The following is a 134,415-nucleotide window of genomic DNA, read 5'->3' as shown; positions in this document are numbered from 1 at the left end:
AAAATCTACACAACTCCTGTACAAATAGTTTCACTTGTCGCCATCTTGAAAGTTGTGTAAGTAGCATATCCATCTCAAAGCATGTGGAAATGTTAACGTGCATGTAGGGGTTCTGGTGGGGGATGCATGTGCTAGAAAAACATACCTCTGGAAACCTGGCTTAAAAACTGGAAGTACATCTGGCACTCGGATGAATTTGGAAAACAGTAATACGACGTTCCTCACTCGCTACTTTTGAGATGCCATATGGTTTCATCATATTTTTGTTGTTTCCGTATTATAACTTGCGTGTTACGACAGTATGCTGTTTTGAAACTTCCTGGCAGATTAAAACTGTGTGCTGGACCGAGACTCGAACTCGGGACCTTTGCCTTTTGCGGGCAAGTGCTCTACCAACTGAGCTACCCAAGCATGGCTAAGCCATGTCTCCGCAATATCCTTTCTTTCAGGAGTGCTAGTTCTGCAAGTTTCGCAGGAGAGCTTCTGTAAAGTTTGGAAGGTAGGAGACGAGGTACTGGCAGAAGTAAAGCTGTGAGGACGGGGTGAGAGTCTTGCTTGTGTAGCTCAGTTGGTAGAGCACTTGCCCACAAAAGGCAAAGGTCCCGAGTTCGAGTCTCGGTCGGGCACACAGTTAATCTGCCAGGAAGTTTCATGTCAGCGCACACTCCGCTGCAGAGTAAAAATCCCATTCCAGTATGCTGTTTTGAGGAAAAGACGCAGTGGCTATGTATCATCCTATATGCGATTTATTACGTCATTTAATGAGACGTCATCTGTAAAGTCCTAAAAAAGATATAGTACGAACAGTTTTCTAACAGTAAATTGCATGTGTTTGCTGTGGTCGTGTGGTGAAAGCCATGCTGTTGTGTGGTGAACAAAAGGAGGTTCGAAACTAAGTATGCGCTAATATTTTTTATTTTATTTTATATTTCCCATTTTCAGGTTTGTAATAGTGTAGGAATTTCTTATTCATGTAACGGAAGTATATTCTGTAATATTTGACGTTATTTAAATATAAGAGCATGCTTTCCCAGCAATGAGTTCCTTCCATTTTGTGACACCACTCTGTGAGTGACACAACCAGCGATAACATTTATATTCTTTCTTGGCTCAAATATCTGACCTTTTTTTCGAATATATGGCAATTTCCAAGGGTGTGGTTAGGCAGAAATCTAAGAATACAGCTTAAATAGTGGCAAGTAAAACGAGCCGCAGTGATGAATATATTCCTGTCTGCCACAACTATGTGGTTGTTTATTTTACGATATGTCGCAATTTCCAGTGGTGCGGTTAGGCATGAACCTAAGAGTACATCTTAAATTGCTGTGAAGGGAACGAGCAACAATCATGTTTATAGTCTTTCTTGCACAAATATTTAGCTGTGATTGAATCTGCTTTCATGAATTTGTTGGTCAAGACAAAGATCGCACCACACGAGCGAAGAATGTCAAATGACAGCTTTCCGATTTCAGTCGAGTGCCAGCTTTAGGGCAATAGTGCACTAGTGCGGTCACGGCCATGATGAACGGCTGGCTGTGGCCGCATCTACTGCGACCAGGACTGTGGCTGGACAGTATCACTGGCAGTCGGTTGGCTGCAGCTCAGTGGCACTATGGAGATTACAGAGATACACAAAAGTATCCGGACACCAGGCTGAAAATGTCTTACAAGTTAGTGGTGCCCTCCATAGGTAATGCTGGAATTCAATATGGTGTTAGCCCTCCCTTAGCCTTGATGACCGCTTCCACTCTCACAGGCATACGTTCAATCTGATACTGGAAGGTTTCTTGGGGAATGGCAGCCCCTTCTTCACGGAGTGCTGCACTGAGGAGAGGTATCGATTTCGGTCGGTGAGGCCTTGCGCGAAGTCGGCGTTCCGAAACATCCCAAACGTGTCCTATAGGATTCTGGTCAGGACTCTGAGTAGGCCAGTCCTTTACAGGGATGTTGTTGTCATGTACCACTCCGCCACAGGCCGTGCATTATGAACAGGTGCTCGATCGTGTTGAAAGGTGCAACCACCATCTCCGAATTGCTCCTCAACACTGGGAATCAAGTAGGAGCTTAAAACATCAGTGTAGATGTGTGCTATGATAGTGCCACGCAAAACAACAAGGGATCAAGCCCCCTGCATGAAAAACACGACCACACCATAACACCACCGCCTCCGAATTTTACTGGATGCACTACACATGCTGGCACATGACATTCATTGGGCATTCGCCGTACCCACAACCTGCAATCGGATCGCCACATTGTGTACTGTGATTTGTCACTCCACACAACGCTTTTCAACCATTCAATGTTTACACTCCTTACACCAAGCGAGGCGTCATTTGGCGTTTACCAACGGGATGTGTGGTTTATGAGCAACTGTTCGAGCATGAAATCCAAGTTTTTTCACCTCCCTCCTAACTGTCATAGTAATTCCAGTGGATCCGGGTGCAGTTTGGAATTCCTGTGTGATGGTCTGGATAGATGTCTGCCTTTTTACATTATGATCTTCTTCAACTATCGGCGGTCAATAGATGAGGTCAGCCTGTATGCTTTTGTGCTATATGTGTCCCTTCAAGTTTCTACTTCACTATCACATCGGACATGTTCGAAGTCTGTGAGTTCCACGGAGCGCGCCATTCTGCTCTCTCACGATGTCTCATGACTACTGAGGTCGCTGGCATGGAGTACCCGGCAGTAGGTGGCAGCACAATGCACCTAATATTAAAAACGTATCTTTTTGGGGGTGTCCGAATACTTTTGATCACGTAGTATAGCAACGGCTGTGTACCTCTGGCATTATCAGGTGAAATGAAAGAAGAAAAGATACTAGTTAATAATACACTCCTGGAAATGGAAAACAGAACACATTGACACCGGTGTGTCAGACCCACCATACTTGCTCCGGACACTGCGAGAGGGCTGTACAAGCAATGATCACACGCACGGCACAGCGGACACACCAGGAACCGCGGTGTTGGCCGTCGAATGGCGCTAGCTGCGCAGCATTTGTGCACCGCCGCCGTCAGTGTCAGCCAGTTTGCCGTGGCATACGGAGCTCCATCGCAGTCTTTAACACTGGTAGCATGCCGCGACAGCGTGGACGTGAACCGTATGTGCAGTTGACGGACTTTGAGCGAGGGCGTATAGTGGGCATGCGGGAGGCCGGGTGGACGTACCGCCGAATTGCTCAACACGTGGGGCGTGAGGTCTCCACAGTACATCGATGTTGTCGCCAGTGGTCGGCGGAAGGTGCACGTGCCCGTCGACCTGGGACCGGACCGCAGCGACGCACGGATGCACGCCAAGACCGTAGGATCCTACGCAGTGCCGTAGGGGACCGCACCGCCACTTCCCAGCAAATTAGGGACACTGTTGCTCCTGGGGTATCGGCGAGGACCATTCGCAACCGTCTCCATGAAGCTGGGCTACGGTCCCGCACACCGTTAGGCCTTCTTCCGCTCACGCCCCAACATCGTGCAGCCCGCCTCCAGTGGTGTCGCGACAGGCGTGAATGAAGGGACGAATGGAGACGTGTCGTCTTCAGCGATGAGAGTCGCTTCTGCCTTGGTGCCAATGATGGTCGTATGCGTGTTTGGCGCCGTGCAGGTGAGCGCCACAATCAGGACTGCATACGACCGAGGCACACAGGGCCAACACCCGGCATCATGGTGTGGGGAGCGATCTCCTACACTGGTCGTACACCACTGGTGATCGTCGAGGGGACACTGAATAGTGCACGGTACATCCAAACCGTCATCGAACCCATCGTTCTACCATTCCTAGACCGGCAAGGGAACTTGCTGTTCCAACAGGACAATGCACGTCCGCATGTATCCCGTGCCACCCAACGTGCTCTAGAAGGTGTAAGTCAACTACCCTGGCCAGCTAGATCTCCGGATCTGTCCCCCATTGAGCATGTTTGGGACTGGATGAAGCGTCGTCTCACGCGGTCTGCACGTCCAGCACGAACGCTGGTCCAACTGAGGCGCCAGGTGGAAATGGCATGGCAAGCCGTTCCACAGGACTACATCCAGCATCTCTACGATCGTCTCCATGGGAGAATAGCAGCCTGCATTGCTGCGAAAGGTGGATATACACTGTACTAGTGCCGACATTGTGCATGCTCTGTTGCCTGTGTCTATGTGCCTGTGGTTCTGTCAGTGTGATCATGTGATGTATCTGACCCCAGGAATGTGTCAATAAAATTTCCCCTTCCTGGGACAATGAATTCACGGTGTTCTTATTTCAATTTCCAGGAGTGTATGTTGCAATCCCACTCTACAAACGAAATGTTTGTGAACTTCGTGAACACAAAGATAAATTCTCCAGTTTCACTAGAATGTCTAAAAACTTTTGATGAAATGTTAAAGAAAATTGGAGACAGCACAAGAGGTACTAACACAACAATGCGACAATGCATAGCAAATGAAGAGAAACTGCCAATCACGTTAAGGTTTTATTACAGAAAAATTTTACCAATAATGAAATTGTTAATGTTACATTACGTAGTAAGTAAAATTAACTTGACGAGTCACCGAAACATGTAAGTAATGGTGATGTAACACGATTATCAACACTGCTGTCATTGGTGGTTTCTGGTGGAGACTGTCGCTGAATTATTATTTTGTGAAGAAGAAGAAATAGATTGCGTGGAATAGTTTTCCTGATAATATCCTGTTGCGTCACAAGATAACGATGTAGACAGAGTTTGGTGTTCTGAGGAATATCCGGCTGATGACTGTGGACGCTGAAAAATGTAGGCTGGGTAATGATTGTAGGAAGATGTGTTTGGACAGTTAGGATGCGGTTGAGCTGCTTCAATAATACTTAAGATTCTTCGTTTTATAGACAACTTCAGGTGCTGAGGTATTTTTTTGAAGTCGCTGACCAAAGACAATAAAAAGCCTGTCCTCATCTGTCATCATTTGTGTGTCCAATTGCTGCCTGGCTTCTGCAGATTTTTGCAGAACATCGATTAGTTGGCTTCCAATTTCGTTTACTGCTTTCCTTCTCTTACCGAGCACTGTAGCCTTGAATTGTACATTTGGAACTTTCTGCTGTGGCCTGATTCTCAACATTCTCAGGTGACATGCTCTATGTGTATGCAACGGTGGAGTGGTAATATTTAGAAATGATAGGAGATAAAAATACAGACATGGTTTCATTCTCACAGCAGCAGAACCACTTTTACTGGTTGACTTCTGTTTTTCTTGGCTGTGTGAATCTTTACTGTTACGCGATTTCTTCTGTAAAGAAATACCTGTAAAAATGAAATATTATCTTAGTTACCAATAATGTCTATTCTTTGTGAATGGAAGCTACAAATAGTGATATGTTAGATGGTTTTCCACATACCACATGCAACAGGTACTAATGGGACATATATTAATTTAAAGAAAATTATTAGAACAATTCTGTTTATTAAATTACCTTAGAAAAATATTTCAAGTCATTTTGGACAGAGAATGGTTGCCTTAAAACTAACCTATCTCGCGAAAGTGTGAAATAATTTATTAATTTCTCCCTTACAGATATCTGGCAACTGGAAATTCATTGATTTGCATCATACTTTCTGACTTGGAGTAACAACAATCAGAGAACTTGTAAGAACACTATGTTCTTCAATGTTACATGTTAAAAGAGCATGTAAAAGAACAACACATTAATTCAATGTTTTAATTTTCAACATATTATATAATGTTAATTTTCTGTGTTTTAATTCAATGTTTTAATTTTCAACATACTGTTCATTTTGTGTGTTTGATATAAATATGTAATATTCTGCTGTGCATATTCTGGACAGTATTATGACAATTCCTATATCATGTAAATGATGAAAAGGATGATAATAAATGAAATGAAAAACTGAAATCTGGATTATCATAAAAGATGAATGTTTGCCAGAACCGACCAAAAACGACTGTCTGCAAATAGCAAAAGAATTTGAAACTAAGGCCAATTTCCCAAACTGTCTCAGTGCCATTGACGGAAAGCATGTGCGACTGGTGAAACCAGCAAACAGTGCATCAATGTTCTTCAGCTATAAGAAATATTTATCTATTGTATTAATGGCTGTTTGTGATGCAAACTACAAATTTGTCACTGTAGATGTGGGATCATACGGTAAATGTGCAGACTCAACGACATTTCAACAATCAAGTGTTCTATAAACGAATACTGTCTAACTTGGACGTTCTGGAAGAATAACACATATTTGAGACATAAATAAAACGCCACGGCCTTATGTATTTGTTGCTGACGACGCATTTTCGCAGTCACACAGAATTACGTGTCCGTACGTAGGTCTGCGACTGGATACCAAAAACAAAAGTATTCAGTTATTGTCATTCTCGAGTATGACGTTTCGTAGCGTGTATGTCCGGCCATTTGCAACACCTTTAAATCATACCTCGTTACAGCTCTTTCTCGATCGATCAAACCTTCCACTCTCTTTTATCCTATAACGCAGATGCAAGTAAGTTTAGATGTGAAACGATCTCTGTACTCAAAAGCACGAAAAACATTACTCAGCTCACGTGTATACCTCAACAGACATACAGTATAATACTGACTTAACAGGAAAAAATTGACTACCTCCCTGATTCCCCTTCGTTTCGATGTCATCGTTTTCTCGCCTGTGTGCCATTTGAAATCTGACTGATGCATCACTTATCGCTACCTCCTGTGTACTCTACTGGACAGGGGGCGGTGGATTGTGCTTGTGCGCATTGATTGCATTATTTCACGGTCGGCTCTGTAGGCCCTGCTATGCGCTATTTGAACATTTTACAAGAACTGAGCGTGTCTACACATCAGTGTGAAGAATTATTTAGGAGCAGTTTGCTATTGTATACTGTAATTACGAGTTGGTTGCATGTCTTAGGGCTGTGCAACATGGCCCCAAGCACAGCAGGGTGGATCTTTTGTATTAGTGCGATAGATACACTCTATCGTTAAATACAGGGCTATTACAAATGATTGAAGCGATTTCATAAATTCACTGTAGCTCCATTCATTGACATATGGTCACGACACACTACAGATACGTAGAAAAACTCATAAAGTTTTGTTCGGCTGAAGCCGCACTTCAGGTTTCTGCCGCCAGAGCGCTCGAGAGCGCAGTGAGACGAAATGGCGACAGGAGCCGAGAAAGCGTATGTCGTGCTTGAAATGCACTCACATCAGTCAATCATAACAGTGCAACGACACTTCAGGACGAAGTTCAACAAAGATCCACCAACTGCTAACTCCATTCGGCGATGGTATGCGCAGTTTAAAGCTTCTGGATGCCTCTGTAAGGGGAAATCAACGGGTCGGCCTGCAGTGAGCGAAGAAACGGTTGAACGCGTGCGGGCAAGTTTCATGCATAGCCCGCGGAAGTCGACGAATAAAGCAAGCAGGGAGCTTAACGTACCACAGCCGACGGTTTGGAAAATCTTACTGAAAAGGCTAAAGCAGAAGCATTTCTTAAACAGGAGATTGGAAAACCAATGGATCGGTCGTGGTGGAGATCATGATCAACAATTCATGTCATGGCCTCCACGCTCTCCTGACTTAACCCCATGCGATTTCTTTCTGTGGGGTTATGTGAAAGATTCAGTGTTTAAACCTCCTCTACCAAGAAATGTGCCAGAACTGCAAGCTCGAATCAACGATGCTTTCGAACTCATTGATGGGGACATGCTGCGTCGAGTGTGGGAGGAACTTGATTATCGGCTTGATGTCTGCCGAATCACTAAAGGGGCAGATATCGAACATTTGTGAATGCCTAAAAAAACTTTTTGAGTTTTTGTTTGTGTGTGCAAAGCATTGTGAAAATATCTCAAATAATAAAGTTATTGTAGAGCTGTGAAATCGCTTCAATCATTTGTAATAACCCTGTAAGTTGTTTCAAAATAAATAGAGTGCAGTCAATCCTTACTCTCCCTAGCAGCCCAGAGCAGGTTAAGTCATTTTGCCACCATTTTCCCTAACCTTCTTGGTTTACATCCAGAAACGGACGACAGTGTCCTCTGCTGGTGGTACTGATTACTAAACATCGTGGGGAACTCTGTTTGCCGCCATCATGGATAACTGTACTTACGTCATCAGTTGGTGTCACGGTGGCGTCCTCTGGCGGGTGGCGAAATGTACCAAGCCAATTGGGGTCTGGAGCTAGTGGTGAACGCATTAAGTGGCGCTATCTTAGATTATGGTACTTGCGTCATCACCTGACGTCACTACAGCGTCCTCTAGTGGCATCAGTATGAACTAAGTCAGCATGGCTATGGACTCAGTGGCGAATACACTTGGTGGTGGTGCTGCCTCTAATTGTTTAAATAAAGGCTGGTGTATGATTTCGACAATTGATGATTAGCAAGCAAAGTCTTTTAGATTGATTATTATTTTCACAATTTAGGAGTTGTTTGGCTATCTGGACGTAAATGCGTTATTTATGAGTGGTTTGCATGCCTGTAGGTTGTGCAATGCGTTATTTTTGACGGTTTACAATTAACAAGTGTGTGTAGAGCCATATACATGATTGGCGACTCCATGGAGTGTTCTGTGCACCACGACCATATATATATATATATAATTGGAAGGAGAATCAGCATTGGTCGTATTTTTTGTTTTATTATCCACAAAATCGATTTTCGGTCACTTAGTGACCATCCTCAGTGCTGTAATATACAATTAAAATTGGTAGGCACTGGTATCAACAAGTTTAGAGCGAATACATAAACTAGGTCATGAATGAACACTGCACTGATAGGGAGAAAATGTGGAACTTCTCATTTGAACATTGAATATTGAAATTGTAAATTGAATTATTGAGTATGATTAAAATTGAAATGTAATTAAGTACTTAGGTAACTGATAGGTTAGATGTGTGATGTGGCTGTTATCATATTTACAGAAGACTATGTCTGGTGCGTGTATGGAGGTGGCGGCTTAGGGTGTGAGGCGTAAGTGGTCAGATGCCCGCAGGCCAGTGGTGCGGCGCATGTCCGGTTATAATGTGCGTGCGAGAGAGAGCAGTCGATCTTGTGTCATGAGTCTTCACGGAAGCGCCCTGTGGTGGGCACATCAGATGGGCTCTGGAGCTCGTGGTGGATACATCGGGTAAAGCCATCTTGAATGATGGTACTTGTGTCATGAGCTGACGTCAGGAGAGCGCCCTCTGGTGGCACCGATATGAACTAAGCCAGTTGGGGTCTGGAGCTCGTGGTGGATACATCAGGTGCAACCATCTTGAATGACGGTTCTTGCAGCATCAGGTGATGTCAGGAGAGCGCCCTCTGGTGACACCAATATGGAGTCCAGACCCAGTGGAGAACACACATGCTTGAAATTGGTTAAATAATAAAGATTAGTCCATTTTTCCCGCCATTTTCCTAGGTGTGACGCATTATGTTGGAATTTGAGCTTCCCGCCGTTTTCTGGGGGAGAGGGGAGGAGGGTTAGGTTAGTGGAGGTAGCACAGTTGACCTTCTTCCCGCCAAAATTCAAACTTACTGCCAAAATCCGCCATCTTGATTGATGTCACTGGGGGTGTGTGTGACGTCATGGCCGCCATCTTGAATAAAGGTACTGTGCGCTCGTGTCCCGCTTGTCCCAATACTACTGTAAGATGATGAAGTGTCAAGAGGATGTGTTGTCTACTTCCGAGATGTTTTTGGGTTGTGTTGAGCCTGTGGTCTAGTGATAATCGTCATGCATTCTAAACTTATAGTCACCTCCAAGTGTCTCTTTTTTTTTCTTTTTTTTTTTTCCTTTACTGCATTTCGGCCCTCGCCTGAAGTTATGAGTTTGGTTGAATATTGAAGAGAATTTGCTTCACATTCTGCCCACAAGCAATAACAAGTACTTCCAGAAACAATTCCGCAGGACAGCTCGTGGCCTCCTCGCAATCACAACAGCTTACGCTCGAGCGTTTCCTCACGCTGCAGCAGCTACCAACCACCGGCTAGACGCTATCCGTCGCCTGAAACCTGGCGAGGCCCAGGTGAACGCGGCGCAAAGCTGTCATTGAATGTATCATCTGTCATTTCCGAATTTGAAGTTCTACTTAACATCTTCCAGTTACGCATTGGATTTCGCATACTTGAAAATCATGAACTACAGTTAAGCGTTGTGAAATTAGGTTGCAAGTGGAAAAAGGCGTTACATTTGCAACACAATATTTACTTTTGGTATAGCAGAGGGGTAATTGCAGGAGGAGGCAGTTCGAAAGATTTGAACTGTGTGTGGAGCGAGTGCTTTTGGGTAAAATACTCCAGAAAATGATATTCTTGTTCCAACAAACATCGTTTGTTCGGGCATGAATGATTTTCCACTTTAAGGAACTCTCAACTATCGATATAAGTGATGGATTACCATTTAACCATCATGCGACACTTGCATTCAAAAGGTATGGTTCAGAAGTCTGGTCTAGGAGTACTGCATGCTGTAATTCGAAACAACAAAATAAACGGAGTGACTATTATTGCAGTTATTCTTGAACGACATCAGGTCGCTGATTGAACATACCTATGCAATACTGTTACTGGTGACGAGTTAGCCTTTATCGTTAACTTCCTAAGAAGAAATGAAAGGCTGAGCCCCACCAAAAGACGTAAACTCGAGCGAGCAAAGAGTAGTGTGAACATAATATTTTCCATCTGATAGCTCCAAAAGTGTGTTCAATACTAAGAATTCTTCTGCAAGGATGTGTTCATCACAGCTGGAGTTGTTGCCAACACCTGAGACATCTTTCGGTCGCAGTGTAATAAAATCGACCGACAAAACTACATCCATGTGCTACTGCATGATAACGCACTCTTTTGATTTGAGAAACGAAACTATCCAGGAGATTGATAGGGAAGTCATCTCTCAGGCACTTGTCCCTCTCATCGTATACCCATAAAAGGTTACCTTTCCCGCTCTTGATCGATCAATCGTCAAGGCAATTCATTTCTAGACAAAAATGCTCTTCAAACTATACTGGTTTAAAGACATTGCTAGAACCAGAAGGTTTCTACAGGCATAGAATTTGTAAACTACTTTAGCACTGTCAGATTGTTTTAGATATTGTGAAAGAATATACTGTTGCTGACTGATTTCTCGTCGATGATTACTTTTGTGTTCAATGGACTAATGGAAAACGCAATTACAATATTCACTGCAATAATACAAATTAAATTCAACTTACTACAGAAACATCATGACGGCAGTCTATTTTAATAAATCATTAAGTGTCTGTAAGACGATTGTGTCTATTTTAACACGAATTAGTAGGATATTACCGACTTTCGACTTCAAAAATGTCTGTATTTACTTCAAGTTCAGTATTATACTCAATTCTTATGAAAATATAGAGTTTATAGATAAAATTACGTATTCACAACAACAACAACAAATATGTCGGCAGAAAACAAAAGTGGCATTATGAATTTTGCAGTAACATGAGGTTTTCGCTTTGACACTAACTGTAAGGGGTACCGAAAGTAGCAAGACGAATTTTGCTCGAGCTTTGTCTTACGATTCCCTTATTGCGTTTCTACCTGTTTGCTTGCAGCTCTGCTACAAAAGAATTAAAACTCTGGCTTTCGGTGAGTCTCGAAAGTCGAACGAAAGCAGGTTGCACCTGATAGGCAAGCATGTTATCTTGGGGCTGGTTTTTTCCTAATTTGGTAGAAATCATTTTGAGGTTAATTATTGGCAAATATCAGTCAGAAGTGTGCCGTTGGCGTTGTGTTTCAGTGTGCTGAATTTTTACCAATGATTTTTCTATACGGTTTTGTGTCCCAAGTAGAGCGTTGAAGTCTCCCATTGGGATTTTCACATCATCTTGGTGAATTTTTCTCGTGGTTTTTTCGAGTGTGTTCCAGAATATTTCGATATTTTCGGGGTTTTTCTTATTTTCGATGTCGGTGGGGGCATGTGCATTGATGAGTGTACATTTTTTTATTGGAGCTCTGAATGTGCATAGTCATAAGCCTATTGTTGAGGAGTGTGATTTCTTTGACGGAATTGATGTTGGATTTGTGTACGAGAAATGTCATGCCGAAGATTGGTGAGCCTTTCGCTACCTTTTGTTGTGTGTTGCTCTTGAAGATGCGATAGTTTCTGTAATGCAAGGTTTCATTGTTAGTCATGTTTCTTGAAGAGAAAGGATGAGAATATTTTGTCAGTCGATTTCTTATGTGAGATTATTTAGTTTTCCTGTTTGGATCAAGGTATTGATATTTAGTGTTCTGCTTGTAGGTAAGATTATCAGAGATATCCGATATTCTCTGCCATGCTAGCCTGGACTCCGCAGAATCCGAAAGTCCAGTTGCCGTCTGTTGACAGGCGGGTTGTGTACCACCTGGGGTAAAGTTGACTTTACTTGTACAATTCATGTTTGCTTGTTTTTCATTGGTTTGGCCTTTATGATGCCAGGACCAAAAATTGACCAGAAGTTGTTGAAGCTTTTGGTAGAAAATATTTTCAGCCGAGCTCAAATGAGCTAACAGATGGTGACCAGAGTACTCGTGATTTTCAGTCAGACGTGTCTGGATTTTGGGTTCAACAGGTTGAATAGCTGTTGAGGATTGTGGTCGTAGTTGGTCCACCCCAACTATTTGATTTCCTCGGTACCACCCATATCTGGGAAGCTTCCCCCTATCCGCCCGCTGGAGAAGCGCCTGAAGGAGGATCTAACAACATCAAAAGGGATTATTATTATGTCATCAGCAAATCCGATATGGTGTATCTTCCCACCACTGAAATAGATGTGTATTGTTCGATTCAATACTTGCATTACATAAATATGGGCTATAATTACATTAGATTGCTGCTAGCAGACATATTCCTCACTTTTTCTTAGACAGTTGCTACCTGTTACTCCATCAAAGGAAATTATGTGCGCAGCATTGTTCCAATACAGACATTCAAATTTCAGTTCGATACCAGATCGTCTTGAATGTATATGTAGTGTTAAAATAGATAAATAAAAGTAATAGAACTTACACAGCGTGATTTGTTCCTGTGGTGTTGCACATTCTCTGCCCTCAAACATTATAGTCACTTCCTCCCACATTCTCTTTTTTCACATCATTGTCAGCATGTTCTTCAGGTGACAAGTCCCACAAAGCACAACTCGCCCTTTATAATAAATTTTTCCGTATCAAAGTCCAGATGACAGAAAGATCCTTCTGCAGACACACAGCAGCAAACATATAATAAAATGTAAAATATCTTCACAGCTGGAACCGCACTGACGGCTGGCCGCACACTGGCAGTGGAATGTTCGCAGTGCCCCATTCAGCTGCGTGTAACATTGGCCGGAGGCTGATCGCACGACAAAGTGCTGGCCACAAGGGCAGCTGGCCGCTGGCCGGCTCAGTGCGCATAGCGCGGCACCTTCCCATCCAAACCCGGCCGCATCCGACCAGCCACAAGTCTGGCCGTGGCTTCACTGGTGCGCTACTGCCCTTACTTCCCCTTTTAAGTCACTCATTGAATTTATACATATGCATGCCTTCATCATTACCCTTATATGAACTTTAGTATTTCCTCATGCCAGAGTTGTTAAGTGCTACTTCCCCGACTCTCAAGATGGCGAGAAATAAAATTATTTACACAGTAGCTGCGCAGCTTTTAGTCATAGAGATTACAGTGATGTTGACGAAGATAAAACAAACCAACAGTTGTAGGATATGAAAGTAGCCATTTCGCAGGAAAGGTTTGGGAATATCAAATAACCTAATAAGGGAGTTATTTGACGAGGATGACGTATCGTTCGAAAATCATTTTCGAATGAGTAAAATCACTTTTGAAATCTTTGAGACTACTGGAAGTATGCGAGATGGTAAAATTGAAAAAAAAAACTGGCAACTGGAATCACTGCAATATATGTATTGCATTCCAAAGAGCACCATTTTTAAATTCTTATTTTTTTCTACAATACACTTAAGGTACATCAGAAAGTAAGGTTCTTGTGTCAACAGTTCAGCTTTCTTTTTATTTTTAGAGCAGTCAAGGTTCTCACAGGTGCTGTAAATATATGTTCGTTTTATTGGTACTGCATTGTACTTAATCAGACATTGTACGACTTTGTACAACACTCATTACACAGTCATTGTGCCAATATGAACACTTATACGTTTACATAGGAGTTTAATGTGGGTCAAGAGTAGCTTTAAATCTCTAAAGGCACAAATACATTTCCATTTCATGGTAACATTTACACTTAAAGACTAAAGCACAATAGTTATACTGAAATAACAAAATACCTTTACAATATTCACTGTTCTGCAGTAGTATGAATCTCAGCGAGTTTACATTCTCAGTTTCATAGTTTTGAATCCATTTCGTCACTTCAAATAATGGTGTGTTACTCTGTTACAAATAAGTGATAAGGAGTTGCTGAGTGCTTGAATGATTTTCCTATGGCTCTGTTTAAGAACATCTTGTCACTTAGCTGAGGATTAAGCCCATCATTTTGGCATGACCCTATTTTCCCACATGCGTAAAAAAGCAATTGTCAATCTGTGTTGTTGAACGAACCAGAACAGAATGAGAGCAGATCCACCTATAGACAGCTGCTTAAACTCGCACGCGATGGTGGGGGAAGTGATGTCGTGGAAGAGAGTAGAACACCTTTCAACTTTCCTAATTTATGTGTAATTTGACACGACAATATGCAAGTAGAGTGTTTCCACATGTGAAATGATTTACGCAAGTGGTGGTAGGGGGCACACATGTAAAAAATTCCTGCCTGTGGAAACATGGCTTTACCAACATAGGAGCAAAAATCGACTGTGTGAAAGCAAAATCTTGCTGCTGAAGCCAATTTCAGAATCGACATTGCTGCATTTAATCAGAAATGGTATTTGGAGACCAGTTTACTAAAACCAGATCTGGGAGTCCTTGTAAACATAATGATATTGAGATCTACTAATACTTAGTTGTTTTCTATAAAAGGCGAGCCCAATTAGTAGATTCTCAAAGCTACAACTACCATGGATATGCTTATCTTCTAGTAGCTGGTTTTTTTAAGGCTGTGGCCCCATAGCTTTATCTTATGTTGAGGAGGTTTTAAATTTATAAATAACAAACAAAACTTTTGCGTGATATTTATTATCACTGAGAACAAAACAAAAGAAAGACAAAATGTATTGTTCCCCTTCAACACAGCATCATCATTGGTGATGTCACCATTCTATTTACTGGAACTGTCAACCTTTTGCTCTCACAGCTGTGTTAGAAACTGGCCTAACTCATTATACACCCTCCACTGCTGCCCACAGTTTTCCAATTTCTGCTGAGGCAGCGTCTTTAGTATGGTGACTTGTGATGTCACTCTTATGGCTTCCACCAAACCCTGTTTCAGATTTTCAAGGTGTCTTATTTATCAAATAATCATTTGTACAACTACAAATTATACTGAAGGCCAATTTTCACTATGATGAGTAGATCAAACTATTGTTTGGGGACCCTCAGAGTGGCTGCTCTGTTTGCATGAGAATCTATTTTATAATGTACTGATTTAATTAGGTTGACAAGGGATAGAAGGCCTGAAAACATACAAAAATGATTGATTGATTGCTTAATTGAGAGGGGTTATAGGACCAAATGGAGAGGTCATCAGTCATGTGATTATGAAGTTAGTCACAGAAGAAAGAGAGTTCGCTAAAAGTGGATGGATCCAGTCAGTGGAGTGAAATTATAAAATGAGGAACATTAAACACACACAGTACAAGCATAACAGGTGAGACCAAATCTAAAACCTGGAAAAAAAGGGGACAGTCATGGGGTCACAGATCGAGAAGACTAAGAGAAGTCCCAACCACAACCAACCTGCCCCTGCTCTGAGACTAAAGTACAACATTATCTGGAAATAAAAACCACTTTCACAGAGGAAACTGAGGACCAGTTCAACCATCCGTGGGTCGTCTTCTAATATTAAATTTAAGGAATCGGGAAGACTACACTTAACATGAAGGGTCGAAAGAAGGGGACATTCCATCAATATGTGAGATATCGTCACTCTGGCTGTACAACCACATTGTGGGGGTGGGTTGTTAGGTAGGGGGAAACAATGGTTGAGCCAGGTATGACCAATGCATAAATGGCATAAAACAGTGGACTCCTTCCTAGAGGAGTGGAAGGAAGAGTGCCAAACTGCTGTAGACTCCTTGATTTGAGGAGTTTATTGCTGCAAGCAGTAGCACTCCAGATGGCATTCCACTTTTGGTCAAAGAGAGATTTGACGTAGATCCGCTTATCCACAGCAGGAATCATGAAAGGACATGGGGGCAGTATCTGCTTCCCTAACCAAATGGTGAGCCAGTTCATTCCCTGGGATGCCCACATGACTTGGGACCCAGAGAAAGACAACTGAACAGGTGGCACACTCAAGGGCAAAGAGAAGGTCATGGATAGCGGAGACCAAAGGGCGACGAGAGAGTAGCATCAGTCGATAGCCCGCAGGCTGCTCATGGAGTCTGAACAAATTAAAATACTGTGGAGGGAGGCCTGAGAAACAAAAAAAGAGGACCCCATGAATGGTCAGAAGCTCTGCTGTCAACACACTACATGATCACGGCAATAAATGGTGTTTAAAGCCAGTAAGAGATGTGAAAGAGTAGCCCACCTTATTGATTGTCTTAGAACCATCAGTGTAAAAGATGGTGGCACCCTGGAACTCTGCAAGGATGGCACATACAAGACGCCAGAAAACCAAGGAGCAACTGAAATCTTAGGATCCTGGAAGAGATCGGTCCTAATCTGTGGTCTGGTCTAAGCACCATCCAATGAGGAATGGGGCGGTGTGTGTGTGTGTGTGTGTGTGTGTGTGTGTGTGTGTGTGTGTGTGTGTGTGTGTGTATGGGAGGAAAGATATGGGGTGCAGTCCGGTGAGTGGAGATGGAGATCCTGACAGAGGGAAGTGAGATGCATGCCAATTGGCAATCCCACCCATGGTCGGGTGTTAGGAGGGAGACGTCCCTCGTTGGCAAAGAGCACAGGGTACACAGGATGGTCAGAGAATTGGCGAATGGTGATTGCGTAAGAAACAAGGAGTTGGCTCCGTCATATGTGTAGAGGGGCAATCTCCACTTCTGTGAGGAGACCATCAACGAGACTAGTGCGAAAGGCACCAATAGCCAGATGCACCCCACAATGATGGACAGGGTCAAGCAGTTTCAAAGTGGAAGAAGTTGCTGAGCCATAAACCTGACCACCACAATCTAGCCTGGACAAGGCCAGAGCACGGCAAAGATGGAGAAGGGTGGAACTGTCTGTACCCCAAGATGTGTGGGCTAGGAGGCGGAGAACATTAAGCTTCCGCATACATGTAGTCATTAGGTGGCGAATGTGGGGCAACCATGTCCCCTTGTTATCAAAAATAAGGCCGAAGAAACGGGACTGTGCTACATCGAGGAGCTGGTCATCTAAATAAATTCTGGCTCGACAAAAATTAATAACCCACGCTTTGGAGGGAGAAAACTGGAAGAAATGGGAAGTGGCCACGCATAGGCCCGTCAGATGGCATCTTGGAGCTGACGCTAAGCAGATGCTACCAAGTCGGAGCTGCACCAGATGCAAAAATCGTCGATGTACAATGCCAGGCTAACCAGAGGTCCAACAGAGGTCACAAGCCCATTGATGGCAATGAGGAAGAGTGTGACACTTAGCACAGAACCCTGTGGGATACCGTTCTCCTGAATTTTAACGGTGCTGAGTGAAGTGCCAACTCGAACCCGGAAGAGCTGATGAGATCAAAACTCGCAGATTAAAGTCAGAAGGGGACCACGGAAACCCTATTCATGGAGGGTAACTAAAATGGGATGGCACCAAGCCATGTTGTATGCCTTATGTAGGTCAAAGAAAGGTGCCTCCGGTGAATAAAGGACTGTTGGATGGCTGATTCAAACATGAGTAAATGGTCAGTTGTAGAGCGTCCTGCCCGGAAGCTGCACTGAAATGGGGACAAAAATCCCCAAGATTCGTGTACCCAACATAATCTGAAGCTGACCATCCTCGCGAGCAATTTGCAAAGTACATTCATCAGGATAATTGGGCGGTAGCTGTCGAGAGACGTTGAGTTCTTAAGGACAGGGATCATTATACTGTCTCGCCATTGTGACGGAAAAGCAACCACGAAACTAATGAGGTTAAGACTCCGAAGAGATGTTGCCTGTGGGGAATGTCCAAGTGTTGGATCATCTCGTTGTGGATGGAATACAGGCCCAGGGCCGTGTCTTAGGAAGAAGTAAGAGTCTGCAACAATTCCCATTCAGTGAAGGGTGCATTATAGGGCTCAACATGGTGCGGGGTGTAACAGAGGGGGTCTGTTCAACTCTGTGTTTCTGCCGGAGAAAGGTACTTTACGGCATTGGCCCCTTTCCTAGCTTGAATTCATAGCGAATCTCTTCCCAAGTGCAAAGTCCCAAGAAACTGGAAAAAAGCTCAGGTGACTCCCGTATATAAGGCCACAAGAACAGACCTGCAAAATCACAGACCAATAACCTTAACACCAGTTTATGGTAGAATCCCTGAATATATTCTCAGTTGGAATATAATAAACTTTCTTGAGACTGAGAAGCTTATGTCCATGAATCAGCATGGTTTTAGAAAGCACTGTTCATGCGAAATTCAGGTTGCGCTTTTCCCATATGATATACTGTGAACTATGGACGAAGGGTAACAGGCAGATTCCGTATTTCTAACTGTCTGGAAAACATTTGACACAATGCCCCACTGCAAACTGTTAATGAAGGTTCGAGCACATGGAATAGGTTCCTAGATATGCGAGTGGCTCAAAGACTTCTTAAGTAATAGAATCCGGAACGTTGTTCTCAAAGTCAAGTGTTCATCAGAGACAAAGGTATCATAAGGAGTGCCCTAGGGAAGTGTCATAGGACCTCTGTTATTCTCTACATACATAAATGATCTGGCAGACAGAGTGAACAGCTGACGATGCTGTGGCGTATGGTATGGTGTCAATGTTGAGTGACTGTAGGAGAATACAAGATGACTTACAAAAATTTCTAGTTTGTGTGATGAATGGCAGCTAGCTCTAAATGTGAAAAAAAAGTAAGATAATGCAGATGAGTGGGAAAAACAAATTCGTAATGTTTGGATACAGCATTACTAGTATCCTGCTTGACACAGACATGTCATTTAAATATCTGGGTGCAATATCACAAAGTGATATGAAATGGAATGAGCATGTGAGGATTATGGTAGGGAAGGTGAGTGGATGACTGCTTTACTGGGAGTATTTTGGGAAAGTGTGGTTCATCTGTAAATTAGACCACATACAGGACACTAGTGTGACCTACTCTTGAGTACTGCTCGAGTGTTTGGGATCCATACCAGGTTGGAATAAGGGAAGACTTCCAAGCAATTCAGAGGCAGCTGCTAGATTTGTTACTGGTAGAGTCGAGTAACATGCAAGTGTTATGGAGGTGCTTTGGGAACTCAAATAGGAATCCTTGGAAGAAAGGCAAAAGTCTTTTCAAGAAACACCATTGGGAAAATTTAGAGAACCAGTACTTGAAGCTGTCACTGTTTACAGAGCAGCAGCAGGTGGAGACTGCGAATTCACTCCTGTATCTGGGTACTGTGTTGACAGAAGATTGTACAGCTGGAGAAAATGCAAAGAACTGTATAAAGAAGGCACCTTCTGTCTTCATAAAATTGTAACCGATACGCTGATACAGGAACATCACATGGAAAACTAAAATTCATATTTTTAACACAGGTGTAAGCCAGTGAAAGTTGGAAAGTAGATAAGATGATAACATCATAGTTACACAGCTTCTGACACAAGATAAATATTTGGTGGCCAGAAAAAAATAAATTAGGAGGTTCCATGGAGAAAAACAAACCAGATACCATAGAAGAACAAATACACGAGAGAAAGCAGAGATGGCTGTGACACACATTGAGAAAGCATGACTGAGGAATTGAGATGAAGGCATTGCAATGGAATCCCCAGGGAATAAGGAAGAGGCAGGCCTGGATGAACATGAAAGAAGGTGGTGGAAGGGAAAATAAAGAATGGGTGCAAGACTCTGGGGGAATTGAGAGAAATTGCCAAAGACATAGGTGGATGGTGAGCAGTCCTGGATGACCTATGGCCTGATAGATGCCAAAGGTATTAAGAAAGTCATCTGTGGGGTCCAATATGCATCAGTGTTGGTCCCATTCTTGTTCTTCAGCTACACAAATAACATTACAATGACAAAGGGCAGTTCAGAAATTATAATATTTGCTCATGACATAATTATAAGAAGTGCGGCTATAAAATAATGGGGCTATTGCTGTAACATATGTTTTGAAAATATATATATTTATGTATTCTCACCCTCAATATACTCCTCTCCTCTATCCCTACAACACAACATGCAAATTTTCCATTGATGGGAACAGTGCTGGAACTCTTCTTCTGTAAGCTTCTTGATGACATGCTGCTTTATCTTTCACTGCTTTGACAGACTGAAATCTTGTTTCTTTTAATGCAGATTATACCTTGGGGAATAGATAAAAGTCACATGGTGGTAGATCAGGTGAATGAGGTGGGTGGTCTACCACTGGGATGCTGTACTTCACTAGGAACCTCTTAATAGACAATGCGGCATTAGCCTGTGCATTGTTTTGATGCAAACCCATAACTTGTTCTTCCACAATTTGGGTCTTTTCTTCTTATTTTCTTGTGGAATTGAGCAAGAAACTCAATATAGTAACGTCGATTAATAGTTTGAACTTCAGGAACCCAGTGAAGATACACAATTCCATGAATATCGAAAAAACTATCACCACCACTTTGAATCTCGATTTGCTCATTCGAGCTTTTTTGGTTCTCAGTGAAGTTGGCTCCTTCCAAAGCATGGCCTGGCACTTAGCTTCTGGACCATAATTGAAAAACCAAGAATCATCATATTACCACTCTTTCCAAGAAATTTGGATCATTTTAATGGTATTCACAGCATCAGTACAAACATTTTCAGAAACTAGCACCAGTTTCACACACACTTTTCTTTGTATTGGTTACTGAAAATTTGCCTATTGCGTACTTTGACAGTTCCTAAGTTTCAACAATTGATAATATACTCACCTGCTGAGGGATGAAGTAGTGAAGGCAGCAGAGGATCAAGTAGGTAAAAAGACTAGGGCTAATAGAAATCCTTGGGTAACAGAAGAAATATTGAATTTAATTGATGAAAGGAGAAAATATAAAAATGCAGTAAATGAAGCAGGCAAAAAGGAATACAAACGTCTCAAAAATGAGATTGACAGGAAGTGCAAAATGGCTAAGCAGGGATGGCTAGAGGACAAATGTAAGGATGTAGAGGCTTGTCTCACTAGGGGTAAGATAGATACTGCCTACAGGAAAAAAAAAAAAGAGACATTTGGAGAGAAGAGAACCACTTGTATGAATATCAAGAGCTCAGATGGCAACCCAGTTCTAAGCAAAGAAGGGAAGGCAGAAAGGTGGAAGGAGTATATAGAGGGTTTATACAAGGGCGATGTACTTGAGGACAATATTATGGAAATGGAAGAGGATGTAGATGAAGATGAAATGGGAGATAAGATACTGCGTGAAGAGTTTGACAGAGCACTGAAAGACCTGAGTCGAAACAAGGCCCCGGGAGTAGACAACATTCCATTAGAACTACTGATGGCCTTGGGAGAGCCAGTCATGACAAAACTCTACCATCTGGTGAGCAAGATGTATGAGACAGGTGAAATACCCACAGACTTCAAGAAGAATATAATAATTCCAATCCCAAAGAAAGCAGGTGTTGACAGATGTGAAAATTACCGAACTATCAGTTTAATAAGTCACAGCTGCAAAATACTAACGCGAATTCTTTACAGACGAATGGAAAAACTGGTAGAAGCGGACCTCGGGGAAGATCAGTTTGGATTCCGTAGAAATGTTGGAACACGTGAGGCAATACTAACCTTACGACTTATCTTAGAAGAAAGATTAAGAAAAGGCAAACCTACGTTTCTAGCATTTGTAGACTTAGAGAAAGCTTTTGACAACGTTAACTGGAATATTCTCTTTCAAATTCTGAAGGTGGCAGGGGTAAAATACAGGGAGCGAAAGGCTATTTACAATTTGTACAGAAACCAGATGGCAGTTATAAGAGTTGAGGGACATGAAAGGGAAGCAGTGGTTGGGAAGGGAGTGAGACAGGGTTGTAGCCTCTCCCCGATGTTATTCAATCTGTATATTGAGCAAGCAGTAAAGGAAACAAAAGAAAAATTCGGAGTAGGTATTAAAATTCGTGGAGAAGAAGTAAAAACTTTGAGGTTCGCCGATGACATTGTAATTCTGTCAGAGACACCAAAGGACTTGGAAGAGCAGTTGAACGGAATGGACAGTGTCTTGAAAGGAGGATATAAGATGAACATCAACAAAAGCAAAACGAGGATAATGGAATGTAGTCAAATTAAATCGGATGATGCTGAGGGGATTAGATTAGGAAATGAGACACTTAAAGTAGTAAAGGAGTTTTGCTATTTAGGGAGTAAAATAACTGATGATGGTCGAAGTAGAGAGGATATAAAATGTAGACTGGCAATGGCAAGGAAAGCGTTTCTGAAGAAGAGAGATTTGTTAACATCGAGTATAGATTTAAGTGTCAGGAAGTCGTTTCTGAAAGTATTTGTATGGAGTGTAGCCATGTATGGAAGTGAAACATGGACGATAACTAGTTTGGACAAGAAGAGAATAGAAGCTTTCGAAATGTGGTGCTACAGAAGAATGCTGAAGATTAGATGGGTAGATCACATAACTAATGAGGAGGTATTGAATAGGATTGGGGAGAAGAGAAGTTTGTGGCACAACGTCAGTAGAAGAAGGGATCGGTTGGAAGGACATGTTTTGAGGCATCAAGGGATCACAAATTTAGCATTGGAGGGCAGCGTGGAGGGTAAAAATCGTAGAGGGAGACCAAGAGATCAATACACTAAGCAGATTCAGAAGGATGTAGGTTGCAGTAGGTACTGGGAGATGAAGAAACTTGCACAGGATAGAGTAGCATGGAGAGCTGCATCAAACCAGTCTGAGGACTGAAGACCACAACAACAACAACAACTGCTAGTCACATCAAACCTAATTACCTACTTATTTGATATTTTCATCCTTTTCTGATGTTGAAGGCTGTCCGGGGCACAATTCATTTTCAGTGTCTTCTCAGCCATTTTGGAAATGCTCGAACCTCTCAAAAACTTATGCACATGATAAACAGTCTTCGCCACCCTCTTTTTTTAATAACAGATAGATTTCAGCTGCAGTTTTTCCAAGCTTCATGTGAAACTGGGGCAATTTGTTGCTCTAATATTACACTTATTTTCCCAGCAAAACAAAATAACAGCTCTTACAAAAACGAAGACCATGGCCACATTGATTTACCTACAGGCACCGGAGATCCTGCATTCAACTGAGAAAGCTCCATGCTTCATAGCTACCAGATGTTCATCTTTGGCATATGCATACTTACTCTGTGACAGCATCAGTCACATTACGGCCACTCCTTGTACTAACCAAGGGTCTAAACTTGATCTAAAGAGAGGCAAGACAGATGATAGCACGTGCGAAGCTCAGCTTGCCCTTTTCTTACACTATTCTGCAAACCACTGAACTGCAGGCAGATTGCTTATTCCTGCATTTCCAGAAAGCATGTGACAGTGCCGCAATGCAGACTGTTAGTGAAGGAGTGCCCCACGTAAGTGTGATAGAACTGCTCTTGTTCACTATATACATAAATGATCCGAAGGAGAGAGTGACCAGTGATCTGTGACTATTTGTTGAAGATGTTGTGGTGTAAGGAATGGTGTCATTGTTGGGTGACTGTAGGGTTATACATGATGACCTGGACAAAATCTCTGTCTGGTGTGATGAATGGCAGCGTGCTCTAAAAGCAGAAAAATGTAGGTTAATGCAAACGAACAGGAAAGACAATCCTGTAGTGTTTGAACATGGTGTTAAAGGCATGCTGCTTGGCAATCACATCAAGTAAATATGAGGGTGCAATGCTGCAAAGGAACATGAAATGGAGCGAGCATGTACGGTGAGCAACATGGAGGGGGCTAGGGGGAAGAAGGAACAATGGTCAACCTCCATTTCTTGGGAGATTTCTCAGAAAGTGTAGCATATCTCTAAAGGAGTTCATGTAAAGAACACTTGTGCGACCAGTTCTCGAGTGCTGCTCGAGTTTGTGGGATCTTCCACACACTCGATTAAAGGAAAACATCGAAGAAATTCAGAAGCATGCGACTATTATTTGTTATTGGTAGGTTAGATCAACATCCAAGTATTACAGAAATGCTCTGTGAACTCAAATGGATTTACCTGAAGGGTAGAAGAGATTTTCGTGAAATGTTATTGGGGAAGTTAGGAGAACTTGCATTTGTGACAACCCACAAATTGATTCTACTGCCACAAATGTACATCTCATTTGAGAAGCATGAAAACAAGAAGTACACACTTGTATGGAGGCATATAGATTTTTCCCTCACTGCCTTGTGAGTGGAACAGGAAAGAGGTTGACTACCAGGGTACAAGGTATCCTCCACCATGCACTGTATGGTGGATTGTGGAGTATATATGTAGATATAGATAGCTAAACTGGCCTACAAGTGATTCACAAAATCAATTTAACTCTTAATCATGCATAGATCTGGATTACTCAATTTCAAATAAGCAGAAGCCAGTCACTTACTAGCCTCAGATCTAGGTTTTAATGGTCTTACACTAATGAAGCACTGTGTGTAAAATTTTTCGGGGTCCATATTGATAAAAAGTTAAACTGTTGTCAACATATGGATAAATTAATTACACTCAGTTTAGCATGTTTTGATCTTAGAAGTATCTGGTTGTCTTTACCTAAAGACAAGGTACTGGCTTATTTTGCATATTTTTGGTTCTCTGTTGTATTATGAAACAATCTTCTGGGACAATGCATCTAAACTAAATAAATTATTTATTCAGCAGAACTGAGGAGTAAGAAAGTTATGCAGAGGCTTTAAGTATTTTTGGTCTTACACTAATTCCCCATTATATTTATTCTTTAATGGTTTTTGTTGCTGCAAATACTAAATTTTGTTGTTTTCATGATGGATTTATTTGCTTGTGTTCTGAATTTCCTTCCTGTTGATTTTAACAGAATTGTCTTGACACCACTTAAATTCAGTAAATCTAATAATCCACTACATACCCTGCAAAAGAGCACAGTGAAGTTGCAATATTCTGTACTTCCTCTGTCAGAAAAGTTCAAGGACAGGTGGTTTTTAAGTACTAAAAAGGAACAAATGTTGTTTATGTTACATGGTATGTATGCATCCTTGAAATGACCTCGGCCACGTTTATGTACAAACACACAAGGTATCAGGGCTTAGGAACACACTGTTCGGGTTCTCGGTGCATTAGTTTAGGTGACACAATGGTTGCTGACTGTGAGCTAAGAGTGAACATTAAGTTCAGTGTTTAGCTCAGGAACACCTCTAGTGAAATGTGGACAATGATTAAGCAAGCATATGCAGGTGAGGTACTTTTGAGTGGCCAGGTTTACTAATGGCACAGAAGGTTTTGCAATGGCAGAAATTCAGTGTAAGGCGACCCTAGAGCAGGTGGCCAGTCTACGGCACTTACCAATGCAAACATGGAGTGTGTAAGGAAGTTTCTGAAAGAAGACCATCATGTAATTGTGTCTGTGATATCAGGAGAATGTAATCTGAACCATGATGTATGTTATAAGATTTTACGCGAAGATTTAGGGAAATGGAAACTTAATGCAAAACTCATCACACACACACATTAACAGACAAACAGAAAGAGGGGAGACTACAAATATCTACTGAATTACTGTATAGAGTCAGACGTGATTCCACATTTTTGTCAAGATTATTGTTGGGGCTGAAAGTGGGTGCTACCAGTATGACGTTCACACAAAGCATCAAAGTGCTGAATGATTGAGTTCCAGATCACCAGCATCGAAGAAAGTCAAATGACAACCTTTGTGAACACAATGTTGATCCGACCCTTACATAATAAATGATTACTTCACCATGAATATGTTCCTCCAGGTCAAACAGTGAACCAAATTATTTACATCGAAGCCTTGAAGCGTTTGCGACAGGCAATTCGATGTTGCCACTCTGATTTGCGGCTCTCTCAGCACTGGTTCTTACTGCATGACAATGCAAGACCCCCATAGTGCTTTATTGTAATCGAGTATCTGGACAGGCATTCTGTTACTGCCATCTTACATCCGCCGTATTCGCCTGACCTCTCGCCTTGTGATTTTTCTTGTTTCCATGAGGGAAGAAGCACAAAGAAAAGCTACATTAAGATATCACAGACAATCAACAGGCTGTGACAAATGAGGCTGAAGGCATCACAGTTGAAAATTTCCCTGCTTGCTTCCACGACCTTCAGAGATGTTGGCAACTGTGTATAGATATCCAATGGGACTACTTAGATAGGAACAAGGATCATTACTTAATAAGTGCAATTTCCATTTTTTTTTTTTTTTTTTAGTTCTGTCCTGGAACTTCTGTGACACAGGGAGTATTCATACGTTCAATATTTAGACTGGAAGGCATCAGTGTGTTGCAAGTTACTGAACTGGAACTGCACATCTGTATAACAAAAACATCTGGCAATGCAACTCTGACAAATTACTCTGGCAAGTAATTGTAGAACAAAAAACATGTTTTGAGAAGAACTGTAACATATTTTTCCCTTCTCAGAAGAAAGCAAGCAGTGATAGTTTTCACTGTCAATAATTTATAAGAATCGTCACAAATCAAACTCAGGAACAAGAACTGCAAATAGGGATATAGGTCAACTAGGTAAAATCACAACAATGTTGGTATTAGTCACACTGGGAATAAACTTGCATGGTAAATTAATAGGCAAGATTATTAAATAATTAAAGTGCACTGGTTTTGCAATTAAAACATAATGTTAAAAGTTATGTGGTCCAAGCCAATTCTTTAAAACTGCATTTACTGCATTGCAATTTGCTACACTGCAAGAGGCTCCATCTCTTATTAGTTACACATGTATATCAATCAAATTATGCTCACTGAAATGAAAAGAATGGATCTATGGCAACGAAATCAATGAAGATGCAATGACATGAAATGATGTCAACGAAAACCAGGCAAAAAAGCTAGGAAACGAGAAGCCAAAACACCAGGGACAGTGAAAGTTAAAGTCTGAGTCCCATGTGGATGCATACTCAGGTAGCCTAATGGTTATGGCAGCTGCTTATGAAAAGCAGGAAACTTCAGTTCGTGTCTCAGTCTGGCACAAATTATCCTTGGTTTATTTTCCACACACTCAACATCTTCCCAAGCAGAAATTAATCTCAGAGCCCCCAACCCACTGTTCTCTGTTGCATTACGCTATCAGGCCCACTGGATACCACAAACAGCACATACGTTAGCGGTGCATAACTTACTGAGAGGCATTTCTTCAATAGTAACTGTGCATTTGCAATTAACTAATGAATAAAGAAAAACTTGCATTTCACTTTATTTTTTTAGGAAATACATAACATACAGTGCCTTGGAAAGTTTGTAATAAGGAGGAAATGTTGGGAATTGTGCACATCTGTCACATAACAGCTGCACTGAAATATAACATGTCGCTGCTACAGTACAACGTTGTTTTTATAGCTCTCATTTACCCCTATTAGTTCTTCACGAAAATTTTATTTTCCTTCCTTCCGTTAAACCACTTTTAAATATAATGCTGAGTATGCAATTTGCAGAAACTGTGTTTGATATGGCTCACGGTGATTTTCTATAAACATCTAATACGTAAATGGAAGTTGTGAGGCAGGTATGGAAAACATCAGTCGGTGCTTGTGGTACTGCGACAGACAAAGTGCAGCAGGAGTCGAGGGAGGCAGCACACACTGTGGCATACCCCAGCACTCCACTACAGCTCGAAACTGTAAAATCTTGTTTGTTACATAGTTTTACATCAGAATGAACCATACAGTATGTTTTGTTGTTATAAGCCTTGAAAGATCAGTTGATAGTATGGATAATGCCTTTGAAATAGATTACATGAACCATACAGTATGTTTTGTTATGATAAGCCTTGAAAGATCAGTTGATAGTATGGATAATGCCTTTGAAATAGATTATAAGTTGAACATAAATAAAAGGTAAAGACGCATAAGGCAGTGCATTTCCTTTACAATAGGTGATGCTGGGGGAAATCAGACTATGAAATGAAATGCTAAAAGCAGACAAACTTCGCTATTTAGGTAGGAAAATAACTGACAGCTGACTGACAAAGAAAGAAAAGATTCCCTGACAAAGAGAAATATGTCAACATATCACACAAATTTAAGGTTAAACGGTGCAGAGAGTAGACTTATATCACAGTGAAATGAGGGCAATAACAGTACAGATAAAAAGTTAATATAAGCTTTAGAAATGTGGTGTGACAAATGAATGCTGAAGATCTAATGGACAGAATGAAAAATCAATGAAGAGGTATTGACTCTAGTCAGGGATAGAAAATTATGGCACAATTCGACTAATGGAAGAGATCAGTGAACAGCACACGTCCTGAGGCGTCGAACAATAGTCAACTCGGTAATTGAGGAAAGTGTAAGAGATAAAAACTGTAGAGGGAGACTCAGGCTCGACAACAGTGAGTAGATTCAAATGGATATAGGTTGCAGTAGTTACACAACAATAAAAGGACTCGCTCAGGATAGACTAATATGGGGAGAGGCACCGAGTAAGTTTCTGGCCTGAAGACCACAACAACATTATTTGTATTACCACATTTTCCTGGTTTGTAGGCTTACTTCTGGCCTCACACAGTCCAAATAAACAAGGTTGCACCGTAGCCAGAAGCAGCTCGAGCCCACGCACTGTCCTCCTCGGTACACTGAATTCACATGAAGTTCTCTCCGGATCTGCTCTATTCGAGCAACAATTGTCTAAATGTTTGTGGCTGCTTCTCAAATACGAACATCACGACACTTCAGCTTTTGCTGCAGGAGCTGTGTTGGTATCTACGGAGGTGTCCTTGCCATCTTCCGCCTCAATTTTCACGTCTGCATCTACAGAGGGCTGCTTGCTGTCCTCCTCATCTAAGATAACTAACTCGACATTGCCTAATCCGAGATATGCTTTATTCTTCAAGGCTCGGATGGCTTCGAGACTCCGATTGTCGACTACGTAGACCAGAGTCTGGCCCGACGAATCGGATTTCGCACTCACGTTCCTCCACGTCCTGGTCTCTAGAGTCTTGTTTTGAGTGCTGAGCATCAGCAAGATTTTTTTGGGGTCTGTCTTGGCAAACAACTTTGGCGTCTTAAATAGTACCTTAGTCCCTCGTGCGACTTCCCCTTTAGGCTTTACGCAGAGCTTCGCACCATCCCACGGCTTCAGCAGGGGCACAGTTCTCTCCAGCCACTGCTTTGTCTGCTCGTTGGCACACGTAAGGACGAGAACACCCTGCGAATTGTTCGAATTGTAAAACTGTGGAAAACACCCGTCCTCGAGAGGTTCGAGAGCATCTACGAGTGCTTCTCTGATTTTTTCGATTTCACGTGCTGAACATTTTCGCTCGGAATCTGGTGTAATCAACATATTCTGTTTGTACAGCGCCACATCTTCAGTCTCCTCTCCTTCTGCAACTGTTGGTGTACTGTCGGCTTTCGGAACCTGGTTTTGTACTTTTGACGTATTCTTGTTCTTAACTGCGTGTCGTCGGTCAGATCTTATTTCTCTAGCAGCTAATCTCAATTTTTGAGACTCGAGTTTACGGTCCGAAGCAGATTTCTTCACTTGTGTCTTCCTTACTCTTCCTGAAGATGAGTGCCCAGCACCTATATTGAAAGAACAAAAAATTATAATCAGATTACCTACACAACAAACTGTAGTCCCAGGCATATCAGGAACTACGACTTGTGTTTGTTAAATAAATGCCATTTTTATACTAGAAAAGGTGAATGCATTTGAAATAAATTATTGTACGTGAAAGCTTAAACCTTACTATACTTTTCACTAAAATTTCCTCCCATAGTAAGACTTTTTATATTTCAAGCTTCCTACAGATGACAGTATCATCCGCAAACACCCTACAAATCTTACGACATTATCTGCAGAATCATTTATTTGAGGTGCTTCTGAATTTTTTCCATGTTCTCAGATGGTAAAGCTAAGGACAATGAGCCAATTTCAATTCCTTAGTCATTATTCTTTTCTTCCTATCCTCCTCTACTCTCTCACTGTGTATTCCTTCCTTTCTTCTGACCATTTCAGATCAACTGTTTCACTCTCCTACCTCAGAATCCATTCATATTTACTCTTTGCCTAAATACTTTTTTACTTCTGGTCCAACTTCTTGTTTACTTCTTATCCCACAAATATTTCAAGACCTTTTTGGTTAATCCACTGTCTTGCATTTGATACAAATGTCTAAAAAAATATCAGTTTTATTTTTATCTTTTTTTTCTTTTGTTTTCTATGTTTTGATGAATTTCAGCTTACTTCATAATTTACAGCCTTCCATGGGCTTAATAAAGGATGTCCAGCAAAGGAGCCCCCTGTTTTTAATATTTCAAAAACTAAGATTGGCAGACGAGTGAATGAACAGTACACTTATTGTGAAAGTGGCAAGACTGTTAGACAGAAGTTTTGAAATAGTTCGAGAAGCTGATAACAAATGGTGTTGTAACCACAAGACGTACTGTCTATAAACAATACACTGCACTCAGCATAATCAGTTCCACCATTGAAACAAGAAAGGAGGTTAGTGTATAGAAGGTAGAGGTTGAAATTGTATATTCCATTCAACGACGAGTTTTCTGGTACAGGATACCACAGTTTAGAACACAGTCGTACAGCAATAAAGTGTAGTTTTCAAACACGATTAATGTTCCAAAAGGACCAGTTGGTGAAACTATTCACAAGCTCTTGCCAAATTCCAACCGACAGGTGGAGTGGTTGACAATCTAGCTGGGAATGTTGACTCCAAGCAAACTGTAGCTACCCCTGAAAATATTTCCATGGTTTCTGGAATCATTCAGCGCAATCCATCCAAAGAGTTGCAGCAGAAGGTCTGAAGTGTTCCAGCATGCAGAAAATACTGAGACCGAGCCTACACACACTTCCGTTCAAAATCCAAAGCCATCAGGCCACACCTGTATGAGATGGACGACAGAGGAATGGCTCTGTGAACCGAATTCTCACACCGATTGATATCGAAGAATTTGATGTTGGCTGCATGTGGTTCACAGATGAAGCACACTTCCACCTGAATGAAGTCTTGAAGGAACAAAACTAGTTATTTTGAGGTTCCAAATATCCCCATTTGTGTGAAGCAAAACCACTGTAGTCTCCCAAAGTTACTATTTGGCTTGTGGTATGGAGCAGAGGCATTGATGGCACTTTTTTCATGCGAGTTGCAGCTAGTGAATGTCACATTGCAACTTTGCATAAATTTACTGTCATAGAGCTAGGATCAACTAGGCAGCGAGAGGTTCACGCAATATAGGGCCAGATTACATCGCACCAAACAGGTGTTTTGCTTTCTTGATGAATACTTCACAAACAGAGTCACTGTGTTGGATTATTGTACATTTACTGGCCAAGGATGGATTAGCCTCCGTATGTGCCCAATGTTACTCGTTTTGACTACTTTTTGTGGGACACATTGAAAGAAACTAATTATAGGAACCATCCCACCACACTCGGAAAGCTAGAACTGGCGGTCTATTTGGCAGCTGAATCCACTTTTCATTTGCACCACCTCCTGTCTGCAAGTGGTGGAGATTTTGAAATGACTGTGATGCGATTGCAAGGTCTGCTTGTGTAGTAAGAGTTTAATTATGCACATTGACACTGTAAGAACTGCACAGCGTACAGCACAATCTGTCAGCAGCTTTCGAGCTATTTCAAAACATTATGTATAAAATTCTTACAGCTATCAAACAAAATGGATACTGTCTTGAAAGGAGGATATAAGATGAACATCAAAAAAAGCAAAACGAGGATAATGGAATGTAGTCGAATTAAGTCGGGTGATGCTGAGGGTATTAGATTAGGAAATGAGAAGACACTTAAAGTAGTAAAGGAGTTTTGCAATTTGGGGAGTACAGTCTCCAGTAAATTTTACATATTCACATACACCTTTGCCTTTAATCCACATGAATACAGACTCATTTACAGATATCTTACGTCTAGAACGGGTATAAAGGGAAAAAAGGGAAGGTGACATATAAGCAGATTTGCCAAAGTCTTTATTTGCATGTTCAGTCACGTGATAGGTACGGTAGGCTATAATGTCTCTATCGACGAAACTCTCGAGGCCACCAACAGCTGGAACACCTGTACCACCTCGTACAATGGCTACAGTTAACCATCCAGCTGTTGGTGGCCTCGAGAGTTTCGTCGATAGAGACATTATAGCCTACCGTACCTACCACGTGACTGAACATGCAAATAAAGACTTTGGCAAATCTGCTTATATGTCACCTTCCCCTTTTTCCCTTTATACCCGTTCTAGACGTAAGATATCTGTAAATGAGTCTGTATTCATGTGGATTAAAGGCAAAGGTGTATGTGAATATGTAAAATTTACTGGAGACTGTACTATGTATTTTCACATACGTCTATAAAAGCAAGCGAGGCCCGCGGAGCGGATCACTCGCGCTGCTGCTACTGCACAGGCAACTGCATTGAATGCTGCCAAGATGCCTTACAGAAGGTGCCATCGACGTTCACGTCTAACAATCTACAAAACAATTGAAAACATAGAATTCACAACTTCTGCTGCAGACAAGAAGAAGAATATTGTGAAGAACATTGCTGCTACTGCACTTGTCGACGGACCATGTGTCTTTCGTGGATGTAGACTGAACTTCAGCATTGACATCAATGATTCCTTTACCCATGGCAACGGATGGTTAACTGTAGCCATTGTACGACACCTGTACCACCTCGTACAATGGCTACAGTTAACCATCCGTTGCCATGGGTAAAGGAATCATTGATGTCAATGCTGAAGTTCAGTCTACATCCACGAAAGACACATGGTCCGTCGACAAGTGCAGTAGCAGCAATGTTCTTCACAGTATTCTTCTTCTTGTCTGCAGCAGAAGTTGTGAATTCTATGTTTTCAATTGTTTTGTAGATTGTTAGACGTCTCCTAATGGTCGAAGTAGAGAGGATATAAAATGTAGACTGGCAATGGGAAGGAAAGCGTTTCTGAAGAAGAGAAATTTGTTAACATCGAGTATAGATTTAAGTGTCAGGAAGTCGTTTCTGAAAGTATTTGTATGGAGTGTAGCCATGTATGGAAGTGAAACATGGACGATAAATAGTTTAGACAAGAAGAGAATAGAAGCTTTAGAAATGTGGTGCTACAGAAGAATGCTGAAGATTAGATGGGTAGATCACATAACTAATGAGGAGGTATTGAATAGAATTGGGGAGAAGAGGAGTTTGTGGCACAATGACTAGAAGAAGGGATCGGTTGGTAGGGCATGTTCTAAGGGATCACCAATTTAGTATTGGAGGGCAGCTTGGAGGGTAAAAATCGTAGAGGGAGACCAAGAGATGAGTACACCAAGCAGATTCAGAAGGATGTAGGTTGCAGTAGGTGCTGGGATATGAGGAAGCTTGCACAGGATAGAGTAGCATGGAGAGCTGCTCTCAAACCAGTCTCAGGACTGAAGACCACAACAACAAACATCAAACAAAACAAACCATTTGTTGTATTCTTAGTTTTTGAGATATTTAATGTTGAAATCAGGGACTTCTTCACTGGACACCATGTATTTTCCTAATCATTTGCCTTTCTAGTGTTTCTTGTTTATCAAAATTATAGTTTAATGCTAGAAATTCCCTTCCATATAGACATTCTGGTTTCACTGCTGTATTGTGATCCCTTATTTTAGCAATTTTAGACAGGCATCTTTTGCTATAAAAATCTTTAATTATTCCATATGCCCCTCCCATGTGTTTTTCCTCTCTATCAGCTTTTTCCAAGTCATTTTCTTGGATCATCTCCCCATGGTATTTAAATTTTTTAACCTTATCTTTTTGGCCAATATCTATTTTCAAAAGTTTTGGTGAGTTTTTAATAACTGTTACAAATCCATTCGTTACTGGTGAAATCTTATATTCCTTCAGTTTTCCATTCCAAATTCTCATGATCTTTTCTAGAACACGATTAAAAAGAATGGGGGTTAGGCATAACCTTGCCATACATTTGTTTATTTAGATGGACTGACACATTTCTCTCATAAATTTAATTTTAGATACTGCGTCTGTGTTTCATGAAACAGATTTGCCAATTTAAACTTTTCACTAAATTCTTGGCTTATTTTATCTATAGTTTCTCCATCAAACAAATCAGAGTCCTCTTTGAAATCCACAAACATTACTACAGTGTCTTCTGAATTCAGTTATCTGAGGCGAAAGACTGGCTTTAGAATAAATATTTGTACAGAAGAGGCTCTGTCATTCTAAAGCCACCTTGATATTTAACAAAATGACTCTCCAGTGCTGTGTCTACTGCATTTCGTACAATCTCTGAAAATAGTTCCCACACAACTGGTATAAAATAAATTTCCCTGTTGTTGTTAACATCTTGTTTATTGCATTCTTCCGCAGTGGAAGTATTGAGGCTATCTTTTATTTCTGGTAGAGATAATTTCAAAATTCCTGAAATTACTTTTAGACCTGTTGATTATGTCGAGTTCTATATGCTAAGAAATCCTGAATCCAGTCATAAATCTTGTACAATAATGAGTAAGTGATCTCTGTTTGCAGAGTTCATGTTGATTTTTATAGAGGGGACTTTTTTCCTCCAAAAAGGCCACTATGCATGTATTAAACATGCACACTGATAGCACCAATGCATGTCTAAAATCATGTGCCTATGTCTGACAATCCTTTTTGAAAATGGATGTGGTCTGCACTTTTTCCACTCTCACAACTACTTATTTTCCACAGTACATTCTGCAGTCTGGGAAGACTACATAATACTGTGTGGCTGTCACTCACAGGAGTAAATGACAGAAAATGTTATTTAAAGATGAAACACAGTAAACAATGAGAAGTTTGTGTGTGTGTGTGTGTGTGTGTGTGTGTGTGCGCGCGCGTGCACGCGCTTGGGCGTGTGTGTAAGAACACACACAAACTTATAAATATCTCTTGAAGCACTTCATATATCAAAGTAATATTAAAAACATTATAGTTTTTGAACATTTTCCCTGCAATGTGTTACAACGAGACCCCTCTTACCTCCTGAGCCTCGCAATTTTGGGCTCGAAGACCGATGCTTCTCTCTGTCCCTTCCTGCTGGTACTCTGTAGAAGAAATAATTCACCTTTAAGTATGGATCAAGAACGAGTCACAATAGAATTGATTCTTGTAACAAAGCTGCTTAAGAATGAAAACTGTAACCCAAAATTCCAATGTGCTGAACAAATGTATTCTTCAACATACAGAACAACTGATTTCTGAAGCTTATAATACCCAACAGATCTCTTTCAATGTTCCCATCTATCACTCAAAGCCTTCTCTGTGTGGTGAGTAGCAATCTATCCAATTTCATATCAGTTTTCCCCATGACATGGAAGCAGGTTCAAACTGTATCACATCTTAAGAAATGTAAAAGCATTACTCATATATTAAAAAAAAAGTAAAAGAAGAAAGGAGGTCACTACTCAATGTTAAATCTGTACTGAATAATCACAATTCAATTTTGCAGATACCCCTATCACATTTCATCAGTGACTATACTGCTAAATAGCTACTATTCTTCGAAACACCTATTATTTGAACACACACACACACACACACACACACACACACACACACACACAGAAATACTTCAGAAATTATACAAGACAGGACCTGTAACAGAAAACTATTTCACTTTACTTTTCTTGTGTAATCAGTACCCATAATTAACTCGTGAGTGGGAAAAAATTTTGCTGCATGATTTTCCCTCTTCTGTATCAAAATAAACAGTTCTCAGTCTGCAGCCCTAAAGCCTTGTAACAGTGACACATGTGTTGTTTCTTCCTTTTCTTCTTTTCTCACTACATGCTCATTCTATACACTTGCAGAAGGGGAGCTGATTTAGTAGCGACTAAAATCATCACACAATCATAATCAACACTTTTTTTTAATAGCGGGTTTGCTGTTGCAACTTAGTCATTGTCCCATTACCATTCCAATATTGCACATTACGGTCATGTCCCTAGCCACAATAATGTACTCCAGTGGATTAGGAACTTCTGAGAAAATGTCTCTGTTCAAAAGAAATGATCACCTAGCCCTGTGAAATGTGTACAAAGTCCACATAATTTTGAGAAACAGAGGAATATATCAACAAGATGCCCTCCACATTCCATTAGAAACTGTGTTACTGCCATATGAGTAACTCACCATAGTGTTCTGTTGCCAGAATCCTGCAGAATGGTTTCAACAACTTTTGCACAGAAAGACCTCTGAGACTGACAAAACCAAACACACTGAATTCTGTAGAACTGCCCTCAATGAACTGCCAGGTGACATGTCCTAAGCACATTTCCATGTAGTTGATATCGCAAACAATTAAAATGTTTTTTAATGGTCAGACTCAAATACCCTAGTGCTCCACATGTGTCCTCTTCACATGTGTTTGCACACAGCACTGTCTGGTGTGGAATGGCAAACTATGCTTTCTTTCCACTGTTAATTCTTTTTGATATGTTCTCAACAAATGAGGGACCCAGTGGAAAAGGGGTATGTGTCACCTGTGAAGTGATTTTGTGATTTTGGTAGAGGAAGACAGCTGATGCCATCTAGTATCGTAGGTAGGAACTTCTAGAACAGTGGGATATGCCCGTTCCTTTAAAGAGAGCATATTATATTTGCTGTTATTCAGGACTGACACATTCCCAGTGGAAAAGAGGCCCATGCAAATAGTATCTCTGTGTCTCATGAGTCGATTCGTCTCACTGGTTGACTTTGTTTCGGAAAGCCAATCAGAAAGCATTTCTCAAAAGTTGTCTTGCTATTAATGTTACTCACGAAGAAAATGCAACAGTACATGTGTGTGTGTGTGTAAAAAAAAAAAAAAAGAGAATTCATAAAGAAAATGAGTGGAAATATAATGAAAGGAAGAGGTTAAGAAACAATGGAAAAAAATATAAATCCCGAAAAAATAAGATTTTGTCCGAGACGGCAAGACTAGTTTCTGTGAATACATTGAATGAAGAACAAAAGCAGGCTATATTTATTGAGTTTAATCAGTTGGGAGATTATAATAAGCAAAATGCTTATTTATTTGGATTAGTGGGGCCTAATAAGAGCAAAAAGTGTATCCAAAGAAGAGGAAGGTTCCAGCAGTAAGCCAGATGAAGGTTTCTTTCAGGTATTTTATTTGTGACACTCCAATTACTGAGGTTGAAGTGTGTAGGACTGCATTTTTAGCTGTTCGTGCCATTTCTGTTAAACGTTTGAGAACTGTCCATAGCAATGAAGAATTTGACACAGTGTCATGAATCTACAACACATGTATCTGTACATACACCTAGACAGGATAGAAGAGGCAAGCATTCTAACAGACCTCAAGCCAGTGACAACAAGAGAAAAAATAATGTTAGAAATCACATCAAAATGTTTCCAAGGTACACATCACATTATAGTAGAATGCAGAATCGGAACAAGTCCTACATAACGTCTGTTCACTCGATTGCTGGAATGTACCGTTTGTATTGTGAAGATCTTAAAAATACAGATGAAGTACCTGTGAAACAACATGTGTATAAAACCATTTTCAACTTGGAATATAATGTTAGTTTTAAATTGCCGTCGAATGATACATGTCGTGTTTGTGATTCTTATAAGGCATGTAATAAAACCAAAACCACAGACATCAAACTACACCTTGAGAAAGAAAGCTGCAAATAGTGCTCTGAAAAGTGCCTCAAATGAGTCAAAACAGGATGGTAGTGATCACTCGTTTTGTGCATGGACTTATAACAAGCACTGCCAACCCAATATATTTCGACGGAAACAGTTTTTTTTTTCTTAATAAGAAACAACTTTGGACATATAATTTCTGTATTCACCATCATAGTGATAAGAAGGCAATGATATGTGTCTGTTCTGAGAACGTTGCATCTAGAGGGGCTGAAGAAGTAGCTAGTTGTGATTTAAAGGCTTTAAACATGGTAAAGGAAGAACGTCATCAAAGGCTCATCATTTATTCTGATTTGTGTGTTAGACAAAATAAAAGCTATATTATCCTAGGTCTGTGGTTGTACCTGCCAGATAAAAAATGTTTAATGATGTGCCATGTAAGGATGTCAAGGATTTCATTTTCTGTACTTCAAATTGTAATGAAGTGGCCTAATGTTTAATAGTATTTGTAAAACACCATCCAGTTACTGTAACAAAAGTTGGTTTCACAGCAGGAGTTCACATTACTATCCAAAATCAATTTCCTTAATTCCCGTTTTCAGACACAACATACTCCGGTGGCATGTGCCCCTTTTCCACTGGGCCCTCAAATGTGCTGTTGTGACCTGTCAACAATTGTGCTGTTGTGATACCTCTTGCTGGGGAATACAGTTCCAATAATATTGATTTACAGAAATACTGCCAAGGAGTCTGCAGCACTTGACAAGCTGTTTCCAGAGCAAGTGAATGGGACTTCATTATAAACACAGCTTACAGAATAAAGAAACCTTTACACTTTCCCTTCTTCCCATTCATAGTTAGTTAGTTAATTAGTTTCATGTTCCATTGATAATTTTGCGAGATAGATTGTAGTGATGTGGAATGAGTCATTTTACATTCACAGCACAAATTAATTTCCACATATGGTTACAACATTTTGAACATTTATAAGTTTTATATATATATATATATATATATATATATATATATATATATATATATATATATATATATATATATATATTACAAAAGAAAAAAAAAAGATAACAGAAGTGAAAAATGGCTCTGAGCACTATGGGACTTAACATCTGAGGTCATCAGTCCCCTAGAACTTAGAACTACTTAAACCTAACTAACCTAAGGACATCACACACACCCATGCCCGAGGCAGGATTCGAACCTGTGATCGTAGCGGTCACACGGTTCCAGACTGAAGCGCTTAGAACCGCACGGCCACACTGGCCGGTTAACAAAAGTGAGTTAGTAATTCCAACCCACCACCTTTTTACACACCACAGTAATAGAAATTCTTCTACAGAATAGGAGTAGTTATCAAGGAGAAACTTTCTCAGTTTGTTTTCAAATTTTTTATTTTTATTTTATTTTTTGCTGTGTGTCAGACTTTTGTTATCACTGGGTGAGTGATAAAAATTTTTGTTGCAGCACTGCGCACCCCTTTTCGTGCTAAAGACAACTTTAATGTGGTGTAATGAATGTCTTTTCTTTCTAGTATTATAATTATGTACATCGTTGTTCCTTTTGAGCTGTAGTGGATTATTTACAACAAACTTCATGAGAAAATAAACATACTGTGAAGCGGGAGTCACAATCCTTAACTCCTTAAACTGATGTATACAAGATTATTGTGCTTGAGCACCACACATTATCCTTACAGCACATTTTGGTCAATGAAGACTTTCTTTCTTAAAGACGAGTTACCCCAGAACATTATGTCACATGATGTTATTGAAGGAAAGTTGCAAAAAATGTCAACTTCCTGATTGTCTCTGCGCAAGATTTGCAATGATTCTACATGCAAATGTGTCTGAACTAAGTTGTTTTAGGAGTTCCAAAATGTGATTTTTCCAATTTAAATTCTCATCAATATGGACACCTAAGAATTTTGGAGTTCCCACCATACCTATTATTTTCTTGTCATGTGTTACATTTTCATTGGTGCAGTTCCCCCTAAATGTACAGAACTGAATATATTGTGTTTTTTCTTTTTCTTTCTGTCGTCTTTTATTAAATTGATAGTGAGACCATTCACAGAAAACCAGTCAGTGATACTTTCAAGAACTCTGTTTACCATTTCTCCTATTTCTGAATGTATGCTTGAATTGATTATAATACTAGTGTCATCTGCACAAACAACTAATTCTGCTTGTTGTACATTAGACAGAAGACCGTTTACATATATGAGGAACAACAGTGGACCTAAGATTGAGCCAAGGTTGGGGAATCCCATACGTCATTTCTCCCCAGTCAGAATTATGTACTCAGACTATACAGGGTGTTAAAAAGATGTATGGCAAAACTTTCAGGAAACATTCCTCACACACAAAGAAAGAAAATATGTTATGTGGACATGTGTCCAGAAACGCTTACTTTCCATGTTAGAGTTCATTTTATTACTTCTCTTCAAATCACATTAATCATGGAATGGAAACACACAGCAACAGAACATACCAGAGTGAATTCAAACACTTTGTTACAGGAAATGTTCAAAATGTCCTCAGTTAGCGAGGATACGTGCATCCACCCTCCGTCGCATGGAATCCCTGATGCGCTGATGCAGCTCTGGAGAATGGTGTATTGTATCACAGCCGTCCACAATACGAGCACGAAGAGTCTCTACATTTGGTACCGGGGTTGCGTAGACAAGAGCTTTCAAATGCCCCCATAAATGAAAGTCAAGAGGGTTGAGGTCAGGAGAGCGTGGAGGCCATGGAATTGGTCCGCCTCTACCAATCCATCGGTCACCAAATCTGTCGTTGAGAAGCGTACGAACACTTCGACTGAAATGTGCAGGAGCTCCATCGTGCATGAACCACATGTGTCGTACTTGTAAAGGCACATGTTCTAGCAGCACAGGTAGAGTATCCCGTATGAAATCATGATAACATGCTCCATTGAGCGTAGGTGGAAGAACACGGGGCCCAATCGAGACATCACCAACAATGCCTGCCCAAACGTTCACATAAAATCTGTGTTGATGACGTGATTGCACAATTGCGTGCGGATTCTCGTCAGCCCACACATGTTGATTGTGAAAATTTACAATTTGATCACGTTGGAATGAAGCCTTATCCATAAAGAGAACATTTGCACTGAAATGAGGATTGACATATTGTTGGATGAACCATTCGCAGAAGTGTACCCATAGAGGCCAATCAGCTGCTGATAGTCCCTGCACACGCTGTACATGGTACGGAAACAACTGGTTCTCCCGTAGCACTCTCCGTACAGTGACGTGGTCAACGTTACCTTGTACAGCAGTAACTTCTCTGACGCTGACATTAGGGTTATTGTCAACTGCATGAAGAACTGCCTCGTCCATTGCAGGTGTCCTCGTCATTCTAGGTCTTCCCCCGTCGCGAGTCATAGGCTGGAATGTTCCGTGCTCCCTAAGATGCCGATTTATTGCTTCGAACGTCTTCCTGTCGGGACACCTTCGTTCTGGAAATCTGTCTCGATACAAACATACCGCGTCACGGCTATTGCCCCGTGCTAATCAATACATCAAATGGGCATCTGCCAACTCCGCATTTGTAAACATTGCACTGACTGCAAAACCACGTTCGTGATGAAAACTAACCTGTTGATGCTACATACTGATGTCCTTGATGCTAGTACTGTAGAGCAATGAGTCTCATGTCAACACAAGCACCGAAGTCAACATTACCTTCCTTCAATTGGGCCAACTGGCGGTGAATCGAGGAAGTACAGTACATACTGAGCTCTAACATGGAAATTAAGCGTTTCCGGACACTTGTCCACATAACATCTTTATTTGTGTGTGAGGAATGTTTCCTGAAAGTTTGGCTGTACCTCTTTGTAACACCCTGTATAACCAAGTACAACTTCCTGCACTCCCTTGATTAGATATGACATCCACTGGTTGGCTGTACCATAAACCCATAAAGCTTCAATTTATCTAGGAGAATGCTGTGATTCACACAGTCAAATGCCTTAAATAGTTCACAAAAAATACCAAATTTAATGCTTGTAAAATTTGGTGAGCGAACATGTACATGGCATTCTCAGTAGAGCTACCCTTCTGAAATCCAAACTGTGATTTTCTAAAGATATTATTGTTGCTAAGGTGAGATATTGTTCAAGAATACATCACCTTCTCAAAAATTTTGGAAAATGATATCAGGAGTGAAACAGGTCAGTGGTTATTGACATCCCTCTTATCACCTTTATTAAAGTGGGGGTTGTTGTTGTTGTTTTCAGTACTGAGACTGGTTTGATGCAGCTCTCCATGCTACTCTATCCTGTGCAAGCTGCTTCATCTCCCAGTACCCACTGCAACCTACATCCTTCTGAATCTGCTCAGTGTATTCATCTCTCAGGTCTCCCTCTATGATTTTTACCCTCCACACAGCCCTCCAATACTAAGTTGGTGAGCGGAGCTTAACAGCAGCATATTCCAATCTCTCTGGAAAAGTGCTTTGAGTTAGTGATGCATTACATATTTCAGATAAGACTGGGCTTACTCTGTGCAAACAAATGTTTAGTACATTATTGGAAACAACATTAAAACCATATGAGCTTTTATTTTTGAGTCATTCAATAATTTTTTAATTTCAGAAAGATAAGCTGGTGACACATTCATATCACTGAATTTTATGAAAGTTGCATCTTCAACATACTGCCATGATTTTTTTCTTGAACTGTTTGTCCTCATGCTTTCTATTTTTAACTGTGAATAGGCCATCTGAGGATCACGTTCAAATTTCAATTCTTCATTATTTGTTCTTTTCTTTTCTTCCAGTATGCTTTCATCTGTTCACTGTGTTTCTTCTTTCTGTCTTCAGATCATTCCGAACCAGTCTTTCTAGCTACCCTGCCTTGGAGTCCTTCCATTTTCAATACTTTTTCCTGGAAGGCTTCTCTGTTGTTTATATCTTCTGGTTTTGTGTCATTTCTTTCTAAATCCTTTTTTACTTCATTGGTCTAGCTTCTTGTGGACTTCTTACCTCACAAATATTTGAAAATAATATTAGTTACCTACTGTCTTGCATTTGAAATAAATGTCCAAAAAACATGAATTTTCTTTTTCTCATTACATTTGAAATATTTTGCTATATTTGAGCATTACTCCACAACTTCCAGCTTCCTGCTGTGTTGTATCCTAATGTTTTCCTTATAATACACCTTTCTAGTACTGCTAATTCATCTAAATTATAGTTTAATGCCAGGCATTGACTTGCATATAGGCATTCTGGCTGGCTCCACTACTGTGTTGTAATGTTTTATTTTTGCATTTCTGGATAGGCACTTTTTATTGTAGAGGTCCTTGGTGATACCATATACTTTCTCCATTTTATGCTCTCTTTCCCCTATTGCAGATTTTTCCAGAGCATTTTTTGGATTATCTCCCCTAGATATTTGAATTTTTTTACCCTTTCTATTTGTCCTTAACGTGTGTTAAAAATTTTGTTTTTTTTCTGCAGGAATTCTTAAGCCACTTCTGCTTGCTATTTCTTCCAGGAGATTTATGTGGTATAGCAGACGCCACATCTTTGGAAAGTATGGCAGAATCATCTGCAAATGCAAGACAGTTGATTTCGATCTTTTTACTCTCTCTTCCTAATCTTATAGGCAAAATGTTGGGCTCAATAACTTTTTGTTCCAATACACTATTAAAAAGAATTGTATATGGGGCATCACCTTGTCATACACCTGTTTTTATTTTAAAAGACTGAAATTTCTTCCATAAATTTTACTTTACAGATTGTACCTGTACGTGCAGATTAGGTTTGCCAGTTTAGACTTTACACAAAATTCTCAAATTATTTTATCTATAGTTTCTCTGTCAACAGAATCAAAAGCCTTTTTGAAATCCACAAGTATAACTACAATGCCCTTTTAATTAAGTAATCTGTGGCAAATTACTGCCTTGAGATTAAATATTTGTTCCGAGTATGACCTTCCATTCCTAAATCCACCTTGATATTCACTTAAATGACTGTCTTGTGTTGTTTCTATTCTTCTTAATAAAATCCTGGAAAATGCTTTATACACTATTGGCAGTAAAGAGATTCCTCTGTAGTTATTTACATCCTGTTTATTACCTTTTTTATGGAGTGGGTGTATCAAGGTAACTTTCCATTCCTCTTGAGACTTTCTCTGTTTTTCACATTTCTTCAAAGAGTAAACTTAACTCATTTGCTATATTGGACAAGGCCCAGTTCAAAAGTTCAACTGTAATAAAATCTTCTCCAGTAGCATTGTTGTTGTGAGGGTTTTAATTACTTCTTTAATTTCTTCTATAGTTGGTGGTAAATCTTCCCCCATATGATTATTAAATGCGTCTGCTGCCAGTGACTCATCATTTATGGCCCTTCCATTCCATTCAATAGGGATGTTATCCTGTTCTGTGCCTCGTTGTCCTGTCTCTTGCTTCGCTACATTCCTTATAGCCTTAAGACTCTTGTCAGAATAACTGATTTCTGACATTATGTGCAAGTTCCTTGACTTTTTTATAACATTTTTTAGTAATTTTGAGTTGTCTTTGTAGTGTGCAACTACCGCTGGATCCCTACTTGTTTTTGCTAAAAGATACACTTCCCTTTTCCTTTCACAAGATTAATTAAACCCTCTAGTGATCCATGGTTTTAACATGATTTTTTACTGTCCTTTCTGACTAGCTTATGCAGAAAACTATTTTCAAATAATGATATGAATTTATCCTGAAATAGATTAAATTTTAGCACTTGGTTCATTACAAATTTCATCCCAGAACATCTGCAAATTATTCTTAAAAGCATTTGTCCTGGAGTCATTAATTATTCTAATTGATTTACACTTAGGAGTATCCATAGTGTACGACGCTATGTTATTTATCCTAACTGTCTTTATCCACCCGTGTTGGAAAGTTAATTCCCAAGATCAAACTGTAGGATCGAAAGTAAGGTTTCCGTATCACTTTTTTCCATCAGAATCCTTTACAAAATCAACACTGAAGTCACCACAGACTACTAACTGCTTGCTGCTGTCTGACAGATAATATAGTAAGGACTCCAGATTTGTCATAAACAGTTCAAAATTTCCCAGTGGGGATCTATATACAGTTACAATTAAAAATGAATTATTTACAAATGCACATTTCTATGTACTGATCACTACAAAATCTACTTGTCTCAATGTTTTTGAACTTGACTCCTCCTTTTCTGCATGAGTAAGCTGCTATAGTGTAATCTTTCATGTGTAACTTATCCAACCCTGTGATTATGTAGTGCTCAGGTTGTCTGCCTTTTCAGAGTTCTCTAAATAGTCTTTCACATCTTTCAAAACATGGTGCTTGAATCATCATTCTAATCTAAAAAAAGGTTCCTCTCAAACACCAGCAACCTTGAGGACAGTCCCAGAAGAGAAGATATCTTGTCTTCACAGCAAAAATGTCACTCCAAACAGAGAAGAAAATTATGGTGTCACCGCTAGACACCACACTTGCTAGGTGGTAGCTTTAAATCGGCCGCGGTCCATTAGTACATGTCGGACCCGCGTGTCGCCACTGTGTGATCGTAGACCGAGCGCCACCACACGGCAGGTCTAGAGAGACGGACTAGCACTCGCCCAGTTGTACGGACGACATTGCTAGCGACTACACGTACGAAGCCTTTCTCTCAATTGCCGAGAGACAGTTAGAATAGCCTTCAGCTAAGTCCATGGCTACGACCTAGCAAGGCGCAGTTAACCATATCTGGAGAGAGTCTCACTTGTATTATCAAGAGCAATGTACAACAAGAAATTAAAGTTAAGTATACGAGAAGCTCCGTTCTTTTCTTTATAGCTTTCATCACGTATCCTGTTTCAGACTTCGCGCCAGTCGGCGTGTGTGTACGTGTGCCCTTTCGGCTACCCGTCACTGTGGACTGGCTGCCTTGTCAGTCCACTACAAAAATACATATAGGAGCACAGGGAATGGAAACCTGTCATCAAGAAACTAAGTTTCAGTCTGACAGGAAAGAAACAGATGAAGAATTGTCACCGATTTGGACAACCTACAAAAGAATGCTATTCATCACTCTGTGTCAAAATTTGAAGATTGTAGCTTCTTGGTAGTGAGAAGAATTAGAAGTCAAGCAATTATCTCCTCTCAACAGATAATTCTGTTGCTGACATCTGTATCTGAGATGTGAAGCAAGTCTACAGGTCTCCAACAGTTAACAATGGTGTGTGTGTGTGTGTGTGTGTGTGTGTGTGACATTTCCTCTGCACAACATAGCTAACAGTGGACTCAGGAGTATGTAGTATGTGTTAAAACTGACAGAATTCTCAAATTTGTGTACACTTACATGGAGACTGCACAACAATTAGATATTTGTAATTGTTTACATTTATAGTATGTGAAATAAAGAACTCAAATATCAACCAGCAAAAGCAATTCGATGTAACTCTAAAAAATTCTCAAGAAAATCAGCCTTGAAATTTTCCAAGCATCTTTATTTAATCCGTAATTCGTGGCTTAACTTGCAGATGAGCCACATTGCTCTGTGGTATAATGTTCACCCGTGACATGACGGCCAGGGTTTGATTCCCAGCTGCTGCAAATTTTCAAACACTGGTGCACGTTCTATGAGCATTTCTGTGAAATATTAAATACATAATGATGAAAAAAATTAATCTGTAATTTTTTGTTAACAATTTTTTTAATAATAGAGTGATAATTAAGAATTTATATTTTGTGTGCAACATATATTTAGAAATGACAAGCTGTTGATTATTTTAATAAAAAATTGACAATTAGATTGTGTTAATTAGCATACATTGGATGAAGTTTATATTTAAATGATGTAGGTATTAGATCTGAGCAGGGAAAAAGACCGAAACGAAATCTGAACCAGAACCTACAAATACTGTGCACCACCAATTTTCTTTTTTTCCCCCATCTTTACAGATTTTACACTTCATGGAAATGCTCACAGAACACACAAAATTGTTAAAAAAACTTGCAACAGTTGGGAATAGAACCTGAGCCACCCAGATTGTAGGCAAGCTTTGTACTACAGAGCCATGTTACCCATAAACAGAATCTACCATGAATTACTGAATTTCAAAGTCGATTTTCTCTAGAAATGTTGAGAGTTGCATCAAACTGCTTTGGTTGGTTAGTTTCTTAGTTATGAACTTCATGTACCATAAATTTAAAAAAAAATTAAAAAATCCGATTGTTGTAAGGTCTCCTTGCTAGTACTGTGACCCCATCTGTACTCGCTCAGGTCTCTTGCTACTCAGTCTACTCAAAAACAAGTAGGTAGAGGTACCATATTTTGCTCGCATTTATTTAACCCTGCTGTCACCCAGATAGCATTCAGTCTGGCTGTATAGTGCACATCCGAAACTTAGTTGCTGTCTATGAGTTACAATGAGAGTCAAGTTCTTCATTACATGTTGAAACAGCATCATCCATTTGAAAACAATCTGTACACCTACAAATAAAACATTCCTGTTGCTGTCATGTGCGAAGTACTAGAATCTACAATATTATTTTCTCAGTTAACAAAGAAGCAGTAATGGAGTGATTGGAAAAATTCTCCATGTAATGGCAAACAACACATGTATAATTATTCATATTAGTTCAGCTGAGGGAGTGTTTAGAACAATATAAAATACTTACCTTGCCATTTTTCTGTCTTGAGACATAACTGTGCACATCACCGCATCATCTGAAATCGGTAAAGGAACAATTATGAGTTGAGGATTACATATTGCAGTAATACTACAAACCACAGGTAGCTTTACAGTTTCACACAACAGAAAACGAGCTGCCACCTGACTGGTAAACAGTAACTTAGTTCCACAAGGGCCCACTTCTAGGCCTATTACACATTAATGATTTGCTTCAAAATAGCAGACCACTAAGGCTAACATTCAGTTCCATCAGTGATGGATTTCTGGCACATGGCAAGCTCTTGTACAATATACACATTCACCACCTTTTACAGCCACTGAATGCAGTTACTGCAAGTAGCAATTAATACAACACAACTAACAATATAACTACCTATCGGCACTACATAACCACTGCGATGACTATGACATGATACAATCACATATATTTTTAACTATCAAAGTACCCCTCGAGGGAATATGGGGGATTTTGGCAGGAATATTCTTGTAATTAATTCCTTGGAACACAGTAAAAACTTGAAAATACTAGACCAAAGTGCAAAAAAATACATCAATAAAATAAGTACAGAATTCAGCACAATTATTACCATCCCTCACATATTAGCTGTACTAGGTACGTTCCTACTCTATGACAACTCAAACTGATCATTCGAATGATGCAGTAGTCTTCCAAAATCCTTCCTCTCCTAGAGTACTTATGACAGCTCTCTCTATCTCTGTCCTACTGACACAGTGGTGCAACTGTTTTCACTATGTCCCTCAAATCTACACTACTTAGGAAACTTAAGAACCTCACCTGTGTCCTGTTCATTCTGCCTTTATAATTTTGAAGGGGAGTCTCAACATCCTCAGCCAAGTGGAAGAGATGGTTTTGCCATAACATTGAAATCTGACTTGTATTTCTTTCCTCACCTCTACCAAAGCTGCCTTCAATTTTCCAATTAATTTATTATAATTTGTTAAGGGGACCACACCGTGGTTCAGGCCGAAAAAAATCAATTTTTGGTTTTCATCATATTTCGATAGATTAAGGTTTTATTTAAGTATTCTGAAAAGGATTTTGCTGAAATTTTTTTTTCGATCCTTTAAAGAACATTTTCCTACCATGTGTGTTTATGTGCTACACCCACTTTTCTGTCACCCACTTTTCTGCATATATTTTAGATCTTTATATCCCCAACATCGCATGTTAGGGTTTTTTTTTTTTTTTTTACTCCCAAGTGTGTTGGCTATCCTTGGAGTGCAACGGTCGGTATGCTTTTGTTTCTGCTGTTTTTAAACAACACACTTTCAAACACGCGGTTAGTTTTGTTCAAGTGTGATTGCAAGTAGTTGTTATAGAAAACTTGCAGGCATACTATGGGCAGGCACTAGGAGCAATAAAGAAAATCTGGAGGCAATGCAGAGAGATGTTTGGGCCAAATTCTTCCATAAGTCCTCTACTGATGATAAGCCATGTCATAGATTGTGTCCATCAGGAGAAAATTCGTAGTGCAAATACAATAGGGCTCAGGCAAGTGGAGAATCTTATTCTCATAAGCATTCTCTTCCTGCTGCTGTTATTACAGCAATTAAACCTATTTTCAGAGACTTGGCTCATCCGACCTTCTAAAGAAATGTCTGCATGGGCAGACACAGAACCCAAATGAATGTTTCAACAGCATAATTTGGAACCACCTTCCTAAAACTGTATTTGTAGGCATGCATACAATGAAACTAGGAGTTCATGATGCTGTTATTACATTCAATTGTGGTAATATTGGAAAGCGTTGGGTACTGAAAAAGCTGCGAATTAATCCTGGTGAAAATATGATCACTGGGCTGCAAGACTGTGATAAAATGAGGATAGCCGATGCAGACAGGTCTGCATCTATTGCGGTCAAGAAAGCAAGACAAACACCCAGGAAGGTAAAAAAGAAGCTGGAAGACCTGCTAGAGGCCAAAGAAGGGCCATCATATGCAGCAGGACAGTTTTAATTAACTGTAAGTAACAAATTTCAAAAGAAAAGTCAATTTCCTTCAAACTAAAATTTTCAGTACATCTACATCTATACTCCGCAAGCCACCAAACGGTGTGTGGCGGAGGGCACTTTACGTGCCACTGTCATTATCCCCCTTTTCTGTTCCAGTCGTGTATGGTTCGCGGGAAGAACGACTGTCTGAAAGCCTCCGTGCGCTCGAATCTCTCCAATTTTACATTCGTGATCTCCTCGGAAGGTATAAGTAGGGGGAAGCAATATATTCGATACCTCATCCAGAAATGCACCCTCTCGAAACCTGGCGAGCAAGCTACACCGCGATGCAGAGCGCCTCTCTTGCAGAGTCTGCCACTTGAGTTTGCTAAACACCTCCGTAACGCTATCACAGTTACCAAATAACCCTGTGACGAAATGCGCCGCTCTTCTTTGGATCTTCTCTGTCTCCTCCGTCAACCCGATCTGCTACGGATCCTACACTGATGAGCAATACTCAAGTATAGGTCGAATGAGTGTTTTGTAAGCCACCTTCTTTGTTGATGGACTACATTTTCTAAGGACACTCTCAATGAATCTCAACCTGGTACCTGCCTTACCAACAATTAATTTTATATGATCATTCCACTTCAAATCGTTCCGCACGCATACTCCCAGATATTTTACAGAAGTAACTGCTACCAGTGTTTGTTCCGCTATCATATAATCATACAATAAAGGATCCTTCTTTCTATGTATTCGCAATACATTACATTTGTCTATGTTAAGGGTCAGTTGCCACTCCCTGCAGCAAGTGCCTATCCGCTGCAGATCTTCCTGCATTTCGCTGCAATTTTCTAATGCTGCAACTTCTCTGTATACTACAGCATCATCCGCGAAAAGCCGCATGGAACTTCCGACACTATCTACATATGTCCCACTATATCAGAAACTATCATAGATAAATGAATGAAATTTTCAGAGATTTTGCATAACATAAAAAGCCACCTCTGGTACTACATTCATTAATATTACCCCATTAGGAAGTTCACAAAAAATATTTTCGGCAGAAAAAACTTAATATTTTTTGTTCATAAATTTAAAAAAAGTATTTCTTAAAAACTATGAAATAGATAGAGTAGATTTAAATACAGTTGACTCTATTAGCATCATGTAACATACAGTAAAAATATTAAGGTCCTGCATCAAATAGTATTTTCAGAAATGGGTCAAATACTTGCCTAAATTAACATGGCTTAGATAGGCAGGGTGTGGTCCCCTTAAATTCCACTCTGTGTCTGCTGGGTCCACAAAGTGCAAAATATGGCTACACAAATAAAGATATAAAGTTTGTTACTTGTTCTATTGTTTCATCATTGCTTGAAATTTTCACTCAACAGATTTTCGCTCCAGTTACAGCCACTGTCTTTGTTTCACCATCCACGATTTCCATGTTGTACATTTCAGAATGTTTCAGAGTTTTTATGCCAAGCTGTAGAATCATCTTTACTTTCCACTAATAAGGTTCAGTTAAAACAACTTTGAAGCTGTGGTATCTCAGGTTTTCTCAGTGTGACTGATCCATGACATGTTTCCAGGTGTTACATATAATGAAAAAACTCTTTAACACCTGAATAAAGTAGCTAGGATGGTTGTTGAGATATTGTGCACAAAATGGAAACAACAACTAAGCAGAACACTGGGAACCACGTGATTTACTTTGAAATTTACTTTCAGTTGAGCTGAGTGATAGAGATCAGCCAGTCACAGCCTTTCTCAGTCTCCGTGTAACCACTGTGTTGAGTAGTTACATGTAGAGTCTCACCAGGGGAGACTTGTAATATGGGTTGGAGAGGGAAAAGTGGAACACAGAGTGATTCATACTGATTGCACAGACCATGTACTAGCAAGCAATACTGCCTGCCCCCACCATAGAAATTTGACAATTTAGCAATGTTACACTATTCAAGTCAATAGGTCACCAGCTTATGACAATGTTGACTGGAATACACTGAAATTTTGTAGGTAGTATATGAACAATACACAGGACAAAAGGTTATTTACAACTTGTACAGAAACCAGAATGCAGTTATAAGGGTTGAGGGATACAAAAGAGGACTGGTGATCGAGAAGGGAGTAAGACAGAGTTGTAACCTATCCCAGAGTTATTCAGCCTGTATAGTGAGTAAGCTGATAAAGAAAACTAAGAAGAAATTTAGGAAGGGAAATAAAGTTCAAAGAAATAAAATCTTTGAGGTTTGCCAATGACACCACAATTCTGTCAGAGAGCAGCAGTCTTTGAAGATGAACCAACTGCAGGGAATGTACCCGTAGTTGTATTAAATCTGCTAATGTTTAAGAAATTAGGTCAGGAAATGAAGCAGTAGAAGTAGTAAATGAGTTTTGTTTTTTCGCTGGGGGGGGAGGGGGGGAATAAAATAAAATTAAAAAAAAAAAAGACGACATAAAAAGCAGAGTGGTTATAGCACAAAGTGTTACTGAAAAAGGAGAAATTGGTTAACATCTAATACAATTTTAAATGTTCAGAACTATTTTTTGAAGGTATTCATCTGTAGGAAGTAAAACGTGGATAATAAGCTATTCAGATGTGAAGAGAATATAAGATTTTGAAATGTGGTGCTACAGAAAATCTTGAAAATTAGTTGGGCAAAACAGTTAATTAAAATGAGGAAGCACCGTATCACACTTGGGAAAAAAAATTGTGGCACAATAGGACTAAAAGAAGAGATTCTTTGACAGAAAACATCCTGAGGCATCAAAGAATGGTTGATTTGGCAATGGAGGGAAAAGTGAGAGGTAAAAATTGTGCTGGGAGATCTAGACATGAATGTGGTCAGCTGGTTCAAACAGGTGTCAGCTGCAGTAGCTATGCAGGGGCAAAGATGTTTGCACAGGATAGACTTCCGTGGACACCCAACTCAAACATCTTCAGACTGAACACCACAACACCAAAATAGGTAATCTGAGAGATAATATTTTCAAATTGAAAGAATATTTTCAGTCTGGAAGTGAGCCACTAAGGTTATATGTGGTGCCAATTGGCTCTCACTTGCCACTAATTCACAACCTGTAGATTCTTACATTGACATCACAGCACACTTGCTCCCTTGTGCCATTTGTGGTTCATGAAATCACCTTTTTTAAGCAAATCCAAGTTAGAGGAGTAATCTTTGTAGTGCCAGTACATTTTAACCACTGTTTAAAAAATCATGCAATCCTATGCAGCATACATTTCGAACTGGCTTATGCAAAGTGGAGGCTGTCGTGACAAACCAGAGGTTTTAAAACCCTTTTCACACAGAATATACTGTGAACCACAGACACAGGAAAAAAGGCAGATTCTATATTACTAGAAGTCTGAAAAGCGTTAGACATGCATACTATTTGTCAAAAGTTTTCGCTCGCCAGTCTGATTTATGGTTTTGTGGTTAAAACAGGAATTTTGTTTTTAATATTGTATCATATTCCCATTCTGATAATAAAACAATAAATATGTAAAGACTGAGCACCTCTGTTGCGTATTTGACTGGTTGTTCGCCCACACAGACACTGATGTGTATCCACAACAACACTGATGTGCCTTTACCAAAGATGGTTCCATTCGAGTAGGCCTCATTCCTTCAGCCTGCTGCGTAGCAATCAATTCACATTAGTTTACAGTACAATGTGTGCATCTAGCAGTGTGCTTGTATACCCAAACAGTATCAGAGCGTATTACCTCCTAACAGGAGAAGCACTAGATCTGAACTGAAAAATGTGCATTAGGAAGGCCATTATAGGAAGACAACAGCAACAACAGTTGGCGTAGCCCAATCTACAATGGTGTACACACTGTTGCAGTTCGAGCAAACTGGTGCTGAAGTGAGTGTGTCGCAATCTGGAAGACCTCCGAGTAACATCGTACAGGGAAGATCAGTTCATATGCGTAAAGAGTAAATGTCAAGAGGCCTCGTACTGCACCTGAAATTCACAAGAAGAGCTGGTAGCTCCAATTTCTGTCTCAACAGTGCAATGCTGTCACCATGAACAACATTTAAAGCGGTGTACAGTAACAAAAAAACCTTTATTATGCAAACAGAATAACATGAAAGGATTGCAATGGACACAGCAACATAAAACTTAGAGTATGCAGCAATGGTACAAGGTGTTATTCATGGATGAATCTAAGTCTGAAGTATTTGCAAGGCATGTGGAACGTTTGTTCATTGACTTTGTGGTGAACGCATGAAGAGTAGTGTGTGACGTCAATGGTGAAGCGTGGTGGAGGGTTGGTCATGGTGTGGGGATAATGTGGCTGATAAAGTCCGTAGTCTAATGAGAATTAATGGAACCTTAAAGAAGAAAAGACATCACGGGGCACTGATCAACAATCCAGTTCCACGTAGCAAGAGAGTTATTACTTGTGGGTTATTATGCAGCAGGACAGCAATACCAAACATGCTTCTAAATTGTGCAGAGGGTATGTCAGTAGAAAAGACAAATGTAGGGAACTGAAGAATATGATTTGGTGAAGTCAGTCATCTGACTTGATCCCATTTAACTCTTAAGGGATGAACTTGATGGGGAGATGAGAAAACAGAGGTCATTTTATGTTGAAGGTCTGTGGAATAATTTACAGATGCGTTGGGCTCCAATATCTGCAAAAACACTACAAAATCTTATCTTCAGAATGCCAACAGTTTGTGCAGCTGTTCTGAGGGGAAAGGATGGATGCTTGGAAGTGATTAAAATCTAAACCATTACTTAATGATAGAGAGAGAAAATATTTATTTTGTTGGTCTATTTAGTGCTTATGACAAGTTCGTACATTGAAACAAAGTATATAGCTTTTTTTATGGCGATAGAAAACTTTTGTCTGGTAGTGTACTACACTGTAGAGTGTTAAATGGTCGAGTCATATGGAATAGTTTCTTAAATATGTGGTCTGATAATATGATCTTTGAACAATACAAGCCAATGTGCAGCCCTGGATAGAAAATGTTCATCAGAGACAAAGGTAATGTCAGAAGTGTCCTTGGTAGGTGTTCTCCATGTCCAAATAGATCTAACGGATAGTACAGCCAGCGATCTGACGTTCTTTGATGACACTGGTATGTATGGGAAAAGTGCAGGGCCTTTCAGGATGACTTGGACAAAATTTCTGTTTTATGCAATGAATGGCAGCTTCCCATAAATCTGGTTAGTTGGTTTAATGATTAAAGGGATCAAACTATGAGGTAATCTGTCCCTCCTACCTGGAATGGACAAGTCAACAAAATTACACAGCAAAGAAGGGCCTAATGCATCAAACCCAATAAAAGAAAACTCTACCAAATGTCAAAGCCTAGAGAAAAGAACAAGGAAGAATAAAAGGGCAGAAGGAAGAAAGGTGCCCCGTTCATGGAGCTGCAGATGTCTCCCAAAGGGGACATACCCCATCACTAACTAGAGGTACCCCAACCAACAATACTCAGAAAAGAGTAGTGACATGGACAGGGTGAGAGAAGCATAGGAAAACAGGGGAAACACCAAGTGAAACAGAACATGCAAGAAGGAGGAAGAAGAGCAAAAGAGCCAGTAGGGTGAGGGCTGAGGCACACCACCGAGCCCAGACAGCCACTGCCCAAATGGGGCAAAGGGGGCAACAGGACATCCTGCCACCACCTCAATGGGCCAACAAGGCTGAAGTGCCCTCCCTTAGAGAGTGACAGAAACTTCTTTCAACAACAAACTGTAAAACCAGGTGAACCACTGAGGCATCATCCATCAACACCAGGGATAGCGAGTCAGGAAGATTACGAGCCCACTGCAGGGTGCCTAGATCAGGACAGTCCAGCAAAATGTGGACCATTGTCAAAGGGACAGTATGACAATGGGGCGGATCCTTGTGCTCGAGCAGATGACCATGAGTCAGCCAAGTATGGACAACGTGGAGCTGGCACAGGACGATGGAGTCCTTGTGAGAGGCTACCATGGAAGCTCTCCACAAATTCATGGTCTCCTTTTTCACCCATAATTTGTTCAACAAAGTAAGAGTGTGCCATTCCGTATTCCAGACCCTTGGAACTTGACAGTGTAACAGCAACTGAAGGTCTGATTCCGGAATACTGATACCAAGAGGCAACTTGCTAGTAGCCAATTTGGCAATCCTTTCATTTCCTGGGATCCCAACGAGATCTGGTGTCCAGACAAAGACCACTGGGCATCCACATAGTATAAGGGAAAAAAGGGAACCCTGTATAGTCCTGACCAAGAGATGGTAAAGGCAACATTGGTCAAGACATTGTAAACCACTCAAACAGACATGACAGATGAGGAAGAACTCACAAGTGCAGGAACAGATATGCTCAAGAAGCAACACAAATGGCTACCAGCTACACAGTGAAAACACTGCAGCCATCTGGCAAGGAGGGGAATTTATTACACAGTGCATGAACACAAGCAAAGCCAGTATGGTTGGCAACCACTAAACCAGCAGTATAGACTACTTCTGAACCTCAAAACGTGCTGAGAATGGAGAATTGGTGGCAGAGGGACTCAGGATGAGCCGGGTCTTTCAGAACTTGTGACTGAACTGTGAATGAGAGATTCAACACAGAGTTGTATGTGAACAATTCCAAAGAAGTGGTAGAAGAGAAAGCTGGAGTTCAGAAAAAGTGGACTAGATGCAGATGGTGTTCGTAACCCCAGACCCGAGCTAGCATTGTGAGAGGTGTATCTCCTTATCTGGAAAGAGGAGACGATAGCTAGGTGCTCCGGGGAGCAGTGGACACATATGCATAAGTGATCAACTGTTCGTGGTGCACAACCCACAATGGTTGAACTCCTACCTCCACTAGGAGGCTGGCCACTGCACTAGTCCAAAAGGCACGAGTTGCCAGTCATAACCCACAATGGTGTATCAGGTCCAGCGTCTGTAACATTGAAGGTGGCACCGAGCTGTATACAAGACTCCTGTAACTTGCATGGGACTTGGCCAATGGCATGTAGAGGTGTATCAGAGTAGAACAATCTGCGCCCCAGCTGGTGTTGCTGAGGCTTCGAAGAGCATGGAGGTTCGACCAACATGTCAATGTTTGTTAACGAAGATGGGGAAGCCATGCCAACTGGGCATCAGGGACCAGTCCCAAAAATAATGAGAATTCACCCTTTCAGGGCCTTAGAGGTACAGATCTACATGGGTTTGGACTACAGCACTGACAGGAATGCAACCATAATATTGGCAGCCAAAAAATGGAAGCCATGAGTGAGAGCCCAAGACTGCACACAGTATATTTGACACTGCAGTCTGTGTTCAGCAACACTCATTACAGATGAGCAAAAAGTAAATGCAGACGTGATCAGTATACAAAGAGGGTGACACTGTAGGTTCTGCAGCTGCCACCAGACAATTGATAGCCACAAAACAGAGTAGGACATTCGAAACAGAACCCTGTAGAACTTCATTCTGTTGCAGATGCGAGGTGCTAAGTGAGCTGCCAACCTGTACCTGAAAAATGTGACATGAAAGAATAAAAATCAGGAATGGGCCACAGAGGTTTCACTCATGTACGGGTGGGAAGGATGTGGTGGTGGTGTGTGGTATCATAAGCTTTATGAAGATTGCAGAAGACTGCAACAAGATACTAACACCAGGCAAAACCCATTCAGATAACAGACTCCATGTGGCTAAATTATCTGCAGTAAATGGCCTCAGCAAAAACCACCATGGGTTCAAGCCAAAAGGTCCCAGGTTTCAAAGATACTTTCAACTAACTTGCAGAGGACATTTCTTAAACTGATCAGATGATAGCTGTTCATCTGAAGAGGTAGTTTACCGGATTTAAAAACTGGAATAATACACTTTCTTGCCTCTGGGAAGGTTATTTCCCCTCACTCCAGAGATGGTTAAGAAGGGCAAGTATATGACATCGGATAACCACTGGTAAGTGTTGAAGCACTTGGTTTTGCACCCAACCCGGTCCAGGAGCTACGTTGGGGCAGAGAGCAAGGATGCTGCTGAATTCCCACTTGCTAAATGGGGTGTTATAAGGCTCCAGGTGGGAGGGAATGAAAGATAATGGGAGTCATTTCAGATAGCGTTTAAGAAGACGTAATGCAGACAGACAGTAAATGACACTGAGGCCTGGGTGAACTGCCAAAAAATGCACAACGATTGGGTCTGGGCTGGTGATGATAACATTATTCAGAGAAATTCCCGGCACACCTGTAGCAATATGGCAGCCAAAAATGTGCCTGATCTCTGTCCATACATCAAAGAGCAAGTGCGCGGCCCTATGGCGGCAACATACTGTTCCAACAAATTTATTTGTGGCATTTAAGAAAATAATGAGCCTGAGCATGAAACCATTTAAAGGCTAGGGGTCAGTCGAGAGATGGATGCCATTTCTAGCATTGGAGGGCACGACAGCAGTCTTTAATAACTGCAGTAATTTTGGGGGTTAACCAAGGGACAGTCTTCCGCCGAAGAAGAAGGACTTGAAGCAGCTGCCAAAAGGATGGCGATGGTTATACCCTGTACGGACTCATCAGTGCTGTCGTATGGTGGAGCTGTGGAGATGGCAGCCAAGGAAAAGGCATCCCAATCATAACGTCATGAACTCCCCACTGAATGGAGGGGAGGAATCCAGAGCTACAGATGGAAAGATCAATGGCTGAGAAAGTGCCGCATACCACACTAACGTGTGTGGTGGTTCCAGTGTTGAGGAGATTATGGGCATTAAAATCCCCAAGGAGAAGGAAGGGAGGCAACTGTCGAAGGAGGGCAAGAGGAGCAGGAAGCATAGGAGGCCAATCTGAGGAGACAAAGATTAGATATCATTACTGCAGAGTCTAAATGGATCTGAATGGCCACTGCTTCCAAAGCAGTATGAAGAGGAACCCACTAACTAACAATGTCCAACTCAAAGTAACAGGATTCTTGTCCTGGAGATGCCAAGAATGGGGATTCGTAGAGGGAGCCCAGTCCTTGGCTGAGGAGAAGGGGCAGTTTCATGAAGGGAGGGAACGGGAACTTCCAGGTAGGTGGAAAGAGGAGGGATAGGAAGGAGATAAGGAGGAAAGGACACAACTGAAGCAAAGGTAGATGTTAAAGATACTGGGTGGAGACAGTCGAATTTCTGCCGGGCCTCAGAGTGGAATAGATGTTCGAGAGTTTTGAATTGCTGAACAGTTCACACACTTGGGCAGTGGGGTGCAAGGAATCTCCACATGGAAAGGGCAGCTGCAATCTACATCTACATCTACATCCATACTCTGCAAGCCACCTGACGGTGTGTGGCGGAGGGTACCTTGAGTACCTCTCTCGGTTCTCTCTTCCATTCCAGTCTCGTATTGTTCGTGGAAAGAAGGATTGTCGGTATGCTTCTGTGTGGGCTCTAATCTCTCTGATTTTATCCTCATGGTCTCTTCGTGAGATATACGTAGGAGGGAGCAATATACTGCTTGACTCTTCGGTGAAGGTATGTTCTCGAAACTTTAACAAAAGCCCGTACTGAGCTACTGAGCATCTCTCCTGCAGAGTCCTCCACTGGAGTTTATCTATCATCTCCGTAACACTCTCGCGATTACTAAATGATCCTGTAACGAAGCGCACTGTTCTCCATTGGATCTTCTCTATCTCTTCCATCAACCCTATCTGGTACGGATCCCACACTGCTGAGCAGTATTCAAGCAGTGGGTGAACAAGCGTACTGTAACCTACTTCCTTTGTTTTCGGATTGCATTTCCTTAGGATTCTTCCAATGAATAAATATGATTCACATCACATTACGAAGACATGACCAAAACTGAGACACCAGAAACAGCACATGGGAGGTGCTTCATGTTCCAATGATAAACCATTGGCTTTTTCAAAAAGGGTATCCCTCTCAAAAGCCACGATGAAAGCACTGTTATCAATGCAATTGTCCTTATGACCTCTCTGGACTAGCTGGATGAAATGAATGGTATACGGTGTCAGATAAGTTCTGAGTTCCTCATCAGATTGTAGATGAGGTTCCTATGGAAGATAATGTCCTGCGTAATATTTAAGGAATGTTGAGGAGTAATGCTCACTGGCATGTGTCCTAAGTGCTCACAGGAACAAAGGGAAGCCGACTGACTGGGAGAGGAGGTCTTAATCAGTAAGGAAACAGATTGTATCTTATGGAGTGAGTGAATTTCACCAAACTTATCTTCAACGTGTCCATTTAAAAAAATAAATAAAATAAAAAAATATTGCGGTTTGGTAGCAGTGAGACTCTCCCCTTCTGTCCTGAAACAAACCAAGTAATGGGGAAAGGATTTTGTCCCAAACTGTCATATCTAGGCCTCCTGCCAGGAGGTGGCCAGGGAGCTGAAGGCCGAGGAAGCAGAGAGGGAGAACATCTAGAAGTGTTGATCTTAACACAGTTTATGTACAGAGCGTCTCCCCTGGTATCAGCCACTTCAATCAGGAGCTCGCCTCATGACCACCACCCAGCTGCAGAAAGGGCCGCCTGGCAAGATGGTCATTGCTGGGAGTTCCGATGCCCCAAAAAAATGAGTAACTACTCCTAGACATACACGAGGCAGTGACAGCTCAGGTACCACAAATGTGACTCCTGTGTTGTCAAGGGCTCAGGCAGATGGGTACCTAACAGCCCCAACACACAAACTGCTGTGCTGGTGACCTAGCTGGTTCCAAATGCCCACACTATGGAAACAACTCAGAAAGGGAGGTCAATCCCCAGAGGACAAAAAACGGGGGAGAGTGGAGATAGAAAACAAGACCATAAAGAAATAGTGGAACTGAAGGAATAGCTGGGTCATCATAAAGGAAAACACTGAGTAGAAAGATGGGACACAGGAGGAGGATGAGCCAGGGTGGGAAGAAGTGGGTATGCAGAAGGGAATTCAGTCCGGAAGAGAAGAGAGGCTGAAACAGCTTGGGGCCCTGTGCGCACCATAAACGTACCCTCAAAAGAGCTGTGAACCTCCTAGGGGACGAGTAAATTGTGTTCAGATTCCATGTCTGCCACTGGAATGTCTTAAAATTTAAAATCTAATTCTGAAATCTCGGTCTTACCACTATATAATCATTCTGAAACCTTCCGGTATCTCAAATGTCTTCCACGTATGTAGCCTTCTTTCATTAATCTTAAATGAAATGTTAGCGATGATTAAATTATGCTCTGCGCAAAATTTTACCAGGCGACTTCTTCTTTCTTTCCTTTCCCAAAATTTTACCAGGCGACTTCCTCTTTCTTTCCTTTCCCACAGTCAATATTCAACTATTTTTCCTTCTCTTCCTTTTCCTAATATCAAATTCCAGTACCCCACCACAATAAAATTTTCGTCTTCCTTAACTATATGAATAATTTCCTTTATCTCATCATAGAATTCTTCAAGCTCTTCACCATCTGCAGAGCTAGTTGGCATATAATATTGTACTGCTGTGGTGAGTGTGGGCTTTATGTCTATCTTGGCTACAACAATGTGTTCAGTACGCTGTTCATAGCAGCTAACCTGCATTCCTAATTTCTTAGTCGTTATTAAACTACTCCTGCTTTACCCCTATTTCATTTTGTATTTATAATCCTGTATTCACCTGACCATAAGTCCTGTTCCTCCTGCCACCAAACTTCACAAATACCCACTTGATTAAGGGATCTAACATTCCATGCTACGATCAGTGAAATGCAAGTTTTGTTTCCTCTGATTAGTCCCACCCGGAAATCTGAATTGGGGACTATTTTACCTGTGAAGTATTTTACCTAAGAGGATGCCACCATTTAACCATATAGCACAGCTGCATGGCTTCAGGAAAAATTACGACTGTAGTTTCCCCTTGCTTTCAGCAGTGTGTAGTACCAGCACAACATGGCTGGTTTGGTTGATGTTACTAGATCAGATCAGTCAATAATCTAGACAGTTGCCCCTAGAACAACTGAAAAGACTGCTGCCTCTCTTCAGGAACCACACATTTGTCTGGCCTCGCAACAAATATCCCACTGTTGTGATTGCACCTATGGTACAGCTATCTGTATTGCTAAGGCACGTAAACCAACCCACCAACAGCGAGGGGGTAACAAGTTTAGCCATAATATTAGAACAACATTTAATTCACTTTTTGCTATAGAATCTAAAGCTCTAAGGTAAATTCAGAAAACTTACAGCCAATGGACAAGTCTCTGACTGATGTTTTGATGCATACTATGTAAATCAAACAAACAATGGAAAATCTAGGAAGGAGTAATAATATTACGAAAAGAATAGATTGCTACTCACCATATGCAAAAAACACTGACTTGCAGACAGGCACAATGAGAAGGCTGGGACACATTTTAGCTTTAAATTGAAGGTGGTCTTCTGAAGTAGAAAACACACATACATTCAAGATCCATACAAGCACAATGTGTACACACATGCCCACTATATCTGGCTGTTCTGGCCGGACTGATTTGGAATCGTGCATGACTGGAGCAGCAATCCGGTGATGGGGTTAAGCAGGGGGGCACGGGGCAGGGAGCAGGAAGGGTATATAGGCAGGGTGGTGTGGGGGAAGGTATAGAGCTGCCTGTGGGAGTGTGCAGCGAGATGGTGAGAACAGGGTAGGGCTACTAGGTGCAGTCGCGGGTTCTGTGGAACAGGGATGAGGAGAAGAGAAGTACAGAAGGGGAATGCTCCACGTTGTGCAGGCTGCGAAGTAGTCACTGAAGTGAACCACATTACGTCAGACAGCAACTAGGTGGTCCAGCTGTCTCTTAGCCACATTCTGTCTGTGGCCATTCATGCGAACTGACAGCTTGTTTGTTGTCATGGTTGCAGTTTAGTTTGTAGGTCAATGATTACTTTCACAGGTAGCCCCGCCCTTTGATGGGATAGGAGATGCTTATGACTGGTCAGGAGTAGGTGGTGGTAGGAGGATGTATGGGACAGGTCTCGCATCAAGATCTGTTGCAGGGAGATGAGGCAAGGGGTCGGGGGCATGGGTGGAGTACGGGTATTCCACTACCCAGTAAACCTATGCAATATCCTCACCCATCCCTACAGCACCTCTGTTCCTAACTCGTTGCCTCATGACTCATATGCCTGCAAAAGACCTAGATGCAAGATCTGTCCCATACATCCTCCCACCACCTCCGGTCACAAGCATCATCTATCCCTGTGAAAGCAGCGAGTTACCAACTACTGCTTCATAGCCTGCCCCATCTGGATCCTTACTACCAACACCAGCTTTTCTGAATTGCACAGGTGGGAATTCTTCCTGCAATATATTCCATGTTTTTGTAACCGTCCTGGCCTCAACCTTCACTAGTCCCACTTACCTATCCCCCTCCTTGCTCCTGCACTATACAGCCTTCTATTTGACCAATATAGCCACTAATCCTCTTCTCTCTTTCTCTCCTCCTCTGCTCCCCTCGAAACCCCCCCCCCCCCCCTCTTCCCCACTGGGCCCCACCACCAAACCTCAAGACTGCAGCATGTAGCAATCTGGTGGTGGGGATAAGGGGGCAGCATGGGGTGGGGGAGGGGGAATAGCAGGGTGGAGCTGCTTGCGGGAGTGAGCAGGGCCAGTGTAGGGCTGCTAGGCAGCCCTACACTGGCCCTGCTCACTCCCGCAAGCAGCTCCACCCTGCTATTCCCCCTCCCCCAGCCCATGCTGCCCCCTTATCCCCACCACCAGATTGCTACATTCATCAGCAACGGTTATGACTCAGTCTGGCCACAGCTGCTGGAGACAGTGGTTATGCATGTGGTGTCTGTTGTGCTTGTATGAATTTTTTTTTTACTTCTGAAGGCCTTTTGACCAAAAGCTAAAACATATGGGCGTGCCTGTGACTCAGTGTTTCTCTATATGGTGAGTAGCAATCTATCCTTTTCACTATAATGTTATGCAAATAAATCACACATATAAGTGCAAGGAGGTTCAACTACATAACTCTGACCTTACCTACCTGATCCAAACCCATAAAAGCTGCTGACACAACTACTCCCATTCAGTCACCTTACAGAGAGTACTGCCAACATTGCTCTGCTGAGGCCAATGACCATTCTTATTTTTTACCTCTTTTTCAGTATTGATTTCCAATTTCTGAGTATTTCGGCTACATTGTTCCTCGCACCAAAGTGGTCTATGACTATTTGAGCTATCCGTTACCTTGGTTGATGTTATACTCACACTTGAGCTGTACTCCACTATGGGCTACAGTTTTCCAGTATAATACCAACGAATCACAACATGCCATTTCTTTTGCCTAAAACTGAGTTTATGTGATCATTCCACACATTTCTCCCAGGTTTTTTCCAACATTATTCATTTCCAGTCCATGTCTTAAATTTTTACACATTTGGAGCCCATCTATAAACTGGATGGATATTACAGAATTTTTGTTTTCATAGATAACTATTTCATTATCAAAAGGTGGAACTGCAGCCAATGCTATTCACAAGGGCACTTATTTATAACTGGAGTCATCATGATCACATCATTCAAAACTATTTCTGTACATGTGGGCTCTACACTCAAGAACACTTCCATTCGATTGCAGACTTGCCGAAATCTTTTGCATTACTGTAGTGCACTTTCTTGGACATACGTCACTAACACTCCATTGAGACCTTTTCAAAAGTCTAGACACAATTAAAAACCTTACCAATTGTTACTTGTATTAAATGCTAAATTAGATTATCCCATTTGAAGAGTACAAGCTGGATTTGGCATGACTATTTTCAAATGCTTATTCATCACTGGACATGAAATAGTTGATAAGAGAAAGTATGAGAAAACAAGTGTGTTTTGTTGCGTAAACTGAATCACTGTTTGGGTTTTTCATCAAGTGGACTGGATGGAGGAAATCAAAGGAATTCAGAGTGATAAATTTAAAAATTAATATTTCTTACAGATTGTGAAATGCTTGATGCTACTATCACGTATGTGAGAACTATAAGGCAAAAATAAATAACCATACTAAGATGTACTACTTACTTCCCCTTCATTTCATCAACAATTATATCTATGTTTCTCACTGTAGTTCCTAAGCATTTCCACAACACACTACATTATATTTGAAATGGACTTTTACAAGCATAGCAGTGCGCCTCTAAAGTTCCTGTAGGGTCATTCCATATCAAATCACCCAATAAAAAATAAATTTTACACCCACCTCCTTAGATTTTCATGAAATTTGGCTCAAATACCATCCTGACAACACCTGCAATTTTTTTTTGCTGTATCTCTTATAGTTTTTTTTTTATAAATTTTTGAAGTTTTTATGTTTTGCGTTTTCCGAACCTTCGGAAATGGTAAATTTAATTTGTATTCAAAACTTTAAAATTGCTTATCTTAAAAACTCTTTTAGATAACATGAATTTTTGCAGCAAGTTTATTTCTTATACATATTTGAAGATAAAAATGATACTATTAAAATATATTAATATTTTCTATGAAAAAAAAATATAGGCCTATGTATTTTTTTTTAACGGATGTTGTGTTTTATAAGAAGTGCAATATCTAGAGTCTCAGACCTGATAGAATGCTCAAATTTGTTTTAATTTACTCTTAAACATATAGGCTACTTGATAAAACAAAAATAATGATGGCTTTTTAACATGTTTATTAATTATAGTAGAGTACATTAGAATTATGTACAAAGATAGTGTACTTACGACACTCATGTATAACCCAACTGATTGCTTGAAACATTGAATTTTTTGAGTAATTTTGTCTTTTTAATAAACATTAATGCTGATTCAAACTGTTTTTCCACTTCATCCAAGAGCTTTCAGTTCTTTGGATACAGTCTTTTTTGAAGTAATACAGTCTTCCAGTGCCGCTTGATTGAAGTGCGTCTACTACACAGACTATGGGCTCCAAAGGCACTACGCAAGAATCTTCTCTTTCAGGCCAATAAAATGATGCAGCTGGTCCTGAAGGATGTAGAAATATAATTTCTGCATCTTCTTCATCATTGAATATTGTTTTTACCGGTCCAAAGTACCAGTTACCATCATAATTTGCAGCCACATAGCTATTTGTGGATGGTTCAACACGAACCCAATCAGAAGAAGAATGGAAAGAAAAGACTAAAGAGGGTTTTACACTATCTGTAGTAGTCCTAATTTCAAGGTTGTTTGTTGGAAGTGGTTTGAAGTTATGAAAACTTCTTGTTCCAGGAATGGTTCGGGTTGCTAAAAAACGTTTTTCTAGTTTTAACCATAGCAAATCAGCTTCTTTTTTGTCAATAAAGTGAAAATGAATGTTTTCAATATTTTTTTTTCACAAAACTGGTACACATCGATTGGTGTCATTATTTGTTCTTCGTCTGAAACCTGTAGACTGGCTTTCCTTAAAATTCTTTTAATAGTTCCTCCTAGGCCATCACAAATTGACTTCCCATGACCTGTTACAAAAAAAGAGTGTTGGGCCTTCAAATTAAAGTCTCTCAAGTGTTCAGTCAAATTTTTAAAACTGTTTCTATTTTTGTACTGCCCAGCACAACCATCTGTAAAGTAGTGAACTGAGTCAATGTCAGTATGATGTAATGACAGCCATTTTGTAATTTCTTTTTGTACAAAGTTAACAAAACCAGTGTCATGTTCTTGGTCATCACTAATAAAACAGTGGTTGGAAACAAAAACATTGTTTTCCTCATTTCTTAGAAAAACTCCAGCTGGGTGTAGAGTTCTTGGTCATCACTAATAAAACAGTGGTTGGAAACAAAAACATTGTTTTCCTCATTTCTTAGAAAAACTCCAGCTGGGTGTAGAGTTCTTGGTCATCACTAATAAAACAGTGGTTGGAAACAAAAACATTGTTTTCCTCATTTCTTAGAAAAACTCCAGCTGGGTGTAGAGTACAACCACCTCTATTCCAGTGGCAACTTTGGATCTCATTTTGTATAACAAAGGAATAATTTTCACTGAAATCCATCACAATAATTGCTGTTTTGGGTGGTGGGGCTTCTTTCAATCTTTTAAAGGCTGCTGATTGGGATTTTGCTATAAACGAGTGCGGGGTGAGCTTTTCCAATGACCTAACCAATAAAGAAATGTAGTCTTCAACACTGATAGACTGTTTGATCATTTTGCCCTGTCTGTGTTAACCCACTGACTGATTACAATTTCTTCTTCTAAATCATAATCTTCACTTAGTTTTTCAGTTAAGTACTCAGTTAGTGCAGTATTTGCAGGACAGCTGTCGCAATGATGTAGCATGCAGTTTTGGTTTTCCGTGTTGCACACAAGAATCTTAATTAGGTCTTTGTAAGATTCTTCAATTTTCACAGCATCCAGTAATAGTTTAACATTCTGGTGGATACTGCATACACATACAGTGTGTGTTCCTGCAGCACCAGCAAGGATACACCATTTAGGTCTCAAGAAACAAAATTTTGAAAATCCTACTTCTACCTCGGGATTCTCCCATTTGAAAGAATAATAGAGTTCTCTCAAGTTACACAAAATGAGTCTTTTTTGCATGTACACATTTTTTTGAACACTTCCTTTGTCTTTTGTTCCAGGTAGCACTCTGGAACTTTCATCCTTTTCATAAAAATCTGTTACAAGTCTTACTGTATTTTCAGAAAGAGTTTTACCTTTTTTTGGACCAGGAGTTTCCAAAATACTATTTTCAGATTTTAGCTTTCTAGCTTGTCGCACCATGTACTCACTCACATTAAATTCTTTCATCACTTTATTTCGACTCCAAGAATCTGGAGCCAAGGTCAGAATCTAGATTTTTCTAGACCTCCCAACAGATGAAATCTTCTCTTTCATAAGAGAAATCATTACATCAAAATCCTTTGCTTTCTCAACCACACTTTTACCTTCTTCGTCATCATCAGAACTTGGTGCATCATATTTTAATGCTTTTGAAACCGCCTTTTTTTGCAGCCTTTTCAATACTGCTAACCTTCCTTTTAAAATAAGACCCTTTACTTTGTTCTGACAAGCCATGAAGCTTTATCGGTGTTAAACCTAAATTATCAAGAGCAATGTTTGTTTGTACGAGGGATTCATTTCTGGATTCCAATGATTCTAATTCAACCGTGACTTCATCATCTGTTTCACTTTCATTGACTTCAACTCTTAATTTTTCCTCACAAAAGTTACGGCATGTTGAGCAAAGATTTTGTCCAGGTTTTATGCTAATATTTTTTGTCAGTAATTGTTTAGAAAGATCCAAGCCTACACTTCTCAACGATTTTGGGCTTTTTGTGTTCTTTTAGTGGGTCTACACATGTTGCTTGATACTTTTCAAAAAATTTAAAAAGTAGTAGCTGTGGTGTGAACATATATTCTTAAATTCACACAGATTAATTCCAGATCGTAAGTGGATCAAATCTTTTTCTTCCTCACTCAATTCAGATACCGGTTGTAACTTTTTTGAAGGTGTGTAGGTTGTTTGGAAACAGTCAAATTTTTTAAATAACCCTACACTACAGGTTTGAATATCTGACATACTGATTTCACTTTTGGTCTGATTACTGTTCTGGTTACTTTTATAGGATATTGGAAAAAAATCTCTGTAAACTAAGTAACAGTACTTACTGAAAGTTCGAATAAACTTAAATACTATCCAAGCACTATTTAACACTGTAATAATTTTTTACTTCAAAACACAGGAGTAACAAAACAAAATCCAAGCGTACATTGTTACTCCAAGAAGACAAACTTATTTTCGGTGTCTAAGTCACTTGGTACTTTCTATTTTTAAAATATAATTAATATTATTTTTAAAATTAGATAACTATTAAACAGGTTAAAAAGCCAACATAATTTTTCTTTTATCTAATAGCCTATACAATTAAGAGTATTTTAAAACAAATTTGAGCTTTCTATCAGGTCTGAGACTCTAGATATTGCATTTTTTGTAAAACTAAATATCCGTTAGCTAAAAAAACTTGTAAATTTTTTTCATTTGTAAGATTTTAATATGTCTTTATGGTAATTTTTTTAACATTTAGATATAATACACAAATTTATTCCAAAATTTCATACTGATATCTTGAGTATTCTTAAATATACAAATTTTTTTAGTTGTGAGGGCACGTTTAAGTTACGATTTCCAACTGCTGAAACAACGCCAAATCTAAAAAAATTTAAAAATTTACTTAAAAAAAACTATAAGAGATAGAGCAAAAAAATTTTACAAGTGCTTTCAGGATGATAAGAGAAGTAATAGTACCTAGTTTCTTCAAAATCTGACATGGTTGGTGTCCCAAGAGTATATGTCTAACATACGATGACAAGAAGATAGAAGAAGTGGACAGTGTTAAATTCTTGGGATTACAGCTTGATAATAAATTCAACTGGGAGGAGCATACCACAGAACTGCTGAAGCGTCTTAACAAATCTCTGTTTGCAATGCGAATTTTGTCAGACATAGGGGATATAAAAATGAAAAAGCTGGCATACTATGCTTACTTTCATTCCATAATGTCATATGGGATTCTTTTTTGGGGTAATTCATCAAGCCAAGCTAAAGTTTTCCGGGCACAAAAACGTGCAGTGAGAGTTATATGTGGTGTGAACTCAAGAACATCCTGCAGAAGCCTGTTTAGGGAACTAGGGATACTAACTACTGCTTCCCAATATATTTATTCCTTAATGAAATTTGTCATTAAAAATATATCACTTTTTCAAACCAACAGCTCAATTCATGGAATCAATACTAGAAATAAGAATAATCTTCACAAGGATTTAAAGTCACTTAGTCTTGTACAAAAAGGTGTGCATTATTCAGGAACACACATTTTCAATAACTTGCCAGCAGCCATAAAAAGCTTAACAACCAATGAAATTCAGTTTAAGAGAAGCCTAAAGGATTTATTGGTGGCCAACTCCTTCTACTGCATTGATGAATTTCTTAGTAAAACCAACTGATTTGTATATAAGTACAACATAACTTCTGCACAATTTCAGTGCAGTAATGTGTTCATTGAAAATTTGTGTGTGTGTGTGTGTTTTAGTATAATCTAACTTCTGCACCATTTCAGTGCAGTAGTGTGTTCATTGTAAATAAGTATTACAGTAGTTGTATTACCTTATAAATAAATAAAAAACTTTTTTATTTTAAATTCAGTGCATTAGTATTTGTAAAATGACTCTTAGTGTTCATTAAAAAATGACGATCATTCCACTTGGGACCTGTGGAATGGTACATTAGCTTATTTGTTTTAGTTGTAAATATTTATCATGTATTGTTGTTTTTCTGACATGTTCCACATCCTGGAGGACCTCCTCACTGCGGATCAATTGGAATGAAAGTAAATCTAATCTAATCTAATCTAATCAAGGCCTGAGTGACTTGACATGGAATGACCCTATAGTATTTTTTTTTTTTTACAAGAAGCTTGTCACTGGTGCCCGACACAAAAAGTAATTGTTACAGAAATAATTGCATAAATTTAACAGCGTTCAGTACCTCGAAAGTAAAATAAAAGACTGTACGAAAATTTTGTAGTGTGAATTGCAGTCATTGAAAATTGCGACATAATACAAAAGGTAAAGGAGTTCATGATCCATTTGTTTCATCGTTGTTATGCTATTACACAGTAGATTGCCTTCTTTACTACTGTCAAGCCTTCCTCTGACCACTTAAATATTCGATGCAGTAAACAGCAGTTAACCGATTCGTTTGAAAAATTGATACAACACTTGCGAATTAACGAGAAAACTTACGTTTTCTGAAAGCTTCAACACTCGCCTAAATTCAAGCATTTGTGGATTAAGGCAGACCAAAGCTTATCACCACTCGTTTTCCCACATGAATTTTCCGCCACTTACAAATAATATGATCTATATCAAAACAACACGATGATCTTTGGTTAAGGCCCGTCTATATGTAACAATCTGTTTGTGCAAGTCTTTATGTACATACCATCTGCGCAAACAGATCGTTACGTGCGCATGACGGAGTATATATTTCTACTCTATGGTGTGAATAAGCGACTTGTGCTGCTAAATGAATTTTGAAATGGCAGATACACGTCAGAGTTCATTGCCGAATTTAACTAAATACGTAGGAGTCATGCATGTTTATACAAAACTAACAGCAGAGTATACAGCAATGTAGATAAGAACGCAGCTACGTATAATTCTTTAATTAACCAATTTAATAGAGAAATTAAAAACAGGTGACTCTATGGCAAACAGGTAAACTTAATAATAATAGTAATAATAAGGCCAAATTCCTTGATGAGTGTCTACTGCAAAGAACAAAACAAAGTAACGAAATCTTTCGATGTGGCGCCAATGGATTGCTAGCATACCTCCACTTACGGTCTCATGCCATAAACTTGTGTGACAGTGTAGGAAAAAAAGGGCGGTTAAGTCCTATTCGTTGCAGTTTAGAGGAGAACTGGAAAACTGACGTAAATCATCCCGAGAAAAACTATTAACAAAGTTTCAAGAAGAGGATTTAAACGATTACTCTAGGGATACACTACAACCACCTACTTATCGCTCAAACAGAGATCGTGGGGATAAGAATAGAATAATTACTGCACAGAGACATTCAAATAATCATTCTTCCCACGCTCCATATGTGAATGGAACTGGAAGTCCTAATAACTGGTACAGTGGGACGTACCGTCTGCCGTGCACCTCACAGTGGTTTGCAGAGTATAGATGTAGATAAAGATGTAAAATTCACTACCGTAATACTAGAAGGGAGACTCTCCAGATAGATTATGAATCACCATCTGGAGTTCAGAATGAAGTCTGATATTCTGATCCACAAATCTTTAACAGGTTGATGGTAGCCTTTAGGCAAGACAATGAAAATCCCAACCCTGAAACAAACTAAACTACAGCCCATTGGCAAAAAACATATTTTTTAAGAATATACTGTGTTTCAAACTGTAAAAATATTATTTGTATTTCGTACACTTGAAAAACAATACTTCGTCTAAACAACCATGAAGTGCATGGCAGAGGGTACGTCCCACAGTACTAGTTATTAGGGCTTTCTCTCCCATTTCATTCACATATGGGACGAGGGAATAATGTTTATTTAAATGTCTCTGTTCGTGCTGTGATTAATCTTATCCTCATGATCTCTATGGGAGCGATCTGTAGGGCGTTAAAGTATATTCTTAGAGTCGACATTTAAAGCCAGTTCTCGAAATTTTGTTAATAGTAGACTTTCTCGGGAAAGTTTCAAGGGTCTTTCTGTACAGTTCTTTGACCATCTCTGCACCATTCACGAGCAGGTCTACAAAGCTGTGACTATTCGTCCTGCCCTAATCTACGTACGTTCAATGTCTCACCTAGCCCCATTTGGTATCAGCCCCACACACATGAGCAATAGTCTACGATGGGTCACACGAGTGATTTGTAAGAACTCTCCTTTGAGGACTGATTGCATTTACCCAGTATTCTAGAAATAAACTGAAGTCTGCTGTATTCTTTACCCACAACTGAGCCTATGTGATACTTCTACTTTATGCTTCTAGCAAGTGTCACACCCAGACATTTGCATGACTTTACAGATTAAAACTGTGTCTCATTGATTGTATATTCATAGGTTACTATGTTTTTTTTCGTTTTGTGAAGTGTACAATTTTACAAATCTTAACATTCAAACCAAGTTGCCAATTTTTTCATCTCTTTGAAATCTTATCCAGGTCTGACTGAATATTTGCACAGCTTCTTTCACATTGTACTTCATTACAGATAACAGCGTCATCTGCAAAAAGTCTGATGTTACTATTAATGTTGTCCACAAGATCATTTACATAAAACGTGAACAACAAGGAACACAACACACATGGGGTAAATCTGAAGTTACGTTACATCTGTCGATGATTCTCCTTCCAAGATAACATCCTGTGTCCTCCCTATCAAGAAATCTCCACTCTAGTCTGCTGCTTTACTTGTCTTCATGGAATCATCCTTCAGGTCAGCGCAAATAGCTTTGCATGTGTTATGCTTGATTTAACTCTTTGCTTGTTCCAAAATTGTCATATAAAATTCTAGATCCTTGTAGTCCCTTCTTGTTGCCAGAAATCTTAATGTCACCATCAGCCACTCAAGCGAAGAAACTGCTCTCCCGAGACAAGTATTTTTCTGTGTTACACTTGGAGTTATAAGTGTCAAAATATAATTTTTCGTTTCCAAATGCATCTGTAAATTATCATGCCAGTCGACGGATTCGCACAGCAACTCGTGAAGTAAATATATGTGCAAAAACTGTCTTCACTTAAGCAGCCACTGTCCAAAACATTTTGATCTTTTGTACTTCTTACATTTTCTTTGCAATTTTTTTTTTTTCAATTCAAGTTCAGAGCACATTTCATAATGAAATTTCCTCCATTTCTGGGTGAACGAAATACACTTTGAGGTTACGAGAGCGTAGTCGCTTGCAACTGAAATTTCTTTTCTTCTCTGACTGATAGCGGGCGAGCAGTAGATTGGAGCTTGTGCAATGTGACCACACAAACATCAACTGCATGCACAGAAATTTGCGCAGATATCTGTGCAGACAGATCACTGGGTGAGGACGGGGCTTTTATCAACCGAATTACCTGTATCGATATAGTCGATTTACCAAGTTTAATTTATAATAAATCTAGGAAAAAACTCATGTAAGACATAAGTCGAACGAGTGCCATCCTTGAAGCAAGATCGAAAGATTACATAATATGAATAGCTTTTGGTGCGCTAACTGTGAACAACGGACCTCTAGGGGAGGGAGGAGATCCCTCCGCGAATGATTAGTTACGTATTCACGATCTACAGAGTACTGAGGTTCTTCTGAGTAAGAATATGGAGGTCGATGAAATGACGAGATGGGCGTCAAAATGGAGTGTGGGGTGGAACGAAGAAAAAAATGAAAAGAGGATAGCGATTACCATTCAACAACAACAAATAAAGAAAGTAACCAATCAGATGTGGCTCAATACATGTATGTCTGATCATTATTCTTTAAATAAAAGAATAAGTTCCCTCGCTCACACAGGGAATTTGGAGACATTGTTGGGGCTGATTTAGTTAGCGATCAGCAGCTGCAAGATGCACAAACCGTTCAGAGGGAAACTAAAGCTCAACGAAACTGGAATATAATCTATGAACAGAATAAAAGCAATAGGTATCGCCACGTGGGGTACCCGAGTGGTCTAAGACACCTTCCCATGGTTCGCGTGGCTCCCCACATCGGAGGTTTGAGTCCTCCCTCAGGCATGGTTGTGTGTGTTGTCCTTAGCGTAAGTTAAAGTTAGACTAAGTAGTGCATAAGCCTAGGGACCGATGACCTCAGCAGTTTGGTTCCATAGGAACTTACCACAAATTTCCAATAGGTATCATATTGATGCAGTTGGTCCTTCTTATGTGTTTGTAGAGGTAATGAATGACAGCAACGGTAAATACCACCCTATGGCTTTGGGAAAATTAATGTTCACTACAGACTTAGAATTTAAAAGTAAAATCATGAAATGACCTATCAATGAGGGAGGCATCCAGCGCATTTGTGGAAGAAGACCCTCTAAAACAGAAACAGTTGGGACTACCAAGCCACAGGAACCACAGCCAGGGAGTTGCAAGAAACATAAATACCAATCTGATGGAAATACAGCTGTAGGAAGTTATTCAGACTAGAATCTCTGTTATGCATGAAAATAGTATGACCAAAAGCATAAATTACTTGGATGCAATGAGCAACATATCTTGACAGACATGTGTTGTCACCTTCTCATCACATTTGCTGCCAGATTGTATTACAATATATGGCATGCGATCTATGCTACCATGACAGTGTTTCCATTGCCTGCCATATGGCCACTTAAGCAATCAGTGCCAGTTAGAGGTTCGTTGTAATACATGTGGAGATGATAATGAGGCAACACAATCTACATGTCAAACAACAAGCTGTGTGCATAGCAAAGGGAATCACTCATCTAAGGAGAAAACTTGTCCAAAGCACTTAAACATAAGGAGCTTAAAAAATATCAGCTACCCTCAAAATTCCATTAAAGAAAGCTGAAGAAGTATAAACCAGAGATCATATGCTACAGTAGTAGTAAACCATGGTAATAGTAAACTGAATTGGCGAAAGAATTTTCTCTCACACGAAACACACAACACAGATTCACAACAATTTTACACCCTAACAGACTAAAACCTAGAAAGCGTATCCCATCTTCAATACTCTCTTTGTGAACATAAATGTGCCAGAATCTTCAATTTCAGAGAATCCTTATGCATCACGTCCACATGCTCCAGCCAGACATGTTTGGTCAACTTCTTGGAGGGGATAACAAGAAGACAGTTTTGATCTAAAAGCAAGTGACTGGAATATTAAATAATAATAATAATAATAATAATAAGATACGAAGAAAGTAAATTGGAAAAAGAAAACACTTCATGGCAGGCACCCGTATCATCTAACACAGCCACACATCGATCAAGACGCATCCAACACATGGCTAAGAAAAGGCAATATATACAGTGAGACAGAAGGATTCATGATTGCAATACAGGATCAAACAATAAACACCAGGTATTACAGCAAGCATATTATTAAAGATCCCAATACCACAACAGATAAATGCAGACTTTGTAAACAACAAATAGAAACAGTAGATCACATCACAAGCGGATGTACAATACTAGCAAATACAGAATACCCCAGAAGACATGACAATGTCGCAAAAATAATACATCAACAGCTTGCCTTACAACATAAACTTTTAAAACAACAAGTTCCTACATACAAGTATGCACTACAAAATGTACTGGAGAATGATGAATACAAATTATACTGGAACAGAACCATTATAACAGATAAAACAACGCCACATAACAAACCTGACATCATACTCACCAATAAAAAGAAGAAATTAACACAACTAATCGAAATAGCCATACCAAATACAACAAATATACAAAAGAAAACAGGAGAAAAAATTGAAAAATACATCCAACTGGCTGAGGAAGTCAAAGACATGTGGCATCAGGATAAAGTTGACATCATAGCAATTATAGTATCAACTACAGGAGTCATACCACACAATATCCACCAGTACATCAATGCAATACAGCTACATCCAAACACATATATACAACTACAGAAATCCGTAATTATTGATACATGTTCAATTACCCGAAAGTTCCTAAATGCAATATAACACATACCGTACAGTTAATAGGAAGTGACGCTTGATCAAGGTCCGCGTCACTTTCCATTCTCAACCTGACTTAACGTCTGAGAAAGTAAAGAAATAATAATAATAATAATATGGAACATGCAGATATAAAAAAAAGGAAAATTGGGTCATAATGAGCAGAAGTAGCTTCTCGTCTCACGATCGCCCTTAACACTGTATATTGTAATGGAATACGAGGTCAAAAATATTGAACAGGGGAAACCTGGAAAAGAACTGATTTAACACAATATCACGATTGCAGGCCTCAACAAAACGTTATGCCAGCTACAAACATGAGTTCATTTCATAGGATTTAATTTAGTAACCTTAGATAGCTCTGGTGACAAAGGAGGAGCGCTACTATTAATTGAGAACACCATCAGCTACAACCAAATACAATTAAACTTTAACAATAAATTCAAGTGGCAGTTGCAAAAAGAAGTACTGAATGGCAACTTCAGTATCAAATCTTGAACAAGTCTGTAAGCAGCAACTGTAAAGCTATAGTCTTGGGAAGGATGAAAAAGTCAGGCAACCTTCTGCAAAAGACAATTCGATAATAACAGAAACCTAGGTCTGGGGTTCTAATGAACCTTTGTCATGCAACTGGTTGGCTGAATGTTTTTCATCCTTTCCAAGAAATTCTGTATAATGTCTATAAATACAAACCATCTAGGACAATGACCAGTAGCAATATCTGGCATCCATTGTTTATGCAACTTCATCTCTTCTTCCTTATCATATCACAGTACTCATGGCAATGTCCTTAACGACCCAGAACGCCTAGAGCAATCAAAGATCTACATTCGTCTTCTGAATGACAGATCTCTACCAATGATACATTCTCTCTTTGAATGATTGTCTGCAACAGACTTGAGTGTATTGTAGCCTGATTTATATAAAATTTATGAGTGGTGGATCTGAAGGTATTCTATGAGATCAGACAATTATCACAGTGAAATAGTATTCGACCACAAGATAAGTAGAAAAGAGATATTATTTAAACAGCCCATGAAAAACGAAGGACACCTGGGAAAAATATAAAAAAATCACACAGGAAATACTTAGGAAACAAGATATCGGCATGGACACCAAGGGAAGCTTACACCACACTTTTGTCATTTATGAATCTAGCGTTCAGAAACTCATTATCCCACTGAAAAAAAGAATTTTATTCTGCGAATTTCGGGTGGGGGACTGTCTGCAAGCTAAATGAAGGTAAGTTCTAGCTAAATATTGTGGGGAATAGATGCTGGACAATTCCTACAAGAATAGATGCAAATTCTAGGAGATTTTTCAAGGAAAGGAAACAGGAGACTTAGGTAAGTACTGTAGTAGCTTGAATAAGATCTCTCAATGTTTCAGAGGTCTGTAAGGCAGCTAAATTTCTGAAATGTCTTAATGCAGTTGGTTGTCAAATAATAGATTCCATGTGTTTAGAAGATTTTCTGGTTAATGGGGCTTTTCCATCTTTACCTGAAGCCCCCATGGCTATTCCGCCCAAAACGGGTTACAATCATCCTCCAGTAGCTCCGTACACCAGGCATGAGTAGTTATGAAAAATTCTATAAATACATTTGTATATTATTATATGATCAGAAACTTACCACCAGACTCTTTGGATCTACTTCTTTGGACATTCAATGAAATGTGGGAAAGATGGGAAGTTATGGAGGAATGGACTAGACTAATCATCATGATTAAACTGAAACCTGGCAAAGCCCCAACATTCATACCTCAAATAGACTAATTGCCTTCTCCTCTTGCGTGGCGGAAAACTTGAAAGACTTGTCAAAAATCGTATTGAGCTATGGCTGGAAACTAATGAATTACTGCTTTGATCCTTCATTAAAGGTCGAAAAACAATGATCAACATAAAAATTCCGTGCACAGACATTATCTCAGCTTACCAAGAAAAGAAGTTCTTAATATCATTATTCTCAGACGCCACATTAGCTCATGACAATGTCCATGTCCTCATCATTTTAGAAAAGCTGAGGAGAATTGGACTTCCAGTCAGCTGGATGTATAGCATTAGTACTTCACTTGTGAAGAGAACGACTTATATATATATATAAGATATCAGAACCAGTTTATAGTTCCTTTCGTCCTATCTAAAGGCTTACATCAGAGTGTAGTCCTTAGCCCCTTGTTATACAGAATTTAGTTTAGGGATCTCCAAGAAATTGTTGCGTGTAATGTTCAAATACTTCAGTATGCTGATGATATATGTTTATACTCATCCGGTTCCATCGAGGATTCCACAGTTGGCAATCTGATTGACTCAGTAATTGAAGTGGACGATTGGTTAAATGGAAACGACCTTGGAATCCCTTCTGTGAAGTCTTCAGTCATTATTTTCTCAAGATGACATGTGAATCACAATGAAGTTTACACAAGGAATTATTCAATTCATGTTAAACTGTCAGTCAAGGTAATGAGAATATGGTTTAATTGCAGACTCAGCTGGATTCCTCACTTCAAGTCCATTTTCAGTACTTGTCTGCCTGTCATGATAAGATATTTAACCAGAGTCTGGTGGACTGCCAACCCAAAATTTTATTGATCACATAGCAGACATTAATTAGGACTAGGATCGAGTATGGTTGCATTGTATACAGGTCTCTTAGCGTAAAGAATATCTGTAAATTAGGTAGCTTGCAGTACAGCTCTATCTGGACATCGTGGGACGAAGAGGTCAAGTCCTACAAACTTACTATTAATAGGACCACTGGAAATGCCTCTTCATTTTAGCTGATAACGATTTGGCAGCAAATATACGTTGGAAAGCATAGCTCTAACGATTCATGCTACACACTCCTCTTGATAACAAAACATATATCGATCTCAAGAACTTTTAGAAGATTTCAGGCGTTAGAAGAACTAACCAAGACTATAATAATAACGAGAAGATTTCCTATGTATGGCAAACTTTTCCACTTTGGAGGGTACCCTTACGATCTTTTTAATTAAATTCAATCCTCACTTTCAATTAGCGACAAACTGCGTAAAAAAGAGATATGAAATTTATGACTTAACAGTTCTACTATGAGTATCGATTGTCGAGCAACAGGTCTTATATCTTGTCTATCTCTTCAGTTAATATGGTTTCGTTAAACAGGTCGGGTTAAAGCGTCTGTTTTTTGTAGCGACAATACACATTATGCGCTACCTGATTGCCGATTGTCTCTACTGCCTTTTGGTGTCAAGTATAGTTGTTCCACTACAACCTCTGCACGTGTTGCTCTCCAGTGTTCTCTTTGAATTTAGTGTACACACTGACAGAAACCTTAATTTGCTAGCCAGAACGTATGTGTGAAAAATGGAACGAAGCTCTCAAAGTGATTAAAATGGCTCTGAGCACTATGGGACTTAACATCTGAGGTCATCAGTCCCCTAGAACTTAGAACTACTTAAACCTAACTAACCTAAGGACATCACACACATCCATGCCCGAGGCAGGATTCGAACCTGCGACCGTAGCGTTAGCGCGGTTCCAAACTGAAGCGCCTAGAACCGCTCGGCCACATCGGCCGGCTCTGAGGTCATCAGTCCCCTAGACCTTAGAACTACTTAAACCTACCTAACATAAGGACGTCACGCACATCCATGCTCGAGGCAGGATTCGAACCTGCGACCGTAGCGGTCGCGCGGTTCCAGACTAACGTCTAGAACCGCTCGGCCACTCCGTCCGGCTGAACGAAGCTCTCCATACATACATTGGTGGCTTAAGAATCGCACCAGAAAGTAACACTGGGTATGCTTTCTTGTATCACTACGAACTAAGCTCCCATCTTCAGCCTTTTCTTATACAGCGGAAGCAGTTGCAGCTATGAAGACCATCAACTACTCTTTAAATCTGAACGACGAAAAGATTTGATTATTTCTGATTAAAAAATCATTCTCAGTGACAAAAAGAAGAAAGCAGTTATCTCTTGTGGCCTCTTATAATAACTATTTTGTATAGTCAGGCGGCTGTACCGAAAACAGAGCAGAGAACCTACGAAGATATGTTATGTGGGTTGCGCAGAAATCAGGAGAAACGCAATGCAGGTCATTCGGATACTTTTCATCACGAAAGAACATCACACCTATCAATCACTTTCTCTCATTCGAATAATTCCTTCGTGGTGCGCCTTTTTTAAATGCATATTGGAGTAATGTAGTACGGCAAGACTTGGTCTCTGAATGTGACTTCTGGTTTGTAATTTGCCTGTCTGCTGCGCAGGTGAAGAGTCAGGCAACGTACTGCATTCTTCATAGCACCTCTCAACAATGGCGATGACGGTGAAATCCCAGAATTCAAAATCGCATGGTAGTCGTTCATGCTGCGCACTGGAGTAATCAAATGTGCCGTACTGTACAGGCCTTCCCGTACTTGAGAGTTAAGAAAATTTTCCCTTATGAACACGGCATGGGGCGCTCAAACCTCTTATTTATCGTTTTCTCGCTAATTTAACTTATTCGTGTAACTCATTTGTCGAAATTACGTCAATGTTAGGCCTGTATGTTGCTGGTCAATATAACGAAGTATACACGATCAATATTATTGCTCAGTAATATTGTGCAATATTACTGATGTTCTCCCTAGATGGCTCAATAAAGATGGGCAACAGTACTCTGCAATATTTACTCTGGTTCGGGATGTTGGACGATCAAGACGCTGATGCTGTGCCAGTCGTTCTATTTTGTGGCAAGCAGAAAAAATTGGTATAATGATAGTCAAAGACCCATTCACGTGAACTTGTTGCTAGGATTGTGGTTGAATAAAAAAAAAAAAACAAGATTATCATAACTTTTTACGCGTTGTTGGTCCTACATTTGATGCATAACTGGAAACGCTTATCCCAGCAAAGGCATCCACAAGCGAGGGTGGAGGGGGGGGGGGGGGCAAGAGGTGCACTAAAAACTAAACGCCTCCCGATCAGGCCATGAAGGCCCAACGTTACCGACTGACCGCCGTGTCATCCACAGCCCACAGGCGTCACTAGATGCGCATGTGGAGGGGCATGTAGTCAGCACACCGCTCTCCCTGCCGTGCGTCAGTTTCCGCTACCGGAGCCGCTACTTCTCAATCAAGTCGCTCCTCAGTTTGCCTCACAAGAGCTGAGTGCACCCCACTTGCCAACAGCGCTTGCAGACTGGATGGTCACCCATCCAAGTGCTACCCCAGCCCGACAGCGCTTAACTTTGGTGATCTGACGGGAACCGGTGTTGCCCAAGAGGTGCACTCCCCCCTCCCCCTCCCTTGAAATATGCCCCCTCTTCGGAAATCTGAAGAACGGAGTTTTTATTCATTACAAAATTTTGTTAGCTTCTACAAGTGATTGCCCGTGATTCCTCTAAACATCTCGTTTAGCCAAATGAAGGGTAACATGGCTGATCGCTACGAGACAATACTTTGCCTTTTGCAATTTCCGTGTAACTTATGTTCGTTTGCTGGATTTAAGTGTCAAAGTGACCTAACTATAACAAGTATGGAAAGAATAACCATCAATTCTCTCGCAAAAAGTTTAGTTCTTATTAATGCGTGTGTGTCCACTGCTTACCCGAATATAATCCTCTAATACACGTAGTATTGCATGAGACGCGTGGTAACGTGCTTGCTTCCCATGCAGCAGGCTCGTGTTCGATTCCCCGCCGGGTTAGAGATTTTTCTCCTCTCGTGGACTGGGTGCTGTGTTGTACTTATCATCATTTCATCCTCATCATCGGCACGCAAGTCGCCCAATGTGGCGTCGACTGAAATAAGACTTGCACTTGGTAGCCGAGCTTCCCCAGTGGTGCCTCCCGGCCAATAATGCCAGACGATCATTTCATTTTCAAACACAGGGCTACTACACTGTCGAGTCAGATTAATGTGACCAACTTGTCCCTCCCCGGTAGCTGAGGCGTCAGCGCGACAGAATGTCAATCCTAAGGGACCGGGTTCGATTCCTGGCTGGGTCGGAGATTTTCTCCGCTCAGGGACTGGGTGTTGTGTTGTTCTAATCATCATCATTTCATCCCCATCGACGCCCAAGTCGCCGAAGTGGCGTCAAATCGAAAGACTTTCACCAGGCGAACGGTCTACCCGACGGGAGGCCCTAGTCATACGGCATTTTATTTAATGTGACCAACTGTCACAAGCCTGGGAACCAACTTTTGCAGCGCCGACCGCTGCGATTCGTGCAGGAAGAGAGTCAATGACGTTCTGGAAGATACTGACGAGTTTGGAGCCATGCCGACTCCAGTGCTACGCCCAGCTGCGCTAGGTCTGTCAGTTAATGATCCATGGGACGAGCTGTCCGATCGAGGTGATCCCACAGACTCTCGATCGGAATTAAATCTGGGAAGTTTATTGGCCAGGGGTTCAAAATGGTTCAAATGGCTCTGAGCACTATGGAACTTAACATCTGAGGTCATCAGTCCCCTGGAACTAAGAACTACACTACTGGGCATTAAAATTGCTACACCACGTGCCACAGACGCGAAATTTAACCGACAAGAAGAAGATGCTGTGATATGCAAATGATTAGCTTTTCAGAGCATTCACACAAGGTTGGCCCCGGTGGCGACACCTACAATGTGCTGACAGGAGGAAAGTTTCCAACCGATTTCTCATACACAAACAGCAGTTGACCGGCGTTGCCTGGTGAAACGTTGTTGTGATGTCTCGTGTAAGGAGGAGAAATGCGTACCATCACGTTTGCGACTTTGATAAAGGTCGGATTGTAGCCTATCGCGATTGTGGTTTAACGTATGGCGACATTGCTGCTCGCGTTGGTCGAGATCCAATGACTGTTAGCAGAATACGGAATCGGTCGGTTGAGGAGGGTAATACCGAACGCCGTGCTTTCCCAACGGCTTCGTATCACTAGCAGTCGAGGTGACAGGTATCTTATCCGCATGCCTGTAACGGATCGTGCAGCCATGTCTCGATCCCTGAGTCAACAGATGGGGAAGTTTGCAAGACAACAACCATCAGCACGAACAGTTCGACGATGTTTGCAGCAGCATGGACTGTCAGCTCGGAGACCGTGGCTGCGGTTACCCTTCACGCTGCATTACAGACAGGAGCTCCTGCGATGGTGTACTCAACAACGAACCTGGGTGCACGAATGGGAAAACGTCATTTTTTCGGATGAATCCAGGTTCTGTTTACAGCATCATTATGGCCACATCCGTGTTTGGCGACATAGCGGTGAACGCACATTGGAAGTGTGTATTCATCATCGCCATACTGTCGTATCACCCGGCGTGATGGTATGGGGTGCCATTTGCTACACGTCTCGGTCAGGTCTTGTTCGCATTGACGGCACTTTGAACAGTGGGCGTTACATTTCAGATGTGTTACGACCCGTGACTCTACCCTTCATTCGATCCCTGTGAAACCCTGCATTTCAGCAGGCTAATGCACGACCGCATGTTGCAGTTCCAGTACGGGCATTTCTGGATACAGAAAATGTTCGACTGCTGCCCTGGCCAGCACATTCTCCAGATCTCTCACCAATTGAAAACGTCTGGAGAATGGTGGCCGAGCAACTGGCTCGTCACAATACGCCAGTCACTACTGTTGATGAACTGTGGCATCGTGTTGAAGCTGCATGGGCAGCTGTACCTGTACACACCATCCAAGCTCTGTTTGACTCAATGCCCAGGTGTATGAAGGCCGTGGTTGTTCTGGGTACTGATTTCTCAGGATCTATGCACCCAAATTGCGTTAAAATGTAATCACATGTCAGTTCTAGTATAATATAAATGTCCAATGAATACCCGTTTATCATCTGCATTTCTTCTTTGTGTAGCAATTTTAATGGCCAGTAGTGTACTTAAACCTAACTAACCTAAGGACAACACACACATCCATGCCCGAGGCAGGGTTCGAACTTGCGACCGTAGCGGTCGCGAGGTTCCAGACTGAAGCACCTAGAACTGCTCGGTCACAACGGCCGGCTACTGGCCAGGGGAGTTCAGCAAACTCATCCTAATGCTCTTTGAATCAAGTACATGCGCTGTGAGGTGTGTGACAGGTTGCGTTGTCCTGCTGGTAGATGCCATCGTGTCGATGAAAATCAGAGTGCATTTAGGGGTGGACAGAGTCCCCAATGACAGAACTATGCTTGTGTTGCTCCGTTGTTTCTTTCAAAATGGCGAGATCAACACGTTTCACTCCGTGCAAGCCAACGGCTATCGGTGCGATAGACCATGAAAGGTGGTTCATCTGAAAACGTCACTTGTCGACACTCAGCGGACGTCCAGTAGACGTATTTCCACATTCCAGCCTCCGTCGCCAGCGGGCGCCCATACTCAACAAGGTTCGCTGAGCAGTCGTTGAGGAGACACAGTTGGAAGCCCGTTAGTTCATCCGAGTGGTCAGTTGCTCAAAAGTTGTACGTCTCTTCGTCAGTATATGTGTCTGCATCCGTGGTGCACCACAGTTGCCTCGGCGGCAGTTTTGGATAGTGCCATTTTACCATGCAAGGGTAGTGCAACCACAGCGACACGCGATCAGTTTAGAAACAGCCGTTTCGGTTATTTCCACGCTTGGCCCGAAAGCCAATGATCGCGCCCTTTTGGACGTCAGATGCATCACTCCTTTTCCGCATTACAACGACTGCACCGTTTTCCGCACCCTCCCAAACTGCTTTGTATACCCTCCACTGCTAGTGCTGCCACCTGCCCATTGACGTCGAACATGGGCTGTGCTCACATTTATGTGACTGGACTGTGTATAAATGATTAATTCGTTTTCAAATTTCTGTACTTTCCAAGGTATTGTATGTACAAATATTGGAGGTATGAATTAAACAACGCCTTCAGTCACAACTTTTTCGTGTTTTATTAACTACACTCTAGTACCTCACGCCGCGGAAGTCGAACACGCGCCAGAACAAATGGACGTGGTCAGCCCATAGAGGGCTCCGCGTTCGCGACGGCTATTCCGCGCAGCAGCTCTCACGCTCTGCCCTAGTCCAGCCAGTCTGGTACTCGCTCTGGATTGAGTTTCTATCTCGGCGGTACTGCGTTCTTGTCGTTGCTCGTTGTTGACTTTTGCCTGGCTCTGGTTCCGAATGGATTTACTGTTGGTGTTTGGTGTTGTGGTTTCTACAAACCTCCGTTGTTTATCTCTTCCTTGTTGTGTCGATCTTAGTCGGTCGTGGTCGGTTGTCGTTGGTCTGTCGTCCGACTCGTCCTTGTGTTTACCCGGTGGTGCGTGCTCCACCGCCGGCGGCTTCCCCGCCTGGCGGCTCCGATCCGCAGCCCAAGGCGTTCCCGCAGTTGGTTGTGGTTACTACATATACGATGCATTTCGGACCCTGTAGGTCCATCGTCAGGTGTAATTTGTCTTAATACATGTTTTATTTCTTCTCCTGAATGAGGTGAAATGCATATTCCTGTCACGAAAAGGTTTAATATTAGGTTATGAATTTCCTAAGTCGAACGCGGAAAATTTGTGCGGAATGGTGGTGTAATTCTGTCAGAGACAGCAAAGGACCTGGAAGAGCAGCTGAACGGAATTGACAGTGTCTTGAAAGGAGGATATAAGATGAACATCAACAAAAGCAAAAAGGGATAATGGAATGTAGTCAAATTAAGTCAGGTGATGCTGAGGGAATTAGATTAGGAAATGAGACACTTAAAGTAGTAAAGGAGTTTTGCTATTTGAGGAGCAAAGTAACTGATGATGGTCGAATTAGAGAGGATATAAAATGTAGACTGGCAATGACAGGGAAATCGTTTCTGAAGAAGATAAATTTGTTAACATCGAGTATAGATTTAAGTGTCAGGAAGTCGTTTCTGAAAGTATTTGTACGGAGTGTAGCCGTGTATGGAAGTGAAACATGGACGATAAATAGTGTGGACAAGAAGAGAATAGAAGCTTTCGAAATGTGGTGCTACAGAAGAATGCTGAAGATTAGATGGGTAGATCACATAACTAATGAGGAGGTATTGAATAGAAAAGGGGAGGAGTTTGTGGCACAACTTGACAAGAAGAAGGGGCCGGTTGGTAGAGCATATTCTGAGGCATCAAGGGATCACAAATTTAGCATTGGAGGGCAGCGTGGAGGGAAAAAATCGTAGAGGGAGACCAAGAGATGAATACAGTAAGCAGATTCAGAAGGATGTAGGTTGCAATAAGTACTGGGAGGTGAAGAAGCTTGCACAGGATAGAGTAGCATGGAGAGCTGCATCAAACCAGTCTCAGGACTGAAGACCACAACAACAACAACAGTGGAAAATGAACAGTGTAAACTTACCACGTCGTCCAAGGAAAGCATTTTTAACGGTTTAGTACCGGCAAACATTCTTTTCTCCGTTGTTTTAGTAGATGTCACTTCATTCAAGATGTACATTTGCACACACATGTTTATAAACATAAATTCATAAGCTAACATTAAACCTTTTCCTGACAGGAATATGCATTTCAACTCATTCAGGAGAAGAAATAAAACATGTATTAAGACAAATTACACCTGACGATGGATCCACAGGGTCCGAAATGAATCGTGTAGTTAATAAAACACGAAAAAGTTGTGACTGAAGGCGTTGTTTAATTCATACCTCCAATGTTTTGAATACAGTCACGTTTGAAGCTGTAAAATATAGATAAAATTAAAATGTACAAATACGATTGATGCATGAATAAAATCGTAAACTCACTGCGTTTGCATTATGCCCACTAACGGGTGTTACGAGTGCAGTGATGCGACAAAGTGACGACAAGCAAGAAAAGAGTTCTTGTGCGTTGGAATGTGCGAGATGTTATCTGTTTCAGCAGAGCAGCCTGCATTCAGAAGAAATTATGGAAAAGACTCGCCCTGTAAACCTGTTTCGACAATTAGAGACACAGTTTATGTTAATAAACGGAAAAGTATCGTTCGACCTAGTGTGTCAGATGCAGCCGTGGAGAGGACGAAGGAAAGATTTGTATGCAGTCCAGGGTCGAGCGTGAAGAGGGCGGAGGAAAGTTTTGTATGTGTTATTGTGGAAGTGGAAGATTAGGGAAGGTAAGCATTCCCTAGTGGATGCACTCCATCACTAAAATCATCAGTGAGAGCTCACCATGAACAGAAAAAAACACGTCCACTGGTGAAGGTGAACCATCACTGTACTCGGCTAGGCAACAATGCTACCGCGCATCAGCACGAATGTAATTGTCATCAGCTCGTTATTCTTATGTTATACAGCAGTGCAGTTATGGTTGACAGTTGTGCACTGTCGTTGTCTAATGACTACTGAGGTCGCTGATATGGAGTACCTGGTAGTAGGTGGCAGCACAGGGCACCTAATATGAAAAACGTATGTTTTTGGGGGTGTCCGCATACTGTTGATCACATAGTGTAGCTTTAAAAAAAAAATTCCTTTTTTTGTTTGCCCATCGTGTAGCTGCATGTACTTTGAGATGAATTTGCATTTTAAAAATTGAAGTCTCCTAAAGAACTGCTTGTAGGAAGGTGTCGTAACGTAACAAATAAGCGCTGACTTGGCGAAATTGTGTCTCTCATTGTAATTCTTTTGCTCATGGAGATTCTGAAGTCCGCAGAAATTTATTTGGAATGGAGGGAGGTGGGGGCAGGACACTAAAAATGTCATTTTTTTATAAGTAAGTTGGACAGTTTCAAAAACTGCTTATAAATATTTATAAGCACTTTTATTCTTAATTTTGCATTAATTAATTTTTTTAAAAATCTTCCTTCCTGTCTGGAAAGTACTCTTCTCTTATTTTGTGAGCAAAAAACCATATGATTCATTCGCAATATTTCTATTTTTGTACTCATCTGCTCTAACATGCCACAACGCCGGCTTGGATTTATACATTTCGATGCACTCTAATAAAAACGTCCTTTCGTCTTGTTTTGAACTCATTTGCAACAACAACAACAACAACAACAAACAGCGAACGCAAAGATGCCCAGAGTTTGTAGCACGTGAGATACTGGCACCGGTATTGTCGCACTACTATGCAGCGCATTGTATTTCAAAAGTTTTTGATGTGCTCAATATTATTGTGCAACCTCTCAGTATAACCATCAAACTCACAATATTTTTGCACATTTTGAAGTGTCAACAATATTGACCGTTTGTCGTTGTCATGGGACGGTAGTGTCATTTCTCGTTTATTATTAGACAGTGCATTTAAATTTCAATTTGCCTCATTTAAATTATAGGCTAGGCCAATTGTGAAAGTAACTTAAATAATTCAGTGTCTGAATTAACAAAAAACACGGAGCAGTTTGAAAAGTTGCGACAACAATGAACGACGGTTTATATAAACGAGCCACTAGTAACTGCAGGTCCTAACCAACGGTAAGTACTTGTAAACAACAGATGTCAATAGTCAAGAGTCGATATTAGTTGTTTGTTGTACGAATACGATTGACACAGACGACTAAATTGCTATTCCGGAACACGAACCAATTGCAGGTTAAATAACTAATCGCTTCTAGGGGCAACAAAAATTAGATTTTCAATATCTCGCGTCATTATTGACGAATTTAAAAATTTAAAATGCTGCCATAATGTATTCATTAAGAGGTATGATCTTATATTAAAAGTTTAACACAGTACGGCAGCTATTACAGATAAAAAATGTGTTTGTCTTGACGCTGAGGTAACTGACGGCAAGAAAATACCCTGACTTTATTCAAGAATGAGAGTATTTAAGAATGAGAGCACTTCACAACTTAACAACAAACTTTGTATATAATTTCAAATTCTTAATAAACTTTTTCTCGCTGACACCTCCCACAAAATGCTGAATCAGAAAAGTTTATCGTTTAGTACCTGCAGTAAAATTGCCACATCAAACATGAAGTTTTAAATTATTACTTCTTTACTAGTAACTCTGTTCGCAAGACTCATATCCATATCCACATATACCATTGAATGTAGCCGCATAATTTTACCATTGTACGACGCAAAATTCAGAGCATATAACGTCAAAAACGTTGAGCTACTTGAACAACTAACTTTTGCTTAAAATGAAGGGCAGTTAGATTCTTTAAAGAATTGAGTGTTTACTGGTTTTACACCAAAGAGATTAACTTAAAGTTCTCTTTTTATGACGTTGCGCATGTCGTTCCCTTAATAGAAAGACAGTTGATGCGTGTAAAAATTTGAAGGTATCATTGGTGTTCGGTACCAGGGTGTTGTGGAAGTCGCCAGTCCTGCCACAACTGTGAAATCAGAGAACTGAAGCTCTACGGAGACTTTTGCTACACTACTGGCCATTAAAATTGCTGCACCACGAAGATGAAGTGCTACAGACGCAAAATGTAACCGACAGGAAGAAGATGCTGTGATATGCAAATGATTAGCTCTTCAGAGCATTCACACAAGGTTGGCGACGGTGGCGACACCTACAACGTGCTGACATGAGGAAAGTTTCCAACCGGTATCTCATACACAAACAGCAGTTGACCGGCGTTGCCTGGTGAAACGTTGTTGTGATGCCTCGTGTAAGGAGGAGAAATGCGTACCATCACGTTTCCGACTTTGATAAAGGTAGGATTGTAGCCTATCGCGATTGCGGTTTATCGTATCGCGACACTGCTGCTCGCGTTGGTCGAGATCCAGTGACTGTTAGCAGAATATGGAATCGGTGGGTTCAGGAGGGTAATACAGAAAGCCGAGCTGGATCCCAACGGCCTCGTATCACTGCGGATCGTGCAGATATGTCTCGATCCCTGAGTCAACAGATGGGAACTTTTGCAACACAACAACCATCTGCACGAACAGTTCGACGACGTTTGCAGCAGCATGTACTATCAGCTCGGAGACCATGGCTGCGGTTACCCTTGACGCTGCATCACAGACAGGAGCGCCTGCGATAGTGTACTCGACGCCGAACCTGGGCGAACGAATGGCAATACGTCATTTTTTCGGATGAATCGAGGTTCTGTTTACAGCATCATTATGGTCGCATCCGTGTTTGGCGACATCGCGGTGAACGCACATTGGAAGTGTGTATTCGTCATCGCCATACTGGCGTATCACCCGGTGTGATCGTATGGGGTGCCATTGGTTACACGTCTCGGTCAGCTCTTGTTCGATCCCTGCGAAACCCTACATTTCAAAAGGATAATGCACGACCGCATGTTGCTGGTCCTGTACGGGCCTTTCTGGATACAGAAAATGTTCGACTGCTGCCCTGGCCAGCACATTCTGCAGATCTCTCACCAATTGAAAACGTCTGGTCAATGGTGGCCGAGCAACTGGCTCGTCACAATACGCCAGTTACTACTCTTGATGAACTGTGGTATCGTGTTGATGCTGCATGGGCAGCTGTACCTGTACACGCCATCCAAGCTCTCTTTGACTCAATGCCCAGGCGTATCCAGGCCGTTATTACGGCCAGAGGTGATTGTTCTGGGTACTGATTTATTAGGATCTGTGTACCCAAATTGCGTTAAAATGTAATCACATGTCAGTTCTAGTATAATATATTTGTCCAATGAATACCCGTTATCATCTGCATTTCTTCTTGGTGTAACAATTTTAATGGCCAGTAGTGTACTAACCATTCTCGGCTGAAACAGCAAAGGGGGTAAATCACAGTGGTACGTATAGAGTATAGATTTGGATATAAATGAGTCGGCGGCTTTACGTCTACTGACCACGGATGCTAGGCCTCCAATACGTTCAAGCGGCGACAAGTGCCTGTGCCATACGAGGTCGACGAGAACGTCTGAGTGGAGTGAATTTTGATGACGACTAAGTCCAAGAATGTCGGGCGCGCCTTGTGTGCTGCCATATCCATATCTGGCGCTAATTTCCCTGTCAACAGAGCCCGCTTTGTGCTGCAAGGCGAGGACTGTGAGAAGGCAGCCAAATGGCCGGATATCAGCGAGGAATGCTCACTCTTTGCTTTGCAGTGCAGAGGCGTCAGCGATATCGCGTACTTGCCAATGGCAGGCTTGAGAACAATTCGAGTCTGACTTCATGCCGATAAGAGAACAGAAAAACTGAGAGTCACAGACACTTATTCCTAGCGCGCCAGTCTGGATGCTTCACAGCTAAATTTCTGTCGACATGTGGTGTGCTAAGCTGGCAAAGCCTATAACAACTACAGATACCTTGATTTTGTCTGCTTTATTAAATTACCTCTAAGTGCTAGTAAATAAATTCAGAACTAGCGTGTCTAAGCAGTTGAAAAGTAAAGAAACAGATTCTGCTCTAGAACTCCAGAAGTGAGTAACTAATGAGCTACAGTCAATGTGGATACATTTTCTTTCTTTCAACTGCTCAGCTGACGAGCACTAACATGCTTCAGAACCATAACAAACCGTTAGTATTGACTTCTGCTCTCCTAGTTTCTGAAAATATGGCCAATTAAGAAAACATTAATAAGTAAAGAAAACTGCAAACTATGACGGCAATTTTGCTAATGTCTTAAAACAAGTGTAAAGTACCAAAAAGAGAAGAGAAATATAAATTATGAAGACTCTTTATTGGTAAGGCCCCATACAACCAGTTCTACAGGAAAGTGTACGCCACAATTTTAAACGTAACGTCCGAAACGACATCTCTGATAATTGTCTCGAATCTGTACTCAATGCGTTTTCGCACAGCATTTAGATAAACAGTGTGAGAGTTGAATGTTTTATTTTGTCGGTTGCAGTTTTGGCAGTTTGCACTTACTCACAGCCAATTTAAACGCTGAAAAAATGTGCAGTATTGCTCAAAAATACCTTCTGAGGTCCGTTAAGAGGCTACACAAATCAAAAATAGTTTTGCATCACCTCGGTTCCGAGAGTTCCGGAAGGAATAGATATCAACATAAACAAAATTTCCACCCATTTTATTGCTCATGAAAACCACACATTCCATGTTGTACCACCATACAGGGAGACCTTCAGAGGTGGTGGTCCAGACTGCTGTAGACACCGGTACCTCTAATACCCAGTAGCATGTCCTCTTGCATTGATGCATGCCTGTATTCGTCGTGGCATACTACCTACAAGTTCATCAAGGCACTGTTGGTTCAGATTGCCCCACTCCTCAACGGCGATTCGGCGTAGATCTCTCAGAGTGGTTGGTGGGTCACGTCGTCCTTTAGAATCTGTCCCAGGCATGTTTGATAGCGTTCATGACTGGAGAACATGCTGGCCACTCTAGTCGGGGGATGTCGTTATCCTGAAGGAAGTCATTCACAAGATGTGCACGATGGGGGCGCGAATTGTCGTCCATGAAGACGAATGCCTCGCCAATATGCTGCCGATATGATTTCACTATTGGTCGGAGGAAGGCATTCACGTATCGTACAGCCATTACGGCGCTTTCCGTGACCACCAGCGGCGTACGTCGGCCCCACATGATGCCAACCCAAAACAGCAGGGAACCTCCACCTTCTTGCACTCGCTTGACAGTATGTCTGAGATGGTCAGCCTGACTGGGTTGCCTCCAAAGACATCTCCGACGATTGTCTGGTTGAAGGCTATGTGACATTCGTTGGTGAAGAGAACGTGATGCCAATCCTGAACGGTCTATTCGGCCAGTTTTTGGGTCCATCTGTACTGCACTGGATGGTGTCGTAGTTGCAAAGATGGACCTCGCCATGGGCGTCGGGAGTGAAGTTGCGCATCATGCAGCCTATTGCGCACAGCTTGAGTCGTAAAAACGACTCAAGCTGTGCGCTGCACGAAAAGCATTATTTAACATGGTGGAGTTGCTGTCAGGGCTCCTCCGAGCCATAACCTGTAGGTAGCGGTCATCCTCTGCAGTAGTAGCTCTTGGGTGGCCTGAGCGAGGCATGTCATCGACAGTTCCTGTCTCTCTGTATCTCCTCCAAGTCCGAACCACATCGCTTTGGTTCACTCCGAGACGCCTGGACACTTCCCTTGTTGAGAGCCCTTCCTGGCACAAAGTAACAATGCGGGCGCGATCGAACAGCGGTATTAACCGTCTACGCATGGTTGAACTATAGACAACACGAGCCTTGTACCTTCTTCCTGGTGGAATGACTGGAACTGATCGGCTGTCGGACCATCTCCGTCTAATAGGCGCTGCTCATGCACGGTTGTTCACAACTTTAGGCGGGTTTAGTGACATCTCTGAACAGTCGAAGGGACTGTGTGATACAATATTCACAGTCAACATTCCATCTTCAGGAGTTCTGGGAACTGGGGTGATGCAAAACTTTTTTTGATGTATGTACACTCCTGGAAATTGAAATAAGAACACCGTGAATTCATTGTCCCAGGAAGGGGAAACTTTATTGACACATTCCTGGGTTCAGATACATCACATGATCACACTGACAGAACCACAGGCACATAGACACAGGCAACAGAGCATGCACAATGTCGGCACTAGTACAGTGTATATCCACCTTTCGCAGCAATGCAGGCTGCTATTCTCCCATGGAGACGATCGTAGAGATGCTGGATGTAGTCCTGTGGAACGGCTTGCCATGCCATTTCCACCTGGCGCCTCAGTTGGACCAGCGTTCGTGCTGGACGTGCAGACCGCGTGAGACGACGCTTCATCCAGTCCCAAACATGCTCAATGGGGGACAGATCCGGAGATCTTGCTGGCCAGGGTAGTTGACTTACATCTTCTAGAGCACGTTGGGTGGCACGGGATACATGCGGACGTGCATTGTCCTGTTGGAACAGCAAGTTCCCTTGCCGGTCTAGGAATGGTAGAACGATGGGTTCGATGACGGTTTGGATGTACCGTACACTGTTCAGTGTCCCCTCGACGATCACCAGTGGTGTACGGCCAGTGTAGGAGATCGCTCCCCACACCATGATGCCGGGTGTTGGCCCTGTGTGCATCGGTCGTATGCAGTCCTGATTGTGGCGCTCACCTGCACGGCGCCAAACACGCATACGACCATCATTGGTACCAAGGCAGAAGCGACTCTCATCGCTGAAGACGACACGTCTCCATTCGTCCCTCCATTCACGCCTGTCGCGACACCACTGGAGGCGGGCTGCACGATGTTGGGGCGTGAGCGGAAGACGGCCTAACGGTGTGCGGGACCGTAGCCCAGCTTCATGGAGACGGTTGCGAATGGTCCTCGCCGATACCCCAGGAGCAACAGTGTCCCTAATTTGCTGGGAAGTGGCGGTGCGGTCCCCTACGGCACTGCGTAGGATCCTACGGTCTTGGCGTGCATCCGTGCGTCGCTGCGGTCCGGTCCTAGGTCGACGGGCACGTGCACCTTCCGCCGACCACTGGCGACAACATCGATGTACTGTGGAGACCTCACGCCCCACGTGTTGAGCAATTTGGCGGTACGTCCACCCGGCCTCCCGCATGCCCACTATACGCCCTCGCTCAAAGTCCGTCAACTGCACATACGGTTCACGTCCACGCTGTCGCGGCATGCTACCAGTGTTAAAGACTGCGATGGAGCTCCGTATGCCACGGCAAACTGGCTGACACTGACGGCGGCGGTGCACAAATGCTGCGCAGCTAGCGCCATTCGACGGCCAACACCGCGGTTCCTGGTGTGTCCGCTGTGCCGTGCGTGTGATCATTGCTTGTACAGCCCTCTCGCAGTGTCCGGAGCAAGTATGGTGGGTCTGACACACCGGTGTCAATGTGTTCTTTTTTCCATTTCCAGGAGTGTATTTGGTTCGAACGAGGCAAACTGGATGCTTCAAGAGGATAATGGTCCGAAACATCGCAGTGGTCTGTGTACAGCGTGGAAACAAAGCAATGGTGTGCCCACGATGGATTGGCCTACCATGTCTCTGGATCAAATCCTATCGAAAATGTTTGGTCGTATGTTAAAATGAAGCTAAAGGAAAACCAATATATACTTTGAAGCAGCTGTCATATAAAATCAGGACGATATGGAGATCGTTACCGAGAGAATAAGAAGAAAGTCACGTGAAAAGCATGCGTAGTAATAACAAGTATTTTCATGTAAACACATATTTATAAGTGTCTTGATACAGATAATGGCGTACACTTTGTTGTGGAATTGACTGTATACTGTCCGGCTAAAGGTACCTGGACATCTATTAGTGGACACTGACAGTCACCCTTCTTCTTTATGACGGCTTGAATTCTGCTAGAACACTTTCAGCGAGTTTTCTGAATGTCTGTGGAGGAATGACAGTCCATTCGTCCCCCATAGCCGAAACTAGAGAATGTAGTGTTGTTGGACAGTAGGGTCCGGAGCGAAGTCGACATTCTAATTTAGCCGAGAGGTATTCCATTGGATTCAGGTCCATTTCAGGAACGGTATCATTACAAAATCAGTGGAAAATCAGTCCAGTTCGCGACGGTTATTGTATTATAATGACAGGTTTCGGCCTAGTCGTGGGCTATCTTCAGACAGCACTGTGCAACATACAAAACGTAGTAGTTACATAAACAAGACAGTGACTTAAAATAAAGTAATTTATACACATTAAAATCGAAGAGCCGTTGCCCATCAGCTGAAATTGACGATGCATAGAACATCGAATTGGCCTCAGCCGCTGAAACTGCTGCTGTTAGTTGGGCAGCATTGCGTTATATAGATATGGTGAGGGCGTGTTTGTGCTATATGACGTCAATGTCAGCCAATGAGAAATGATTTATATAAATTACTTATCATTTGAAGATGCAGTTTATCTGAAAGTGAATAATTATAAAAAGTTGTGCCTACAGGACAGAACAGAATGTAATAAGATTACTTAAAAATTATTTCTCTTATTACGAGTGTCGTTCAATAAGTAATGCCCCACATTTTTTTTATCAGAATATATTTATTGTTAAGAATAAGAATTTGGTGACAACATACATCAACATGCCTTGTCCATGTCCGATTTTTCTGCGTAGTCTCCATCACGGTCTATGGTCGTACGCCAATGTTGTGGTACAGCACGTATTCCCTGCTGGTAAAAGCTCTTGTCCCGTAGGCCTAGTCTTTTTGTTTCCGGCGCAAAGTGGTGCATCCAGTTTTCGTACCCCGTAACGATCCGTGACAGAAAGGCCTCTCCGTCGGTCTCAAAACGCTCCAACCATCCAGATGAAATGGCCTTTCTTTGTATCATGTGGTCCGCTGTGGGGATTCGTGGAGCCCATCGTGAGCACCTCTTTGAATATTCGAGAGTTTCGATCATTGCAGACGCACTTCCAGTGCTGACCGACAACTTTAGAGCCAATTGTCAAATTGTGATGCGCCGGTCGGCGCGAATAATGGCATCCGCACGATTCAGCACGTCTGGAGCAGTGGCTGTGACAGGACGTCCCGAGCGTGGCTGATCGTGGAGCTCTGTTTCTGCGTTTTCTGAGGCTGTAACTTTCTTTACCGATCGCCCAACTGTACTCCTATCAACTGCAGCAGCGCCATAGACTGCACACAAACGTTTATGGATTTTCACCATGGTTTATTCCTCTGCACACAAGAATTCAATAGCAGCACGCTGCTTTGACTTGAGTCGTATGTAGACGCCATTATGACGTTGTACTACGGCTCTGCCATGTGCCAGAACGGTTCGGAACTTCATCGGCGCACAGAGCAAACATCTGATGTGAAGCACCAACAAGGACGATTGTCTACGTACGAGGCGTGTTTTTTAAGTAAGTACCGTTTTGAAATGAAAAAAAGACGTGCTAAGATATCTCAATAATTTTGTTTTTACATGAAAGATGTACCTTAATCTACGCACTGATGCCATTACAGTCTGATTCTTCCTTGTTTACGTTGTGTACTGAGTGTTTAAGATGTCTCCGATAATCGTGAGTTCCGCCGACTGTGAAGTACGGGCTGTTATAAGATTTCTTAGTGCTAAAGGCGTAAAAGCGATCGATATTCATTGTGTGATCTGTGCATTTTACGGAGAAAACATTATGAGTGATGGAATGGTAAGAAAGTTGGTGAGAGCATTTAAAGATGGCCGCACAAATGTGCATGATGAACAGCGGAGTGGGCGTCCTTCGGTCGTTGATGAAAGTTTGGTGCAGGAAGTGGACAATGAGGTGAGATAAAACAGATGTTTACGATTTCCTCCTTGCGGGATGACTTTCCTAATGATTCTCGTAGTGTTTTGTATGGCACTGTGACCGAGCACTTGAATTACCAAAAATTTTGCGCACGTTGGGTACCGAAAATGTTGACGGATGTGCACAAAACCAAACGTTTAGACAGTACATTGACTTTCCTTGAGCGGTACCACAACGACGGTGATGATTTCTTAAGCCAAATTGTTACGGGCGATGGAACATGGGTGGCCTACGTCACACCAGAATCAAAGTAACAGTCCACGGAAGTTGAGCAAGGGCATCGTTTTGCTGCAAGACAATGCCCGTCCGCATGTGGCGAATCAGACCAAAGATCTCATCATATATTTTCGATGGGAAACTCTACAGCCCCGATCTTGCACCCAGTCACTACCATCTGTTCCTGCAATTGAAGAAACACCTGGGCGGTCAGCGTCTTCAAGACGATGACGAAGTCAAAACAGTGGTGATGCAGTGGTTAACAAGTCAGACGGCGGACTTCTATGAGGAGGGTATTCAAAAACTGGTACAACGTTATGACAAGTGCCTCAATATTGACGGAAATTATGTAGAAAGGTAGACTAAGGTACAGGCTTTCATGTTAAAATAAAATTATTGAGATATCTTAGCAAGTCTTTTTTTAATTTCTAAACGGTACTTACTTAAAAAACACGCCTCGTATATTAAAGACTTTTTAAAAAATGTGGGGCATTACTTATTGAAAGACTCTCGTAGTACCCTTTGACGAAAATGATTTATTTAACTAGTATAAAATATCCATAGCATCGGCTACTTAATAAGTAAAGTGTGTGTATAGAATAAACAAACGGATAGAGGCAAAATGATTTCATCTATGATAATTAAGCAGTAATTACACTGTGTTCTGAATAATACGAAATTTAGTAGAAGATTGGCGCACTCTTCTGGCCTGAATTTGTTATCGACGGTCGCAGTTGCCATGGAGACGTCGTAGTAAGATGGCCAGCAAGTATCAAAGATGTACATAATGGACGCCTTGTGTTACTATAACGACTGAGGTCGATCGCAGCTATCAAACATAATCGGGATGGTGTCTTAATGTGTAACCAGTACAATTTTTGCTACACGTTGTCAGCAAAAAACGAGTCATACTCGTAATACAGGCCTGTTTTAGAAGAGAACAATAGTACATGGAAGCCAATAACTTTATGTAACGTACACGTTTTCTATGTTTCACAGCGCTGTCTGAAGATGGCCTAAGACTAGGCAGAAACCGGTGATTTTAATAAAATAACCATGGCTGTAGACTGCTTTTTCACTGATTATATATAGCTTACAAGAACGCTGATTCCCAAAAGTGTTACCAAAATTTTTGAATGTTATCGTTCCCCACAAACCATCGCCGCTTTATGAGGGGTTACACTGACGTGCTGATGCAAACCATCCTCCCCTCCACACTGTTCCTCTACTGAATGTTGACAACAATGGTGTAAAATGTGTTCGTATCCTTCCACATTCACTGTTTTCTTATGCGCATTGCTGTTACCACACACTAACCGCTATGTGGTCTAGTGGTTAGCGTTGCTTCCTCTGGATCACGGGGTCCTGGGTTCGATTCCCGGCCGGGTTGGGGATTTTCTTAGTCTGGGAACTGGGTGTGTGTGTTATCCTCATGATTTCATCTTCATCATCATCATTCGTGGCAGTGACTAGATTGGACTGTGTACACATTGGGACTTTGTACGGGCGCTGATGACCGCGCAGCTGAGCGCTCACAGACCGAACATCATCGAACTTTCCATCCGTTCCATACTTCACTGTAGGCACTACACGTGACGGCGGCAAGTCCCCGGGCATTCGCCAAACACACACTCTTCCATCGGACTGGCACAGTGTATAACGCCGATCAGTCACTCGTTTTCAGCCATCTGTCTAGTGATGTTGGTCTTTACGCCACCTCAAGCGTCGCTTGGAACTGGCTACGGAAATGCCTGGCTCATGAGGAGCTCTTCTATCTCATTCTTTTTAACTCCCTACGCACAGTAATTGTACTAGCTGGCTGCTGGCAGCACTCTCTCAGATTTCGTGCGAGTTTTTACGACCACCGTCCGCAGTGTTCGACGGTTCCTGTGCGTCATTACACGAAGCCTTGAGAAGTTCCATGCCCTCTTTTGCATGTCTCCTATTTTCATCAATTTTATTTATGTTCTATGTCATTGCACCGTAGTAACAGACCGAATAAAGTTATTGTAATGAGAGAACTTGTGCTGAGAGCTCAAAAAAATACTTGTCACTTGATTCCTAAACATGTTGGGTTACTTCCCTGCATGGTCTGTGCGAGGCGAGCATCGGAGGACGCAGCACACTGCATTTCCGGTTGGGGGCTGCACTTCCCCGAATTCTGAGGGGTTCGTTAAGCGCCTGGTGAAACGACTGACGTCGGTCGAGTTTCGAAGATTCCTGGCACCGACTGACTGTCTTGTCCTATTGATTCTGAGAATACTTGTGGACTGTGCCCTGCTGGATGCGACTGTCTGGCGCCGGATGGCCCGTGGTCTAGGCAGGTTATTTTCGCAGCTGGTCAAACAGCAAGTTCAGTACCCTCAGCTGAATAGCAGAGGTATGATTGGTCAACTTAAACTGAGGTCAGTTGACATCATAAAGCCCTGCTCGAAATTGGAGGGAACAGTCGTTATTGGCGCGAATGATGTTCTGAGACAGTGTGGGGGAATTTTGGAATCAGAACTGAATGCTGATTCGCGGTTTTCGAGGAGAGTAGGAAGTAGAGCAACGTTGGCTTCGCTCTTGCGTTGCGCAGGCAGGAGATTCTGGACCTGATCTTCGTCGGAGTTGGACGGTCTTGCGATTTGGAAGCTCTTTTTCGGAAGAACTTAGAATTCTTCGGACAGCCTTCGCGGCCAGGGGTTGACAGAAGTCGGTGCCTACATCATCAGGACGCTGCCTACCGACGACGTGCTGCAGATTTCAGAACTGGTACAGTATTTTGTGGCTCCGGCATTGTAGGGCCTTATCAATTTTATACTGAATCCCTCAGCAGCACCTGCGCTCGCTTTACTACAAGTCCACCTTGCTTGTTTCTCCGTGTGATCCCATTTGAGCTCTCACTACTAATTGCGATACTGCTATATGGACGGGAGATTAATATTTGATTCATTAGGACCTCCAGTCATTATCGTCAATCTATTGCATCACAGAGAGTAAGAGCCCCTTATTCTCGAGCCAACCCTTATTCTCATAATATTTCAGTATACCCTGTCCTTTAACCTACTGTGTGACGATAATCTTGTGCATTTATGTTCTGATGTATAATAAATCTCATTGTAATATTTAATCCGCTTATCATTTTGTACATATATACAGAATCCCATTGCCTGTTGTTTATTATGATAAAGTTCTTTTTTTCTGAGTAGATTACGATTTTTAATTAAATTATTGTAAGCGTGCACTCCTTACTAACAGGGTCCACCACCATGTTCTTCCGTTACCGTTGTGCGCATAATTAATTAGGTGGTAGATAAGGAGGGGTCGAGTGCATATCTCGTACTCATGCAAAATTCGTCTGAATTAAAAAGGTACAAATTCTTCTCCACCCCAGCACCTCGCAGCCTACCTGGTCTCGGTTTAACTGTGTTCGTTCTTTTATGCTTAGACTTCAGAATCAGATCACCAGCAGTCGACTTGGACACCTTTAGAAGCGTTAAAATATACCTGAAGGATTTGTTAGGCAGGTGAAATCCAACGACTAGTCCACTTAAGAAGTCACTGAGCTCTGCTAAACAGATCCTTTCTGCTGCTAATGTTTCTCTACCGACGACGCAGAACTCCTCGCGTCCTTTTATAATGTCTGGTCCGTCTCTTGTAACATCTACAGGTTAATTACTGTTTATACAGAGTGGTCAGGAACATCCTGGGAAGCTTGTAAGGCTGTTGCAAGGTAGGTTGTGCTGAGAAATTACTATTATTAAAAAAATTCCATCGTCGCATCGTTTCCGACTTGATCAGCAGTAAAGTTAGGCAGATCAGGGCGCGTCACACGTCTGTAGGAATCAGCATGGGTTTAGAAACAGACGATCGTGTGAAACCCAGCTCGCGCTATTCGTCCACGAGACTCAGAGGGCCAAAGACACGGGTTCCCAGGTAGATGCCGTGTTTCTTGACTTCCGAAAGGCGTTTGATACAGTTCCCCACAGTCGTTTAATGAACAAAGTAAGAGCATATGGACCATCAGACCAATTATGTGATTGGATTGAAGAGTTCCTAGATAACAGAACGCAACATGTCATTCTAAATGGAGATAAGTTTCCCGAAGTAAGAGTGATTTCAGATGTGCCGCAGGGGAGTGTCGTAGGACCATTGCTATTCACAATATATATAAATGACCTTGTGGACAACATCGGAAGCTCACTGAGGCTTTTTGCGGATGATGCTGTAGTATATCGCGAGGTTGTAACAATGGAAAATTGTACTGAAATGCAGGAGGATCTGCAGCGAATTGACGCGTGGTGCAGGGAATGGCAATTGAATCTCAATGTTGACAAGTGTAATGTGCTGCGAATACATAGAAAGAAAGATATCATTTAGCTACAATATAGCAGGTCAGCAACTGGAACCAGTTAATTCCATAAATTATCCGGGAGTAGGCATTAGGAGTGATTTAAAATGGAATGACCATATAAAATTAATCGTCGGTTAAAGCAGATGCCAGACTGAGATTCATTGGAAGAATCCTAAGGAAATGCAATCCGAAAACAAAGGAAGTAGGTTACAGTACACTTGTTTGGCCACTACTTGAATACTGCTCACTGGTGTGGGATCCGTACCAGATAGGGTTGATAGAAGAGATAGAGAAGATCCAACGGAGAGCAGCACGCTTCGCTACAAGATCATTTAGTAATCGCGAAAGCGTTACGGAGATGATAAACTTCAGCGGAAGACTCTGCAAGAGAGACGCTCAGTAGCTCGGTAAGGTCTTTTATTGAAGTTTCGAGAATATTCCTTCACCGAGGAGTCAAGCAGTATATTGCTCCCTCCTACGTATATCTCGCGAAGAGACCATGCGGATAAAATCAGAGAGATTAGAGCCCAAACACAGGCATACCGACAATCTTTGTTTCCACGAACAATACGAGACTGGAATAGAAGGGAGAACCAATAGAGGTACTCAAAGTACCCTCCGCCACACACCGTCAGGTGGCTTGCGGAGTATGGATGTAGATGTAGATGTAGAAGTCAAGTAGTCTGCCAGAGACGGTGTTGCCACATGTATTTGCGTTTGGTTTCCTAAAACCGAACAAGAGAGCGATATAAAAACTGGACACGGGATGGAGGTAAGTATCTAATCTGAACCAAACTCTGAGCAGTCTCGCGCGCTATCACCTGCGCTATGAGAACAACTGCCGGTAATTGGGCTAGTCATAAGGCGAACGCTCACGATAAGAGGGAAATTCGAGTCCCGCTGCGGCACAAACTTTCACTGTCCTCGTCGCATCATACAGGCGATGGTTGTCCTCATTCGCCACTGCGAATGCATTTCTTGTATTTCAGAACGTTTGTAGTACTACTGAATAACAAAGGCACTGAATATTGTATTTATCTGCCAATACAGGGCAAGCGACTTTCAATTAAAATGTCTCCCCTACACAGGAATATACACTGTAGCGCCAAAGAAACTGGTATAGATAGACACATTCAAATACAGAGAAATGTAAACAGACAGAATAAGGCGCTGCTGTCGGCGACGCCTATATAAGACAATAAGAGTCTGGCGAAGTTGTGAGATCGGTTACTGTTGGTACAATGGCAGGTTATCAACATTTAAGTGATTCTGAACGTAGTGTTATAGTCGGCACACGAGCGATTGGACACAGCATCTCCGAGGTAGTGATGTAGCGCGGATTTTCCCGTACGACCACTTCACGAGTGTACCGTGAATATCAGGAATCCGGTAAAACATCAAATCTCGGACATCGCTGTGGCCAGAAAAACATCCTGCACGAACGAGACCGACGACGATTGAACAGAATCCTTCAACGTGACAGAAGTGCAGCCCTTCCGCAAATTGCTGCAGATTTCAATGCTGGGCCATCAACAAGTGTCAGCGTGCGAACCATTCGACGAAACATCATCGGTATGGGCTTTCGAAGGCCCACTCCTGTGCCCATGATGACTGCACCAGACAAAGCTTTACGTCTCGCCTGGGCCCGTCAACACCGAATGGATGATGACTGGAAACATATTACCTGGTCGGATGAGTCTTGTTTCAAATTGTATCGAACGGATGGACGCGTACGGGCGTGGAGACAGCGTTATGAATCCGTGGACCCTGTATATTAGCAGGGGACCGTTCAAGCTGGTGGAGGCTCTGTAATGGTATGGGGCGTGTGCAGTTGGAGTGATATGGGACCCCTGACACGTCCAGATACGACTCTGACAGGTGACATGAACGCAAACGGACTTGGGCAATTCCTGCAGGACAATGCGACACCCGACACGTTCAGAATTGCTACAGGGTGGCTCCAGGAAAACTCTTCTGAGTTTACACACTTCCGCTGGCCACCAATCTCCCCAGACACGAACATTATTGAGCATAACGTGGTGTTCAGAAGAGATCTCCAGTCCCTCGTACTCCTACGGATTTATGGACAGCCCTGCTGGATTCATGGTGTCAGTTACCTCCAGCACTACTTCAGACATCAGTCATGTCACATCGTGTTGCGGCACTTCTGCGTGCTTGCGGGGGCCCTGCACGGTATTACCAAGGTGTACAGGTTCATTTGGCTTTTGGTGTACATCATGGATGTACAAGCGCAGGTTGTCGACACTTGGTTGGCGACATATGGAAGTTTGGTTCTGGTCCTGAAGCGTGCTCGGATAGCCAAATGGTAAGGCGACCACTGGCGGTAAGCGGGAAATCTGGGTTCGAGTCCCGATTCGGCACAAATTTCACATTGTCGTCATTCCTTTATACAGCTGATTGTTGTCTATATTCGCAATTGCGAATACATTTAATGTAACTTTGTATACTGGTATGCGGATACTTTTGGTGAGTGTATATCTTGAATACCAGCTGGAATCATTTTTCTGCACTAGTCCTACTAAGGATCTCAATAACTCTGAGAGAGGTATAATCCAGATGGGAAAGATATAATTCTGAGAAAAGAAAATTCGAGAAAGATGACTGATTACAGTTATTTGTGAAATTCGATGGCAACTCGTAACAGTCACGGCTAGGCGTAACCTGAATCGTCATTATGACGGTGCGCCATATCCTTGACGGCTGGCTTCGCCGGCTTACCTTGTGGCAGCGGGACAAGAGCCGGTCGGTCGGTCGCTCGGGCACCCACTACAGGGTCAGCTGGTCTGGTGGCAGATAGCAGCTTATCGAACGCTTCGCCAGTTACCGGCTCAGCTCGTGCCTGAACTATGGAGGACACTGCCTTTGCGACACAGACTGGCCGACAGCGACGGGGCTAGTGTGCAATGTGGAGCACGCACAGTCGAGGAAAACAGGGCAGTGGAAGGCACATGGATAGAAACCAATGGGCGTTACAACCAACGAACGGCAGCTGTGTTGTTCACTCCTCTTTCATGGTTTCAGATCAGCCAAGGGCCACATTCAAGACACCAAGTTAGCTTTCTCCAAATATCGCTTAATGTCTTCCCTACCTATCTCTGACTCATTTGCTTTGAAAAACTTCCTCCTCATTAATTTAGCTGATCCTTTTTGTTATTTTCTCAATCTCCTTTTTCCTTGCAGCAATTTCTTCTGACTCCTTTTCTAAGCCAATTCGCCGGCCGTGGTGGCCGAGCGGTTCTAGGCGCTCAGTCCGGAATCGCGCGACTGCTACGGTCGCAGGTTCGAATCCTGCCTCGGGCATGGATGTGTGTGCTGTCTTTAGGTTAGTTAGGATTAAGTAGTTCTAAGTTCTAGGGGACTGATGACCACAGATGTTAAGTCCCATAATGCTCAGAGCCATTTGAACCAGTTTTTCTAAGCCAATTCGATATGCCACTTAATCTTTGAAAAAGTTGTACAGTTTCCCTTATCAGTCTGCCCCTGCTCATTCCTTCACCAAAGAAGACTAAGTAGATATTCCAGAACTCGAATCAAGAACTGCCGCAAACATGAGTAACTTAAAACTAGATATCCTCGGTGTAGCGAAACAACTCGAATTACTCAATAAAGGCAACTCTTCCGGTCCACACTGCATAGCAGTTAGGTACCTTTCAGAGTATGCTGATGTAATAGCTGCACATTTAGAAATAACATACAATCGCTCGATCGATGAAAGAGCCGTACTTAAAGACTGGAAAGTTGCACAGGCCATACCTGTACCCAAGAAATGAAACAGGAGTAATGCGCTGAATTACAGACCTATGTCACTGACGTCGATTTGCAGATTTGGAACATGCACTATGTTCGAACATTATGAATTACGAAACTTCCGGCAGATTAAAACTGTGCGCTGGATCGAGACTCGAACTCGGGGACCTTTGCCATTCGCGAGCAAATGCTCTTATATGCCGGCACGGTAGCTCAGCGTGTTTGGTCAGAGGGCTGCGTGCTCTCTGTAATAAAAAAAACTGAGTCAAGGAATCAACGATCAACTTGAACGGATGTCTCGTGATGTCCGCCCAGACCAAACGCAACGAACTATATCGAAAAAAAAAAAAAAAAAAAAAAATGCTACAGCACTTACCCGCTAAAGGCAAAGTTCCGGAGTTCGAGTCTCGGCCTGACACAGAGTTTTAATCTGCTAGGAAGTTTCATATCGCCGGCCGGAGTGGCCGTGCGGTTCTAGGCGCTACAGTCTGAAGCCGCGTGACCGCTACGGTCGCAGGTTCGAATCCTGCCTCGGGCATGGATGTGTGTGATGTTCTTAGGTTAGTTAGGTTTAAGTAGTTCTAAGTTCTAGTTAAGTCCCATAGTGCTCAGAGCCATTTGAACCATTTGAACCAAGTTTCATATCAGCGCAAACTCGGCTGCAGAGTGAAAATTTCATTCTGGATTATGAATTGCCTCGAAGAAAACGATCTATTGACACAAAGCACGGATTCAGAAAAAAAATATCGCTCTTGTGCAGCACAACTTGCTCTTTATTCTCACGAAATGAGGAATGTTATCGACAGAGGACCTCAGACTGATGCCATATATCTACGCTTACAAAAGGTTTTTGATACCGTTTCTCACAAGCGGCTTCTAACCAGATTGAGATCCTATGGCGTACCGTTTCAGTTTTGCGACTGGATTCGTGATTTCCTGTCAGAGAAATGAAAGTTCGTATCAATGACGAAGTCATCGAGTAAAACAGGAGTGATATCTGACGTTCCCCATGGAGGTGTTATAGGCCTTCTGCAGTTCTTGATCTATACAAACAATTTAGGAGAAAATCTGAGCGCCCTCTTAGATTTTTTGCAGATGATGCTGTCATTCACTGTCTCATAAAGCCATCAGAAGATCGAAATCAGTTGCAAAGTGATTGAGACAAAATATCTGAATGGTGTAAAAAGTTGCAATTGACTTTAAATAATGAAAAGTATGAAGTCATTAACACGAGTACCAAAAGAAATCCATCAAATTTATGTTGCACGATAAACCACACAAATCTAAGGGCCGTTAATTAGACTGAATACCTTGGAATCCAATTACAAAGAACTTAAATTTGAATGATCATACAAATACAGTTGTGCTGAAGGCGAACCAAAGACTACGTTTTATTGGTAAAACAGTTAGATGAACAAGTCCATTCAGAGACTACCTACACTATGCTTGTTCGTCTTCTTCTGGAGTACTGGTGCACAATATGGGATCGACACGGTTCAAGAATCGCAAGACAAGGAGGTATACTTGTAAAAGACCGGGAGGTACGGGAAGATAGCAGTTAGATTACATCATAGTTAGGCAGAGATTCCGAAATCAGACATTCGATTGTAAGGCGTGCCCAGGAGTAGATGTAGACTCACAGCACAAGTTTAAGAGACTAGACACGAAGAATCAGTGTGCAAAGAACTGACACTGAGAAGTACTAAGCAATGAAGAGACACGCTTGAAGTTCTCTGAGGCTATAGATACTGCGATAACGAAAAACTATGTAGGTAGCTCAGTTTGAAACATACCCTTTGAACAATTATACCTGACTGTGTTTAAACTGACACACAGTATTTTTAGCGCAACGCAATCTGACTTTCAAAAAAATCCCTACAAAAGAATGGCCCTGACTAACATTAAACTATACCTTTCACAAATCACTTACCTCACAAAAATCTTCGCTACTCAAGCTACTGCAATACAGCGAGTGCCACTACTGCCAGATAAATAAAAGATTCAAAGTACTGAAGGCACTAACTACTGATAGGCATAGTTAGCAAATGAAAGATTTTGATAGAGAACAACCAATGTATTTACCTCAATAGTCATAATATATATAGCAGTTCATGACAAATTTCAAAACTCCGCCATCTCTCTCTCCACATCCACCACTGCTGGCGGCTCACCTCCAACTGCGCAACGCTACGCGCTGTTCACAGCCAGCTGCCTAACACTACAATGGCGAGTATTACAACAATGCAAAGCAGCCACAGACTGCACACAGCACAGCCAGTGATTTTCATACAGAGGTGGCGTTACCAATAAAAAAACCTAAACGCAACGCTACGCGCTGTTCACAGCCAGCTGCCTAACACTACAATGGCGAGTATTACAACAATGCAAAGCAGCCACAGACTGCACACAGCACAGCCAGTGATTTTCATACAGAGGTGGCGTTACCAATAAAAAAAACCTATACAGCCTACTTACATAGCCCCCATGCTCCCCACAAAAATTTTTACAAATTGTTTTGGGCAGTGGCCAATAATGATTTGATAAAATTTTCCATAATTACAATAAAAAAGAAATCAAATGCACACACTTATTGATACAATGTTGGTCAAAAGCTCAAATTTTCTCACAGTCCATAAAGACAGTCCTGATCGTTCATCACGGTAAAACAGTAGTGTTTTTCTCAAAGTCTGAGCAGTAGAAGAAAATGCACACGTAAGTAGTGGATTTCCATGCAGTCTTGAAGAAGTAGTGTTGTCCTTCCAACGAAAAGACAGTGCTGACTCTTGACATGCAGACAGGTAGTGGGCCACAACAGAGCAAACCCACAGCAGAGTCAGTCGAAATTTTGAAGAGTATTGGTCCACTGTAGTCCTGGTAGAGATTACGGTACTGGTGGGCCACCAGAGGTGCAGACCCACTGCAGTCCTTGTAGAAATAATGGTACTGGTGAGTCAGCAAAGGTGTAGACCCACTGTAGTCCTTGTAGAGATGGCCAGCAGCCATCTGTTGTGACTGTGCAGGTGCATAATCACCATTGAAGAGTCTTGCAGATAATATAGCAACTCCATAACCACCACTTGTGCACTCTCAAAGTTTTTAGAATTGTCCTTAGAACCAACAATGCTGTTATCCAGTCCCTTGCTGAATTATTAACACACGTGCAAACACTAACAGTCCCTACTTCTCACATATTGTCCATATACTATGACCAACAGAAACGTGTGCAGTGAAATGTAACTTACAAGTTACTTAATTTGATGAACTGGTGTCAATTACAATTTTATAACATAAGAATACAATAACAAAGGTACAAAATACATAATTAAAGAACATAACAATACAGATAACATTTGTAGTAATACAGGCTTTACAAAAGAATAGAAATATACATATACATCAGTGTTACAGGAATTATGACATAAGTTCATACATAAAAGGTCAGAATAATTATTGAAACATCGACTTCACACATGAGCATTAAAACAAAACAGAATAAATACTGTCTAAACATCTTTACAAAGTAAATAACATATTATTAATGCCAATTATATTTGAGGATAACAGTATTCCTCATCATAGTGAATGTAGCTTAGTATTAGAAAAAATCTACAACATAAGTCTTATCAGATAAACATATAAATACAGGAAAAACATAAATACCCAAGGGAACACAAACACATAGTGGGATAACACAAGGAAAGGACAGGGTTTCTTTTACTGCAGTAGTTTGCAAACAAAACTTTCTTTACTTCTCGGAGATCTCCCTTCGTTCCTCATTATTTCCAAAAAGTCCTATCTATACCTGTTTTCTGTACTTTATTCGTATGACTTCTCAATGCATTTCTTCCAATTCATCGCAACTTCAAAAATGGTTCAAATGGCTCTGAGCACTATGGGACTTAACATCTATGGTCATCAGTCCCCTAGAACTTAGAACTACTTAAACCTAACTAACCTAAGGACAGCACACAACACCCAGCCATCACGAGGCAGAGAAAATCCCTGACCCCGCCGGGAATCGAACCCGGGAACCCGGGCGTGGGAAGCGAGAACGCTACCGCACGACCACGAGATGCGGGCTCATCGCAACTCATTCTCTTATATAGTCTACCCCCTCTTAAGCTAACTTAAATATACTGAGCTCAGATGCTAAACTAAGGAACGAAGCAATGCAGCATCACAGAACAATTAACACAAACAGCAATAAAAAAAATGGAAATTTGCAAAGCAAGCTACAGTAAATCTAAATTACCAAGCAATTCAACATTACAACTAATATGAGGCAATGCGCAGCAAACAAGAAAAATAAATCTGGCTTAGCAGAGTAACACAAATTAAAATTCAGTAGCACTATGCCTGGCAAACAGCAGCAGCAAAATAAAAAAAACATATATCTAAACATGACATAGCTCAAGCAGAAAAAATATTACACTAAAAATGGCCATGTCTAATACCTATGTCATATCTTAACACTAGAGTGATGCATCACGAGAACTTACACTAGCAGATAAGTTACCAAATCGTAAAGAAATTATTTATGCAATTCCTGTGAAGGGAAATGTCTTTTTGTGCTCTCTCATTTTTTTTGAAAAAAATTATTATTTACTCGATCTGTAGACAGAAAATATTTATATTAGCACATCTATAAAATTTTATTTTAACCAATGCTGCAGTGCAGCTAGAAACTAGATATCAAATGAAATAAGCAACTATGAAAAGCAAAGCATAAAAATATCATTCAATAGTCATGTGACATTTCATAAGTTAGTAGAAATTCTCTCAACTCTCGTAGAAAGACGCTTGTCATAATCAGGTGTGCAGATGTATCTTTCCAAGTAATGAGCGTGTCGTTTTTGCGATGCTTTCTCTAAAGGAATGTCAGAAGCGAGGTTAATGGCCTCTTTTTTTCTCCACCTAATGGCTTTTTCTCCAGGCAGCTGGCCCAGCTGGGCGCCACAACGCATTACATCAAGGTCACTTAGCTTTCTTACCGAAATATTTACGACAGCAGTTTCCTACAGTGACAGTCTCATATAAAATATTTCACAGGTCAAGAATTTGCGTTACAAATCTGTAGAAACAAAATCCTATTGATATAACAGTGTCCAAAAAGTTTTCGTCGGCATTGTAATACACTCCTGGAAATGGAAAAAAGAACACATTGACACCGGTGTGTCAGACCCACCATACTTGCTCCGGACACTGCGAGAGGGCTGTACAAGCAATGATCACACGCACGGCACAGCGGACACACCAGGAACCGCGGTGTTGGCCGTCGAATGGCGCTAGCTGCGCAGCATTTGTGCACCGCCGCCGTCAGTGTCAGCCAGTTTGCCGTGGCATACGGAGCTCCATCGCAGTCTTTAACACTGGTAGCATGCCGCGACAGCATGGACGTGAACCGTATGTGCAGTTGACGGACTTTGAGCGAGGGCGTATAGTGGGCATGCGGGAGGCCGGGTGGACGTACCGCCGAATTGCTCAACACGTGGGGCGTGAGGTCTCCACAGTACATCGATGTTGTCGCCAGTGGTCGGCGGAAGGTGCACGCGCCCGTCGACCTGGGACCGGACCGCAGCGACGCACGGATGCACGCCAAGACCGTAGGATCCTACGCAGTGCCGTAGGGGACCGCACCGCCACTTCCCAGCAAATTAGGGACACTGTTGCTCCTGGGGTATCGGCGAGGACCATTCGCAACCGTCTCCATGAAGCTGGGCTACGGTCCCGCACACCGTTAGGCCGTCTTCCGCTCACGCCCCAACATCGTGCAGCCCGCCTCCAGTGGTGTCGCGACAGGCGTGAATGGAGGGACGAATGGAGACGTGTCGTCTTCAGCGATGAGAGTCGCTTCTGCCTTGGTGCCAATGATGGTCTTATGCGTGTTGGGCGCCGTGCAGGTGAGCGCCACAATCAGGACTGCATACGACCGAGGCACACAGGGCCAACACCCGGCATCATGGTATGGGGAGCGATCTCCTACACTGGCCGTACACCACTGGTGATCGTCGAGGGGACACTGAATAGTGCACGGTACATCCAAACCATCATCGAACCCATCGTTCTACCATTCCTAGACCGGCAAGGGAACTTGCTGTTCCAACAGGACAATGCACGTCCGCATGTATCCCGTGCCACCCAACGTGCTCTAGAAGGTGTAAGTCAACTACCCTGGCCAGCAAGATCTCCGGATCTGTCCCCCATTGAGCATGTTTGGGACTGGATGAAGCGTCGTCTCACGCGGTCTGCACGTCCAGCACGAACGCTGGTCCAACTGAGGCGCCAGGTGGAAATGGCATGGCAAGCCGTTCCACAGGACTACATCCAGCATCTCTACGATCGTCTCCATGGGAGAATAGCAGCCTGCATTGCTGCGAAAGGTGGATATACAGTGTACTAGTGCCGACATTGTGCATGCTCTGTTGCCTGTGTCTATGTGCCTGTGGTTCTGTCAGTGTGATCATGTGATGTATCTGACCCCAGGAATGTGTCAATAAAGTTTCCCCTTCCTGGGACAATGAATTCACGGTGTTCTTATTTCAATTTCCAGGAGTGTACATTCACGCATTTACGTACATTTCATAACTCTTAAAGTACGATTCTTGGTTTCCAACAACCTGTTTCACAAACCAGAGTGAGTCCCTAACCACTACTCATTATTCCTTACCTTATTCGTCGACACTTCTTCAATATTTTATGATAACAGATACGTAGCATACTCAAATAACTCATATAGCATCAGCTTATTGATCATAAACATACCGCAACAGCATAATACACATAGTCATCATAATAATATCATAACACCTCAGTCAACTCTCAAAATCGTCGTAGCTTCCTCCAATAATTTCAAAACCTAAAAAAAATTCTCTACTCATGTCACAAGTGTCATCTGCCTCAAACGTACTTTAAAAATCGTGATCCCATACCAAATATATCATTCAAAGCTCTCATAATATCACAATGGTTCCGAAAAAAATATGAACAGTTTACAAAGTACAGACAAAATACGAGGGCGGTTCAGAAAGTAACCTCCAATTGGTCACAGTGCGGGTTGTGGGGGGAGTAGCGACGCCATCTGTGCGTTCACGCACTCAACAGGTCAGTCGGCATCAAGCTGTGGTCGAGTGAACGTCGTACCTGCGCTAGTTTAGTTTTTGTGGCAGTTTGAAATGTGTGCTGCAATAGAAAACCCCGCCAAATGTGAAGTGCGTGCTGTCATAAGGTTTTTTACAGCCAAAGGATATTCTGTAGCAGCTATTCATCATGAGCTTTGTGCCGTGTACGGACCAAGAGTTATGAGTGAAGGAGTTGTCCGTGAATGGGTACGTTTATTTAAAAGTGGACGAGAAAACGTTCATGATGAAGAGAGGAGTGGTAGACCATCATTGGTGACTGACGAACTCGTTCAGACAGTTGATGCAAAAGTTCGTAAAAATCGACGTTTCTCAATGTCGGAGTTGTCTACTGGTTTTCCACAGATTTCTAAGACTCTCTTGTACGAGATAGTGACAGCAAGATTGGGTTACCGTAAGTTCTGTGCACGATGGGTCCCCAAAATTCTTACTGACCACCACAAAACTCAAAGAATGGCCTCTGCATTAGACTTTCTGTCACGTTATGAGGACGAAGGAAAACCATTGTTAAACAGAATCGTGACCGGTGACGAAACTTGGATTAAGTACGTGAACCCTGAGACAAAAGAACAATCAAAGATGTGGGCACATTCAAATTCGCCTACCAAACCAAGAAAAGCCTCGCAAGATTTTTCTGCCAGAAAACTGATGGCAACGGTGTTTTGGGATGCCAAAGGGGTGTTGTTGGTTGAATTCATGGAACGTGGTACGACCATTAATCAAGACGTGTACTGTGAAACAATAAAAAAGTTACGACGGGCTATACAGAACAAACGCCGTGGTATGCTGACTTCTGGTATCGTTTTTTTGCACGATAACGCCCGTCCTCACTCTGCTCACAGAACAACGGCCCTTCTTGAGTCCTTCAAGTGGGGCGTTATCAACCATCCACCTTACAGCCCAGACCTGGCGCCAAGTGATTATCACCTCTTCATGCATTTGAAGAAATGGCTCGGGTCACAGCGGTTTGATGACGACGAAGAGCTCAAAGATGCGGTCACAGGCTGGCTCCAGGCACAAGCGGGTGATTTTTATGCAGAAGGAATTTCAAAGCTTGTGAAGAGATACGATAAGTGCTCAATCGCTATGGAGACTATGTAGAAAAATAGTGCAAAGATGTAGTTGTAAGATGTATATATTAAAATATTTTTATTTAACTTGGTGTATTTTTTTAAATCAACCGGAGGTTACTTTCTGAACGGCCCTCGTACAATTTCATAAGTGTGAAGTTATCCAACTGTGTAATTACGTAAACATCTGTCACTGACGTAGTAAAAAAAATTTTGTTTCTCTGTTAAATAATCAGATAGCTGTGTAATTCTGTGTTGGAGAAATATGGTACTGATGTGTAAAGTTGTATAAGCAAATACCATATTAGCTAGGGATCCTTGTGCTTGCCACACACATGGTACACAAAGTAAGCGTGTACCCCCCCTGAGGATAAATGAATAATACCCTCAGGTGTTACAGATTACAGCAATGGAATGAAATGTATCACGGAATACCTTTGTATCATTGTACTTCAAATATCTTTAAAAATAAATGTTTTAAGTACAAAATTAATCACTCAAATGCGTGTACTGTAGCGCTAAACTGTGCGTCTTGTTGTAAGATAATCTCTGTGGAAGTGTCGTAGTTATCATCCTCCGAAAGCTAAGTTCTGCAGAAGTCAATGTACTTACCTCACGATACACAAAAATGAAATGCTTTGCGAATAGATATCTTAGTTATTACGCTTATTGCCGTGATGAAGAAAGTACTGTGCTGTAACGTATTGTTGTGCTACGGAAAAGGCTGTCTCATTGTAGCTATACCACAAAAGTTACTACTAAAACATGTTTTTCTTTCCAGAAGAATTCAGAAAACTGTGCAGATATAAAACAGATACACTGCAAAAGCAACATTGTAAATTGTCACTCATTAGTAGCGTCGTGATAAAAATCGTGTAGCTGTCACATAAACTAACCTCTGTGTCATCTGGTATCTCTCAGAAAGCACTTTAAATTCAGAATGTATTTTCAAATAAACCAAAATGTTGCATTAAAATCTCATTAGCAGTACTGGTAAATGTTCTAAGTATGTGAGCCTTATAGTCGTTACGTAATCGTGCAACAAACAAGCAAGAATGCACACACACAATAAGACTGTGTCGTCTGTTCACAATAACAATGCATTCGTAATTTCTGTTTAAATAAGTTCTCTTGGTTCTTGATTGGATATTTAACTTCAAACATTGTTGCATGTTAACAGTTTCTTAAGTCTGACAAAGCATACTAGAAATGTGAAGTGAAAAGTTTTATGGCAAAGACAAATTTAAAAAGCAGATTATCTTTCAATAAACGGTTTTACATGTGAAATGTGGTGTAAACCTTTACTCTTCATAGTACTCAGACTTTCAACTGAAAAGCAATTGTCATGTTTTATACATCGGTAAAGAATGCTAAAATTTTTCTCAAGGCTAGCGTCTTATGTTATTTTTCTCGGAGCCAGCGGGCGCACGCGGCTGCCTGCTGTGCGAGTCATTGTCTGTCTCTTTGTTGGCGCGCGCCGTTATTGGGATTAGGAGACCTAACTTCTACAAATTCACTCTGACGAGAAGGCCCTGCCCTGTTTAAATCCCGCCAGTTCTGATGCAATTCAGGTCTGTCGTTACGAATATATCGTCTGTCGTCATGTCGGTAGGTTCCGTAGTTTCTTCCTTGTCCGTCACGTGGTGGAGAATTTCTCCCTGAATCGTAACTGTGCGCCGAACTGTTGCGTCTGAAGTTATTCTGTCTCCCTTGATAATAATTGTTTTGGTTCCCATATTGTCTGTTTCTATGGTAATCTCTATCATATTCATTACTATGGAAGTGCGATCTTTCTCTGTACCTATTATTCTGCCAACGGTTGTCATACGGGCGGTGTCTGTTTTGGTCACGATTTACGTTGTAAGAATAGCCTTGTTGTGTACAGTTATTATTTCTTTCATCGCGGAATTGCGACGGATGTGACCTGTAATTGTTGTATTCCTGTTTTCGCATCCGGCGACTGTCTGTGTCAATTTCTAATTCTTGTAGGAGTCCCTGAAAAGCTTCAATGTCGTCTTTGCAACGTCCTGCTAAAATAATATTTCTTAAATGTTCAGGCAATTTCATTAAGCAAATGCGGATGAGTTCTGAGGGGCTGTATGGGTTTGAAAGATATTGATTCTTGTGCAACATGTCTTCAAAATATTTCACAAGACTGGAGAATTCAGATTCTTCGAAATGTTTCATCATTATGATGCTATGTTTTACTCGGTCTTGTGTAGCTTGAGACCAATATGCTGAGAGGAAGGCATGATAAAAATCTCCTTCACTGTGACAATCGTGAATGACCGATCGCATTCTTACAGCTGGTTTATTCTCCAAGTAGCCACACATAAATTCTAACCTGTGCTCCAATGACCAGTTGGGAGGAAAACAATGAGAGAATTGATGGAGCCACGCTTGTGGATGAATGTCGTTGGCAGAATTCTTAAACGTTTTGAATTTACGTGTAGTAATGAACAGCTTATAGTCAAAATCATCGTGTCGGCGAATAGCGTATCGGTCATTGTTACGTCGTTTCGGAGGTTCCATTTCAAAATTCGGTGCACCTTGCCAATTTCTTTCATAGTTTCCGAAATGCCCTGTGTTATTATTTTGTGGCTTTTCCGTATTTCTATGTCCCTCTTCCCATATTGGGGCGCGAGTGTCCTCTGAAATACGTAACTCTTGTATTACCTGTGTCAGCTGATCTTGTACTTCCCGGATTTCTCTTTGGTGTTGCGTATTTATTTGATTCTGATTTTGTTTGAATTTCCTAATTTGTTCGCACTCTTCTGTGTCATTAAAGACTACCGGTCTTGTGTCATTGAGATCATCATCTACCTTTGTAGATAAGTTAGTGAACTGATCCGAAAGTTCGGCTACTTTCTCCGATAGTGTACTTATTTCCTCAGTGTGTTTTTCTGAACCAAGTTTCAGAGTATTTACTGTGTCCTTTAAATTTTCCTGAGTTTTTGCAAGTTGCGTAACCGAATCGGTAGATGCAACTAAGTCAATTTTAGCTTGCAAGGTGTCGTGATTTTCATGAACAATGGTTTGCAGTTCTTTTATGGCTGCTTCGTGATTCTGTAATGCATTTTCATGCCGCGAAAAAATAGGTTGAAAATGCTCACAAATTTGTGTTTTTACGTCATTACAGACTTTTTGACATTTCGATTCGATGTTATGTAACTCAGTAGTTAAATCTTCACGTGTTTGTTCAAGCTTATGTTCCACTGAGTCTAACTTTTGAAGCTTTTGTTCCATTGCGTCTAATTGTTGCTGTGTTTGCCTCTGGTGTTGTTCCATTGTGTCTAATTTTTGAAGATTTTGTTCCATTGTGTCTAACTTTTTAAGATTTTGTTCCACTGTGTCTAACTGTTGCTGTGTTTGTCTCTGATTTTGTTCCATTGTGTTTAACTTTTCAAGCTTTTGTCCCATTTGTTGCATTAATTGTAATAACAATGCACTGGTGTCTGGAACATGTTCCTCAGTGCTTTTCGGCAGTGAATTTGCACCGGCAACATTCACATTTTGACAAGCGGAAAATGTGTCTTGACTCATTTGAGAAAACGGTGAGAACCCAAAACCTGAGTCTACAATATTTGCAAAATTGTGTGCTGTCATTCCCGATTCCTGAGGCGGGCTGTTGCCGACCGACCGATCGATAATGCTTCCCTGCTCACTAATTGTTTCCCTGTCTACGCCATTGTTTGTCGCCCGCTCCATTTCCCTATGCACAATTACCAAATTACTACTTTTATCATTTCTCAGTTTACTTTGGAGCCTAGTATTACGTTTTTCACACGCCATTATTGTCACAATATTTCACACGACAACACAGAAAAGCACAATTTGAAGAGCAAAATAAAATAACATAGCAATGGAAATAATGTCTACTTAATTGCAAGCACAGCTGCGAAATACTTGGTGCAAATCTACATGCATGCCACAACTGTTTTACTGTACAACAATGAAAAACTACAACTACAATGGAAATTCTCTCTATAATTACGCGCTGGCAATAAACAAAAGCTACACTAATTACACAAACTACAAGAAATAAATCAGAAGATTCCAGTGAGGTATCCTCGGCTAAGGGTCGACATATGAAACATACCCTTTGAACAATTATACCAGACTGTGTTTAAACTGACACACAGTATTTTTAGCGCAACGCAATCTGACTTTCAAAAAAATCCCTACAAAAGAATGGCCCTGACTAACATTAAACTATACCTTTCACAAATCACTTACCTCACAAAAATCTTCGCTACTCAAGCTACTGCAATACAGCGAGTGCCACTACTGCCAGATAAATAAAAGATTCAAAGTACTGAAGGCACTAACTACTGATAGGCATAGTTAGCAAATGAAAGATTTTGATAGAGAACAACCAATGTATTTACCTCAATAGTCATAATATATATAGCAGTTCATGACAAATTTCAAAACTCCGCCATCTCTCTCTCCACATCCACCACTGCTGGCGGCTCACCTCCAACTGCGCAACGCTACGCGCTGTTCACAGCCAGCTGCCTAACACTACAATGGCGAGTATTACAACAATGCAAAGCAGCCACAGACTGCACACAGCACAGCCAGTGATTTTCATACAGAGGTGGCGTGACCAATAAAAAAACCTAAACGCAACGCTACGCGCTGTTCACAGCCAGCTGCCTAACACTACAATGGCGAGTATTACAACAATGCAAAGCAGCCACAGACTGCACACAGCACAGCCAGTGATTTTTATACAGAGGTGGCGTGACCAATAAAAAAACCTAAACGCAACGCTACGCGCTGTTCACAGCCAGCTGCCTAACACTACAATGGCGACTATTACAACAATGCAAAGCAGCCACAGACTGCACACAGCACAGCCAGTGATTTTCATACAGAGGTGGCGTTACCAATAAAAAAAAACCTAAACAGCCTACTTACATGTTGAAGTGGAATGGACATCTCTAAAAGAGATAATCTAAAAACGATAATGGAACGAAAGACATAGGTACAACGAAAGTAACTGTGAACAAACGCTGGGTAACAGAAGTAACACTTCAGTTGATTGATGAAAGGAATTACAAAAATGTTAAGGGAAATTCAGGAATACAGAAATACTCTTAGGAATGAAATGAATAGAAAATGCGCTGAAGCTAGGGTGAAATGGCTACATGAAAAATGTGAAGATATCGAAAAAAAAAAAGATTGTCAGAAAGACTGAATGAGCAGACAGAAAAGTCGAAACAACCTTCGGTGACGTTAAAAGCAAGGGCGGTAACGTTAAGAGTGCAGTGATTATTCCGCTGTTAAATGCAGAGGAGAGAGCGGATCGATGGAGAGACTACATTGAAGGCCTCTGTGAGGCGGAGGATTGTGTGATGACGTGATGGAAGAAGAAACAGGTGTCGACAGGGAAGAGACAGGGGATCGAGTGCTAGGATTAGAACTAAAAAAAAAAAAAAAAAGTGTGTGTTAATTTCTAAGGGACCAAACTGCTTAGGTCATCGGCCCCTGGACTTACACACTAACTTATACTACGAACAACACACCCACCCATCCCATGCCCGAGGGAGGACTCGAACCTCCGGCGAGAGGGACCGCGCAGTCCGTGACAAGGCGCCTCTAACCGCGCGGCCACTCCGCGCGGTAGAATTTAAAAGAGCTTTGGACGACTGAAGATCAAATAAGGCAGAAGGGATGGAGAACACTACATCGCAGTTTCTAAAACTATTGGGGGAAGTGACAACAAAACGACTATTGACGTTGGTGTGCAGAATGTATGAGATTGGCGATATGCCATCAGAGTTTCGGAAAAACATCATCGACACATTTGCTCGGATAGGAAGAGCTGACAAGTTCGATAATTATCGCACACTCAGACAGTCAGTTTAACAGCTCGTGTATCCAATTTGCTGACAAGAATAATAAACGGAAGAATGGAAAAGGAAAGTTGGGATGTGTTAGATGACGATCAATTTGTCTTTAGGAGAGGTAAAGGGACAGGGAGGCAGTTTTGACCTTACAGTTGATAATGGGAGCCAGACTAAAGAACAGTCAAGCCATGTTCTTAGGATCTGTCGACCTGGAAAAAGCATCCGACACTCTCAAATGATGCGAGATGTTCGAAATTCTGAAAAAAAATAGGAATAAGCCATAGGGAAAGACGGGTAATTTGTAGTAAGTACAAGAACCAAGAAGGAACAATAAGACTGGATGACCAAGAACGAAGTGTACGGATTAAAAAGGATATGATACAGAGATGCAGCCTCTCGGCGCTGCTGTTAAATCTATACATCAAGGAAGCTATGATGGAAATAAAAGAAAGGTTCAAAGGTGGAATTAAAATTCAGTGATAAGATGCGCTGATGGCATTACTATCCCCAGTAAAAGTGTAGATGAATTACAGGATCTGTTGAATTGAATGAATAGTCTAATGTCTACAGAATATGGATTAAGGGTAAAACAAAGAAAGACGAATGTAATGAGGAGTAGCAGAAACGAGAACAGCGAGAAACTTAAGGATTGGGAATCACGAAGTAGATGAAGTTGAAGAATTGTGCTACCTAGGCAGCAAAATAATCCGTGACAGCCGGAGCAAGGAGGGCATCAAAAGCGGGCTAGCACTGGCAAAAAGGGCAAAAAGAAGGCTACTACTGTGAGACATAAGCGTTAATTTGAGGAAGAAATTTCTGAGGATGAACGTTTAGAGCACAGTACAGTATGGTAGTGAAGCACGGACTGTGGGAAAACCGAAACAGAAGATAATCGAAGAATCTGAAATGTTGAGAATCAAGCGGATGCAGTGCTACGTGGCTTCATGCTTAATTACAGAGTTACTGTTTCATCCGTTGATTTGTGTTCACCACGTAACGCCCGCGGTTTACGTCCTTCTTCGTTGCTGAGCGATGTATCACTTCTCGTTCTGACGCCTAAACTCTTCCTTTCCTATATGTTTACTACTTTTTATCTATGTAAATGATGAACTATTGGTTTTGCCGTTTAACAACTTTTTAATAACTGTGGAAGTATTACAGGCATCGGGTCCCACCTAATGTGTCACCCGCCTATACGTTTTACATGAACCTTTCCAGACTCGATCGATCTGTTTACAAAGAGAAAGCAGAATATCTCTTCCTTTGACGTTGTCCAACAACGACCTAGGAAGCTCGACGCCCTCGCGGCCCAGGCTCTTCCGTGGCTCGCGGTAGTTTGCAGCATTCGTTTTATTCCTTGCCCACTTGCCGCTACGTCGAACTTTCGTGGTGATCTTTGGGCAACGTCTTCCACGTTATCTGCAACATAAATAAACTTTCTTCCCACAGTATTTCTGAAAACCCAAAAACAACCTTAAAGAACATAATAATAATAACTGTTCTTACAATTTTTCGTATAAGTCTTGGTCGATTTAATGAGGGGTGGGACAGGCCTAAGGCTTGTGACACTACACGGACTAATAAGGTAAGGAATGAAGAAGTTCTCCGCAGAATCGGCGAGGAATATATGGAAATCACTGACAAGAAGCAGGGGCAGGATGATAGGATATCTGTTAAGACATCACGGGATAACTTCCATGATGCTAGAGGAAGCTGTAGACGGTAAAAACTGTAGAAGAAGGCAGCAGTTTTAATGCATCCAGCATATAATTGAGGACGTAGGTTGCAAGTGCTGCTCTGAGGTGAAGACGTCGGCACAGCATACCAATTCGTGCCTGGCCGCATCAAACCAGTCAGAATACGGATGACTCAAACGACAGCTCTCTTGACAGGCAAGTGCGTTTCATTCGGCAGCTCTCTGTGATATGGTTTGTTTCACATCTGTCATGAAGCAGAAAAGACAGCGCTTAGTATTATAACTTGAGGCAGGTACGGAGGTTCGATGGCGGGTAGTTGAATTGGTCACTTTTCTCCTTCTAGTGCTGCGGTGAGGACTCTTTTTCCCCAGACCTTTTCCTCGGCTGTTTGGCGACGCTGATTGAGCCGGCCTCGGCCCTGCCGCCACCCCCGCCCCTCCCCCCCCCCCCCCCCTTCGCCCAGCTCCCAGGTCGCAGCCTGGGCAGGTCGCGCAGCGCCGATCGATCCGCGGCCGCAGCCAGCAGCCGGGCGGCCCCACCCCGCCCCGTGCAGCAGCGACGCAGCGTCGACGCCCTGCAGCCGCCGCCCACGCTGCCCCTCGCTGCCGCACGACAAATAACGGAATCCTGCCGAACAAATAAAATATACACTCTGGAAAAAAGCTCACGCAGGCGTTCTGCACAATGAGACTGTACGGCACTGGCCCCTTACTCAGCTCCCGTTTATCGCGAATCCCTCGCTCTGCGCAAAGTAAAAAGCCGCGCCCCCTTGTTTACTGCTTATGTAAAAATCCCCAGTTAATTTCATCGGCAGGTCGAACTTAACATGGATATTTCGTAACCGCGAAATTCTTATTGAGCAAATACACTATTGGCCATTAAAATTGCTGCACCAACAAGAAATGCAGGTGTTAAAGGGTATTCATTAGACAAATATATTATACTAGAACTGACATGTGATTACATTTTCACGCAGTTTGGGTGCGTAGATCCTGAGAAATCAGTACCCATAACAACCACCTCTGGCCGTAATAACGGCCTCGATACGCCTGGGCATTGAGTCAAACAGAGCTTCGACGACGTGTACAGGTACAGCTGCCCATGCAGCTTCAATACGATACCACAGTTCATCAACAGTAGTGACTGGCGTATTGTGACGAGCCACTTTCTAGGCAAACATTGACCAGACATTTTCAATTGGTGGGAGATCTGGAGAATGTGCTGGTCAGGGCAGGAGTCGAACATTTTCTATATCCAGAAAGGCCCGTACAGGACCTGCAACATGCGGTCGTGCATTATCCTGCTGAAATGTAGGGTTTCGCAGGGATCGAATGAAGGGTAGAGCCACGGGTCGTAACACATCTGAAATGTAACGTCTACTGTTCAAAATGCCGTCATCGTGAACAAGAGGTGACCGAGACGTGGAACCAATGGCACCCCATAGCATCAAGCCCATTGACACGCCAGTACGGCGATGACGAATACACGGTTCCAATGTCCGTTCACAGCGATGTCGCCAAACACGGATGCGACCATCAGGATACTGTAAACAGAACCTGGATTCATCCGAAAAAATGACGTTTTGCCATTCGTCCACCCAGGTTCGTCGTCGAGTACACTATTGCAGGCGCTCCTGTCTGTGATGCAGCGTCAAGGGTAACCGCAGCCATGGTCTCCGAGCTGATAGTCCGTGCTGCTGCAAACGTCGTCGAACTGTTCGTGCAGATGGTTGTTGTCTTGCAAACGTCCCCATCTGTTGACTCACGGATCGAGACGTGGCTGCACGATCTGTTACAGCCATGCGGATACGATGCCTGTCACCTCGACTACTAGTGATACGGGGCCGTTGGGATCCAGCACGGCGTTCCATATTACCCTCCTAAACCCACCGGTTCCATATTCTGCTAACAATCATTGGATCTCGACCAACGCGAGCAGCAGTGTCGCGATACGATAAACCGCAAGCGCGGTAGGCTACAATCCGACCTTTATCAAAGTCGGAAACATGATGGTACGCATTTCTCCTCCTTACACGAGGCATCACAACAACGTTTCACCAGGCAACGCCGGTCAACTGCTGTTTGTGTATGAGAAATCGGTTGGAAACTTTCCTCATGTCAGCACGTTGTAGGTGTCGCCAACGGCGCGAACCTTTTGTGAATGCTCTGAAAAGCTAATAATTTGCATATCACAGCATCTTCTTCCTGTCGGTTAAATTTGGCGTCTGTAGCACGTCATCTTCGTGGTGTAGCAATTTTAATGGCCAGTAGTGTATACAATGAGGTGGCAAAGGCATGGGATAGCGATATGCACATATGCAGATAGCGTGCACAATGTATAAAAGGGCAGTGCATTGGCGGAGAGGTCATTTAAACTCAGGTGATACACGTGAGAAGGTTTTCGACATCTTTACGCCCGCACAACGGGAATTATCAGACTCTGAACGCGTATTGGTAGATAGAGCTAGATGCGTAGGTCATCCCATTTTGGAAATCGTTGAGGAATTCAATATTCGGAGATCGACAGTGTCAAGAGTGTACTGAGAACACCAAATTTCAGATATTACCCATCACTACGGATAACGCAGTGGCCGACAGCCTTTACTTAACGACCGAGAGCAGTACCGTCTGCGTAGATGGTTCAAATGGATCTAAGCAGTATGGGACTTAACATCTGAGGTCATCTGTCCGCTAGATTCAGAACTACGTAAAGCTAACTAACCTAAGGACATCACACACATCCATGCCCGAGGCAGGATTCGAAGCTGCGACCGTAGCAGCAGCGCGGTTCCTCACTGAAGCGCCTAGAACCGCTCGGCCACAGCAGCCGTCTCGTCTGCGTAAAATTGTCAGTGATAGCAGACTAGGAACAATGCTTCAAGTAACCACAGAAATCAATGTGGGACGAAAGACGAACATATTCGTTAGGACAGTGCTGCGAAATCTGGCGTTAATTGCTATGGCAGCAGGCGATCAAAGCGAATGCCTTTCCTAACAGCCGGCCGAGGTGGCCGAGCGGTTCTACGCGCTACAGTCCGGAACCGCGCGACCGCTACAGTCGCAGGTTCGAGTGCTGCCTTGGGAATGGATGTCTGTGATGTCCTTAGGTTAGTTAGGTTTAAGTAGTTCTAAGTTATAGGGGACTGATGACCTCAGAAGTTAAGTCTCATAGTGCTCAGAGCCATTTGAACCTTTCCTAACAGCACGACATCGCCTGCACAGCCTCTCCTGGGCTCATGACCATATTAATTGGACCCCAGATGACTGGAAAACCTGGCCTGATCAAATCCGACATCAGTTGACAAGAGCATATGGTAGGATTCGAGTGTGGCGTAGGCATTACGAAGCCACAGACCCGAGTTGCCAACAACGCACTGTGCAAGATGGTGGTGTCTGCATGGTGGTGTGTACTGTGTTAACAAGCAAAAGACTGCGTCCTCTGGTTCAACTGAACCAATTATTGACTGGAAATGGGTATGTTCGGTTACTTCGAGACAATTTGCAACCATTCAACGATGGAATTATTGTAGATGACCATGCCCCATGTCACCCACAATTGTTCTCGACTGTTTTGAAGATCATACTGGGTAGTTTGAATTAATCGTTTGGGTACCCGTATCGTCCGACATGAACCCCATCGAACCCGTATGGAACATAATCTTGCTCCTATCTCTTCTTCCTCTTCATCTATCTCTATTAACCACGCTATGTTCTTTTCCTTTATATTTCCTTAATTATGTTATATCATGTCTCTATTCTTCTCCCCCCCCCCCTCTTCATCAACAGTCTCCCTCATACTCCCTGCTGCTAGCACTCCTATCTAAAATCTGTCTCTTTCATTATAATGTCTAATTATAACAGTACTTATCAGCTACGAATATAAACTCTATATGTATGTTGTGGTGTCACCGCCAGACACCACACTTGCTAGGTGGTAGCCTTTAAATCGGCCGCGGTTTATTAGTATACGTCGGACCCGCGTGTCGCCACTGTCAGTGATTGCAGAGCGAGCGCCACCACACGGCAGGTCTAGAGAGACTTACTAGCACTCGGCCCAGTTGTACAGCCGACTTTGCTAGCGATGGTTCACTGACAAATTACGCTCTCATTTGCCGAGACGATAGTTAGCTTAGCCTTCAGCTACGTCATTTGCTACGACCTAGCAAGGCGCCATTACCAGTGTATATTGAAATGGAAATTATGTACAGTCAAGAGCGATGTGCTTCAATTGTGGATTAAAGTTAAGTATTCCAAGAACTACGTTCTTTTCTTTATAGGATAATTACTTTACCTTGTTCCAGACCTCACGCCAGTCTGCGTGTAATTAAACGCGTGCATTTCGGCCTCCTCTAGCAACACGGTGTTGGCTCTTCTGCCAACACTTCATATGTATTTTTTCACGTGTGCCTTTGTAATTGTTTATTTCACTTTTTGTACTAGATATAGTTTAACATGCCTACTAAAACATACGGATGTAAAATAAGTAGAATGCCTGGTTGGATGTAAGAGAGGGTCTGTGGCCCTAATCTTGCCAGGTTCAATTAATCAATAACTAAATAAATAAATAAATAATCTAGAGGTCAGTTCGTCCACAAGCTCCTGCACCGGGATCTCTTTGGCACTTATAGACTGCTATAGAGTCAGAACGGCTCAGTATTTCTCCAGGAAACTTCCAAAGGATTGTTAAGTCCACGTCTTCCCGAGTTCCTGCACTACGCCGAGCAAAAGGAAGTCCGACACGACAATAGGAGGTATCCCACGACTTTTGTCACCTCAGTGCGGCGCTTAACATCGTCTCCTTGCCCCTGCCATGCAAATCGGTTCAAGTTCTATAAGCGTTAAGTGAACTGTTAGCCCTAGTTTCTATATCAAGGAAAGGAGCACGGCGGAGATCCAACTACTGAAGCTCACTTTACTAAATATTTCTCTCTTATAGGATACGTGACATTAGAGGTCACAGAAGGACGGAAACTGTGCTGGTATGCACATTGCAGAAATGTTTAACGAACTAAATAGCTCCATGAAACACATTTATTCACGAATTTGGAGTGTACTCCTGAACTGAATTTAACATGCAATACATGTAAAACCCTAATACTATGGTTCCTTACAGCCGGCCGGTGTGGCCGAGCAGTTCTAGGCGCTTCAGTCTGGAACCGCGCGACCGCTACGCTCACAGGTTCGAATCCTGCCTCGGGCATGGATGTGTGTGATGTCCTTAGGTTAGTTAGGTTTAAGTAGTTCTAAGTTCTAGGGGACTTATGACCACAGATGTTAAGTCCCATAGTGCTCAGAGCCATTTGAACCATTTTTTTTTGGTTCGGTACAAACAAATAGTAATAAATTAAACGATAATTATTTATCAACGTCTGGGTTGGCTAAGGAACGCAGCACGGACGCGCAGTTTTTCACACACGAGGATTCAAACTCACAGAGTATCCGAAAGCAAAGTTCACTGCATCGTTAAAGTTAGATTGTGAACATTAAAGTTAACTGAGCACACGATGCGTAAAGTGAATCGAGTCCGATTGAAGAACAAGTTCCGTTTCATCAGAATCTAAGTAAAACGGTAACGGACGTATCATTCGCAACAATCCCGCACTGCTCCTAACCATAGATGTTAATTGTTATAGAAAATCCTAATTCAAAACTGATCTAACTCCCGTCCAAAAATCACAATTAACGTGCGCACAGGAGCAACACGTCATTCTCACGTAAGCACGAAACAGCGGCTTTCAATTGCCACTCGTACGGTCCACACCAGGGTAACCCGCGGTCTAGGGACAGTCGGCACGGTAGCTCAGCGTGTTCGGTCAGAGAGCCGGTTGGCCTCTGTAATAAAAAACTGAGTGGAGGGATCCGCCACCGAACTTTAACAGGATGTCTAGCGACGTCCCAAAAAAAGGTGTAGCGTCTTTGATTCATAATCAAAACTTCTTCGGTCCCGGGTTCGATCCCCGCCACTGCCTAAATTTTGATAAATAATCAGTATTGGCGGCCTCATTCTGCCAACGGCCTTATCTAAGAGGACGGAGGAGCGGATAGAGGTTCAGGGCACTCTCTTGTCCTAGGGGTGGGAAATTGCCCCTAAAGGCGGAAGAATCAGCAATGATCAACGACATGAGGATGCAGAAGGCAATGGAAACCACTGCATTAAAGACACGTAACGTGTATCCACAGGACATGTGGCCTGTAATTGAAGAAGTGTCATGATGATCTCTCCATTGGCAAAAGATTCCGAAATAGTCCCCCATTCGGATCTCCGGGAGGGGACTGCCAAGGGGGAGGTTACCATGAGAAAAAGATTGAATAATCAACGAAAGGATAACGTTCTACGAGTCGGGGCGTGGAATGTCAGAAGCTTGAACGTGGTAGGGAAACTAGAAAATCTGAAAAGGGAAATTCAAAGGCTCAATCTAGATATAGTAGGGGTCAGTGAAGTGAAGTGGAAGGAAGACAAGGATTTCTGGTCAGATGAGTATCGGGTAATATCAACAGCAGCAGAAAATGGTATAACAGGTGTAGGATTCGTTATGAATAGGAAGGTAGGGCAGAGGGTGTGTTACTGTGAACAGTTCAGTGACCGGGTTGTTCTAATCAGAATCGACAGCAGACCAACACCGACAACGATAGGTCAGGTATACATGCCGACGTCGCAAGCTGAAGATGAACAGATAGAGAAAGTGTATGAGGATATTGAAAGGGTAATGTAGTATGTAAAGGGGGACGAAAATCTAATAGTCATGGGCGACTGGAATGCAGTTGTAGGGGAAGGAGTAGAAGGAAAGGTTACAGGAGAATATGGGCTTGGGACAAGGAATGAAAGAGGAGAAAGACTAATTGAGTTCTGTAACAAGTTTCAGCTAGTAATAGCGAATACCCTGTTCAAGAATCACAAGAGGAGGAGGTATACTTCGAAAAGGCCGGGAGATACGGGAAGATTTCAATTAGATTACATCATGGTCAGACAGAGATTCCGAAATCAGATACTGGATTGTAAGGCGTACCCAGGAGCAGATATAGACTCAGATCACAATACAGTAGTGATGAAGAGTAGGCTGCAGTTCAAGACATTAGTCAGGAAGAATCAATACGCAAAGAAGTGGGATACGGAAGTACTAAGGAATGACGAGATACGTTTGAAGTTCTGTAACGCTGTAGATACAGCAATAAGGAATAGCGCAGTAGGCAGTACAGTTGAAGAGGAATGGACATCCCTAAAAAGGGCCATCACAGAAGTTGGGAAGGAAAACATAGGTACAAAGAAGGTAGCCGCGAAGAGACCATGGGTAACAGAAGAAATACTTCAGTTGATTGATGAAAGGAGGAAGTACAAACATGTTCCGGGAAAATCAGGAATACAGAAATACAAGTCGCTGAGGAATGAAATAAATAGGAAGTGCAGGGAAGCTAAGACGAAATGGCTGCAGGAAAAATGTGAAGACATCGAAAAAGATATGATTGTCGGAAGGACAGACTCAGCATACAGGAAAGTCAAAACAACCTTTGGTAACATTAAAAGCAAAAGTGGTAACATTAAGAGTGCAACGGGAATTCCACTGTTAAATGCAGAGGAGAGAGCAGATAGGTGGAAAGAATACATTGAAAGCCTCTATGAGGGTGAAGATTTGTCTGATGTGATAGAAGAAGAAACAGGAGTTGATTTAGAAGAGATAGGGGATCCAGTATTAGAATCGGAATTTAAAAGAGCTTTGGAGGACTTACGGTCAAATAAGGCAGAAGGGATAGATAACATTCCATCAGAATTTCTAAAATCATTGGGGGAAGTGGCAACAAAACGACTGTTCACGTTGGTGTGTAGAATATATGAGTCTGGCGACATACCATCTCGCTTTTAGAAAAGCATCATCCACACAATTCCAAAGACGGCAAGAGCTGACAAATGCGAGAATTATCGCACAATCAGCTTAACAGCTCATGCATCGAAGCTGCTTACAAGAATAATATACAGAAGAATGGAAAAGAAAATTGAGAATGTGCTAGGTGACCATCAGTTTGGCTTTAGGAAAAGTAAAGGGACGAGAGAGGCAATTCTGACGTTACGGCTAATAATGGAAGCAAGGCTAAAGAAAAATGAAGGCACTTTCATAGGATCTGTCGACCTGGAAAAAGCGTTCGACCATATAAAATGGTGCAAGCTGTTCGAGATTCTGAAAAAAGTAGGGGTAAGCTATAGGGAGAGACGGGTCATATACAATATGTACAACAACCAAGAGGGAATAATAAGAGTGGACGATCAAGAACGAAGTGCTCGTATTAAGAAGGGTGTAAGACAAGGCTGTGGCCTTTCGCCCCTACTCTTCAATCTGTACATCGAGGAAGCAATGATGGAAATAAAAGAAAGGTTCAGGAGTGGAATTAAAATACAAGGTGAAAGGATATCAACGATACGATTCGCTGATGACATTGCTATCCTGAGTGAAAGTGAAGAAGAATTAAATGATCTGCTGAACGGAATGAAAAGTCTAATGAGTACACAGTATGATTTGAGAGTAAATCGGAGAAAGACGAAGGTAATGAGAAGTAGTAGAAATGAGAACAGCGAGAAACTTAACATCAGGACTGATGGTCACGAAGTCAATGAAGTTAAGGAATTCCGCTACCTAGGCAGTAAAATAACCAATGACGGACGGAGCAAGGAGGACATCAAAAGCAGACTCGCTATGGCAAAAACGGCATTTCTGGCCAGAGAAGTCCACTAATATCAAATACCGGCCTTAATTTGAGGAAGAAATTTCTGAGGATGTACGTCTGGAGTACAGCATTGCATGGTAGTGAAACATGGACTGTGGGAAAACCGGAACAGAAGAGAATCCAAGCATTTGAGATGTGGTGCTATAGACGAATGTTGAAAATAAGGTGGACTGATAAGGTAAGGAATGAGGAGGTTCTACGCAGAATCGGAGAGGAAAGGAATATGTGGAAAACACTGATAAGGAGAAGGGACAGGATGCTAGGACATCTTCTAAGACATGAGGGAATGACTTCCATGGTACTAGAGGGAACTGTAGAGGGGAAAAACTGTAGAGGAAGACAGAGATTGGAATATGTCAAGCAAATAATTGAGGACGTAGGTTGCAAGTGCTACTCTGAGATGAAGAGGTTAGCACAGGAAAGGAATTCGTGGCGGGCCGCATCAAACCAGGCAGTAGACTGATAACTTCTGTCCTAAATCCAACCGGCCTCGTCTCTGCGTAAAGAGGCAGAACAAAGGAGGAGGAGGAGGACTGACCAGTCACCACGATGAATTTTGCAGTTTTAGCAGGGGTCAGAAGACGTGAGAGGCAACACCTGGCAAAAATTTCCACTTGTCAGCCTTCTGACGGAATGAGGCAGAAGGCTCTGAGCACTATGGGACTTAACATCTGTGGTCATCAGTCCCCTAGAACTTAGAACTACTTAAACCTAACTAACCTAAGGACATCACACACATCCATGCCCGAGGCAGGATTCGAACCTGCGACCGTAGCAGTCGCGCGGTTCCGGACTGAACGCCTAGAGCCGCTAGATGAGGCAGAAGGGAAAGATAATATTCCATCGGAATTTCTAAAATCGTTGGGGGAAGTGGCAATAAAACGAGAGAGGTAAAAACTGTACAGGAAGGCAAGCATTTATTATAGTAATTACAAAGTTCGAGTTGAAAGGGCTGTAATACGCAGTAGCTATACACGAATGAAGATACTTTCACAGGACAGCCTAGCGTGGGGAGCTGCATCAAGGCAGTAACTGGTGTACCGTGCCTGCTCATTGCTAGATGTGACCTCAAGCCGTGCCCTGGTGTGCTAGGCTCGCACAAACACACACAAACACACACACACGAGGCGGCGACCCGGCCAGGAGCAGTGGGCGTGTAGCAGCGCCCATCGATCCAGCCAGCCGGTCGCGGACTGGTTGCGTGGCGGGGCGGCCTACCCCTACCTCTGCAGGCGCTCGCCAGGAAGCACTCTGCGTTCACTGCCTAGCACGCTATTATACAGTGTCGCAAAGTGAGTTCTCGTTCGAAGCTCCTCCTGCTCGTCCATTGCAGAAAGTGCATTAGTTTATTGCTCCTCGCGGGAGCTGTCGAAACATGTTCTTGTGTCATATTTTTGCGTTCCCGTTGACTGGCTGAACATTCTTTGTCTCTTTCAAGTGTTACTCAACATCTTGTATGAGGGGCAAACGCCGCTATAAGTAGACATCTTGAACAATACCCGCTTAGCTGCTCTTATAAATAATTTATTTAACGACCGGTTTCGTAGTTTAGATCTGTTTTAGAAAAACCGTTCGCTAGAATCGTGATCTATATAGTTACAATCGATAGCGAGAAAAAGGGCAAATTATTTACGTGTTAAATCATGACATTAAACTTGCGACATGGACGAGACCGAACGTTCCTTTTCTACGAATAAATGACGCAATTAGCGATTCGTCAGGTAAGCAGAGACTATGGTTCCACGATTTCTCAAGCGTGCTATGAATCCGGAAAGCCGGCACGTAAGTGGTTAACCAATAGATCGAGGGTCACAATCCATCAAAAGTACAGACCATGATGCATGGAAATGCATGTGAGAGAGTGCCCAGCTAAGGACTAATTCAACAGATTTAATGTGGCTTCTAAGCTACTAAACCGATCGTTAAATAAACTACTTACAAGGGCAGCTAAGTGGTCATCATTCAAGATTTCTCTCCACGGTATCGATGACCGTGAAAGTAACAGACTTCGCCGGTACGAATCGCAGGAAAGTACAACAACGTGAAATAATTCATCTGCGACATAAATTGCCTTTTCCGGCCGTGTGTGGCCGAGCGGTTCTAGGCGCTTCAATCTGGAACCGCGTGACCGCTACGGTCGCAGGTTCGAATCCTGCCTCGGGCATGAATGTGTGTGATGTCCTTAGGTCAGTTAGGTTTAAGTAGTTCTAGGTTCTAGGGGACTGATGACCTCAGATGTTAAGTCCCATAGTACTCAGAGCCATTTGAACAATTTTTTAAATTGCCTTTGTTCGTTTCCTGTACGTTCCTATGACATACGTGCGATTACGGAGAAACGTTAAACTGGGGCCTCCAGTGAGTTAAATTCTTAACCCCCTCCATCTCCCTCACTTCCTCACCCCCACCCCCTTCACTCTCCCTCACACAATTATGAATAAATGTCATGACCGTAACGCTGATTGAACAACAAGTTGATAAACGTTTCCATGAAATGAGGAACACTAAATTAAAACCGCAACATACTGACATAGTCATTGCCACGTTAAAAAATTTTTTTTGTCTGGTAGACTATATCAAGTGAATAGACACCAAACCATGACTGAAATTTAAGATGGTAAAACAGCAATGGACTAAGAACATTTGAAGTATCATAAAACGAGAATCTATAAATATCCTTTGCTGTTTTATCTTCTTAAATTTCTGCCATGGTTAGGCGTCCATTCACTTGACAAAGTCTGCCTTAAAAAAAAAATTGCGTGTCGATAACTATGTCGGTATGTTGCCGTTTTAATATAGTGTCCTCAGTTTCAAAGATTCCACACGGATACGCTCATAGGCTTGTTGCTCGATCAGCTTTACGATCTTGACATTTATTCATAATTTTGTGAGGGTGTGTGAAGGGAGGGGAGGAGGATGTGAGAAACTGCGGGGGGGGGGGGGCAGGAGGTTGGTTACTTAACTCGATACTCGATGGAGGCCCTAGTTTTTTCCATCTTTCCTTATTTATCTCTTTCGTTTTCCCTTCCCTCATTGTACTTATATATGTTTTTTTCCCGCAGTGCACTATTCGCTCGAAAGTCTTGTTTCACTTATTTTGACAACTTTCCTTCTTCAGGATTTTGATTTTTCTATCTGTTTAATGCTGAAGATTAGATGGGTAGATCACGTAACTAATGAGGAGGTACTGAATAGAATAGGGGAAAAGAGGAGTTTGTGGCACAACTTGACAAGAAGAAGGGACCGGTTGGTAGGGCATGTTCTGAGGCATCAAGGGTCAGAAATTTAGCATTGGAGGGCAGCGTGGAGGGTAAAAATCGTATAGGGAGACCAAGAGATGAATACATTAAGCAGATTCAGAAGGATGTAGGTTTCAGTAAGTACTGGGAGATGAAGGAACTTGCACAGGATAGAGTAGCATGGAGAGCTGCATCAACCCAGTCTCGGGACTGAAGACCACAAAAACAACAACATCTGTTTAAATCTTTACGTAAGATCTATAAAAATATTTAAAATAGTTTCTCAAAAATCCTCGAAAAAAAAATTTTAAACTTTTTTTAAAGATTCTTATAGCATTTTCATTGTATGTATTACATGGGATCCTTTCCTTCTTATTCAGTTCACCTGAGAAAGCTGTTTTAATGCAACGAGACCGGTGATGATAATAAAGCTGCCCGCATTACAAAGTTCCGTATTTCACCCTGGAGTTGTGGACAGGGAGCGGGTGGTAGTGTCCGAATACAGTGACACGTCAGTATATCTCTGTAAAGCATGAAGGAATTTCTACCAAAACTCGCATACGCATCACTTACCGTCTGGAAAAATTTATCTTGTCAGTAAGACACTCTGGAACACCTGTGGCTGAGGATCTGGGGAGAAAATACGTGACGCAAAAGCACAAATCAGGAATGTCTGGAGCAGTTTCTGCCAAAATTGATATACACGGCGGTTCTAGGCGCTTCAGTCTGGAAACGCGCGACCGCTACGGTCGCAGGTTCGAATCCTGCCTCGGGCATGGATGTGTGTGATGTCCTAAGCTGGTCGTAGGTTGTGTTCCAAAAATGAGCAGCATAGAAGTGATAACACTTTCTGCAGGACCTGACCATCGTTTTGTAGGAAAATGCTCAAGCATGTACAGTGCAAACTTTTACTGATTTGTTTGACTGATGGGGCTGCTAAGTGCTATACCACCTACTGCACTCCCCTGACTTAAGCCCCCGTGAGTTCAACTTGATTTCCAAACTGAAGGAAACACTTCACGGCATTCGCTTCATAACTGCTACAAATTCGTCGGGCAATAGACCGCGCCGCTCGAACTGTCAACACAACTAGCACTGTTAAGAGTATCTTACGACTTCCACATCGCTGGCAACGGCTTATACACAACGCTAGTGACTACTTTGAAGGTCAGAAAACTTTCCTCCTATTATGTACCCACTCCCCTCGATAAGTTCCAGAAGGTTGTAACAGGAATTTTCGAACACACTGTATAAATATTTTACACAACAGTAGATGAAAAACGAAGCTTATCTACCGAAGAGCCAAAGAAACTGGTACACCTGCCTAACATCGTGTAGGGCCCCCGCGAGCACGCAAAAGTGCCGCAGCACGACGTGGCATGACTAATGTCTAAAGTAGTGCTGGAGGGAATTGACACCGTGAATCTTGCAGGGCTGTCCATAAATGTGTAAGCGTACGAGGGGGTGGAGACCTCTTCTGAACAGTAAGTTGCGAGGCATCCCAGATATGCTCAATAATGTTCATGTCTGGGGAGTTTGGTGGCCAGTGGATGTGTTTACACTCAGATGAATATTCCTGGAGCCACTCTGTAGCAATTCTGGACATTTGGGGTGTCACATTGTCCAGCTGGAATTGCCCAAGTCCGTCGGAATGCACAATGGACATGAATGGATACAGGCGATCAGACAGGATGCTTACTTAGGTGCCACCTGTCAGAGTCGTATCTAGACGTATCAGGAGTCCCATATCACTGCAAATACACACGCCCCACACCATTACAGAGTCTCCACCAGCTTGAACAGTCCCCTGATGACATGCAGGATACATGGATTTAAGAACATGTCT

The 134,415-nt window shown here is 41.9% G+C and overlaps 1 protein-coding gene and 1 non-coding gene across 2 annotated transcripts; both read right to left on the bottom strand.

The window, feature by feature from the left end:
- Nucleotides 1-337: 337 nt before the first annotated feature.
- Nucleotides 338-412, bottom strand: Trnal-caa (transfer RNA leucine (anticodon CAA)). The gene has a single exon. It is a non-coding gene; the product is annotated as a tRNA-Leu (tRNA).
- Nucleotides 413-27,488: 27,076 nt separating this feature from the next.
- On the bottom strand, nucleotides 27,489-70,270 carry LOC126210593 (uncharacterized). Its single transcript, XM_049939862.1, has 4 exons — nucleotides 70,149-70,270; nucleotides 47,537-47,585; nucleotides 35,254-35,318; nucleotides 27,489-29,828 (listed from the first exon to the last, which is right to left on the bottom strand). Exons 2-4 carry the CDS (start codon nucleotides 47,572-47,574, stop codon nucleotides 28,969-28,971), a joined length of 963 nt encoding a protein of 320 aa, XP_049795819.1. The 5' UTR covers nucleotides 47,575-47,585; nucleotides 70,149-70,270; the 3' UTR covers nucleotides 27,489-28,968.
- Nucleotides 70,271-134,415: the final 64,145 nt, after the last annotated feature.

This window comes from Schistocerca nitens, chromosome 10 (genome assembly GCF_023898315.1).
Source record: "Schistocerca nitens isolate TAMUIC-IGC-003100 chromosome 10, iqSchNite1.1, whole genome shotgun sequence".
In the NCBI taxonomy this organism is placed as follows: domain Eukaryota; kingdom Metazoa; phylum Arthropoda; class Insecta; order Orthoptera; family Acrididae; genus Schistocerca; species Schistocerca nitens.
Note: the sequence above shows the minus strand (reverse complement) of the source record. Positions and strands in the feature narration are given on the sequence as shown.

Excerpts from the sequence above, each read along its gene's own strand:
- LOC126210593 (XM_049939862.1), bottom strand. The coding sequence starts at position 47,574 with ATGTGCACAGTTATGTCTCAAGACAGAAAAATGGCAAG. Across the intron at positions 35,319-47,536 it reads CAAGACAGAAAAATGGCAAG|AGTACCAGCAGGAAGGGACA; the intron begins GTAAGTATTTTA and ends TTTCTTCTACAG. Across the intron at positions 29,829-35,253 it reads AAAATTGCGAGGCTCAGGAG|GTGCTGGGCACTCATCTTCA; the intron begins GTAAGAGGGGTC and ends CTTTCAATATAG.